The following is a 136152-nucleotide window of genomic DNA, read 5'->3' as shown; positions in this document are numbered from 1 at the left end:
AAAAACAAACAGTGCAGAGGAATCGTAATGCTTGTACAATTAGCTTTGCACACCAACAATAGCTTGCAAACTCCTCAGCACTTGTCTCTTTATCATATGTCCATATAGCGCTAACTCGACAGAGCTCTGCCCCTCGTCCCTGATCCCTGGGCATTACAGTCATTTAAGTATTACAGAAAACAGGGAAAGCCCCATCAAACAATGTCCTGCGATGATCTGAGTTACCAGAGGACTGGGCTGGGCCCTTACTCATCCCTCCCAGGAGCCTTCTCACAAAGGGTACCAGAGAATGGGTAATAACACACACGCACCAGCCCAACTAACTCCCTTTTGAGCCTTTAGCCAAAAACAACTATTATCTGAAATCCAGGGACTGCAAGGCAGTTTGAAAATGATAAGCACTTCAGCTACTGCAGTAGCAATACTGAGAAGCAAAAGGAAGGGACAGAAGAATATTCAGACAATGGGTACGTATATATTTATACTACATGCAAGTTGGAAGCCAGGTTTATGCCCAACCATGTTCGTGCTTGAACTGATAAGGCTCAGCCCAGGTCTCTCGATTCCTAAATTTTCAAAGGAGCTGCAGAGAGGTAAGCTTGCACTTAGCTCTGCACATGATCGTGATGCACTGGGTAAAGTTATTCTGTGTCAACCATCCTAACCCGTAAAATCTTAACAATTAACACCTCACTGCTGTGTAAGGTGGATTATACATTTGCCTGAAAAAATGTGCTTTTCTTAAAGAAAACCTATTGCCCAGATCCAGTTTCGGGCACGGATTCAGTGAACTATTACAGCAGGGTGACAGAGAAGATTATGATCTGCAGCAGACAGGGCAGCTGAGGATAGCAAGCCAGTGGCCAAGAGTATCTTTAGCCTTCAGCCTTCTGTGCCTAAGCAACAGCAATTGCTTTGGGATAGCAGATTAACAGAATTTATCATTTATTTGTAAATGATTAGCAATATTGCCATTGATTTTTCTATAGGCCTGCAATTGGTCTGCTTAAAGGTTGACAGCTGGAGCTACAAATGCAAGTCACCCTGCTCTGCAAGGCAGTTGAAAGGAGTCATCGTGTGCTCCTTAGCTTGGAGATGACTCACTTCCAAAGCTGAAATGTCATTAGTTATGTGGTGGTTTCTCAAACCCCAGGAGCATTCAGTTGGAATAATGTCATGGGAAAAAAAGTCGTGTTAGCTGAAGGGACAAGCTGAAATTCGTCACCTGGCAGCTGCTTTGTTTGTTACCTGCCTGGTGGAACATCGCCTTATTAAGTGTCGTTTCCTTTTTGAAGGGACACTGGTGAGCACTTCGCAAAAGCAGGGCGTAACAGCCTCTCCCTCCAGAGTCCTGTGATCCTTTTGACTCCCCAGCAGCACAGCTGTGCAGCAAGGAGGCCGCACCGCCCGCGCTGGGCTGGAAGAGAAGGGCTGCCTCCGCGCGCTCTGGCAGCCGCAGCACGTGAGCCCTGCTGAATGAGGGCCTACCCATGTGCTGAGTCAATGGGGGATTTACCGCTCCACCCAAAATTAATCTCATAATAATCAAAGGTATTTGTACATCAGTGTGCGCTTCACTGTAGATAACAACCAGGGCTACTGTGTTACAGGAGGCTTGTAGTATGTCCCATTGCTTTCCTGGGTTATCTTGCAAACACTACTGCAGCGATCGGAACGAAGGCCAGGAGGTCATAAAAGCTACTGGAGGACAACAAAAATATTTTTGACTGGTAGGTTTGTAGTGCAAGGAGAAGAGCCCTGGTGCACTTTTTTTTTGTTGTTTACTTCCTTGAGTAGTACCACCAGGCATACCGCAGCGATGGCTTAATCCAAAATAACATTTTGCGTGTGTGAGAGAGAAGGAGGAGGAGAACTGAGAAAGCAACATGCTGTAAAAACAATGCAAACTGGATATGCAGAAACGAGGGATATTTTTGTTTCTTCTACAAAGTCGTTAAGCAAAACAAAATAAAACCTGTTGTAACTAAATTCAACTTGTTCTGAGCCAATCTCCCTATTTCCCCCTGCGCCTGCCATATCCAGGTTACTTCTCCATTTAGCAGCACAAGGCATTGCCCTTCCCTACTGTAACAGCAAAATCAGCCCAGGCTTTTCACCGCATTTCACAAAGTTTGAGAACTGGCACGTTATCAGGCGTGGCCACTGGCAGGGATCTTTCATCATGACAAACAAACAAACAAACCAAAAAAAAAAAAACCCTCAACCATAGAAAATGTGTCAGCCCCAGCATTTTCCTCATGCCACGGCTGTTAATTATGCAAGCAATAACATTACTGCTCAAACGTCCTGACTATATTAGGCACTTCCCTGCTGCCCTTCCCCGAATGGCTGCTTACTTTGCAAGTGCTGCGGGGCAAAGATCTGTCTTCCAAGGCTTTGAAGTGCTTAGTACACTGTTGGCATCATATAAAAGTATCGTAAAATATACACAAGCATATATCTGTGTAGATTATTATTATTATTAAGGCTGTTGCTATATTTGCTGGTTATTTTACTGTACAGAGGCTATCTCGCTCTGATTTATTATAAGCTCATTATAGGTTTATACAAATGCAAAGGTAATCTAGCAAATGCAAGCGATTAATAATTTCCCCAACAAATGTAATCTGCAAGAAGTAAGATAGAAAGTGCGTCATTTTACAGGACGGGTCTAGGAGAGCAATTAAAGCTGATGAGAAAAGCTGTCCAGAAGCACAACCTACAGGTGTAAACTGATACTGCATTTCAGGCTGCAGGGCTCAAACTGAGCTTATGCTTGTGGAAAACCAGTTTGTTCATGAAGGTAAAGCCCTCCTTAGAGGATAAAAATGTGTTACAGAAGTGAAAGGGATACAAGCTTCGTGGTTCCTGGGGTGTAGCATCCAAATCCACTGTCGCAAGATCGAAGGCCTGCCACTTACCCGTTCTGGGGAACGGGCTGAAAGAGGATTTCTAAGCCAGTAGGGCACCCATCTATCAAGGGCAGGGCTACCAGGTTGCAGTGGTTGTCCAAAGCATGGGTGGGGGAAGAAGAGGAGAGACCCTGGCAGGTGCTAATGCCCAGACAGCTGTGCTCCCAGCTGTGCTCCCTGGGGTCATGCACCAGAAATGAGGGGTCCTTTCAATTCCCCCCTCCCCAAGCAGCTCTCTCTTCATCAGTCTTATGACTCCCAAATATATGAAAATTGCAGTATGTGTCCCCAAAAATGCAGGCGTTCAGCCGTTCCAGAACTAATGAAGAAGGGTGTCTGTGGTCTGACACCTCTAAAAAAGCCTGCATTTCAGCTGCATAGCAATTTTTGAAAATTTCCCCCACTTGAGAGGTTTCAAATGGGATGGCCAACGATCGCATACAACTCTTCAAAATATCAGCCTTAATACTTGCCCTGTGAAGTCCAGATACAATTTGAAGACACTTACTGCTCCCACGTAATTCAGTCATGCTGTTAACAGCAGCGGGTCTGCATGCGGAAATCAACTGGAAAAACTATTTCCGAATCATTGCAGACATTTTATTTGGGGATAAAGGGAGCATTATTTCCTTGATTTTTTTTTTCTTTATTCTTTTTTTTTCGGGTGGAAAGTCATATGGAGGCAATCATCTCACAGGCATCTGGGAGAGATACCAGAGCAGAATCAAAGAACAGGTTTTCTCTGTTGCTATTCCAGTAATTTCCTTCATGTGGAAAAACCCTGACAACGGTTGAGCTCGCAGTGTTGCTTACCTCTCTTAGGGCGTGGAGAGGTGTCACATACAACCTGCTTTAGATCTTAGCCATTTCAGCTACACACATTATAAAGTCGTTCTGGAAGGCATACAGATCTGGTAGGGAGATTTGCAAGAGCATTGGGATCTGCTGCAGGAGTCCTCCTGGTCAGGCCGCCTCCTGCAGATCCCTCCTTAGCAGCTCATGCATCACTGCTTGTGTTTTCAGAAATGAAAACCAAGAGAGAGATACCATGGGAAAGAAGTTAATGTAGATTATAAAAACACAGGAAAGCTGCCTTTTTATAAAGGGAGAGTGTGTGTGTGTGTGTATATATATATTTCCTTTGCACTCTCCCTACAAACCAGCAGGGTGTGCCTGCGGACCAGCTTTCTTACACATACACAACTCATTTTTTGCCTTAAATGATGCAAACACTCTTCTTTAGGCATCATAGCATTCTTCAGTAAAAAAAAAAAAAAAAAAAAAAAAAAGGCTATGCACCCAATTAAACTGACATAAAAAGATCATCCTTGCTGACACTACACCACCTTTCTGTAGTTTCTCACTGAGTACAACTAAACTTCAGCAATATCTAAAGTGAGCAGTAAGCCGAGAAACGGAAATGATCTCTGGTTTCCTAATAAACATAAAATACTCTCAAACTCCTCTTTACGCTGCCTGCTCTTAGGCGGATCAGCTTGGCAGCCTTCCCACCAGGACCTCTAAAACTAGATTTCCTGGGAAGGCAAACGAGGGCACCGCAGCTCCTTCTTCCGCCCCGGTCCCTCCAGACCCTGCTTAGCACCACTAAATTTAGTGAGTTCTCCGGCTCACGGGGTTGAGAAAGGACCATGCCTCTGGGAAGTGCCCCATCAGCAGCACAGCCAAAGCTGCCTCCAAGAACTGGATGCACACGCTGAGTTGCGGCAAACTGAAAGCTAAATCTACGCAGAATAATACTTTTATGGTATCAGGCAATTTAGTTTACTGCTGAGTGAGACGCACAAGGAATTGAGCTGTGTAAAAAAGATGCGAGAAATAGCGTTTTAACCCATTTAAAAGCACTTTGTGCTGCTAAAAGGAACGCCTGATTTTTCCCTGCCGCTGCACGTTGCAATATTGTGCACATCGCTCTGTGAATTCACCTCCGCTGACCCAAAAGAGCTACAGCTGGCATTTGATCTATTTTTGACACTAATGCAAAAAAGCTGTCCTGGATCACTAGCGAGTACCATCTGCTCTTTGCAACCGAAATGCCATCAATTCACAAACTGGGGCCAGGAGTTTCAAAAATAGCTAGTCTAAAGTGAGACGCCTCAATCCATATTTAGGCACCTGCCTGACTTCGAGGGAGAGCTGAGCGTGCTGCAGCTCCCAGTAACCTGAACCTGAATTCAGCGGCCCCTGCCATTGCAGCCTTGGCGGTGTCCTGGGTTTCTCCAGCCTGGGGACTAGCGAAAAAGGACTGGTTTGTACTAAATGCTGATTTAGCAGTCTCCCAGATGAGGGAAAGTCTCCAAAGCATCCAGACAACCAAAGTTGTAAGTGACCAGATTGCTACTGACTTTCCATTTCTTAAGCCAGAACAAACTTTTAGCTCAGTTACTTTACAAAAAATGAAGTTATAACGGTAATTTTCACCTTCAGGGGATAATAAAAGACAAACGCCAGTTTTAGTGTTTACAAGGTGGAAAACAGTTTGTAGAAGCGATGGGAATGCTATGGTAAATTTGCAGCTACAGTCCATGGGGCTCCATTTACATAAAAGACTTTCAGGCATGTCCTTGTTCCTACCACACTGATATACCTTATTCATTTTCTTCTGAAGGGGACCAGGGAAATGCGGTCTCATATCTACCGTGTAGGTCCAGGAAGACATTTCTGTACCAGTGGGGATCCGGCATTTATACAATGCAACATAAAAATCCTGAAAGCTAGAAAAGATGTTTTCGCTGTATTAGTAACTATCATTTTGATGTGAAACCCACTTTAATGAATACCTGACAACTAAACCTTTTAAAGGAATGATTTCACTTGACATGAATGCATTCAACTACTGTTTGTTGAATGATATTCTTCTTAAACAGCCAGCCAAAGAATATAGCGACACTGTAAACCAAGGGTTTGCAACCTTTGCAACACTCAGGACCACGTCTGAAACCTGTCCGTGCACTCAGGGCGATACTGGATTTAAGAATAAGCTTAGGGGGATTTGCATAAGCAGAGAGAGGCCTTCAGCAAGTCAGTATTTACTATGTAGCCAGAGAGCCGTCCTCACCACAAACATTATCAAGGATTGTGCACAGAATTTTTTTTTCCATCCAGCATGGTTTTTGTTTGTTTGTTTGTTTTTTTTCCCCCCATCGAACACGGACTGACATAAAGCCAGCCTCTGTGGGCCAGGTACTCATGGCTTTCAGGTCAGGTCTGGCAGCCTGTAATTCCTGCTCAGCTCCAGCCTCGCTTCTCCAGCTGGAGCAGAAAATTGACATGTAAATATACCTTGCAGCTCCACGGCCCTTCCAGGCTCTGCAAAATGCCGTTCAAGCACACTTCGACTGAGTGGGTCCCTCCTGCCCCAGAGCAGTCCACCAGAGTTTTGCCAGGAGCCACGGAGGTTAGCAAGCTTGCAGTCACGGGGGTCTCCACGCTCCTACTCTCCATCACTACTGCCTTCCTCCCGCAAACACAGCGGGCAGTTAAGGTAACATAGAGGGCAGAGATTGCACAAAGCTGATAACATCTTTACAGCAAAATGATAAAGCATTAAGTAAAATGTGGTGATGTTCAAGAGCTCCGTTTCGATGTTAAAACACGGTCACCTTTCTTTATGGTAATGGCATTAAGCTACGTTGCATTGGTTCACATTCAGAGCAGTTTCTGTTGCCACTGAAATAATTTGAAGTTTAATTAGTTTAAGGTTGTTTTTTTTTGAAGGCTCATCTGCAGATTTGAAGAAATCTAACATCTAGAGATACGTCCTGTACACACAAGTGCCTTGGACAAGTACTGTCCAACGGCCAAAATCAGTCAGAGTACTGACAACACCAACTCGGAGCACCGAGAAACCCCGTACAGGCAAGCAGTAAGGGATGCATGCTTTTTGGAAAAATACAAAGCCACAAAGCAGATCTTGTTTCTAAAGGGCAGCCATGCCTTTTTCTTACCAGCAGGTGTCACATGGAAATAAGATGTCGTATCGGCTGACACTGCATCGCCTGCCCCGGGGCAGCAAGCCTGTCCCCAGTTCAAGGTGTCTGAGGTACGTGGTCCTGGTGAGGAGGTAAATGGAGTTACCTTCCAGCCAGGCAAGGACCGTGATCACTCAGACGTGTTACATCCCACGTAGGGGACCTGGGTAGCATTTCAGAAGCTGCCTCTCACTAAACAGCTCTCTAATGGCATATACCACCCTTCTTTCTCATATGAATAATTACTGATATAGGGCAAAGATGGCTGACAACTGACACTTAGCTGCTTCGTTAGGGGCATTATATTACTTTACAGATGCCTTGCAATTTTTTTTCCAGGAAATATTGCTGGTTTGTGCCACTTCAGCCTGCATTGCTCTCTGCACAGGGTCACAGCCAGGTCCTACAGGCTGCCTGGTGCCAGGCTGCCCCGCTGCCCAGCCCAGCATAAATACACGGATGGGGGATTTTAGCAGGACATGCGAGAGTTTGAGTGGTGTTTCTTTTTGGAAGCACCGAGATTCCCAAAGTGTCCCTTTCGAAGATGTGAGCTGTGAATGGTGAGCAAAAAAATACAGGCGAATAATAATTTCGCATCTCACGGCAATTTCTAAGCTTCAGGCAAACACTATCTAGGTCATTTTTTAAAACACTTCAACAGCTGCTCTCACTCAATGGGATCGTGTGGGACCCAAATCTTCTCAATCAGCCCGCCAGAAACACCGTGAGCCTCAGCATGGTTGCACAGCAGCTACAGTAATCCCCGCCACTTTCAGAGCATCATCTCCTGGAAGGAAACCTTCATGGGTGTCTGCCAGGAACTCACCCAAACCTCTACCACCACGTGCACCGCAGACTCCCCTGCTCCCAAGGACTTTGCACAGGGGGCCTGCGAAAGGTGTCCCCGGGTGCACCACGGGCTGGGGCACCTTGGTGACAGCCGTGCCATGGGACCTCAGCTCGGCAGGGGAAACCTTCTGTTGGACAGCAGCACCCGGATGAAGGGAATTTGGCCCTGGGTAAGTGTCTTCAGCTCTGCTGGACCACTGGTAAGAGGGAGTAACAACCATTGCTCTGCCTGAAAGGAGAGACCTGAGCTTTAGTTCATTAATACCCAGAAAGCAGGCATTACCTGCGGGAGCTCTCCACCTCAGCAGCCACTGGACTACAGAGTCTCATCTGCTGAGTGACTAGAAGTGAAGCAAATCAAGACAATTATAACTCTATTAAATATAAACATTGATAGTATGGTTCATAAAGTCAGGAGTCTTCTTGAATTATGCCATGTTATTTTGCTTTGGAGATGATAGCTTTTGCTTCTAACTTTGCCACCAGAAAAGTGGGCATCCTTTCCAGAATCCATACAGCCTTGTATTTTGTTCCCCTCCTGGAAGAAATAGAAAGGGGAGGATGGATGCTTCATAGAAATCAATTTTCACCAGCCCTGTGAAAGTGTGGGAGTATGAATGTCTGACATCCCCCTGCATAGCTTCAAGCATCCTCAGGCCCATCTACTGTTTACAGGCTCCATCTACTGTTTACAGCCTCCATCAGCCTATGCTAACCCGAAATACCTTGAAATAGAAATGATTCATTTGTAAGAACTGGTGGCTAGCCTTTCTTCCATCAGCCTTCTTTGAGCAAGAGAAGAGACTTTCAATAAAATAAAAAAAGACCAAGAAAAGCATGAGCTTTACTGAAATGAAATGCTCCAGCAAAGCTTTAAAACTTAAGAATAAAATAATAGGGTGACCAACACACTCACTACAGCTAGGGGGAAGGAAAAGATGATAAAAAGGAGATTTAAGTTTCTGGCCAGTGCTCTACTCGTTGGTCACAGGATTTGTTTTCCTTTCACAATCTCCACTAAACACGGCCAGCATTTCACCTGGACTTTCCAAGCATTTTTGTTGCCGATTTATAGCACCTCTTCCTCGCGGCTGAACTGTTCTGCAGCGCAGGAGTAGCAGTGCCGGTTCAGGCATGGCCCAGCACTTGCTTCAGCTGCGGTTTGGGTTGCCAGCCTTCCTGTGGCCAGCACCTCCTCTGCTCTGCGTGAGGCCAGCCTGACAGGAGCTGGTCCTTCGCTCTGTACTTGCCCTACAGGATGGCTTTTGCTCCCTCCCTCCCCTTTTCCGTTTGGCGGGCAGGTTACCAGTACAGACCTCAGGAAAGCAAAACACAAGAGATTTGTGCTTCGCTGGCTTTGAGCAAGCGAACAGCCCAGCTCGAGTAGCACAAGTGGCACAGAAATGCACATGGCCCTAGCACTGCTCTGCAGCACCGGGACTGAAATGACCCACACTCATTTTTGCTGGAAAAGAAGCAAGCTCACAGCTGAAGTCATCATCTTGGGATGGGGATGCTCTGTCAGGGATGCAGGGTGGGATTTCCCATGCACACACACAACACATGCACAGGGGAGAGGAGCAGGCAGAAAACACGCATGCAGAAGTGTTTGCGTGACCCTGATGGCTTTGCTCGCGTGCTGCACGGCCGTATCATTCACATCAGCTCACCATCCATCTACTTTCCCACCAACTGTTTCCAGCTCTCCCTTTCCAGCCCTCATTCATCCTGGGACCAGCAGCTCCAGAAGGCTCGTGGCAGGGAACGTGTTCTCGTGCAAGTCTGCTGCAGTGGCTACAGGCAGCAAGCAAAAACCCAACTGTTCCCATCTTCCTCTCCAGAGGATAACTGACTTTGACACCCCAACATCTACCAGTGCTCAAGTAGGGAGAAAATAAGAAACGTATTTAATAAACAAATTCACTCTGTAAATGCCATGTGTGACCAAACCAGTTCCCACAAGGCACACGGAGCTGCTCCTCAGCTGGTACAAAGGATATCTGTAAAGGATATTTGCTCAGAGGTAACAGCTGTGGGGAGTGAAAGCCAAGCCTTGTGACAGGGCAGAGATAAAAAATGATTGGAACTGAAAAAAAGAGAAGGAGGAAAAAGGAGAAATCAGAAGAAAATCAAATGTCATCTTTTTCAACTGCGTATTAACAGGCATTGAACGGAGGCTAATGTTACACTGAAAAGCAAACCAGATTTTACCTTGAAGCTATCACTTACACTGTACTCTGACATATTTTTGCAATGGCTTGAATATTTCCCTGTGCTTTTTTCATCAAGTGCAGCACCATCAGTGAAGGGACTGGCGTTTACCCCTCCACAGGGCCCGGAGGACTCCTCTCGGCTTGCTCAGAGGGCGAAGGGGCAGGAGGGGAGGCAGAGCAGGGGCCCGCGGGGCCAGGGCAGCTCAAGTGCCCCTTGCTCCGAAGCCAGAGCAGCGGGGCAGGCGGTGGGGCTGGCGGGCCCTGGTAAGGTGTTGCACCAGATGAACTCTGCTCCATTCCGCTCATCCTTGTGAATCACGGCTGGAAAGGCACCAGGAGGAGCACAGTTGTGTTTTGCTCCTCAAATTTCTCTTCTCTTGCAGAAAGACCAGACTACAAGCACACAGATCATGATTTTCTCCATACGAGTCTTTCCTGACCAAAGTCCAACCTGCCAGAAATGTGGCCCTGGCTGCTACATATAAAATGACTTACCCCTTTCCCCTTACAGGAGGGGAACTGTTATCATTAAAAAGCAATTTTTATATACTTAGATGAAAAAAAATCCTTCTTATTCTTATGGGTTTAGCCATATGTGTCAGAGCTTCTCTTGCCTCGGCCAAGCTAATATTCCCACAGCCAGTTTGTTCCCACAGTCACTTGGGTCCCAGCGCAGCAAAGCCTCTGTGCATTGAACACTTACATTTACAGACCATTAACTGCACTGACGGCTTCACGCACTCAGTGTTTGCTGCGAGCCCGGGGCAGCTGCAGCCAAATCGCTTGGCTGCATCAGAGCTCTGCTGGGGCAGGGACGGTGTCTGGTGTGAATGAATTAGCCTCCCGCATCCATGGCCTGTCACCCATCCTGTTTCTTCCTTTCTTCATCTCAACGCTCCCTTCAGTTATAAACATTTATATTGGAACTATTTATTTTTTCCCTAACCCAAAGCCCCCTTTCCCTGCATGGCACAGGTAGTGGGGGGCGATCAGAGTTTCGCCACCACCAGGTCCTTCTGCAGTTACTTGGCAGGGTAGCACCAGGGAAGCCCCAACAGGAGACCCTTCGATCTAGGAAAAGAGATGAGAGGGATGGTTTGGTATCAGTGATTTCCAAAATGTTAAAAGTCGAATGCTTCAACAATTATGCAATTATGACATTTGGCAGAAGCAGCATAAAAATAATACTTGTTTACTTTTTCTGAAACAGCAGAAAAAAATAAATCGGTGTATTTTTTAACGGAAAACAATTTGTGTGGGTTCACAGAGGAAAAGCACTCTTGTCTTGTCCCTCCCCAGTCGCTGACTGCAGCTGGTCCGCCGCCGGGTGCCGGTGGGGGGACAGCAGGAGCAGCCCCTTCCCCTGCTCCCCTGGGAGACATCCCCCCACCTGTTTGCACTGGGGTTCTGTGCCCCCACACCGCACCCCATTACAGGGAACCACCGGGGCGAGGTGATGCTCCCCACTGCCCTTTTTGTGGCTTAAAGCCAGACACAAAACTCATTGCCATTGAGCTTTGCTGCCTTGGAGAGCCCATCAGGCTTCTACCCGGTGTCCCGCCACCTTTTTCAGGGTAATGGAAGTCAAGGGAGGTGCTGGCCCTACTGGGCTGTGGGCTCCCAGTACTAAGGGGGCCTGAATTTTTAAAAATCGCAGGGATCTTGGCACCGTCCCCTGAAGCATCTGGACAGATCCACAAGCTGGTCGACATCTTGACCGAACCGTGTGCAGTACAAGGTGAAAAGCCAGCATGGCGAGAGACTGCCGTTCGCTGTCATCCCAGGTGGCTAAGGGGGACGGCGAGAAAAATTGGTTTTTGATTTTTAACTGCTTCAAGAGCCTTAAAAAAACAAAGAAAAACAAGACAGACAGCCGCAGGGAGTGGAGAAGCAGCAGAGAGCAGCGTGCGAAGGCGCGGCAGCAGGAGGATGAGTCAGTGTGAGCAGGCCGGGGCGAGGGCCGTGCGTGGGACTGGGGGAGCGGGGACGCGGGCGGGCACCGGCGCCAGCACAGCCCCACGGGTCAGGGAGGCTGCCTGCCGGCGCGGCTGAGCGGGCTGCACACCCTGGCGAGCTCTCGCTCAGGGTCCTTGCAAAACACATGCTCCAATTGCCATGGGGAAAAATAATAATAAAACCCGATTTTACACAAAACTAGAAAGCAGAAAACTCCACCGGTTAATGGCTCCGGGCTCTATCCTGCATCCCGGACCTCGGGCAGTTTCACAGTCATCTCAACCTGGTTTTAAACCTACACCGCTTCTCCCACGAGATGCAAAACCCTCCTGCCCAGGTGCATGGCCACCACAGCCCGGCCCACGGGGTGAAGCTTTGCGGGGATCAGCCCTGGCTCTGGAGAGAGCCTCCAAGCAGGAGAGGGCTCAAAACACCCAGCCCTCAGCCCCCTTGAAATAGCTTTCCAGATTGAGCGATCATTGTAATTAAAACAGAGTCAAGTGTCGTGGTGGAACAGCAGCTAAATTACAGGTCTGAGAGGTGGGGAAAGGCACGCATCTGACTGCCTGACAATCAAAGATGGTAAATGAAACTCTGAGCTCCAATACACTGTAATTGCACCCCAATCCGAGAACAGACAGGAATAGAAATTTGCCTCCAAAAAAATCATGTTGCAATTTAATTTCTCTCCCTTTCTAACCCATAGTTGGAAATATAAGTATTTTAAATTATGATAGGTGATACCTCTGTAGACCAGAGACTGTTGAAAATGAAAAGGGAAAACAAAAAGCTACATACTAAGTAAACCTGGGCTATCTCCAGTAACTTACATTCCATGAAATTGCTTGCAGGCAATGTCCCAGCAATTGCAGCAAGTAAGGTGAGCACCAGGGTAGCCGAAACTGCCAGAGTTTCAGTTCACCTCCATACAGTTCCTCACCTCCATACAGGACCTCCATCACCCAGCCTGAAAGTCTCCCAACTCATCACCGGGTGTCTGTGCTTCCTGCTGGCAGGAATAACCAGCTGTAAAGGTATCGGGCTGGGCAGTCATTTCAGCGAGACCTTGTTTAGCTACAAAAAGCGCATCTTTGCACCCAGGTTTCTAAGTGAGACTGGGGCACTGGAGCTGGCAGTGGCTGTGTCGGCGGTGGCCGTGCACAGCTCTGACGACACTCGGCAGAGGACAGGGTTGCTCACACGCGCTGGGAAATGCTGCAACTGCGTGGGCAGCGTATGCTACAGTGGACACATTTAGAACCACTTATACTGACACTTTTAAAAATACATTAATTTTACACATCTACTACTTCAAGAGTTTGGGGGGTTTTTTTAATTATTCAAAATAACACCCTTTCTCCCTGCTAAAGTGTGCTCTGTGTAGTAATCAGAGTGAAGAGCAACACTTTGGTCCCTCGTCTGTGCAGAACATCTCAAAAAAAAAAAAAAAATCAATAAATTATAAATCCTCCCTTCCACGGAACAGCCATCTGCTTGGAGAAGGAAATCCCCACTATACATGTCTCCTTGCAGGGCCACCTGAGGGGGGTGCAGGGCAATAACAGGTATTTAACAAGCAATATCTTAAAAAGGACCCATGGAAGTTCTTTATTAAAATACCACTGATGAACACAGGTGGTTTCCACCAGAAGTTACGAGGTTTTTCTAGAGCACACAGGTAATCCTGAACTGGCAGACCTGCACAGTCTGGAGATGTGCAGGAACCCATTTACAGGGCTCGGGATGACGTCTCTTCTGGGAGCTGTGTTTCGGCGCATGAGATGTTCATGGCTCATGAGATGCCCGAGCCATTTGCCCCTGTTGGTAGCAAATCTAATTACAATTCATCATTAAATGCGGCAGCACAATACATAGGGAAATATTTCCCTCTCATCTCATTTTTACGGAATGGCAAAGCTGGGCTTAGAGGACGACTTTTTTCATTTTTTCCCCCTAAATCATTCAAAAATAACTAATGACTCAAGTGAGTTAATATTAATTAGGTCAGCGGCACTGTTACATAGAAATGAAGCTTAAACATCAAAAGCACTGATATCAGTCCAAAGCAGGTATCTGGTACTGCTGATGTCTCGCCCAGGTCACGCGCAGACATTTAGCTGGGTACGCAGGTTTGTTGGCCACAAGCTTTGCGTTTCCTTCATCACTTACTGAATGAGGCCTTTATTGATTTATTTATTTTAATCAGATTTCTCTCATGCCACACAGGCTTATCAAATCTGAGTGGCAGGGCATGAAACAGCAATACCTAAAAATAGCAGCGAAGAAGAGAGTCTCGCTCCACTTCTCCCCCTGAAAGCTCACATATGGGGCTGCCAAGAGGTGGGGTCCCGCGGGATGGAGACGGCAAGCCGGTGTAATACGGGCACTATTGCCATCGCAGGGGCACCAAGACAAACAGTGAAGGAGCCGAATGCAGGTCCTTTGGAGGCAGTTAATTACAAGCGGTTTGCATTCACTGCAAAGGCAGAGGTGCAGCCCAAGAGCAGGCTTTCTGAACTGGGTTACCAGGGTCATGTCAGGAGTGGGATCCAGTGCCAGTGTTTAGAAGTGATAGCAATGGGCACCATAAAAACAAAACCCAAAAAAAACCACCACGAAACCACCAACTTTAGCTTTTCTGTGAGCTCTGGGCATGATCCTAGTCCCACAGAAGTACGTGGGCATTTTGCAACCATTCCCAGTAAATGCAGATCTGTTCTCCTCTCCTTGTTCCCTTACCAGCTCTGCTTGGCATCCCTTCCTCCTCCTGGCTTTCCTTCCCCAGCAGGAGTTTGCCAGGGTCAGTGCCCGCGGCCCCAGGCAGGGCTCCACCACCCGTCCCGTGCCCTCCTTGGGGTGTGCATGGCAGCTGGAAATGAGCCAGTTTCCAGAAAGCAGCCGCCCAACTTGCCTCCTACATCAGCAGGGATAACTGGCTCCCGGAGCGGAGCATCCAACAGGAAACGCCCGCTGGCCCCCGAGCTGCCGGGAAGGAGTTATTTGGGAACGCCACGATTGCAACCTGCGCCTTTAAATTCATTTTACTATTACAGTCATTTCGCTAACTACTTAATTGCAGCCATCTATCTGCGTCTGTCTCGGTCCGACACCCACAGATGCAGCCGCCCACGCAGCCACCCACGCCGGCCCACGCTCTGACTCATGCTCCGAGCCGTTGTCAAAAAAACCCCGCTCCCTGCCGAACGCAAACGCTCTCTTCAAACGTGTGCTGCTACTTTGATCTATTTCCATAGATTCCTGTGAGTCATCTGATCCGTCTCTGATCTAAACCCAGTAGACTAGAGCCTACATGTATGTTGTTTTGCATGAATTTGACTTGCACAGAGAGCTGACCCTGCTGTAATGCACAGGCATGTGAGAGCAGAAAATTCCTGGGAACTTCTTCCAGGAATGAATTGCTTACTTATCCAAACAGAAGAGCAATTATTTCTTATTAACAAGTCTTATTCTGCTCTTTAAAAAAAAAAAAAAAATATATATATATAGCGGGGATAGCATTATTCTGAGATATAAGGTCACAGTGATGCTCAGAAACGCTTTCCATCAAATCCCCTTGCAGTGCTTTATCACACAGCCTTTTCCCACCCCTACCAGCTCGATACCCTCTCCCTCGCTTTGCAGATGGCGACATGGTGGTGCCAAACCTTAACGTGCCCATGTCAGCAGGAGCGGGAGCCAGCCTGCCACTAGCAGCACAGCTTAATTAAGGCGGTGGGGATGATCAGTCCCAGGCACCTCGGGGGCTGTGCGATTTGGCTGCTGTCACAGAGGAAGGCAGTAATGACACCCAGGCTACCATCGAGATGCCACGCTCGTCAAAGACTTCACACCTACTATCTGGCAGATTTGTGGTCCCTCATTATCCCAAATCCTAAGAGCTGTGCCCCAGGGGTACCCAAATTCCTCCCAAGTGGGTATTTTCGCCTGGTGAGCCATCCACAAGTAGCACTTGTGGGTGAATCCACGAAAGCCATCAGGGAACATTTCTAAGTCTGTGATCTCTTCAAGCCATGACGTGGTTTGGGGGGATGCTGACGTGGGTAAGCGTGGGTGCTCAGGGGATGCTCGTTCCCACCTGGATGCTGTTTGCCAGGTCACGCCAGCCTGTGCCTGAGCTAACCCCCTGCCCCTCTGCTCCCAGCAGGCAGGACTGCTGGCCGTGCCTGCGCTTGACCTTGTGGACACACACTCCGCCCTCATCTGCCTGCAAATATTGCTGCTAAGTCGGCTGTTATTATTCTCGTTGCCACAGCCTCTCTGCGCGCGGCAGGCAGGATCCCTTCCTGAATGCTTCGCAGGCATGTAGCAGATGGTGCCTGTCACTAAAAGCAAATAAATGCTTTGGTGCCCTGATTTATCTGCACAAATACCACCTGAATTATTGAGGACAGGAGGCCCAGTTAGAAATGCCTGCCTTAGTGGATTTGCACTCAGTGGTAATAAGCACCGAGCACGCAGAGTTCAGGCTTTTGCAGAGTGTATGTTATATCACTATCGATAGCTTATTTAGATTTGCACAGACACATTTGAAAAATAATTAAAAAAAAAAAAAAAAAAAAACAGAGAGAAGCCAGATGGGTTTCATGAAGTTGTCACAAGGATCATTCCAAGACATGCCTAAAATGCTAAATATTAAGAAAAAAAATAAAGCTGTGAAACTTGGAGCCTACACCTGAGCTTCCTGAAGTCGGTGGCAAAGCTCCCGTCATCTCCCTGCGAGAAGAGGGCTGCAGGCATGCAATTAGAGATGGGAAACCCAGGGCCAAATTGCTTCCTTTTGCTCCCTGAGTATAAATCCAGATTAGCTCCCTTCTGCACAGCAGATTAGTAACCGAAAGCCAAATCTTGCTGCTAGATTCAAAGCTTCCCAGTGGCTGAGGCTTGGGCTCACCCTTTTATTTTCCCCATCCATCCATCCTCCCAACAGGTCTCAGCATTGCCATCACGCCTGGCACCAGCAGCCTGGGGGGTACCCGTGCACATCCATCTCCCCCTGCAAAGTGGAGCCCAGTTGGAAAAGAGCTCTGGGAGCCAGAGGTTTATTTAAACAAAGTCAGCGGGGCCAGGCAATCACTGCACCTGGCACGGCTGATCTCGGCTTTCCCCAGCAGCCAGCGAGAGAGGTAGCCCCGTATCTCCCAGCCATGCATCACAGCAAGCACTGCACGGTGCATCATGGGGAACGCTCTGCCAGGGTGGAGTGGGATGATTATTATTTTAAATATCCTGGACTAGTGAAGCACGAATTTCAATTGGATAATTTGTCACGAGAATAACATCCGCATCAGGAAGGTGACCAGCCCTTACTGCAAAATAGAGCTGTGCCCTAATCCTGGACTCCCCCAAAAGTGGCAAAAATAGGCTGAGCATCCCAGGGAGCACGGAAGGGCTCAGCAGCTGGGGGCAACACCACACCGGGTGTTTTTTCCAGGAAACCTATAATTATGTAGCACTTTGGTACTGAACAACCCTTCTCCCTTTTTCCCCTGCTTGTTTTTGTTAATTTTCTTTCATTTTGTTTTTGTTTGTTTTCAGGAGAACGGGGGGAGGAGGAAGAGAAAGAGGTAGAAAAAACATTGCATGATTTGATTTCAATTGCATTGCACTTTCCCCATGCTTTTTTTATGCTCAATGGGAGCAATGCGTGAGAGTCGGAGAGAACAGCACATTTTGCCAGCCTCAAAAATATTGCCTTGGGCCTAACCCAAATTTTCACTGGCTTCACTGGAAGTTGAATCAAGTCTTTTGAATAGCCAGAGCTGCAATCTGTGATACCAGGGGTTTTAAGAAAAAGATATTATATGGCAGCTTAAGTCTCAACAGTCTCAAATATTTTTAGCGTGTTGATGGCCATCAGCGCTGCTGAGCATCATGCTCAGAAAGCAGCATGCAGCCCATGCCGGTCCCTTGCAGCGCATCTGAGTGGGAAGCAGTAAAACAATCACAGCTCAAGAGGAACACTTTTTGTCGTCCAGGTCTATAAATGATGTGCAATATATTCGTAGAATCGAAAGGAATCATAAAAACACATGGAAACTGCCCATTTTCCCTGCTTACTCCTAACACCAGCTCTAAATGAGATACCCCGAAGGAGCTGCAGTTAAAACATGGTTGTTTATTCAATTATTTCCATACGCATCTTATTTATTTAAGATCGAGACAAATACTACTCGCCTGCTCTTCTGGCATTAATCATCTCCTGCATCCCGGGCTGCCGGGGATGCAGGAGGTGGAAGGAACGTGACAGCCGCGCGTGTGGGCGGGCACGGAGGTGGGTGTTTGCCTGTTGGAGCAGAGGTTTGGAGCAAGCCAGCGTGAATGTTAAAATTCAGAGCCTTCCCAGGGTCTTGCACAACGCTCCCTGTTTATTTATATACGTATTTTTAAATATCTTTTCTTTGCAAATTTTATTTGTGATCAGGACGGATATTGTTGGGGTTTTGGGCTGAATATCTCTTGGGTTAAAATGAGATACTTATTTCTCTTTGGTGGAGGCTCACACATCTGTGATCTTTGAACATCTATTTTCAGGCTTGCCTCTGCACCGCTGCTCTCACCGCGAGCCCTCCCTCTCTATTCAGAGCTGCTGAAAGTGCCTTGGCCATGTCTGAACGGGGGAACTTTTGTTCCCACTCGCTACGGCACAGGGAGAAAGCTGTATGTCAAGAAACAACGTCGGTACAGCGTGCAAAAATCCAATCAATGTGGCCTTCAACAACGCGGGCATGGCTGGCACCGCTCGCAACAGAAATTAAATCAATTTGGAGGAGTGCAGATATGCTTGTTGGGAAGTGCCACGCCATAAGAGCCACGGCATCGCTCCGCAGAGGTGAGGCAGTCCACAGACACTCGATACAGGGACGGGGTTATGGTTTTCCCTCCACCACCAGCTCTCCGTATTCCCCCAGCCACCAACTCTTAAACCAGCCCAAACCCTTTCTTGAACATTTATTTAGCTTGAGAATGGCTAATTTAACTTTGAATGTGGTCCTAGTCTATTTAATTAACATCGATTAGTCCCATTTCTAAACAAATGAAGGCAGCCAGAAAGACTTCTGCACCAATACAAGCAAACCTGATTACACTAAGCCTGATTAAACACTCCTAAGTTAAACACCTCAATTAATCTGTGCATAGCCACACCTGAGACTCAGTCCCTTAGACTGAACCCCAGTGGCAGGGTACACCTTATGGGGTATTAGCCCACCTCTTTAATATCTGAATGCTACTTCTTATTTATCTTAGAATCAAAGAATCATTTAGGTTGGAAAAGACCCTTACGGTCACTGAGTCCAACCGTAAACCTAACACTGCCAAGTCCATCACTAAACCATGTCCCTAAGCGCCACATATCTTCTTACTTCCCATCTAGTTTCAACAGCGAGGAAACCCATAACATCTCCTATAGATGCAATACATGACCCAGCTGTGCCCACAAAGAATTAGGTGGCTTTTTGGCTTGGCCAGCAGAACGGCTCCCCTTGCTGGGTACCTTCTGCTGCGCCCAGAGCCTAAATTGGTGTTACAGGACTGCTGACGTCCTGCTGACGTGAAGGTCAGCCTGACGCATGACAAGCTGAGAACAGGCAAAGCTCGCACAAGCAGCAAAGCAAAAGCCAGTCTCACCCACCTTTACCTTCTACTAACGACTGCCAGGAACAGCAAGGAAGGCTTTAATCTCACCAAAGCCTTAGGCAGTGTGACAGCATCCATCCTCTGGCATCCTCACTTCTCCATCCTTCCCAAGGAAAGTCCTCAGCACAGCAAAGAAGAAAACAGGCTGAAATGTAGCAACTGCTTAAATACGCTTTTTGCCTTCTTTTCGGAGGAGAAATTTTAGCAAAGACCCTGAGATGGGAGCCCAAGGAGGGACAGGCTGCATCCCGCCCTGCCTGGAGGAAACATAATCAGCAAAGCCCCTGGAAAATGGGGGCCAGCTGCTCTCCCTCTCCCAGCTGTGCCAGCACCACTGCTTTGATTTCAGCTGGGGAGCTAAATGTGAAAAAAACCCCAAAGGTAAAAAATGAATGCATTTGGTTCCATTCACCAAACAACTGAAGGGTGGTGTGGGTATGGCAAATGGGAATCCGAGGTGATCTGCAGAGCAAAAAAGGCCTCATGCCCTGTCTTTCTTCTTTGAAATACATACAAAGAATAGCTTTAAAGGATGGTTCTTCTGTTTTCTATTTAATAATGGAAAGAAAAATATAAACTCGGCGTTTTTGCCCTCAACCGCAAAGACTGCAAATTTATTTTGGGAGAAAGCAAAATGGCATCTCAGAGCCTAACACATTCAAGACTCCAAGTGCTCCAAAAATAAACCCGAGCATCACAAGGCAGGCAGCACTGTAAGCAGGCTCTGTGCGGGGATCGCCTGCCCCTGTCAGAGCAGATTTCGTGAGGCTTTATGGCAAAGTCGTCTGGTGAGGACTCTGCTGTCTAATCCGCAAAGCACACCTGATATTGTAGGAAGAAATCTTGGATATACTCAATATTCACACTGTCAGATTGGGGATCCGTATAGCATCAGGAGCCTTTTCTAAAGAGCTTAAGAAAAAGTGAGTGACTGGGGAAAGAAGTGAAACAAAGGGAATAAAATACAGGATGACACTTAAACAGATGTAACGGCTAACAAACGGCTTACTTGCTACCTGTAGAAACATGCCTGTTGAAAAATACTGGATCAGCCGTCTCCCAGTGTTGGAGGCTCTACTGGATGCCTTGTTCTTATACGAAGCACAAGGTAAACATGGTCCCTATGGCAGAAAATCGGTGGGGATTTGTTCCAACAACAGAAATGGATCCTTTCTGGAATTAGTACTCAAAGTCAATATAATGCTATATTAGGCTATAAAATACACGTTGGTTTTCCTGAGTAAATCGGTGTTTACACAGTGCGAGCAAAGGGGGAAAATTCTCTGAACACCACTGAGGGAGGAATCAGCTCGTTGGAAAAGCCCTGTTTTACAAAGTCAATTTGTAAACACTCTCAAGTTAGTCTCGATAGAAGCTCTTTGATGTGTTTCCTGCACTCCTGGAAGTTACCATCATTTTACAGGGACCATGTGTCTACTGGCCCCAGGTGCGATGTATTGTAGCAGACAGCCCCAGCAAAGAGCTGTCGCTCTGGCAGGGAAGAGTCGGAGCATCCCACTCCCTCCTCCACCTCACAGCCTGGTCATTGCCATGACATCCCTACCCCTGCCAAAAAATATAGAGGCGCGGATCCCCGCTGCGTCGCGGTATGAGGCTGAACTGCAGAGCCCCCGACCCTCACGATTTACTCCCTTTGCACTACTGAAGGAAAGGAGGGTGCTTTTGGGGTGCAGAGTTCGGCTCCAGCAGAGCGCCTGGCTCATGAGCCAGGCAGTTTTTACCTCAGGGTCTCCTCTGCATTTTCTCTGTTGAAGTAGATTTGTGTAGAAATGATGATGCTATTGTTATGGATAGATGTTAATAGCAACATCTAGACAAGCAGGGTAATTTCAGATGCTATGTTAAGGCTGCATCCCACAAACATCTATGCTCCTGAGTAGGGTGAATAAATATGCATACACCTCTGTGGGATCACTCCCCTGACTTGCTTTTTATCCTAAACCCTGGTGAAATAAAAGGTACTGTCACCTCCACTGCAACTCAATATTTAGGCTTTGTGGAAAAACAACAACAGATCTTTACATTCAGTGGCAAGGCTTTACGGGGGGCGTTATCCAGCATCCCCTGGCCCCGGGGAACGTCCTCTGCTCCCAGCCCCTCCGAGGTGAGGAGCCCAGGAGTTCCTGGCCTCCAGCCGGCTGTGCCAAAAACACCGGGCTCCGTGCGGGCACCCACCACTGTCGCTGTTCCTGCTCTGCTTTTCACCCAAGCTTTTCTATTTGGGAACACTGTACACTCATTAATTACTACTCTGAGCAGTGTGATGGATTGGGATGGGTTTAGGCTTTGGGGGGGCAGAGGGGGGGAGAAACAGCGGCTTGGTGCGATCCAGCTTTCACGATGTCTGCATCTCTTCCCCCTCGCTCTGGCGGAAAACAACAACCGTGACAAGCGGGGGCGCAGCATCGCCCGCTGCCTGCTCCCACTCGCTTCAGGAAGAAAACAGCCTGCTCTCGGTTCCTCCTCGCTTCTGTCGGCTTCCAGCAGCACGCCAGGCTTCCAGCGAGGCAGGGGAGTCGTGTCAGCCGAGCAGGTACACCTCTACGTACCTGAGGAGGTCACAGATTGAACAGCTTATTGAGTCATTTCCAAGGATGGGCGTTGCAGGAGTGCTTGAAGGGGTTGCAAATTGTCATCATTAGAGGATGAAGTTCACCTATGAGGAGTAACTAGCCGTGAGCAGAGACTGTGTGTCAGAGTCACTTATTTGCTATTTATTTCCCTGGATTTCCACAATACTAAGGCGGCGCCCATCCAAAAAAGCTCTGGGCTCGTCGCCATTATTTAAAACACGTACATCCAAAGTTATCCACCCCCCGGCAGCCTCACCCCCAGCGACACTCAGCTGCGAACTTCAAGGGAGGAAAAAAAGAAAAGAAAAAAAAAAAGGGGAGAAAGGCAAGATGCAGTCCCGGTGCCTGAGGCCCCCCTTGGCCATCACACCGTCCTCTGCGAGGAGCAGGACCTCCCTATGACACCCAGCTCCTCGTCTTCTCTCCGTCTGCAACCAGGCACCGAGTCAGGACAGGAGGCAGACCTCAAACCCCAGCGTCAGCTAACGGCACCGCCACGGCCTTGCCCTGCAGCCGGACTTAGCTAAGACCCGCTCACGTCCCTACAGGTCACAGAGATGTGGGTGGCAACGCCAAGAACGAGGATTTCTAAATCCTGGCTTCTGAGCAGTTAAACCAGGATGAGAGACCATCTGCAAGGCGAGGGAGAGCTTTTTCTCGAGCCAGGAAAGGGAACGGTGCCTCTTAATATAGCAAGGGGAGTAATATAAAAAGAGTTTTCCCTATCTCCCACCTCCCATCCCTTCTACAGACTGACTTATTTTAGTGCCTGGCTACACCCTGGCACGCAGAAAACCATTAGGTTTGCCAAACGCCTGTTTCAGGAGACAATTTACATACACAAAATAATTAAGGTTTTATTTGCTGCTCCTCACTGGAGCACCTGAGGCTAAGGTTGGCCAGAAACCGCGCTGACAGCTCCTGAAGTTTCAGCTAACTTCATTGACTGGCTGGGCTTCCCCAAATCCCGGGAAGCTTCTCTGGTCCTGGCTGTGCCTCCGAGCGTGCTGGCAGCTAGTCTGCAGGAGCGGGATGCCGCGGGGCACGGGGAAGGGCCACGTCGGGTCCCTGCCTGCCCCGACAGCCTGCAAGGGGATGAGGGGCGATGTTCAACACGTCGTGGCTACACGACACGACGGCTGTCGGCGACCTGGAGTCTTTGGAGTGAGGAAAGTGAGACCACAGCTCCAGCAGGCTGAGGAAACCTCCCCTCCTATGCCAGCTTTCTTCAGCACAGAGAGGCATTAGTCAAAGCCATACAGTAAGACCACAAAGTCATAAATTAAGACCACAAAGGCTGTTTGCATGCAGTTTCGGAAAAAGCCTGAGCAAGTAAGTCTCTCTTGGGAAGAAATTCTGTGCTTCCCCACTTTTGGATGGTCGTCAGCATCCCCCTCCTAGTCCCCCCAGAGCAAAGCTCTTATATTGTCCCCTGACACAGGGCACACCTGCAGGAGCATCTCTGCCTCCCAGGCAGCTGCGCACCAAGGACTCCAAGCTAATGAGAGCTGTTTCTTAGTTTTTGGGCAAACTAAGTATTTTCCAGCACAAAGACACTTGCAACAGAATTCAGTTGTTGATGAAACATGCGTATTGGTGGAAATCGCCACTTTACAAATGAAGGATTCTCCATTAAAAAAAAATATCATTCTTGTTTTATGGAGTTTCCTTCTAATAATATTATTTTTACCTATTAAATTACATGTCAGAAGTAGTTCTTGTATCATGTCATATTATGACAAGAATAATAGTTGAGATATTCTCATTTTATTTTCCATTACAATCACAAAGAGCTGCTGTTATCTGCTACTATTTGAGACATCTTTTCTTTGTTCTAGATCAAAGTGGCTCCTGTGCCCTAGCGAAGCCGACAAACTGTTTCGTAACAACACGGACAAGAGGCAAGGTAGTTTAATCAGTATCAAGCCCAAACCACTCTTAATTAAAAAATAAAAATTGTTGGAGCTCTTATGTCATATTATGATGTGTCAGTAATTGTAAGGCACATAATGCGCTGCCTTCACAGGTATGACATGAAAAGTTGGAATGGCAAAACATCCCCGTGCACAAACCAAATTTTGAGATACCCAAACAAATTTTCCTCAAAATTCTAAAAAAAATTAGGTTTTTCCAAAAATTCCAATTTATGACACACTGAAAATACTTGGGCTTGTTCTAATTCAGCAGCTATAGATTGTTTTCCTTTGTGACATTTCATAAGAATCCTGAAATCTGGTGAGCTTTATACCTTACTGGTTTTCCAAAACATCATCCTCAAATTACTTCTGCTGAAGCCTAATTTGTTCAGCAATGTGTTATCGCACGAATTTGCTGAATTCTTTCTGAACCAGCAGATCTCCATGGAAAAAAAAAAAAAAGCAGATTTAGTGAATCCAGACTATTTCAAAGGCACACTTCAGTTTCACCAAGAAGGTCCCAAGATAAACAACCTAAGATTTTTCCTTAAATCTATGATACATTTATAGATTGAAATAGCAAAATAAAATAAAATATTTTGATAAAAATATCAAAATAAAGTCTTCTTATATGAATTGCATAGAAAAAAAATTAAGATGGTCAAAAGACATTTCAGAATCCTTAATTTTTAGATTATAAGATTACAAGTTTAGGGATGAAGTAATATTCCTTTGGGTTTCTCATCAGCTTTACTGGCCATCTCTTTTGCTGAACAGGGAAAGGAAAAGCCCTATCATCTCCACTGTGCAGAACTGGCTCCTCGCTGGAGGCCGCCGTGGCAGCAGGAGAGGTAGGAAGGACCACGGGTTCGTGTTTTCCTCTGGAGAACAAAGCTCCTTGAGAAACCCCGTCTCCTGCTCCTGTAGCGCAGAGCATCTCTGCTTTCCCTTTTGTTTCCCTCAGCCTTGATCGTTGCTTTTATTTACACAAACTTAAAGCTGTATATTTTAAAGGACTGTTTCAGCATTTCGGCAGATGCAAAGCACAACAGCTGGATATTAATGCAACTTGGCACCACAATGATTTCAGGGCTTTTTTTTTTTTTTTTAATTAATGTTCTACCCTATTACAACAAGGAAACAGTTTTTCTTCTTTTATTACCATCCTAACCCTGAGCCAAGTACTAAATAAGATTTAATTTAATTAGTTCTTATATTCTTCTCTCTTGCAGGATTATTCAGTAACACAAGGTTCTTACCCAGCTCCCTTGCTCGCAAGCAGATAAAAATCCTGCTGATGGTGGTGGGAACACATCAGACACCTAATTTACATGCAAGACGTGTTATTGGCTTATGAAAAGTAGAGATATTTTCAACCAGTCCTGCGGTTCACCTTTTGCTCTCCCGCACGTTCACAAGCTGCTCCACTCTACGTGCTCTTCCACAGTACATGGGGACGTCGCCAGCTTCAGACCCCGCGCTCAGCACCACGGGGCTCATCCCACCTTTGGGTCGCTCCTGAAAAACTAAAGCTTTGAGCTGTAGGTTCAAGGTTTATATGCTGGCATCCCCTTATCCCGCTGGCATCGCTCCTCTCCCTCATCCCCAGCTTTTCTCTGCAAACTAGATGAACCAGTTTTCCTTACCCTTGTGTTTTGGAGGAAGGATCGGTGATCCTAGGAAATGCCTCCGGTCTCTTCTTTAAGCATACTCCTACCTGGATGTGAACCTCTGGTGTTTTCAGCTCCGCTGGGCATTTGCATCCAGAGACGTCCTCCCAGCTCCTTCATGAGAGTGGCAAGTAGGACCCCACCAAAAGCCTTGCTGAAGACAAGGACTACAGCATCTATTGTATCCCCACGCTTCACCATTGAAAAAACTGAATTAATTGGGTGGCTGCTGTGCCCCAGCAGAGCTACGCTCGGTCTATCGAGGGGAGGCTTCCACCGGGATTTGAAGACATGGAGCCACTGCTGCATGTGTCCAAGGTAGAAACCGACCGAGTGGGACCTCGAGGGATGGGGCTGCCGGGACAGAGCTCCCCAAGGGACACGAGCCGCATGAACACGGGTGGGAACAGGAGCGAGCCCAAGTCTCGTCCCAAGCAGGAACAGCTGTGAAACACCGGCTGTGCCTCCAACGCAGCCTCAAACGGTCCCAAGTGCTCGCTCTGGGCGGCGAGCAGTAACAGCAGCTGCGAAGGATACTGCTGACGGGTTTGACACCACCGACGTTTTGGCACTGCTAACCATGGCTCGTCACCTTAATCTGTCCGCCGGGCGACCAGGAGCAGCAACACGCACTGGGCAGCCTGGACTGGACCCAGTTGAGAAATCTTGTAGATGTTTTTGCTTTGAAGTGGGCGTCTCATCCTTTTGAGGCAGCAATAAATAACCTAAATGTTGCGATTAGTCACTTAAAATCAATTGACATTGACAGCCGCAGCCTGGATGGAGCAAGAAAGCGAAGCCTTTGCAGGAGCCCTCGGGAAGGGGAGGCACAGTGTCATGTCACACAGATAATCTTTGGGGAGTAAAAAACTGTGCCCTAAGCTTATTAGCTAGGCAGTGCCTGCTCCATGAAGCACACGCTTCTATCCAAAAATGAAGAGCATCACCTTGAAGCTGAAGCAAAACCCAGAGCCTCGGGACAAATGCACCCAAGAGGACGAGCAGTCCCCAGCTCTGAAGGTTTTGTTCAGTCCAGAGCAGAAAACCCGTAAGCTGAGTCAGGCTGCTCTGCTGTGAGTCACGTTCACTGATATCACGATACTCCTGCCAGCAGGCATGCCTGAGCGGGGGCTAAACCCTGCCCGCTGCCGACCGCCCTCCATGCCCGGTGCCGGCTCTGCCCTCGGTATCCGAATCACCTGTGCCTCTGAACACACCGCCTCCGGCAAAACCGATAGCGATGCTCCAAAAGTAGAGCAAGGAGAAGTTTTGGCCACAAGCAGTATCTGGAGGAGACGTCGAGTGGCAGCAGCTCTGTGAGGGGAAGGGAGAGATTGATGGGAAGAGGGAGGAGGGGGGAGAAGCCTGGGCAGGAGTGGGCGTCTGGTCCAGGTACTGGTGACAGCGTGCCGGGAGGCTTTTGAGTCTGCGAAAAGCACTCTGCAAAAGAAATAAAACATTCGAGCAGCGAGGTGAAAGGTCTGGAAAAAGCAGCGAGTGAGAGGGAAGGAGGAGGAGGAAACGTGGGCACAGAAGTAGGTGGTGCCACATAGCAAGTTTCTGATGTAGCCGGGAAAGGCATCCAGAGCTCCCGATTCCCAGTCCCACGCCCTCACTGGGAGACCATCTGTCCTCTCCCGGGGGGAAGGAGCCCCCGGGTCAGGCAAGAGCGCTTTCCTCATCCCGTGAAAAATAGCAGGCGGTGCCGAGCCTCGGCACGGCACCGCTTCTTGGGGTGCCTGCTCTGGCAGCTCCGCTCCAAGCTAGGGCTGTGCCTGCTGGTACCTGCTCTACAGGAGAGCCGCATCCCTCCTCTGGGACCTGCCATACTTACCTGCCTCCTAAAATGGTGGCTCAGCAGATGCTTTAAAAGCATCAGATGATAGCTCTGGGGTTTTTTTCCCCAGTGCACAGCCATAGCTAATCCAATTCCTCCCTCTGGAACGTTTTAAAGAGGGGTTTGGGTTGGACTTTTGCTTGAGGAAAGGTTGTCTTTCAGGAAGACAGACATTCCCCCAAATTCTGTTGAACGCAGACTGTAGAGCAAAGCAACCAAACAAAACGGTTCAGCGGTGGGTCTCTTTTTTCTTTTTTTTTCCCCTCCAGCCTTAATTCAAAGGAAAATTTTAACGATTCTGAACAGTAATTCTTTTTCATGGTATCATTTGTGGTTGTGAAAGCAGGCACAACATTCACCTGTTTCCCTAAGCCCTGACGCTCAGGCACCACTGGAGGAGGACTCACAAGCAGCGTTGGGAATGCCTTCGGGCTTGTCTGCGCTGCTCAGGTGCGGTGAGGGCACGTCCCCAGTGCACTGACTTCACCCCCTGGAGCTGCCAACACCCCGCAGATCACCTGCCCTTGCCCTGCCTGTGCTCGCCACAGCAGGAACTGGTGCCCTGAGCCATGGGGGTGACCTGCAGCAGCTCCAGAGCGGGGAGGACACGGTCTGGACAGGTCTTTCGGGAGGGTGCCAACCTACCAGCATGATCAAGGGGAAGCATGCTGGTGGCCCAGGTGTCTCATGTCATGGAGACCGTGCTGCCCAGCACAGTCCATGAGACTTCTCATCTTGATCATTAAAAAGCAATGAGACATAGGGGATGCCTACGTGGGTGTTGGAGGACTGGATGCACGCACCGTCGGGTGCTCCCAGCCTCTCATCATGAGGCTCTCCCTAGGTATACGAGGTTAAGCGTCCAAGATTGGGAGACCAAAAAATTGCTCAACAGCTCCACAAATCAAGGTGTAGCTTGTCCACGAAGAACAAGGTGCCTCTGGTAGGTGGTTTAGCAGCACCTTGCGGGGTTGGGAGCAGGGTAAGCAGCAGCAGGTGAAGCACACTACCTCTTCCTCAGCGTGGCTGCAGAGCTGCCCAGGAGCCCCTGCCAACAACACTTGTTTCAAAGTGCTTCGCAAATATCGCAGCCTGTGAGGAGCAAAACATTTCACACTAATTTAGTAAACAGTGTGTATAGCAAAGGGGGTGGCTGGCTGTGCCCAGCCTCGCTGCCAGCCAGGGACAGACCCCAGGGAAATCCAGCGTCCCCGCAGTGTCCCCTGCCAGCAGCACACCCCTCCCGGGTGCACAGGGGTGCCAGCAGCTCCTCGCACAGCCGCAGCGAGGAGCAAACCAAATCAGTCTCTTCCCATCCCATGGGAATGCAAACTTTTGCCATTGTTCAAGAGGCCCTGGAGATGTAAGCCGTACATTTACATGTCTCTGCTTCCTCCCTGTGAAACGCAGGTGCCAATTTTGCTCTGTTACCACTTATAAACTTTTAATGCCACGTATTCAGGATCCCTTGTTTGCCCTGTAGAAAGTTTCTCTTCATGCATCAGAGTTGGAGAACAAAGCACAGGCTGTTTAGCCGCAGGATTTAACCACCTGTTGTAATACTTCATTGATCTAATCTTTTGTTTTAATTAAAAGCCTTTCAGTTTGGTTTGCAGGTTTTTTTTTTCTTCCCTGCACCAAAGGCAGGCTTGCCACCTGCTTCGCCGGCTCCATCTCAGCCGTGGAGTTCACATCAAACCTCTTTGACTTCCCCCAAATGCATGGAAATGGCTAGAAAAAAACCAAAGCCATCCCAACAAGCGTCCGCCTGGAGACCCAGCACCGTCCAGCCGGTGCTCAGTACAGCAAAGGGTGAAATTAAGTGGCTCCAGGCACATGGGGAGCCAGCAAGACGATTCACATGGTGTCCACTGCTCTTCAAGCCTGCTAATCTCTATTTGAGGGAAGAAATAAACAGCCTTTGGGAAATGAGATGAGACCCCACTCCATGGGCACCCAGGGGATTGTTTTGGACAGCAAGAGAAAGTGGTTTGCATGAGGATGAGATTTAAACTTGGTTTCAAGCACTGACATGAATACTTCTCTATCTCATAATTAAAACATCTGCAGTTACATCAGAGATCTCCTGCAATGGATGCATACTTTAAAATGGCCACTTTGAATATCACTCCAACTTTTTTCCTCTGCAAATTTAAATAAAACCCAGACTCCAACCAGCGAGCAGAAGTACTTTTTAGCCTTTTGAGTAGGTCACTCCAGAAGAGGAAAATCAACAACCAGAGAAACAAGTTTTCAGGAGACACAAAAAAGAAAAAAACCTAGCCGCAGAGATGCCACCTCCACTGAAGCCATGCACTGGTACTGCCTTCCCCAGCCACTCATGACAACCCCTTGGCAAGAAGATATGACCCGCTCTCCCTCCCATTTGTGATTCATTGTTCCTATCAAGCTTTAAAAGATTTTCTTAGCTTTCTGAGAAGTACAGCGATAGCCCTTTAAAACTGGCCACATGCTTAACAGACCAAAGTAATTTGAAAACTCTGTATTCACACTATTTCGGGCTTTTCACCTTTCAATGCTAGCAATGCAGCAGGGAATCCTACGCAGCCCCAACCAGTCCTACGGAGTCATCTGCAGCTAACGTGGCCACCGCCGCACGTGAGAAAGAAAAGCCAAAATAATATCTAAGAAGACCACAGCAAGGCTTTGGGTGTACCAAACGGCTGCGGTTTTCTATGCCTTCCTCCTTGCTCTGGCAAGAGGTATATATTAAAAGCCAAGACACCTTTGGTGCCATCACCACCCACAGCATCCAACGCTCTCCTCCGCTTCCCCGAAGGCGGGCTGCTGCCGAGAGCTGGTGCGTCCGGCCAGCGAGGCAGCCGGGGCGCAGCAGAGACGGCTGCTCCGTGCCGTACCACGCCGTACCGCGCCGCCGAGACCTGTCAGGATGTGTCACAACACGCGGCGTGTCGTGCCTCACCGCTTCGTTGAGCAACAAGCAAAAAAAAAAAAGAAAAAAAAAAAAAAAAAAAGATTTGGATCTAATATGTGAGTGGGCCGGTATGTGCAAAAGAGATGAATATGAAGTAAAACATGCTGGATGCTACTGTAATAACCGGGTGCACGCGGGAGAGGCTGGAAGTGAGCCAGGGAGGGGAGATACGAGAGGGATGCTGCTGAGATCAGTCTATGCGCGGCGGCGAAGCTGAAGCTCCTGAATGAGCGCGAGGCGGATCCCGAGGCTGCCGTGCGGGTGTGAGGCTGACGCTGCTCCACCGAAACCAGCAGGAGCCCTCTGCCACGTCACCCCCAGGCCGGGACCATGCCCCGTCCTGGGCTCAGCCAGGGGCTCGCCAGACACCCAGGGACTTCTGTTTTGTGTGCAGGGAAAAGGCTGGATTTTGTCCCTTAAAAATAAGGCGATTCTTATACATGCACTGGGTCCAGTAAACTGCGCTGCCAAGCAGAGACGAGTGACTTCAACAGGTCCTTGAGAAACATGAGAACGTGTCCCCCAGTCTTTCTGTATTAAGGGGGGGGAACAGCTTGCGCTTCTTTTCACGGCATGGCGATGCTGAAACTAAGGGCCCCTCGGGTAGCGACTTCGTGGCCGTGCAGGTCCCCTTTTGGGGACAAGCAGGAGGAGGGCTGAGGCTGCAGGCAGGCACCCGCCGCTGAGCGGCATCCCAGTGCCTGCGCCTCCGTGCCCTGCCCGTCGGAGGCGGCGGCGGGAGGAAGGGCTGTCTTCCCGAGATCCCGTGGGTGTTTGACACGGCCCCTTTTCAGCAGTCAAACACACATTTACGAAGTGCAAACTTTTAATGGCATATGGATGAGTCATTATGGGGTTTCAAAATGCGTAAATATGATCACATCCTAATTTGGTGTGTCACCAATGAGCTACCCTGAATCTGTGGGGTTACTCGGCTCCGCAGAAACCTCGGAAATTCCTGCCCAACCTTGTGATGAAAAAAATTCATCTGCATTTGTGTCACTGCATGCAGAGAGTTAAATTTTTTTTTTTTTTTTTTTTGGCACTGGATTTCAATGGAAGTTTATGTGCAGTTTTACAACCCAGTACTGCTATGTTTTGCACCACCAATTTACAACCGAGTAATAAGTAAACACAAGATTTTTTGGCTACATAGGATTTTCCAAGGTGATTAAATAATTTTCTAAATAGCTCTGAGAATGAAGCTGTCTAAAATCCCCAAGGTAATAGGAAATTAACTGCATACACACATGCTCCAAAGACATAGGAGGAATTCAAATTTACTGAGAAGTAATATAAAATATTTAAGAAAGCAAACAAAATTGAATAAACCCCCTTGCAATATAAATTAAATCTACCCAAACCAGCAGCAACTACCTTCGCTGCAATGGCTCCTCCGGGGGACTCCACACCTGCACCAGGCTCTGCATGGCCCCTGCGCCACCAGAGACCATCGCAGATGGTACACGTCTCAGAAGAACACGCTTTGAAGACCTCCGAATATTTTGTCAAATGGGCAAAAGCATTCATCAACCCTTTTAACATCTCCAACCGCAGGCCCCCCCTGCACCGAGAGGGGTGTTCTTTGTGGACTTACCCAAAGAACAGGGAGTCAGGAGCATCACAGATTTGGCTGGGGGGATGGTTTCGGGATGAGCAGTTGTCTGGGGCACCATCTGATGGCCCAAGGACTTGGCAGTAGCCTACGTCAGGGCTTCCCAAGCTTTTCCACAGCGGGAGCCACCTCCACCACCTCCCTCAGCCCTGGGGCTGCTGCCTGCTGGAGCTGCCAGCTTACGCAGGGATGGGCAGCCAGCCTTGACCCATCTCCTCGGGCGGGAACTGCAGCCCAAAACCACATGAGAAGGGGACTCGCCCTTCAGGAAGGCTGCAGGTGCAAGCAATGGGGCAGGGCGAGCAGCCCTGCCTGGGGGCCTTCCCCGGGCCGGGGCAGACCTTCACCCCGGCACAGCTGGGCGGCCAGGCAGGGGGAGCACAGAGCCGCCGGGGGAAGGGCTCTGGAAAGCCATCCCTCCCAAGCAGCTCGAGGAAATTCATATTTCATGTTCTGCTCCTTCTCTGCCCACGGAGTTCTTTCTCGTGGTGCTGCGTAGGTGTATGTGAGGGATTTATCCTTTCCCCACTGAATCACTGCAGCACAACATCTTTTCAGCCCTTCTGTACAGCAGAAAAGAGCCTCATGGCATTTCTCCTCATTTTCCTGCTTAAGGAGACAGCCCGCAAGCTCCACAGCGTGACCCAGCTGCACCCCAGCTCAAGGCTGGGAAGCAGCACGACCCCTCCCCGCCTCAGGGGAGGCATGCCTGGGGGAGCAGGCAACCTCCCCTCCTGCCAGCCGGCACCCCGAAACCACAGCCCAGCCCGCCTGAGGCCAGCATGAAGGTGCTAGGGATGCTGTTGCTTTTTCAGCTGGAAAATCGCTGCACCCTCAAAGGAAGGAGCAGAGCGGGGTGCCCTGAGCACGGTGCACTCTCCCCACCACTTCAGGAGCCCAGATCCAAGCCAAAGCGTTACCAAATCCCAGTTACTGCAGTAACGAGAGCTTGTGCTTTAACTAGGGGCCGCTGGAAAACATTTTATCACCATGTCTGAACCCGGTGTTTGTGTACAAGTTTTCTGTATTTTCACAAGAAAATGTGGAAGAAATGAGTTCTGCAGCTGCTGTCATGGGCAAAGCCATCGCCATGAGTAAAGGCATGGCCATGAGCAAATGCTTCCCCTGCTGACCCTCAGATAAATTGCTTATTTAGAAAAAGACACAGGAACTTCAGGCAGGTAGCCAGCAATAAAAATTTAAAGGACAACAAGTTTTTTTGGCTGCATGAGAAACCGGCACCTCCCGAAATTTCAAATTAACATTAATGACCCTTCTGTAATAGTTGTTTAATCCAACAGTGCTTTCCAAATGAGGACCTCGCAGCGTTAAGCTTCACAGCAGCTTGACAAGATGCCGAACGCGGTGGGCCTGACACGAGCCTGCAGGCCCCAGTAGGACCACGCCTGTCCAGCACCACTTTGTTTTTATTGAACATCAGTCAGCTACTGCTTGGCCCTGATCAAGTTAAAAAAACAAACAAACAACGTAGCTAAAGGTTTTCTGGTTATACTTGTGTGCAGTCTGGAAGATCAATAACTAACTTGTGGCATACTGTGTCCCATCCTTGCACCTTCAAGCCAACAGTGCCTAGCTCCTTCCTTCCTCCTCCCATTTCCTCTCCCAGAATAGGACAAGATCCCACTGGAAGTGCAGGCAAAAACCAGCAAACATTAAGCCAGCAGTTCCGATTTCCCACATTTAATCTCCTGCGGGCTGGGAGAAGGCAGGGGGATCGCACCCTACTGCTTTGATCTCCCCTCTGCTTTGAACCCCACCTGACCTCTACGCCATCTCAGCAACCTGGATGGTTTTGGTGGGGTTCCCCCAGCTCGTCTTTGATATTTTTGCTCCCTGGTCTGTTTCTCTTCCCTTTTTATACCCCATCTCCCATTCAGTTTCTGTCCTCCAAGGACACTTTAGCACTTGACTATCGAGATGTGGGCCGCTGTTCAGAAAGCGAGTTGCAACACGGTGGATCACCAAGACAACCGTGGAGGGCAGCCATAGGGCTGGGCAGCGATGCTTTGCCTCCCGAATCCCCAAAGACCACTTCGAGCTGCCTAGCATCACCTCCTAGCAGATCTGCTTTGTTTGCATTCTTCTGCAAACATAAGCACACACAGAAGCAAGAGGGCAGGAGGGGGCGAAGGCGTGAAATAAGACTGCCATGCTGCAGACCCTGCCTGGGTTTTAGTTCCTCCCCTTCTGCCTCGGCCCACCGAAGCCCCGCAGGCTCTGCAGGTAACAAGGCCACCCATGAACGAGGATTCAACCACAAGAGCAGGAAAAGGCTTCCTCCAGCGAGAGGTACAGTTCAAGCTACTCCCTCCTCCCCTATCCCCAGAAAATTAACATCTCCTTTTAGAAAACACAATAAAAAAAGAAGGAAAAACCCTGGGGAAACTAAAGAGTTCTCACGGTGAATTTTATTTTGTAAGCAACAATATAAACATGTGAGTAAGAACAGGCATCATTTGCAGGGCTGGCCTTTGATCCAGAGTACCCTGAATCTAGCAACCCTTCAAGAGCAGATGAGGGCAAGCCTTCACCTGCGACTCCAGAGGCCACCAAGACCTTTGTCATGGAAAGACCAACGCTTGAATATTTGCTGTTACCAAGTGTATGTGCAATCTCGGAACGTACCTCCCACCTCCCCCCCAGGTTAAAAAAGAAAAAAAAAAAATCATACAGCTGCAAACCAGTAAAAAAAATTGCTTCCAGCTTATTGAGACTGAAATGGCCTGTTGGACTATAAACTGAAATATCATTCTAGAGATAACCAACTGGTCGTGACACAAAGTACTGTATTTACAACTCAAAAATATAACTGTTATATACTTTAATTTATAGCAAATTTAATACATTAGTGTTTACAAAATAAATTCTGGACTCAACTGAAACAGCGTGCTGCTTAGCAAGTTTTTTTTCCTTCCTCTCACTTTAACCGAAGAGACCAGCAAGCTTAAGAGCTTCTTCTGTGATCCACACACAACTTTTGATCATGCCAGATGTTGAAAAACCAGCGTATTTCCTGCATCTCTAAAGTCTTGTTGCTTGGCACCTTCTACCACTCAAGCTGTACAGTTCCAACCTTAAGCTGTCCTTTAACAAGTTCCATACGCATCTCATGAAAGCTACTCAGATACTAACCAGGGCACTGGCTAACATTACAAACCAAAGAAATATCTTATCCGTAGCACTAGCTCACACAACAGGAAAGAGGAAATAGAACTACACATTCAATCTCTTATTTCTAACAGCAAAGCTGCGAACTCCATTGTTTAAAAGTAAGATACTTCAGTAAGTGAAACAGTACCATACAGTTCAAGAAACATTTTTTTTTAAAAAAACAAACATTTTAATAGTATAAAAAGTTGTTTACTGGTGTTTCTACTATAAAGCTTTGTTCCACAAATCAAAAGTGATAAAATAATTAGATATGTTTACAGTGATAAGAGACTGCAGTGTAGACATTTCAGCTCACATTTTGCTGACCGTTTCAGTACAACGTAGACTGTGACTGAATCGTTAATACACATCTATGACACAGAGCAAACTGCAGACATGAAGTGCACACCTGAACGTGGAAGTTTACCTACTGGCATGGTAACTGACTTTCTTCAGCCCTCCCTTTCCCCTCCACAACACCTTGTAGGCAAAAAACTGTATTCAGAAACTGAGGCATATAACTATTTTGACTGCAGGAAAGCAACTCTTATTGAGGGAGCTGCGCAGAGGAAAAACGGATGCACACAAACACACCGTGGTAAATTCCAAAGTTATATGCCGACTATTTCTCCTTAGATAAAATGACATCTGCAAAAGTGAAAATGTACAAAAAATAAAAACTGTCAAATAAATAAAGAATACAGATGTTAATTCATCACATATATAAAGAAACGTATTGGCATACTGTATGCAGTATACGGTATATTCATAGAATCATGTGGGCTGGACAGCACTTAATAGGGAGTCACATGCTAAAGACGTGACTCCTCGTCTCTCTCCTCCAAAAGATCTTATGGTTTCTGGATATCAAGTGCAATCTTTTACACCGATGCATAAATCCTGCATCATATTTCATCTTTGCCACACCTAGGATGCTTTTTTTTTTTTTTTTTTTTTTTTAAGATCCACAGAGAAGTCCAAGAAGTTATAATGGTCTGAATCACAATTTTCGCAGCCCTGTCCATGCTACTTGGTCTCCTGGGTTTCCTACCAAATGAGACTTCAGTAATTGTACAGTATATCAAACCAGAGTTTTTCCCAACGAAATGGGAGCCAATCCTATGGACTCTTCCATACTTTGACTGGCATTTTCTACACTCCTGAACTGTAGGTAGGTATTATGCTAGAAGTGTGTTACACAAAGGCTGCTGAAACCATTGAAAGTGATGTAACGATAGTTAAGTGTCAAGTACGTCCGCTATAATACAGAATCAGGGTCTAGGTCTATCAAATGCTATATCCACATAACATTTTAAACCATGAAATATTTTATGCATTTTCCTTTTTTCTACAAATATTGTTGCAAACTTGCTGTTAATTGTGTCACGAGGTTCGCATTCCTAATTCTCCAAGGATTTTTAATTCAAATGTTTAACAACCATATCTACGCTAGGTACACTTAAAGTAGACATTGAAATTTCAAGTAAAATGAACTGTAGCCACATCTACTGGACTCAATACATGTCCCGACATCTAGATTTACTTTGATAAGTTATACAAATACATAATACATTCTTAAATAATGAAGACCCACAATATTAATTTGTGAATCTTCCCACGTTATAAAACCACTTTTACAGGAATGTTTATCCACCTGTATTACTGTTTTAGTTTGCAGTGTCTCTTGCTTTCCTGTTTCCACAGATTACTGTACCAGTTCTTAGGCTTTGGCTATTGAAATCTCTTATTTGAATGAGGCAACACTGGTTATTAAGGCTGGTTTTATTTTCTCTTGTGAAGTTTCATTCTTTACTATGACACCGTTTTCCAGAGCAGAATGACTATCTTGTGTCTTCAGGTTCTGTTTTTATGACCTTCCTTTCTATGTTGTTAAAAGCCGAATGAGGAAAATCCTTTAAAATACCAAGGCCTTCTGCATTAAGAAAAAAAAAAAGATAGATGTTAAAAACACTGCTTGGAAACAAATATATTCTGTTCTTAATTCAAGAAAAAGGTCCATGAACCATATGGATACTAACAGTTGAAGCAATGAATTCTGCCTCCTCCTACTGGGCTTTAACCCAGCTGGGTTAGAACCACCTCAGTTACATTGCAGTGATGACAGAGCAATCACCACATATTTACTTCAAGTTCTCTCCGGGAGCAGGGCTTAGTGGAGGTGCACTCTTCACTTGCATTTTGAAAAGGAACTGGTAAAAATCCCCAACTAGAAATTTCATTAAGTGAACTATCACTGGGATTGGGACAAACAGCAAAAAAGGTGAGCTAGGATTGCAACATACCAAAGTGGAAGATGCAAGATTCTGCCCAGTCTTCAAAACAACTACTTTTGCATTTTGTCTTTCAAATAACCTCTTGCCCACTGCATCTTCCAAACTCAGGTGGGATTTATTATTACTCGTAAAGTTGCAAGAGTCTCAAGAATTCCTGGCTTTATCTCAGTGCACCGAGTATTAAACTGAAATCACCCATATAGTTTTCACAAAGGATTCCTGCTGTCTTCCATCAAATTTAGAAGGAGCTTCTCCCAATGCCAGAGGTAAATGACAAGATTGCCAGTGAGTAGAAGTCAGTGAATGGGAAACCCAGTTCAAAAGACTTACTGTATGATTTGGTTTAAATCACAGTACAGAAAGAGTGCTAGGTCCTTATAAACCAGAATAGAAAGTCTTTTTATAAAAAAAGTCTGATTCCTTCATACAAAGTGAAGCCGTGTTATAATAAAACTGCATTACAATGACAGCAACATAAGTATTTAACAGCAGTAGTTTGGGTCAATACTGCTCCCTGAGGACAGGCACATGCCAGAGCTTGCTTAGCTGAACCTAGTTACTGCATCCTCTAAGCTTTTCCCAAATAATATTCAATCTGATTCTAGATTAGCAAGTAACACTCCTCTTGAAGTTTTGTCCAAAGCCTTAATTAAAAGGTTACACACAAAGCATGCCAGGCTCAGCTACTCGGAGACATCATGTATTAGTAAGTTCATCACAGGCGTTGTAAGAAATGGTGGGTAATTTACACAGGACAGCACTAACCTGAGGACTGGGACTTTGCCTCACCACTGGGGTAAAGCCGGATCAAGTCACTGCACAGAGGTTTTCCAACATGCTGCTCTCCATCGAGTGAAATGTGCTGCAACTGTCTACTTGGCAGATTTGACATTCGGAGATTCAGCGGTCTTTCACCTGGAAGTTGTTGACAGCAAAACATTGATGCATTAAAAGCAAAGCAATATTAAAAAACAGGTAGAGACTTAAAGACATACTAACTCTATCAGCAAAAGTGCATCCTAAATTCCAGCTGCTCACGGAAGACTGCTAGCAAAACAAGGCTTACGAAGATATGCTGCTTTGCAGACTATTCCACAGGCACTGCTACAAAGAGACACTCAGCCATACCCCCCCCCCATCTCTTATTCTGCTCAAAAAACCCCTTGAGATCCTAAAAATTCCCACTCCCACTGCACAACAGGTAAATGGTATAAAGAAGCTTGCACTATCAAGAAGAGCTGGATCCACACACCTAATTCTCCCTGTACACTTGGGTACTGCATTGCTTGACCAATGCACACAAAACCTATGTTTTAACACTTACTTGTACAGATTCCCTTAGTTTCTCCCTCTACTGCTTCTCTCCCCCCCTCCCCTGAACAAACTAGCTCTTAAAAAACAGATACAAGAAATTCTGTTTGTATTTCTTGTGTTTATAACATTTTGTCTCATTTCACAACAGTAAAAAGAGAAATCCAAACAGAAAGCGCTCGAACAAAACAAACACGCCTAAAATTAATTCAAGCTAAGGAATAGCCAGTTGGTAAATCAAAGAGATAACCACAAAACTGTAAGCTTTTTGAAGAATAACAAGCTACTAAGAACATCATTAGAATCTGCTTAGTTCTAAGTAATTTACATAGCCAGCTCCTCGGGTTTTGTTCCTAGACTGCACAACCAGGTAAACAAAAAGGGGTACCAACTAAATTATCTGCTTTACTTTCAATTTCCACAAAGCAAGAACACAAATGAAATGCAACATTCTGCTCTATTTTCAAAACTTAGGACACAGCTAGAGCCAAGTTCTGCCCTCAATAATAGTAGTGCACCCTACCTTCTTCCTTCCCCACATTATCCATAGGGAAAGCAGTTTGCCCAGATACATTAGAGTAACAGAGCAGAATCTGACTGTACGTCTGATTGCATTATTTCGACTGTAAGCACTTCAGGGCAGAGATCTTGTCTTGTCCATTCAGTGCTCAGTGTTCCACACTAGATAAATAACACCACTGACAAAGGTTGCATAATATCAAATGTATTTGCTGGCAGCAACACCGTGCCTGGAAGCTACCATACCTTGTCCATCAGCATTATCTAATGACATGCCATTGGGGCTGTGCTCTTCTGAGTTTTGTCTGTAACACCCTGTGGAAAGACGTCTCTCTAATGCAGCCTGGTTGCAAAGAAACTCCATCTGTTTTGCCATCACCTTTTCCGACTGCAAATAAAGCAAAAAAAAAATTTCTCTCTATATACATACATATAGCGAGTCAAAACACACGGAAAAAAACAATATCAGATGATAAGACTAACAGCCTAGATAAAGGTTTTTGTTGACTCATATGTACAGATGTGTGCTTTACAGTTTCTTGAAAACTATCAAGCAAACAAAATATTTTTGCACCCATAGATTTTCATACTGTACATCTGAGTCACTCAAGAATACTTAAAATGCAAGCTGCTGTAGTTCATCCATGCAGAAATGCAACATTAAATTCTGTTCTTCGAAAACACGCAAAAATCACTTTCTGCACTTTAGGACTGCAGGTTACGTGAAGAGACTCTCAAGAAAAGCAAAAAATAATGTCTTAATTATCCAGTTAGCTCTGTTCAAATATATGTCTTCACAAAGTATTCCAAGAGCAATGGCAACATCTGCTAAAAACTTATGCCAAGATTTCACCAGACATCTTGGAATCTTTATTTTAGGAAACAGCACTACACAAGCTTAAAAATCTGCCATTCTGAAAGTGTAGGATGACAGTATGTTTGTGGGGGATAAAGGTGTGAAATGTCTGTCTAGAAGAAGAACAAGACCTATACACCTCTAGAGAGTGAAACTAAACAATGCAGTGCAATGTGGGAGGAAATGGCGTCTGAATGTTTGTCATTGACTTTAATGCCAAGAGAATTCTAACTTTCAATATAATCTTGTTCTCGAGAATGTAAATAAGCATCTTGCAAAAAATAAGAAGAAAATCACAAGTCAAGAAAGTTGATTTAGAAGAGCCACAATGAACATAAGAACAGAAAGCGTACAAACTTAACATCTACGATTGATAGGAAAAAAATCATTTCTCTCTCAGGTAATGCCGTAATTGTTTCAACTAGTACAGAGGCCTAATAATTGCAGAGCACTTAACTTTTCTTGGGAGATGATGAAAGCCCTGACTTCCCACGAAAGTCTGCTTACTCAGCATGGTTCAACAATTTACAAATACAATGACAGCATAGCAGACCAGCAAAATCTGAGCTTCTCCAGCACAGTGATGACCCTGACAGCAGGGTAATGACATGGCCGATATTTACTTATTCTTGCTTATAGCTCATCAGGTTCTACAGAAGAACGCTGATAGCTCAAGCTTGGTCTTGGGAGGTAGGTAAAAATAAAAGTAAGCTAGTTGAAAATAGTTTCTAAGTATGCTTTAACTTTGCTATTCTGTCACTCATGTTACAACTTTTGAACTGTAAAATAATTTTTAAAAAGAATAAAACATTTCTCACTCATGCCATCTTTGTTGTTTAATTGGGATAAAATCAGAATTTTAAACTGCAATGATGCTTCTGATCACCACAGAAAAACCTGTGGAGTTGCAGATACATTTAAGCTTAAAATAAATCTCTCTAGTCCATTGTTATGTAGCAGTGATCAATGAAAACTTTAAAGCATGTATAAGATGAAAATAAGCTTGCAAAAGTCAAGTTCATTTAATCATTATGCAACATCAGAACATGTAGCATAATTGCTTTTTGATGTATCACAACGAACGGATTTGTATGACTGTACACTACTTTGCAATAGAAGGTAAAAGGGTAACACATCTAGTCTCAGAAAACAGGAGTGTAACTCCTAAATGTAATCTTACGTGATAATTCGGTGATTACATTTGCCCAAATCAGCTATACAAAATAAATTTGTTGCAACTTAGCATGAAATCCCTCCTTGGCAACAACTGGCAGTAGGAGATGCGTATTTTGCCTCAAGGCTGGGATACACTACAGAAAAGACAAAGAAAGAATCGGAAACCTGTCTTCATTTATAAAAAGCTTTCTGGATACTTGAAAACACTGCACTTCCACCAGGCTAGATGTTATTTAGAAAGGCAATTTATCCTCTCAGATCCAGAGGTTCACTATTTCCTAAATATACTGGCCTTTCTCCTTACAAGAAATGTCAGAACTGAGGACTCCAAGATCGCCTACTCTATTCCTCTAGACTCAGTAACTTGAACTTTCCATTTATAGCTAATAACGCAAGTAACATAGCACGTACTGTACCAATAGTACCCTACTTGCTCCCAACAGGCAATCACGTATTTTCAAGCCTACTACACTAGATCTTACCTCCTTGGAATTAACAAGGGTAAAGCTGTAGCGCTGTGTCAGAACAGAAGGTGAACCCAAATTAAGAGTGATGCAATCACAGCTAAGCTGGGTAGCCTTTGAAAATTGACGGTAATTACTTTAGTCATCAAAACAATACATCAAAATCAATGTACAAAGACATGGCCTGTATTATTCAGTGTAGTGTAGTTGGTTTACCTGGGAATTAAGAGCTGTTGAGTCTTCACTCTTTCCTTTAGCCAAAGCAAGTGGCATTTTGTCTTGCTGATACAGTGTCTGGACTGTGTCCTGGAAATCAGGATAACCATCCTATTGAGCATAAGAAGAAACCAAACACCAAGAGGGACATATTATTTATTTTTCTTCATCCTCTCTGTATACTCAAAAGGAAAAAAAAAAAAACCAAACCACAACAAAAAAAACCCACAACCAAACACATTCCTGAACTACTGTGAAAATTCTGGACTGCAGTTTACATGTTTGTGCTATCCCCTTCATTTAAGTTTGTGCATAAAACACACACAGCTCCTCTGCAACAACTGCTACGTAACGTACAACGGCATGCCCCTCTACAACAACTGCTATATATCTAAAGTGGAATACACATACAATCATATCTCATCTCTCACAGTTTCAGGTGAATCCAGACTACTGTTGTCACTGACATTAAACTAGTTTACATTCAGCCTTGCCAGGCAGATTTAGGCCTATGGTTTCTGTCACTCATTACATACAGCAGCTTTGGAGATTCTTAAGAAATCAAGTTCATATGTAGTCAAGAATAAGGCACAGCAGCAGGATACATTAACCTTGAGAAACTGAGGAAAGTCTCCTGAAATTCAATGTATTTCACACAGAACCTATACTAGTCTCACAAAATGAAATATCATCATTTTAAAAGTAGGTAGCAAAGACTTGATATATTATGGTAAATCATGATTCAATGATTCTTTCAGTCTCAAATGCTTATGACATGCAAATCTTTTTTGCAGCTTGCATATGTACCAATAAAGCAAATAAAGTTCCTGTGAACGCCTGCCAGACTCCATTAAAATAAATTAATCATCGAAGCAAAGGTTCAAGATGAGAAATTTATCCTGCTCGGCATTATAAAAGGAAAGCTCATGTAACATAGAGGAACATCCAGAAATATTTACAAAAGCACAGTATAGGTGACTTAAAATGTGAGAGGAAGCTAAAGATCTTATGACAGACCCAAACCTGACAACAGTGACATCTGTCACTGAGGATCTGTAGACCCAGGTATCAGAAGTATGCCAAATTAGGTGTATTTTCTTTGTGGATTCTAGAGGCACATGCATGTAAACAAAAAATTTTTTTACAATAGCTGGACAAATGGGTTACAGCCCAAGAACAAGAAAAGCAATCTTCCAGAAAAAACACAGGGAAAGGACTACAAGGTCCATGCTGTTGGCAGGCTGTCCGCTGACCTGCAGAGTGGTGGTCAGACCCACGTCAGGTGGCCAGACCCTCAGTGCAACGTAATGCCAATAAAGCAGTCCTTTATGCTCAGGAAAAAAAAGAAATCTGTCTGAACACTGCATATTGCTTTTATCCACCCAACATACTCCCTCAGGGAAAAATATAAACATAATAGGTATGCAAAATTTCATAACTAGGTAAATTGCCACAAAACCTCATCCTCTAGAAACAAAGGCTTTGCAGCACATTTCCATGAGCACTGACCATTTTCATAGTTAGACCTGAATTTGTTTGGGAGAGGAGAACGATTATGTGTAGGAAGATGAGAAACTCAACACACAAAAACCTATCACTCAGGATCCTATTTTTGCAACAAAACGGGTAACACGGCTCTTTATAATGTATCTGTGACCACTTGCCAATACAAAGCCAAAGGCTGCTTCCTAAAAGCAGGGCCGGCTGCCCGTTGCCGTGACTGTCACCCATCAGTCACGCAGATAACTCTTGGATGACGATGCAGTCCTGGATCACCCTCCTGGAGCCCGTCCCCGCCACTGGCTGCTCTCCTCGCCAGTAAGGGCTGAGGAGGAGCAGGCCGGGCCAGGCGAGGACCTGCTCTGCACCACCCTGCGGCTGCTTGATGGTTCCTCTTCCCCCCGCGGTCAGGAGGGCCTGCTGCATGCCGTGCAGCATTTTTGTTTTGCCATGCTGCTGCTCGGTTGTTTTTCAAGCGGCTTCGTGCAGCAGATGTTCTCAGTCCCACATGTGCTTTTTCGCTCCCTCTAATGACATTTTTCCTATGCAAACAGTAGCTTCTACTGCTTTTGCTGTTTTTGTGAAAAACACAAATCCCACACTTCGACTGGTTTTCTTTTCAACCTTCTCAGCAATGGTGGAGGTGGGCCTTTTCTCTCCTCTCCCTCCACCCGTACCAGCACCAAGGGAAGATGCTTCCTCAGAGCCTCCGCTCAGGCCTTCCTACCTGTGCCCCCTGACTCCCACCAAGCCCTGCGAAAGTACCTTTTGCAAGCTCTCCCCACTCCTCTCGTTCAGCTGAATGGAGACGCTGACACACGGAACAATTCCTTTATACCACAGACAGCAAGAATATTTTTTAAACTCTTTCTTTGCTCTCTTGGCTGTTTGCGCTGACTCTGAAGGGGAACCTCGTCAACGCCAACATAAAGCAGCAGCAGCGATGAGCAGCCTCTCCCTCCATGACTTCTGCATGATATACCTGTGACTTGTTTTGCTTTCTAAGCCGGTGCCACAACAGCTCATCGCTTTGAGCGGTGCTGGTACTGAGTCACGGAAGATGACAAAAGTAAGGGGTGTCTCCACCCCACAACACCTATGCAGGAGAGGTCCTTGCTCTGCAGGAGGATGCGCCACTTCCATCCCTATTCGCCTGTCCTGCTCTTTCTCCAGAGCAGGTTTAGGAACTACAACCCCTTTTTTATAATCTGCTTCCAAATCCCAATTCACTCCATTCCCTTTTTCACTCCCTCCACACCTTTAGTCTGTCATTTGCCTGGAATTTTCTCCCTTCTGCTCTCTACACTTCACTCCCACAGCTCGCCCACCCACTCTACGAATAAGAGGGGGAGAGCTCGCAGGGGAAGAGAAAGGCTTTTACAGGTAATTTGATGTAATTCATGGCATATTGTTTCTTTGTAATGCTTGTGTGAGTTTCATATTCATGAAGAGGATAGATTTACAATGGTGGCTGTAACCCGGCAATGTTGCAGCTTGCACAAACAGCTCAGCTAGCTCTGCTCAAAGATGACCTTCGGAGTCTCTCTGGAGGTTTTTTTAAGTGTTATTATATTTCAGGAAATTAACTCATCTTTTTTTTTTTTTTTTTAAGTAATCTTTTACACTCTGCAAACAGGGTGTGAAGTCTTTCCAAATTCAAGCACTAGTATTTCAGACCACGCTTTGCGGAGACATTAATGACTAATGGGTAAAGGAATGGTGAGTCAAAATACAGAGTTCAGCCTTAAAACAGAAAGGCAAAATGACCTTTACAAAAAAAAAAACAAAACCCAAAACACCCAACAAAACCACAGAGCTAGTTATAACAACAACAACAAAATCACCCATGTTCAGATCCTCTGCATGATACTAGCACAACAGTAAGCTAATAGAGCCACAATGAAGCATTACAACTTTAAAAACACGATAAGGAATTCTTACCCAGAACAGAAGGAAAAATCTGCAGCATTTGCTACCATTTTCATTTTACCTCCACCTTTCTAAAAACAAACACCCCCCCCCAAATCCCCAAACATGTAACTAAAAAAAGGACTTTTTTTTTATTTTGCAAAATGCAAGTCCCAAGAACCCAAACCACCACATGTAAAAGTGATCTACTGTGTAATACTGCATTTTTTTAAATTTTTTTGAAAAAAAGTCCATGATTTACAGTGTACCTCAGAATTATAATGCACTGAAGTAATGGTTTACTCCTTAGAAGACTCCCAAACTTGTAAGGAAAAAGACATTTATGCTGATAACCACACTGGTCATTTCATAATTAATAATGCTATGCTATCAAAATAAAGATTATTTAATTTAGTTTAATTTTCAATTGCTTATTTTTTAAAAAAGTCCCATTTCTGAAATAGTCATTTGTACAGTTAGGATATGAAATTTTCACAAGCATTTTAAATATGACTGGTAATTATAGATAAAAAGAAAACCCAGTAAACATCCTTTCTTAGAACTACTGAACCAAAAAGTGTCTAGAGAAAGCAGGCCTTCCAGACTCTTAAGATTTCACCATGCAGAAAATAAGAGAATGCATGTCCCCTAAGGCTGTCCAAATTTCCTGCTCTCCAAAAAACCTAAAGTTTCAGCCTGTATTTTTCAGGATTTTAATTGTACTTTTTCTTTCAATGAAGATCCTGTAGAAAAAAGCACCTCCCTTGCCATGTGTCATTTTAGATACTTGCTCATCATCAGTCATTACTGAATGAAGGAAAAACTTCCTAATGCTGTGATCTAGTAGTCAGTGAAACACTATTTCAAGCAGAGGAGCGGCAGCTCCCTGCCAGCTCTTATAAATTAGGACTAGATTGGACAAAAGAGGGGAGACTCAAGCAACCATCCTACAACGTGTTCGTCAAGGCAGATAATGGTGAAGGTGGATAAAATAATTTAATGCAGCTTTTCCCCGCTCTTTTTTGTGGATGAAGAACAAGCATAGGTCAAAGCAAATCGTGACACCTGTAAATGACATTACTGACTTCTTATCAAAGCTACCAGTAAATCCTCAATGCACATGTATATTTTGTATTATATAAACTCAAACTACAACTGTACACAGACTGATGGAACTTAATAAATAAATAAGATGAACCCCTCTATACCTCTTCATAACTGCCTTTTCAAAATGAACTGCTCTCACTGGGGTTTGCCTCACAGGAAAAGCCTTTGTACAGGTAAAAAGCATCGCTCTACTGAAAAAAACTAAAGCCTTACATTCAGTGCATCATTTATCACAGAATGAGTTACGTGAGAGAAATGCATTCCAGAATACGCTGCAACTTTCCTCTACAGTTAAAGAATATATCTCCTGTCTGTGCCACATACAAATCTAGCTCAGGCCTAGCCTACATTCCAATGCACATTTAACCTACACCTTTTGGAGTAGGCGGTACAATAAAAAAACCCCACAACACTAAGGATGAATTAGATACCCATGTAACAGTGAAACAGTAATTTGTTTAAAAAAATAAATTAAAAAGGAAGGTCTGCTATTCTTATGAGGTATATAGGTATACATACTTAAAATTTTCTTTTTATTATTATGTTTATTAAAAGGGACTTTTTCAAAGGCCTCAAATTTACTTTCCAGCAGTGGTAACTGAAGAAAAAGGTAAACTACATATATATTGCTTCTGTACTCCTAACAAGGAAGTCCCAGCACCTCCCTAAGCAACATCTGGTGCAGGTGTACACATTAGTCATGTATCCATGTGCTTTTTACACAAAACTAATTACAAAAAACTGTAAATTAATATCTGCAGGCACAACCATTTGTGTTGACATATACAGCTTTTAGTTAGCTTTTGACTTTTCAATATGATCAGTTTCATAAATTATAGCATAGTCAGAGATGGCTAGTATTCCGCCATCAATCCTTATCCAGAACTCTGCATTCTGGAGAGGATCAAAAGCTGACTCAATTGAATTAAGCACCTCACACTGACTTAAAAGCAGGAGGCCTTATGGGAAGACATTTCCTACAGTGCTTGAGCTTATTCCACCACAGGAAGCCAGTCAGTCCCATTCCTCCCCCTGCTACTCACTCAGAGTGCAAAACACTGGGAGTAACTTTACCTTTAAGCAAATACTACTCTTTACCCCTGTTCCTACAGGTTTCTCCATCAAGCATTTACATTTGCAGAGACAGTGGTGATGTTCTCCCCCGCCCCCCCCCATCAACTGTCATCATCAAATGTTTTTCTGACAAATTTCCTTAAGACAGATCCCTTCAAAACAAAATTGAATTTTAGCATGCATAGGTCAAAATAAAGGAGTCACAATACTGTACCTCTATCTTGATTCTCTTTGGTGACAGCTCATCCCTTTCTCCACATTTAGATCTACAAGAGAAGACACATACACTATCAGTAAACGGCACACTAACCCTGACCATCAGAAATAATAATGAAATACTGAGTCAAGGAAAAAAAAAAAAAAAAAAAAAATCAGGCAAGAACAAGTGACATGCACAGAAAAAGCCTCCAATTCACTTGGACATGGCAGTAAATGTCACTCAAGTATAGAAGAACACAAGCGCCTTGTGTTGCTTTCTAAAGTATCAAGAGACTCATGGACTCTTCTTCTGAACAGAAAGGAAAGCTACCTGAGCACAGAGAATTACAGAAATGCCTTTGGCACTGTCTACCCAGAATGGATGTATATTTACATTAATCACTATGGAAGAAAGGGGAGCAAAGGCAAACCATAAAAAACTCCTAGAAGTGTAGGAAAATGTATTTTGAAAGGATATTGCATTGCACATGAGGGAGTTAACATTTAAAAATAACGTATAGGAAGTATCAAGACTTTCAATCATATTTATTAATTCTAAAGTTTTACTTGTATTAAAAGCTGTTAAGCCTTTGTTACTGTTTCATAACAGCAGTTCATTTAACAGAACAGTAACAACTGAAATCAGGGCTCAGCTTCAGTTCCTTTAAAGCAAGTTTGTAAGCCACTCCCTATGAGCTTATCTTTTTCATTCCCTGGAAACTAACAAGCCAAATCTGTATATGGAAAAAAAATAACTGATACATTAAACAGCTTTGGCTACTCTGCCTATTTACATTAACCTTGAAATACACAAATACCTCAAATACTTGAAATGCCAGCCTCTCAGATGCCTCTCAACATGCACTATCATCGCAAAATCTGGAAAACTAGAGAGCAAATAAAAAGGTAATTCAAGACAGCTAAATCTTAGCAGTTTGAAAGCTTCACGACTTCAACAGCATTTTCCTACCCTCCTCAGAAGAGCACTTTGCTAGCTGGAGAGCAAGAAGAAAGTGTCTCTAGTGCTTCAAAAGAAATGCTATCAGACTGATTAGTTCCCTGAAAGTAAAGGTCCTTTGAGTTAATTAAAACCTTACTTGGTGGTCCTGTAAGTATACTTGTATGTAACTTCTCGAGAGATTTGCCGAGCTAGTGCGAAGAGTTCATCTCTCCTGGTCAACAACGCGTTATCTTTTACACACAGCTGAGCGGCTGCTTCATTAACTGTTAGCTGGAAATTAAACACAAAAACAGGGATTCGTGATTTTGCATACTTTCACCCATTGTGCTTGTAAAAGTACCTGTTCTTCTGAAATAATAAAAAATTTCAATTGCAAGTAAAATTACCTATAATTGTATACTAAACCCTGGAGGGTTTCTTCAGTTTATTTATACCTCTACTAAGCCAGGTAAGCCTCTGGGAAGAGAAAAAGATATAAATGTAGCATTTAATGTCCTTTAAAGTAAAACGTTATTGTAAGACTCTGTCAACGTGCACTGCTTGTGCCTCATCCCAGCATTAATTAAATCTCAGTATAAAACAGTAGCTCTGAACGTTCACAGTGTTTGGCTCCCAAAGCCTGGTTTACAGAGAATACTATTTTTATAAAAGCAATATGCCCAGGACTTGGGGGGGAAAAAAAAAAAAAAACCTGACAGTGTGGGTACAGATGGCTTTCCCTGGTGAATACAGCATAAATTCTGTAGAAGGTGATGGTTTAAGAAACGATTAAACTTTTTTTAGCTATGTTTCTCACCCTCGTGTTTGTGAAGACTATCTTCAGACATGAATCAAATGTAACTTGTTTCAAGGATGTTTTCCTGAGCCTGCCGGGACACATTTCTAGTGCCTCTGCTGCTGGCAATAGTTTCATAAAGAAGGGGGGGGGAGCCTTAAGTTAAGGCTCAAAATGGTTTCACAATGCTCTTCAGCAGAGGCAGTGGGGATACTGTACCAGCTTAACAATACTGCTGTCTGAAAAGCCTACGGTCAACAGCGTGGACGAACAGCAAAATTATCAACAGAACGAGACGCGCTGAAACTGAGATGCTGGAGAGGAGATTCCCTGCTCCTTCCACAGCAAGCAGGGGCTGAAGTGACATTTTCACTTCTTCCTCAGCTGAAGAACAGCCAGCACTCGCAATGAGGCATAAGAGCAAGAGGCCAACCGAATACTACAGGTGTTTTTTTCCCAGAGCGTCCATAACTCTTGTTCTCTTTTATTTCTAGAAATGAAGCTGCTTTGAATGAGCCTGGCTTCTCGCAAACGAGCACAGCTGCTATGCTGCTACCGTCAACAGCATGTTCTGTATCTGTCTCAGGCTAGTGAATATTACAAAGCCGCTAGGTTTTCCACAGCACCGTCAGCATATTCACGACGGACTCAGATGTGCCGTCCCCAGCCCTTGATCTGGCAGTGCGAAACGCAGCCGCGGCTCGGCGCGCAGGGTTCTGTGGCTGGGGACGGGCAGGACCGCACGCGTCTGACCTCAGACACCAAAAGCACCGCTCGTACAAGAAGCGCTTTTCACGGAAGCGGACAGAAGGTGAAGCTGAGGCCAGACCAGCGGGTCTGCAGTTAAATGGCGTCTCTTGGGAGAAGGCAAAGAAACTCGCTCCGTCACCCCGCTGTCTACCACGCTGAAGAACATTACTGGCGAATTAAATCGCAGCGGCCAGCAACTCACCCGAAACACCGCGCGCTCCATCCCTGAAGGATGGAAGCTGTCACAAGACATGAGCAACACACAACCGTGCCATCCTTCGTCGCAGTGCTTGATGTCATCCAAATTAGAAAAAACGTATTTTCCCTAATGCAACACTTGCTCTCCAGAGAGGTTGAAAAAACAAAAACATGTATCAGCAGAGCTGGGAATCTCTCAGCGGCCTGTACCCATGCAGTATTTCTGGTAAAACCTCACACAGAACTGCTCTTCCTAATATTTCATAAACATTTTTTCCTGTGTTTAGCATTAAAGCCTCCGGTCCAAGTAGGGCATTTCTTGCGACACCTGAATGCTAACCAGAGTGCAAACATGTCTTTAACAGGCGAACTAGATATGTTGCCTGATCCTTTAGTCTCTGTACAGACAAAAAAAAAAAATCTCACAGAGATCAGATGTACAAGGGTGGGAAGTTTAGGTTTAAGCTGTGAAACATCTCTAGGTTACTATGTTCCTACAACACAATGGACTAAAATAACAAACTATTATCCCTTAGACAGGAACAGATGTTCTACAGTGTCTGTCTTTTCACAAAAAACGGGGGGTGGGGGTGGGGAGTGTGGGGGGGTGTGGAAATACAAAAATAAAAGATTAATACAGCACTGATGAAAAGAATTACCATCCGAAGCAGCCACTAATTTCTGTAACGGTGATACCTATTACTTTGCTGAGGATGAATAATATGGCTAATGCCTACAAAATAATTTGAGATGGTTTTTTTATCCCTCAATAAAGCGTTGAAAGGTTGCAAAGAGCTGAAATGACTGAAAACGCTTTGGGTAGTCATAGGCAAATGCTGTTTATCCTAATATATGAGAAAAGCCAAATGTTTGTTTGTTTGTTTTTCCTGGTTTCTTCTTTCAGGTCACATCCAGACTTACTGAATTGAAGTGCATCATGGCTTCCTGGCTTTTCAGGAGGCATAATACTGCAGACAGAAAGTGTTGCGTGCCTAAAAATAAAGATTCTGTTTGCTGGAAGCCTTAATGGTATGGAGCAGCACATAACCATACAGGCTCTGTGGAGAGGGATGGGTATATTCCCATCTGATGGGGTTCACAGATTCCCCCACTAAAAAACACATAATTAAATACCAAGCCCTACTGTTTTAGTGAGTCAGCAAAAGAAAAGGAAGAGACCAAGCTAGATAAAATTTATTACTTGCACTTCTTATTCCTGTTTCTCACACTATTAAACAGGATTTTTTTGTTGTTGTTGTTTTATAGGTACCTAGACAAGCACTGAAATACTAACACGCAAATTACAAATCTGACTCAAACACACACAGGTCACCGAGTCCAAGGGTATGCCTCCTACTCATCCCTCCTCCAGTCCAACTTTAAACATAAAGCACTCCCCATGCTTGAAAAGCTGTGTAATACCGAGACAGTGGGATGGATTAAGGACAGCATGTTTCTTAGTTTTGGAACGTCTCTGAAAGATTCTGCATCAGATTTTATGCTAGATCAGTGCCTTACGCAGATAATCCTACCAACAGCACACCCTTCCAAACCAGCTCAGTGTCTGCAGCTATCACTGGCCTCTAATGGCTGCTCAAGCCCTCTGAGACACTCCAGCGGTCATACTGCAACAGAGAATATTCTCACTAATTTGCCACTAATAATTCCATCAAGTTTGAGTTTAATTTGCACGCAACTCCACTCCACTCGAGGAGCCAGATACACCCTGATCTTTACATTAAGCAGCTAACCACTGCTTAAGCTTTTTAAATTCATAGTGAAGTTTATTCAGCTGTTCATTGCCAGCTGCAAGAAGAAACCTTGAACTGCGAGGCAGAATGACAGCCTTGGAATGTATTAACACGTGCAGAAACACTGTCTCTGGACAAGCAGAAACTTACCTCCCTGGTTGTTTAAGGTCCTTCCTTCTGAGCAGCAAATTGTTTAAGCCATCAAAAACAAAAATCCATTGAAGTTGAATTTACGAAAGGCAAACTCTGGTTTAACAGATTTTAAACAAAAAAAAAAAAAAAGGTCTCATTGCTACTATTTGTATATTTTCTGCTTTAAAATGGAAATGGAGAGAAAACTGTTCAGGACAAAACTTTAAGAAATCTGGCCTCTTTAAGCAAACAGTAAACCAATTATGAGCAAATTCTTGCTTGCATGTGTGCAGTTCCCATCAAGTTCAGCGAGGCCCCACATGCGTAAGTGAGGCATAAGTCAACCACATACTCCTTTGATCTTGTGCCCTTAATCATAATAGCGATAGAAATATTTCCTAAAGCCAAACCATGCTCTCATTCCATTTTTAAACATGGTTTTACAATGATGTAGTAAAGATCTGGAGTGCAGTACTAAAAAAAATTAACAAGGCAGAGCAGTCGTGCTTTCTTCCCGTTCTTTGCTACTCTGCTCCTTCAAACTACCACCCCACTATTCACTCCTCCAGCTTCGTACAGCCACTCCTGAGCCTACCACACGCCTCACACAAAAGCTGCCCCTGGCGCCCACCTCCCATTACACTGCTGGATGCCAGGAAATTATCCTACGAGAAGTCTGCCCAGATTTCAGAGTATTTTCTGCAGCCGCTACCCCAGAGAGAGACTGCAGAAGCACACAGCTGCACACGTTGTACACCTTGACTGCCTTTATCCTCAGGTGGGGAGAACCCCCTTTCTCTGAATCCTGACTCTGCAGCAATGTACACAGGGAATCTACACAATTAATCCTTTCAAATCCTGCCTCCATCTCATACACAACTTGCTCTGTTACGGGAGAGACTTCCGCAGGGTCAGGGGAGTAAGACAAGATCTGTTCTTGCACACTGGATGAATTCATAGATTTTAAGTGTTCAACATGAAGCCACAAAGCACGTAAGTGAAAACTGCACAACTAGAACTGTGTGGTAGAAATGCGGCTGACTACTGACAAGTTCCCTTGGAAGCGTCTCCCCAGTCTGCAGTAAAAGCCCCAGTGAAGTCACTGCTGATGATGTGCAGTTGCCTTATAAATGTAAATACATAAACAAAAATGTAAAGAAATACGCCTTGTTTCCTTCTGCCCTTCTACTCAGAAGCATAAAGAGAACCCAGTCTTACACTATGGATCACACACCTACAAAACTTCTTCTTGAAGCGAAAAAAGGCTAAAGCCAGTACAGTGTTTTTGGCACTCCTGTAACATAAACATTGCCTTTCCTTTTGGGAGCTAAGCCTTCCATGCCAAATTTTAAATCCAACTGAAATTTTGCAATCACTGTTAACTGTGAAAATGCTGATGCAGCATTCATATCAACAGCGTTTTGGCACTGCTTTGAATTAATGTTTGTTCTCCTCTTGTACTGTACTTTGGCACTAGGGAACTTATTCCCCACACAGACACACCTATTGCGTTACAACATATGCAGTGAAAGCCTCAAGAACGCCAGAAGAGAAGCAAAGGAGGCCCGCATGGACTTTTCAGGATGAGAGGGAACAGATGCTGTGCAGGTATTAAAGGACAAACCTTCAAATTACAGCCACCCATCAATACTGGAGACGGTCCTTTCCCTTCCTCCTCACATAGTCTGCACTTCACTTGTCCGGCCTAAGACCACTGTGCCCGAAGACGCCCACAGGTTGCATCATTAAGCTTCATCCTAACTCAAACACAAAAAAAATCCCACCCCACCGGCTTTGGAGACCTCATCGGCAGAATCCTTTTTACTTCAAAGGCACAAGCTACAGAGCAGGGTCTCGAGGTGAGGGAAGACAGCAGAGGGTAGTAACCAAGCCAGGTGATCCTGTTACCAGACACAAGTAACTTTAGTTACTCATCTTCCAAACCACCATTCAACTCTCAAAGCTGCAAGGGAATATCAAGACAGGACCGCTTTAAAAATGTGCCAAATGCCTAGAAACCCAAGGGCCACGCTCAGTGCAATGCTGCCTTGCTATTTCAGTGCCAAACTGTTTAAAACCTCTGTCTGACAGGCTGCACCAGTGACCGAGCAGTCTGATGACACCAAGCTGACATCATCAGTGCACGCATGCACACACCCACCCAAGAAAGGGTACTTCTACTGTACCCAAGACTTCTATCCCAGGGCAGGACTGCCTACGGCTCCTGTATGACACACAACTCTCGTCACTCGGTGAGAAGTGCCCATACAAAAAGTGTACCCTGTAAACAGCGTCTCATAAAAGGTGTAGGAATAGGGGAGGAAGCCCACTGTCGCTCAAGGTGTTTTACCTCGTGGAGGGTGAGGTGCTTGCCATCCTTTCTTTTCGAGTCAAATCTGCCGTATATTGCACTGTACTTCCTGATCTCCTCCTCCTTGTGAGGGTCCTCGTCACTCATCTCAAAGATGTGACCAATCATCTTTGCCAGTTTCTTATTTGTTTTCAGTAACTCCTTGACTTCATTCGAGTCACTTTTGGGCAGGGAGGGAACCATACGTTCTACGCATTCAGCAACTGACAGAGCGGCGGCGGCATCCAGGGTCTCACTGTTTTCCTTTGGTGAAGCTGGAGAGCCAAGGTCAGCTGGGGAAAGACTATGTTCGCTCTCTGTGGTGTGGTGTCCTTGCCAGAGTCTCGGTTCACTGCCGCTCTGCAGCGATAAGTTCCCCACCACATCGGATTTGCTTGCGCCCACGCTTTGCACGCACGTTGTGGCAGCACATTTCGGAATCTTCAAGTGAGGCTCTCTGGTGCTGCTGTTCCTTTCGTAACTGCTGCAGGATATTCCCAGCCATGCAGGAGACCCTTCCGGCAGCTTATATATTGGAATGCTGCTGACCGGTAAGGAGGTGAGAGGCTGGTTAAAAAGACCAGGGTTTGTGACCCAGTCCCTCAAAGCCTTCTGCAGCCTTCGGACATGAAGCGGCTTGCTAGCCATGCCTACCAGAGCCATTATCTCCAAAAACTCCTCTTCACCTGCTTCACAGAGCTGCTGGACATCATCTCCACCCTGCTGAATGAAGGCATCGAAGTAGAATAAGAGATTTGCTTTTTGTAGTATTCGATACAGCTGCAATTCCCCAAGGGTTCTGGGTAGAGCTGACGCCATCACGGACGACAGAACCTGCAAACAGTAAAAACAGGGAGAAGATGAGCACCAGAACGCCGACGTCCAGATGCATTCCCCCCACCGCCCATCCTTCCGTGAGGCCGTCAACTCGGAGGGCAGGATTTCTTTCTCTCATTATAAGAACACATATGGAAATGAAAAAAGGGGCGATAGCTCTATTTTTTGACTACTTAACTTAATGGAAACGTTTGTGAAAAAACAAATCAACAGATAGTTGCGATGCACCTACAAAAAAGATGATTCAAACACGAAGCCAGCTTGTTTTCAGCATTCCCACTTCATGTTTGTTCCCAAGAACGTCATTCAATATTGCTCACTGCTTCTCCTTGACTCTCTTTTGTATCTTCAGATCAAAATGATCACAAAACACTCCGAAGAATTACTGAATACTTGATCGCCCAAAGAAAAAAAGCTCATTAGTTTCGATTCTCCTTAACTCTCAAATCATTTCCCCCCCATAGCAGTGTACGGAAGACCGCAGAAGGAAAGCAAAGAAGAAAAGTGCTTCACAGAACCCCAGAGGATTAATGAAACTGGATCAGCAAAAGGGTGTTTCAGAACCAAGTACTTCTACAGGTTTCCCCATTTCACATAAAAAGGATCTAATGCCTCTGCTGATCTTAATTATGGCAGCAACATCCGCAGACAAAGTAAAAAAACTGATGGATTCCAACACATATAATTTAAAAACGTTATTTTGAATTCACCTGCCCGTTCCATTTGCTAACAGGCCTGCATGTCATTGATACTTATGACATGAAATACCATTCAGCGATACAGCCACTGTGCTCTAAGGGCTCCCAACAGACAAATTGCAGCAGTATTCTACCCTTACGGCTGCAGAAAACACATCTGCACAAGTTTCAACTTCGTAAAACCCGTTATCCACAGTTATCCCGCAAATAATGAACTCTTCAGAGAATTCTAAGATCTCACACACACACCCCTCTTCACTCTACGATGGCTTTCACAACTACAAGCGGGTAATTTCCAGTATTACTGTATTAAGCTAAACCCCCAGTCAATAAGGTCTAAAGCATGTAATTTATAGTTGGTTGGGAAAGTAACAGAACTAAAACATGGAGCTGGTCTGCTAACATTACTCTGGCTCTACTATCACATTGCACTTCAAAAAACACACAGTAGTAACCTAAAAATCAGCACTTACAGAACGATTTGCACACACTGGGGGGGAAACTGCGTTAATAACGTGCAACCTCCCCTCCCCCCAAAACTCCGATGCAAGAATTTATGTATGCTTTGGGGCATTGGGAGACTGGTAACCAAAAGTAAAACTAAGGCAGAAATTATTTTTACTATGCATATTTTTTTTTCTTTTTTTTTTTTTTTTTTTACAATATGCTCTTTTTTCCTTCGGCAACTCAAAATAAATGTGCAGATGTAACAAACGGAACTCAACTTCTATTCGGGAGGCATCTGAAAGATCAGGCTTTTGCTACAAACCTTTGATTATACTCTACTAGAGAAAAATAAAACTAGGAGGCCAACAGAAATTTTACGAAAATGTATGTGGCAGGAACAGGATACCTACAAACGATCTCTTCGGGAAGAAAAGCCCTGGATAAAAGCAAAAAATACAAAAAACCAAAACCACCAGCTGCACGTATCATTCTTTGTACGCTGGTGTTTGTAAAACAGAATGGACAGCAATAGCCATCTAGATCTGAGCAGCCGCCCCAAGGAGCTGCTGGTGAGCTCACGAGCTAATAAACTACACACTTTGCAACTCAGGGTGGAACTGGAAACATTTAAGAGCTACGTGTTTTAGAAATACAGTTTAGCACTCAAAAATCATAGGTAATTGCAGAAAAACAATTAAGTACTGTCTACATTCAAAGATGTGAGTGGCGACAAGGAAAATGAGGAAAATCACCTCATCCTTTAAACGGTACATAATTCAGTATTTTAAAAATTGTCATTACTTCACAGAAGTTCCTAGAAAAATCCTCCCATTCCATACAAAGTTTGACAAGACAAACAAAACTAACAGCTTATGGTTTAGTGACATTTCACTAAACTGTTCCTACCCTCCCATTTCAAATGATGTTGACTTTCTACCATCAATACCACAAATTAAGTTATGTAACTGTTACAAGAATACCCATTTGCTCTGAAAGTCATCCGTCTTCGCACAAAATCTACATAAATCTACATAAATGGACTTTGTGCAGAGAGCTAAACTGCATCCTGGGAGGACGGTGGCAGTGAAATTACACACAGCCCAAGAGCTCCAGGCAAGGCATGGAGCTCATTTTTCCAGCCCACAGGCTGGAAGAGCAGCAACAGTCCACGAGCAGCCCTGACCTAGAGGCTTCTAATCAACAAATCTCCTCATGACAGGTAAAACTGGATTAATATGTACTATGGAGGCGTCAGTAGCGAGTCCACAGTTCAGACTGCGTTGAGATTTGCATTTAAAGCAAGACTGAAGTCCCTTTGTTTTGTACTTTAAAGACCGATTCTGTTTTCCAAATTTAGTACAGTAACTCCTGAGAGGGCCACGCAAATTTTCCATTTAAGACTGCTACCAATTTCTGCAGAGAAGACATTTTTCAAACACTCTTCCTTTTGACCTCTTTTCTCCTCTCATTAAACTGAGTTCCTTCTGCACTCACCTCAACAACATCCCAAGTATTTCTAAGCTTTTATAAGGGGAAGCCTCCCTCCCCTTTCTGAGACAGCTTCACCACACTGCCAGCCACGCTGCGTTTCCCGACATTACCGGTCCGCTCCACTGGTTCGGCTCAGCTCACAGCCTACAAAGCCAGGGAAGCAGGTAAGCTAGTCAACCTGGAGGAGCAAGACGAGGCTCAGGAGGAGGACAAGCAACGAACACGGTTTGCTGGGAAAGCAGCGCCGCGCCGCTGGAATCAGAAGCGACCGTTAACCCAAAGGACCCATGGCGCTGCTGTTGCCGCCTGGCTCTGCTTACCTCTCCGGCTACGGCAAAGCCGTAGCGCACCCACTCAAGTCTCAGAGCCACGCATCTTTCAGGTGACCTTTAAATTGCATCTAGGAGACGTAAAGTACTGCTTTCCGCCACTGTTGTTCTCCTCCCTTAGCGCAGCAGGGCCGGTGCTTTTGGGGCAAAAGGCGAGCTCGAGAAGAGATTACGCAAGGAGAAGACGCAGGGCGAGCTCACGGCCAGGAGACTTGTGTGCGCTCCTCACCAGGGAGAGCACCTCGGGCAGGACCCTGGGGCACCGTGCGCGTTCCCCCTCTTCCACAGCCTGCTCGATAAGTCTTAGGCTTTCTAATCTGTGATCCCAAACAAACCTGGTTCAGGGTAACAGCCTGGTAACGTCCTCTGGCAAACCCTAAGAAGCTAACCAGAACGATCTGCTGCCTTAGGAGCAAGCAAGTAGATCTTCTAAGGTATGGCCAACTGCAAACCCTCTTACGGCAAAAGGCGGGAACGCAAAGCTGGCATGGGAAGGTCTACAGGAATAAATGAACGCAGCGATGGCAGTTGAGCTGCTCCTTCTCCCCCTTCTTTGCTCGTCGTCCATACCAGTAAGCAGTGTGGGAACACAAAGGGAAGAGCAGCTGTCTTTTACATTTTTCACATACAGAACAAAGAAAGAAGCTAGGAAATTCCCCATAACAGAAAAAGCTGTTTAAAATACATGCAAGGTTGCATACTGTTACAGCCACGGAAGAACGAGGAAATGACAAGTCAGATTTTCACTCGGCCTTTGTAAGCCACAACCATGCATTCTCATTACCTCGTTCACATCCACAGCCTATCACCCCATACGCCATGCCCTCCTCTCCAAGCGCTGGATGTCACCTTAACTCTGACCACAAACATAACTCCTAGGAAAAAGGACAACAAAAACCACAAAGACACAGACAGCACTACTAAATATTTGCAAACAATCAGTGCAGGCATCACAACCTGTTCCTGCAACCGGCTCCCTCCCTCCCTCAAGACAAGCGGCGGTGGCAGCAGCCCAGCTCAACACCTTTAACCGCAGGAAAACACCCGTTTCTTCCCATTCTGCCTGGTCCGAGTTCAAAGCTGCAAGTTTCCCGGAGGTGGCAGGAAGATAACGCGGCTGCAGCAAGCAGCTGGTGGATGTGGGTGAAGTATTGGGAGAAGGAAAACTCGGGAGTTGTGGGACGTAAGCACGGGGCAAGGACTTTGCCAGCAGTTTTCCTGCTTTTTAAGGCTGCGCTAGAAGTAAGAGCGATGGAGCAACCCTAACTGATTTTTAGAGATTTTTATTTCAGGTGAATTATATTTGAGCTGTCACCAATTAAATTAGGAATACGCACAAGGGGAAAGTGCGAAACATCACATTCCTGTATTTTAGGCAAAAGTGATTATTTCATAATATATCTTGATCACTTTGGGCGTTTTGAAAAGTCTCTGAAGACAAACCGGATTTGGATGCGAGAGCTGGCTGCTTTGCATATTCATTACATTTTTGCAGCGTTTCCAAAGGACTTTTAGCAGGAGAAGAAAATTACATGTAGCTGCAGAAGCGACTTAGCAAATTAAATAGTCTTGTCTAGCTCTGAGAAGTGCCAAAATACAACCTATTAAGTGAGTTTCACATTCAAATACAGATGCGTATCTCGCCGCAACTAATAAGAAACTTGAAACGTGCAAAAAACCATCGCGTAAGGATTAAATACAGAAAAGAGAGCCCAAATACTGCACGATTCCCACCCGCTCGGTGCTGGTCCCACGCCGGCGCAGCTCGGCCCGGCCCGGGGAGGGTGACCTACCGCCCCGCATGCCAGCCGCTCCCGGGCCGCCGCCGGCCCCGGGCAGGCCGCGGAACGCAGCCGACGCCAAGGGAACCGAGGCTCAGCCCCGACACCAAGCTGGCAGCCGCCGAGCCCGCTGACAGGAGCGCTTCTCCGTACAGGCTACCCCGAGGGGCGCGGGTGCCCGGGAGGCGGACAGCCGCGGCGGCCTCCCCCCGGCCCGGCCCTGCCGGCGGCGCCCGCAGCCCGCGGGCCCGCACAGCCCCGCGCGTCCCACCGGCGGCGGCGGGGCGGGGGGGGGGAACCACTGCGCGGGGGACGGCGGGGGGGAGAGGCCGCCGAGGGGCACGGCACCGCGCTGCCGGGGAGGGGGGGCGGCCGGTACCACAGCGCCGCCCCCCCCCCCCCCGGTACCCCCGCGCAGGGCCGGCAGCCCGCCGCCGGGGCGCCGCCCCCGCCCGTCCCGTCCCGTCCCGTCCCGTCCTGTCCGTCCCGCCCCGCCGCCCCCGCCCCGTGGCCCCCCCGCGGCAGCAGACACGGCAGGGACGTTTCTGTACTTTCCGCCCACTCCCGCGTCCCCGTCCCCCCCCCCGCGCCGGATTTCTCCGGGAATCACCCACGCACGACCCGCCCGCTCTTCCGGCCGTCCCCCGCCGGGCCCAGACCGGGCTGCCCCGGCTCCCCGGCCCCCGGCCGTCCCGCACGTACTCTGCAGTAGGCTGCCGCCGCCGCCGCCGCCGGCTGCCCGGGGCTTCCCTCGATGCCGTCCCGGCGCCGCAGACTCAGCCCCGCCGAAGTTCCTGCCCGCGCCCCCCCCGCCTGCGCGCCGCCGGCCCAGGCTCCTCCTTTCCCATCGACGGGGCGGGTGGGCGAGCCGGTCCCCGCCACCGCCTCGCTGCCGCCGGGGGGGCCGCGCGGCCGCCCCGCCGCCCCGCGCAGCTCGCCTGGTCGCGGCCGCGCCTGCCGTGCGCGGAGGCCGAGCGGGCGGGCGGGCGGGCGGGCGGCGGGAGGAGGGAGCGGCCTGCGGCGCCCCCGCCCCCCCGGGCCCCGGCCCCGCCGCCGGCCCCCGCCCCGCACACACGCCGCCCCCTCCCGCGCGGTCACATGGGGAGATCCCGCGCGCGCTCCACTGCCCGCCCACGCGCGCCCGCCGCGTGACGCAGCGCCTGGCGGGGGCCGCCGCCGCGCGGGGGCGGCACCGGCACCCGCCAGCGCGCCCCGCCCCGCCCCGGGGCCCGGGACCCGGGACCCCCCCCCCGCCGCCGCCGCCGCCGCCGCCGCCGCCGCCCCCCCCGCCCGGACGAGGCGGGCGGCCCCGCTGGAAAACGCGGGTTCAAACTTTCCGCTCGCAGGGGCGGGAGCTGCCGCCTCCCCGGGGCCGGGGCTGGGGCCGGGGCCGGGGCCATGCGGAGGCGCGCGCCGGGCGGCGCTCCCCGACGGCCCTGCGGGCACAAGGCGGGGGCCGGGGGCGAGGGGGCGGTCAGCGGCCGGCCTGGCAGGGCAGCCCCGCGCCCCGTTAAAGCGGCGCCGGCAGAACACCCGCTCGGTAGAACAACGACCCGGCGAAGGACGGGGCGGCGCCGCAGGCGCGGGGGGTGACCCCTTCCCCCCAGCCGGCCGCCGTGCGGGCCGGGGGAGCCGCCGGGAGGGAGGCTCGCCGGCCTGAGTCACCCATCACCCAGGTTGCGGGGCACCGTCCATCACCTCTCCGGGGCAAACACCACCTTCCTCCTCCTCCTCCTCCCTGCCCCGCGCCCCCCAAACGCCCCAGCCCTGGGAAGGGGCCCAGTGGTTAATCGAGTGTGCGGTGCATGGGAATGGGGGGCCCCGCGGCCCTGCTTTGGTGTTCCCACCCGAGGGTCTAGCCCCAGCAGTAGGCTTTTCTTCTTTGTAGAAACTTGACGTACAACGCGCAGTACAACGACGGGAGGCCGCGTTCTTGCTCCTCGCAGGAGTCTCGGTGAGGGTAGGGTCAAAACTTGGTCCATTTTTTAAGGTACTGGGGTTTCATTCAGATTTCTTAAGTCTGTGCAAAATACAGATGTACAAAAATCTGTTCAAAATAGTAAGTGTCAAATCAAGTGGGGAGAAATGATACCATGTATTTATTTAACTGATGGAGAGTTGGTTAAAATATGAGTTCTTAATAATGTAAACCATATTTAGTGCAGGTGCTCGAGGACATTTGGCAGTGGTAGGTTAACGGTTGGACTTCATGATCTCAAGGGTCTTTTCCAACCTTAACGATTCTATGATAACAATAGAAAAAGGATTAAATGGGGGGAAAAAAATTAAAAAGTGAGGGGAAAAAAAGCCTCACTAAAATACGCTTGTCTCGTAGGCGACGTCTGACTCTTCTCAGAGCCGGGAATACCTATCACGCAGGGCTTCCTTTCAGGTTTCCTTGCCTTCCAGTCACTACCACGGCTATCAGAAAGCTTTGTTACAGCTTGCGGCTGTTCGGCTGAGCGGGGACCGGCCAGCTGGGGAGCTGAGCCGCGGACTGACTCTTTGGTAACCACCTCCAGATGAAACTGAAGTTCTCTTTCAGTTTTTCAAATAGAAGGCTACTGGCTTTGTCGCATCTTAATAATGAACCTATGGCAAATCACTGTCACAGAAGCTACGTAAGTAAGTCTGAAAATTAATATGCGATCTAGGAATAAAGTTTAAAAAAAGTTTTCTAAAGATGCAGGACCGCATTCTGTGTCTAGGGAAAGGCAAGCATCTTTGTTTCATATCGTTTTTATTTTGTAACACCTAAACTCCAGAAACTCGCATTCCTGCCTGGGGTATTTTCCTGTTTTTCGGTAAGTCACGACCACCCGGCTCGTCACGTTGCGTTAGGCCTGCTGACCCTGCCGCGCAGCCTCCCGCGGGGAAGGGCGCTGGAGGGCTCGCCCAGCCACACAAGGCCCCTCTGTCCCTCCCCTCGCCTCTGCCCCTGCCCACGCTCGCATGGCATGGACGGGTGGGCGGCTGGCGGGGGCGAGGGCTCCGTCCGCGTTGCGTGCCCTGACCGAGAAATGGGCCCGCTGCTCTTGAGGCTGCTGGCAAGTCCGTGACACAAATCAGCGATTGCCCAATCCTAAAATCATCCCGCAGGCGAAACTGCCGCTGATTGTACAGAAGGGATGTTGCCCAAGGAAAAATACCTGTTGCCTGCAGAAATGGGCAGCACCTGCACCCGGAGCCCCTCTGCAAAGCAGAGGCGCTGTCAGCCCCGCTTTTGCCTGAAACTGGAGTGACTCTGGTTGTCTCCGTGACTTCGGGGTGTGATCCAGTATCCCCACGGAGCAGACGAGGAGGTAGAGGCAGCTTTTCTCCCTGGCATGCTGTGGTTCCCATGAGAAAACTCAATTGCGCATTGCCCAGCAAAACCACAAAAATGTTCACAGCGCTGCCTTCTCTCCTCCCACTCAAAATGTTTTTGCATACGCCTTTAGGCACTACAATCATGGTAATTAAAGCTGTAAAATATTATTAGTATCACACTCTATAGACTTTTCATCCTAAATGCTTTATATGCCGTGCATACAGTGCAACAGAAATGCAGCCACTTGTATGGGGAAAAGGAGCAGGGCAGTGCACGTCGAGATGGGGAGTCAAATTTTCACTGGGGATGCTCGATGCGAATCCCTCCTCCTGCAAGAAGTTCCCAGGACGCCTCTGAAGTCCCCCCAGCGCGATCCTGTGCTGGGACTCGGGCAGAGATCCTGCACACCTGGAACCGCGCGTGCCTGTCCTGGAGAGACTAACATCACTGCTTCAGGAGCGTTCAAATGGATTTGCAGAGATGCTTACAGCACTTAGCTGTGCCTCTGACGGCTGCCGGCGAATGAGGTGTAACTCAACCCTGTCCCGGGCTACTGAATATACCAAGGCAGATGTAGGAGAGGGCTGAGGAGACTCTAGCCCCCTCTGTGGCGTGTCCTTAGACCAGGAGCGGTGGCGTGTCTGCTCCAGTCTGGCATCTCGCACTGGGGAAGAGGAATAGGACAAACGTGCTCTGCTGTCTCCCTTCACCAGTAGATCTGAGAAGGCCAGGCAAAAAGCCAGAGGCAGCCAGTGAGACAAATTGAGACTTCCCCAGCAAAATGCAAGGAAATGTTTTTACAGTGTTTTTTAGCACTGTCCTATCATTAAAATCCAAATACTTTCCTGCTCAGGTACTGCTTCCGCTTACATCCCACAGAGGACAAACCAGCCCCGAGTCTCATCCTTCTCCCAAATGTTCTGATGCCTGGAGGTAAAAGTCTCCTTCGAAAGATGTCTGCCCTGCACAAATGGAAAGGGAGGGATGGAAAGAGTTCTGGTAATTTTATAGCCGTTTTCATGATTTTATATTTTGATTTTCAAACGGTTGTAGCATACTGAGAGAGGGTAGGTGAAAGCAAGAAATTGTAACGCTAAGAAAGTAAATAAATTGGGTGGATCCAGTGACGGAGGTAGCAGAATTTCAGCTGAGAAGACAACCTCTATTTCAGACCTCCTTTCTTTCCTAAAACGCTTGCAAGCTACGGAATAAATGCCCAATTTTAAGACCCTTACCTAGCATGAAGACTACCTAGTCTAGTCTTCTTCATGACACAGGCCCTACAGAGTGCTGAAAAGCTTATGATGAACATTCAGCGTAACGCACAAAGAGCACACACACCCTTGCACCCAAATAAACTCACCCAACCTTCTACACATGCTTTTTCTACCACCATGCTAAGGTACCTGGGTGGATATCATTAAAACTCCGGCCAGTTCCGTGAAGTGATTTTGTTCCTCGAGATCTCTAAAGAACGAGAAATGGGCTCATTCACAGCATGTGCAGATTTCCAGGCAGACATGTTCTGCCACTCCTCAAGGACTCCCTGTAGCCATTGCTGCTCAAGCAGTCCTGCCCCAGCGGGCTCTGCGAGAGGGAGAACATGCGCTGCCATAGGAAATGTGCAAGGCTGAGCAGTGTGGGGCATGGGGAGGTAAAGCACAGGCCTCAAAAGGGGGAAGCGATAGATGTGCCGTGACCTCTACAGAGCCGGGAGCATCTCTGCAGAAGCGGCTCCTTCCTTCCCCGCTGAGCGCACAGACCTCACTAGTACAGTCTGACTCTCTGATGTTCTGTCTGATTAAACAAAAAAAAAAAAACCCCAAAAAAAGATTGGAATCACACATGGCATAGGGACACTTTCATAATATACAGAAGAAATCTGCAGATGATCAGTTCTCTATTTCCTCAGACTCCCCAGATTGCAAGATTGACGAGGAATCTGAGTAGGATACAAGTGCCACAGAATCAAAAGGAAAGAAAAAAAAAATCAGCAGCGAGCAATTATGTTCAAGGAGACAAGACGGCAAGTCAGACCCAGAGGCAACTCCAAGGCTGCCAACACAGCAGCTGGTACAGCTCCCCGAGGAGCTCCACGCAGAACGTCTCCGCGGTCGGTCCCCAGCCTCCTCGACTGCCACCGGAGAAGCGGAGAGGCGGCGGAGGAGGAGGCGGAGGAGCGGAGCGCAGGGGCGTAGGTGCCACCTCTCCCCCTCGCCCCAGTCTGCCTCCTTCTAGCAGGTCGCAGCTGCTGGCTGGGGCACAACACAGGCAGAAGTACTGCGGAAAATGCATGTTGAAACATATTTCTCGGGGAGGCTATTAATGCCTGTGAAGAAAACACTCAAGTTGTTCACTGTTAATGGAGAAGAGAAAAATGCATTGCATAAACACAAATTTTATTAGCCGTCATTAAGGATGCTGCAGGGTCTAGTGGCTGGGCCGCGTAGCCGAGGCCAGAGATGGCTGCCCTCCCTTTCTAGCTCTCCTCTGCCGATGTCGGGCAAATTATTTCACCTTGCAGCACCTCAGTTTCCCCATCTGAAAATTAGGATAATGATTTGACTGCTTCCTCAGTGAAGCAATTCTAGATCTGCTGATGAAGAGTGCTGGGTCAGAGGCAAGGATTATTATTTAGCATCATAAATATTCATACCGTTGTGCAATGGGCAGGACTTGCTGAACAGACGACAGCATTCGTTAGAAACCATGCCCCAGAAAGTTTACAGTCTCCAAAACACTATACCTATAAATCCATCCAACGCAACAAAGAACAAATATGGAGCAGGATGCGTTTTCGGCAACTACAACACCTGACTGAATGCATGGTTGGGAAAAGAGTTTGCGTGCTTGGTGCACATAAATTAGAAAGCGGCTTCAAATGAAAAGGTCAGTACCTCTCCCACACAGAAAGCTGTGCAGGATGGGGTGGAGTGGAGCTTCCAGAAAAAAAGACATTTAAACTTGACAGGAGGGTGAAAACCAGGAGAACAGGGTCAGGGCTGAGTATCAGAGGAAATTATCTCATCAACGTGGCAAGTGACATCCTTCTATTGATTTTCAAATGAACAGATTTTATGGCCAGCAGCGACTGTTTAAAATCATCCTAGTCTCACCTCTTGTACCCTGAAGATCAAAGAATTTCATCTAGTCATTTGAATTAATCCTATGTAAATAAAATCATGTGCTAATTATAATCAGTTGGAGGATACCGATTCATCACAAAGACCTGTGCAAGCGTACGGTTCATAAAACAAGACTTTGCTAACACTTCTCATTTAGTCTTTGTCAAAACAGGCACAAACCTTAGAAATTACTCCATTTTAGAGTTGTGCCTGCTTGGTATTTTAGCCGTGCCCATTTCAGTCCCTCGGGAAACACAGGTCCTGCTGCTGTCCTCCCTCAAGGCACAGGCCCGAGCGATGCATGTTTCTACAGCCGAAGGTGAAGAAGGGCTGCACGACAGGCAGTTGATCATAACAAACTAGCAACTGCTTGTCTGGCCACCGCACACACCACCACACCAGTTCTTGCAAGGGCGAAAAGGTACTGGTGCTCACTCCACTCCGGTGTCACCTAAGCACTTGGGAAGAGCTGGGCAAAACATCTGATAGCTGGGAAATGAGGTGAAACATGGAGCCCTGGACGAACCGAACATCTTCACAGGTTCAGCCTGTGTCTGACGAGGAGCTTCATCTGAAAAGCACAGGGAGGAGGAACAACTGCTGAGATGTCAAAATATACGATTTCAACATTTTCAAAATTGCAGGGCTGAACTTTTTGCTTTGAAATGGACCGTTTCTGATAAAAAGGACTCCAAAACATAAAAACAACAGCAACAACAAACAGACAAACAAACAAACAAACAGGGAAAAATTACTTTCGAGAGCTCAGTACACCAAGTATTGTGACGATGACGGAATCATCATCTTGGCTCAGACTCACCGCTTTGGTCAAATAAAAAATACAGACACGGGCACGGCAATAGTGCTTGTGGTTTGGGACACAGTTTTACTTCTGTGTCTTTCAGCCATAAAACCAAAAAGGCCATTCTTTGCCCAGTCCCGATGAAGATACAGGGGGGGAAAAAAGGCAAGAAAATACACTAACTGCAAGCATATCTAGCAGTAGGTTTGCTAGGGTGAGGCTTGTATGAGACCTCTATGAAGGGACGGGAAAGCATCACAGGACTGGCGACCCTCCCCATGAGGTTACCACCATCAGTGGCTGCCGATTGCCACCCCTCCCACACCAACCCTGGCCTTCACCCCAACCGAAGCAACCCAGTGGCTGCAACATGAGCAAACAAGGCACCAGTGGAGGCTGCAAACCCCAAAAGCTCAGGAGTGCAACAAGGGGGAACATAAAACCATCCCTCTGCACCCGTGGGTATTGCCAAGGCATTGCTCAGGACTCTTCTTTAAGGCAAAACTGGTTTATTATTTAATTCTCTGTCTGTAAAAATAGCTGGAGCCAGCAGCAGGAAGGGATAGCGGGAGCCGGCAGCTCCAGCGTGAGCGACAGCGCGCGCGGCACTGCACCTCCAGAGTGGGAGTTTGGCTTCGCAGCCAGGCACTCAGATCTCATCAGTAGCCTGAGGGGGTTTTCAGTTTGTAACTTTAATCTTTTAATCTGGCTCTCTCCTCGTGTGCGTGGGCAAGGAGCACTCGGTGGTGGGTTAATCCTCCGACGCCTCTACCTCGCTTGCTGCTCGCTGTGCAGTGGACCCACGTTTAGGACACAAGATGAAAACCAAGACCATGAGGCAGCAACGGGCCGAGGGATCATCCCAGGGAAAGGGCTTCCAGTAAATGAGCAGACAAGGCACCCCAAATTTCCTGAAGACAAGGCAAGTCAAGGACAGCAACAGAGGCCTCCATTACATGAAGGTGCTCACCAGACAATAATTAAAAAATTTTAACCTGGCAATAAAAATACATAACTGCAAATGGCAGTGTGTGCTCGCAGTCGAGACTAGGACAGTCCTGCCTACGCAGATAGCCGGCAGTGCCCTCTGAAAACAGCCCCCAAGAGCAACATCCCAAACTCCTCACAGGAGAGCCTGGTGCATGCTCGCTCTGCAGCTTGGTACAAGCTTCTCTCCACTGACATTTAAAGCCAGAGGGCAAAATCTTGACCTCGCAGAGATCAAGGAGTTATTCACCGCTTATTTTCAGACATCTGAATCCACACTAAAGTCCCTTAACGTAAGCTGGCTTTCAAATGCACTGTGCACTTGCATCTCCTGAGCTACCGGTGCCTTTATATGGACCCGAGTACCTAAGTGTTAGACACATGAATTTAAATATTCAGTGCCTCAGTTTATCCATCTCTCAATGACGGCTGAGGGTGATTCACATCACAGCATTTTAGGAAGCCAAGCGCTTGCGAAGAAGCCCGAAGCCTACAGGTGAAAGCCTGCGGGAGAGGGGAGCGATGATTATCCTCCAGGCCCTTTTTCCAAGTAAGGAGAAGGCTTCTGCGCCTTCCAGCTCCTCTTGGCAACGATCTGTGTGTAGGCAGTGGTCAGAATCAGGAAGTGCCTCCTCCAATTTACAGCTGGTGGTACCACCTGTGCCTCTCCAATTCCAGCCAAAACAACCACCTCCTCCTCAAACCCACTTGTAAGGAAGGGCAGAGGATCCAGCAATGACAACTCAGAGGGAAAAGCAAGACTCGGGTTTAAGTGCTGACATTTTCCCTAGACATGTACCACTGTTTATCAGTAGAGTATTTTCTTTCTTCATGTAAAAACAGTTGCAGTGTCTGATGAGAGAAGAAGACCCCGCCGTACCACAACAGTGAGCAACCGATAAGTGATAGGCCAGACATGGGACAACAAGAAAAGGTTAAGATGTTCAAATTCGCTGGGCCAACGAGGGACCAACGTACATGCCTGTGTGGCAGCTGGAATGGAAGAAAGTGGAGTCATTACTCATCACTTCAAGTCTGTCAAGGATTTTCTTTCTGGAAGGAAAACAGCGAGTTAGTAATTGCTGGCAAGGCAGGGAACATTTCTGTACAATTGAGATATAGCTGTGTATATGGGAGTATGTATATACACATACCTCACTGGTATTATCCTTTTGTCCCCTGCGCTGGTTATTGATTGCCAGGTCCTCCCTGGACTTTCACCTCGTCATGGCTGAAGCCATCTCCCTACTTGTGGAGCATCTCAAGAACCAGTTCTGGATTAACAGCCACTGCTTTAATCTACTCCAGACCTTGAACGGAGCTCTTTTACTTCGGGAATTGGAAACCTGAGGTGATTTTAAATTACAGACATTTGTAAGAATTACATCTCTGGTCAGCCAAAACTAATACCAGAAAGGGAAGTCTTGTTATTCCCATCGATGCAACCAACATCAGGGCTTCCCTGACTCCCATGGATGAGATAGTCTGGACAAAAAAAGAACAGAGGCCACCACCTTATGAGCTGGCATTTGTTCTGGGTGGCCTAGTTTTTCCAGATATATGTCACTCGTGTGGCATATACTGTGTTCCTGCTCTGGTCCTACTCACAAAACTTAGGTTGGCTTCTCTGGAGCATGCAGGGCCAGGAGGCACTGATTTTCAGATTTACTAAATGCCTGCCTTTCCAGTTAATCTGGAGCTGTGGGTGCCAAAACCTCAAGAGAGTCACTTACCCTCACTGCAAATATCATTTCAGCCTTTCTAATGCCCCTGGAAAAGTAATAACCTTTTGAGAAGACTTAAGGGCACTCTGAAAGCCCTTACACAGAAAAAACAGGATCAGAATGAAAGCCAACACTTTCTGGTATCAGATAAAACACTTCCTTTCATCAGCACTAGTTCTTTTCACCCACTTTCTTTAGCCTCAAAAAGTTGTTTTTGAATGACCTGTTTGCTGTAGCTTTCCTGAAGTGGCCCAACCATCTTCGAGAAGGTACCTTGCTGTTGCCTCGTCCCATAATTACTTGCATGTGAACCTAAAGCAGGCAGGTTCTCATCTTCCGTTTAGTTTTTTGTTTTTTTTTTTTTTTTAAATGGACGATGAAAGCAGAAACATTTCAGCCGTACAGCTCCATAAAGCTTTTGATCTGCAGCTTTCCCAGTCCAGTGCCATGGTGACAAGCCAGCACAGGGAAAATCCACTGCACAATAAGCGAGAAACATGCATTTTGCATTTCAGAGAGAGTGCTCTTCACGTGGCAAAACATCTGTCCAAAGGTATAAAGCGGGCACCTTGCCATCTTTTAAGGCAGTCCTGCCACAATGCCTACAAGTCACTCTCCTTAGGAAAGGGGGATTTTATTTTTTCTGCTAAACTCTATATCTGTTCATCAAACTGACCCATCTGTACCTGCTGAATCCACAGAGCATACTCCCATCTCCTAAAACTGGGGTTGTCTTGTCAATGGGATCCAGCACAACAGAGTTCTGACCCATGCTTGGGATATCCTGGTGCTACTGACACACAAACAAACCACAGCTTTTCTTCCTCTAATCCACAAAGACGGCTGGTCACCTTACGTCCTTGCGTCAAAGCAAACCCCTCTGAGACAGCTGGAAGCATGCATCGCAGCATCACGCGCTCTGTCAGCTGTGCCCAGTCTCATGGCCATCTCCACGGGACCTAGAGTAAGGCGTCCCACCATTTTCTTCTTCTAGCTGCTTCCTTGAGGCAGAGCAGCAAAATTGGTCTTCTCCTGCTATATGACCCAGGTGGTGGTGCCTCAGAAAGCACCAGTGGCAGCTGGGTGAACTGGAACAAAGACTAGCCTTGTGATCTGTCAGAAAGCAACTGGTGGCCAACGCAGACGTGCGAGATGCAGGCTTTAGCAACAAACAGACAAAAGCGAAGCCTGCAGCTTGCTTTCCTCTGTGCAAGTTTGACATCAGTGAGAAAGGTCACATACAGGTATTGAACACAACTAAAACATGTGCAGAACCTCTTCCGAGGGGTTTGCTAAGAAACAAAGCAGAAAAGACATGGTCACCTTTGAGTAATATGTGGATAGCTGCAAGGTTCACTCCAATAATCGCTGTACAGGCCTTTTTGTTTCAAAATTAGCTGCCAGCTTCTCAAAGACAGAACAATATATGATCTTCTTACGGTGCTGAGTACTAGCAGGGCTGAGAGCTTCATCTCTTACCTAACATTTCCTGTAATGAAACCCTCTTTTGAGATGCTTTGATCTTGCTAAACTTTAATCATCTGGATTAAAATTTTCCATGCCAGGTATTTACCTTGAGGTGATTTTTTTAAAATCAATACATCTTTGTATCTGTTTTCAGAAGTCTTACATCAGCATCCTCACTATACAAGACATTACACTCGCCCACTAGGCTCGCTACCTGCGGGAGCAGGGGTAAGTCAGTCTGGTGTTACTCCACAAGAAACAGAGACCTAGAGATGTTACATGATCAGACGTTTTTGACAACAGATGGAACTTTTTGTGGGAATGAGCAATTTTGCTCATTCCATAAGCCTTTTCTATATCGAGACTTACTTTTAGCATTGGCAAGGCCTAGCTCATTAAGTTAACATACACAAAAGACATTTTACAATAAATTAGTATCTCAGTTCATTACAATGTGTGGAATTTTGCAACCATCTGAAAGCAGGACACGTTTAATTATACATGGAAGGATGTTTCAGGGGTGTTACTGACATTCCACATGTACTGCTAAAGGGAATATCAGATGGCAGATCCTACACAGTGGTGGGAAATAAGGAAGAAGCTGAATGCCCAAAGGTTGCTGCTAACTGTCTCCCCTTACATTGCACAGAGAAGTGGATTAGGCTCTAGATCAACCGCTACAAGATGCTAGAAGAGGACCTTGTCAGCCATGCTTGGGGAGCACCGCTTTCTCCCCACCGTGTAACTGAGGACCAGGGTTTGGGGGTTCCCTGCTGTCCATCATATGGCTGGTGGCAATGATCTAGCTCCGAGGCATGTCACTGAAAACATTGTGCGCAGTTCTGACTGACGGTGATTTGGGTTTCTTTTCTTTTTTCCCCCCATTCTTTTTTTCTCCAGTAGTATCTGGTTAGAGAGAGGATGAAGTGACTGTGGGAAAGAAAAAAAATGTGTGAAAATAGGAACCTGAAGAAAGTAACAAGGAGAAGTCATTAGAAATCTATTTAATAGCAAGAACGTTTCACGTTTGTTGAGAAGCAGAAGTATTCCTCTCTGTGCCACAAGCAAAGTCGCTGAACATGGGCAATGTTGTTATTTTCCCTCAGCTAAAAAACAGCTTAATCATACAGATTTCAACCATGTAAGCAATGAAAAATAATTTTCCCCTCAATTTTTTCACAAAATACTGGCAAAAATAGCACATTTTCCTTGTTATTTGAATTTACTTTTATTTCTGCCAAACACAATTTCTGACCTCCAATATGTGCTCCAAAAATGTGACTGAAATAGTAAGCGAGACTTTCTCTCCGATTAAATGCTCTTATGGTTTATGGCTACGTAAGACCCCCTGCCTAGTGCTTTCCTTCAATTCCTTCTCAGTCTTTAGCAATTCCTGGCTAACAAAGTACACAACGTCTGGGAAGTCTGACCACAGCATTTCAGGGGAAAGAAACTAAAAGGAGAACGATTTCAACAATTACAGAGGGAATAAGAAATAAACACGGAAAAAGAAGTTGAAAGGCCAGTCCAGCACTTACCCACAGGTCCCAGCAGTAGTTCCAGGCAGGATTTACTCTAGTAATAAAGATGCCTAGGGGATACGGGTATCCTAACACTATAGAAGTGGCAGCACTGGTAGAACCGAGTATACGGACACGCTGTCACCTGTTACCTGCCTGCCCGGAGTGATCCGGGCACGGAGCAGGTTCTGTGGGATCACAGATGGGCAATGTTGTCAGCCGAAGACTTGGGAGCAGATGAAAGCTTGGGCCCACCATCCCCCAACGTAACCTGTCGGAGAAGTTGAGCTGGTACAGGGTGGGGAAGTTAACTGTGCTAGATAAAGGAGTGGTATTAAAATCTACGTTTGCCTAGAGCAGTAAAGAAACCAAGAGAAGGAATAGCGACTCTCCAAGGGAAACAGCTGCATGCCACTCCTTTTTGAGGGTGAGCTGCAATACGTTGCTCTTACCTGTTGAATTCATGCCCAGGGAATTATAAACTAGAAGAAAAACTAGGGGGTTTTATTTATTTATTATTACCAACCCATCATGCACCATTCTTTATCTGTGATTTAATAGCTCTTTTACCATTTGTAACTTCTGTGATTTCAACCAGAGGGAAAAATGTGATAGGATTTTGCATGACTCACGAGTCTTGTGAAATACTTAAAAATGGTTCATCTTTCAGGCTTTTTAACCAGATTGAAGCAGAGCAGAAACCTGAATTCTGTAGAATGGTGTGGACACTGAGCTTCCATAAAGTATACTTTGTGCTTTTTAATGGTGATTTTCTTCTGAACATACAAACTTTTCTGGAAAATTTGGCAAATATCTACCCGATTAAGCCCACAGAGTGTTTCTACATTCTTGAGTACATTCTTATGTACCTGCACAGAGCTTCAGGCTTTTTTCTTTTTTTTAAATCAAGGCCAAGTTTTCAATCGGCAAAGTAGATCTGCAGATCTGGGTTTACTAAGCCAATGAGAAATATTACCTGAAGCTTGCATACAGGGTTGCTCTGCTCTCAGCTGAGCCCCACTCTCAGTTTCTGGGGCCAGACTCTCAGCTGGCATGAATCTGCATAGGGCCACCAGAAATCTGATTGCCAGAGATCCCTCACCTTTATTTTTAGTAACCAATTATGATATGGATTTTCCCTTCTACTTAGCTTCGATCTACTTGTGTTCTTTCTCCCGCTCCCTTACCCCATTAGCACTTATGACAGAAAGGCAGGTAATTGCCAGGACCTCCTCGACGAGAGGCAGACTAAGCACAGCTGCGAGCTCCTCATGCCTTTCTATATGCATTTTTGCAGCACAGATATTCTATCTGTTGCGACAGCGATGCTCGGTGCATCATAGGCACCGAGCCTCTCTTCTGTTCGCTTCCTAAGACGCCAGAGCCCACTACGCCCTCTCAAGTTGTGTGTCCTCTTCTTTGATCTTTCCACCCATCTCTCTGGTCACAGTAACACGAGTTTGGAGCTTTCTAGTTTTCAAACGCCTGCATTGTTCACTGCATTGCCAACCTCAGCCAAAGGCTTGGCAGCTTCCCCGTGGACAGAGAGGCATTCTAAGAGGTGGCAAGAGAGAGCAGAGGCATGTCCCTGGAGATTGTCCTTCAGTGTGACTTTGAAAAAGAAAACCTGTGACCAACACGCAGCGTAATAGGTTACAGGCTCCAAATGGTGGCATCTGAAAATCCTGACCTTTCCCACGGTGGGGAGAATTGTTGTGCTGCTGTTCCAAGTAACTCCTCTACAAGGCTTACTAATAACAACAATTAGTAATAATAATAATGGGTTACAGAACAAATTTTGGTTTCTGACTATCATTCAGCAGGGCGTGAAACATATCACAACTGTCTCTTTTAGAAGTGCTGGGAAAACTTGTCATAGTTAAGAATGAAAGTATTAGGCAGATGTGACATTTAATATCTGAACTGCCACCAGGCAGGAAATTGCATTGTTAAATTGCATTGTTACCCAAGTTAATAAAAGAAAAAAAAAAAAGAAAAAAAGAAAGAAAATCGACAGGGAGCACTAGGGGCCAGCTTCATCCCTCGCGCAGCACTGTTTGCTGTAGCCCCCGACATCTGACAGTAGTTCCCATACCACAGCTTCCCTTCGGCGGCAGCAGTCCCACGGCTGGGAACGTGAGCAGGCTTCACACGGGGTTCCCGTACACTGCAAGTTTCTAGGCCAAACTATACGGGATGACAAACGAAACGAAAACTAAGAAACTTTCCAAACCAAACGGAAGTCATCTCTCTTTCTTTTTCCCCTAGACTCTTGTCTCTGAAATGTCTCGCTGCGTTTGCTTCAGCCTTTCAGCGCTGAAAAGGCTGCAGCACAAAAGTAGCAAGCTGCAGACGGATGGACTTAGTTCTGGCAGAGCTGGATGGAGCAGGAAGGAAGTTAATGGGGAAAAAGTTTCACTTTTCAGTACACAGAGACAAGCATTTCTCTATAATAAGACAACAGGATTTGACAGAATTTCTTGTATTTTAAGCTTTGCATGCCTTTCTTAATAAAAGACTAAGCTCCCTTTCTCCTTCCGACACGGCATATCATGCCTCAGATAAAATCCTTTTGAAGAACAACATGCACACACAGTATAATCTGACATTACTCCAGTGCTACAGGGAACATCTTGAACGTAATTGCACCACATGGAAGTTGACTTGCTATGAGAAAAACACACAAAAAAGCTTTCACAACAAATCTGTAAACACATTTATGCTCCCAATAGCCATGATAAATCCAATTAACCAGCCAGGATTTGCGCTACAAACTGTCACTAAAGGAGTTAATGCAGTTTCTGTGGCAGGGAATATACCAGCTTTAAGCAAGAAATCACAGTTCCTAGCTGCCTGAGGTTCACAATTTTGTAGTCAAGCCTCACTTGAGAGGACTGGTAGCCAAACCAAGACTCCTCAGGCCCAGCTCACTCGTATCCCGCCCACAGCGGTACTGCATTGCCTCACCCTCACTCTGCCTGGTCCTGGCATCGCCTTTCCTCTGCCCCAGCTAGCTCCTTCAAGATGCTCTCAATGCCTCTTCCAGCAGTGCTGGTAAAAGGACTGAGGACATCAGAACAAGGTTTGCCCGGCTTTGTTACAAGCATCGTTTCATTTCAGGTATGACACTGACGCTTGCAGTAACAAAAAGTACCAAAAGTCAAATACAGTCCTGCAGATGCACCTGCCATGCCCCACACAACACCAGTAAGCCCAATTTCAGGGTGCGACACTACAGAAAACCAGTTGTAAAAGCACAAATCTTAAACGTGAAATAACTCATTTTCCAAAGCATTGTTCAACTTCCCTATGGTGGTTAAAAAACGTGGTGAGCGATAATAGCCACACTTCTAAAGCCAGTTAAGCAGAAGGCCTGGTTCTAGTCTGATATTCTCCTCCCAATACACCAAAAGCATAGAGCTACCACAGAAGAGGAATTATTTCAGCCTGGAACTGAAGATTTTCTTTCCTGCAGATGCCAGTACAGAACAAAGGAAGAATGCTGCCCTTGCACTGGAAAGAGCATGGTGTATTGCAGCACCAGGGAGCAAGAAACTGTCCAGAGAACGTCCGCTTCTGAGGAGCATCAAGCGATGCACGGTGAGGTTTGCACTGGCTACCTGTTGGCCATGCTGAAAATGAATACTACTAAATCAATAACAGCACAGTATCTGTAATAGCATTGCTCTGCATCAAAATCACCAAAACAATTTAAGTCTCATCAATATTTCTCATGAGGGAGGAAATTCTGTTTATGAGCGCTCAGAACAAAAGCGGCAGCGGCTGGTGCAGATGCCTGCTGAAGGCTGGTCCCAGCTGCAGTACAACAGTGGAAATCTGGAGGGAGGGGGGGGCGCATCTCAGCACCAGGCTGCATTTCTGAGCTTCCGAACCGCACGTTGGCCATTTAGGTAAGACTTTAAAGCTTAATTATCCTTCAAATAAAGGGAGTGCAGTGAGCCCACACGCATTCCACACTTCAGCTGGAAGGGAGTGAGGAACACTCCAGCCATTGCTCCTGCGCAGTCTTCCCATTGCTATTTCCCCCCAGCTGCTATTTTCTATGCATACAACAGGTAACCCCTTCACAACCTTCCGATTTCTACTATTCTTCTTCAAAGGTTTGAAGCCTCCATTTTCAGTGGACATAGCAATGGTCTCTCTCAAGGCTGCGGTGCTATGACTCACAGCAAAAGAAACTAACACCCAGCTTGAATACACAGCTAGGAAGCAAAACCAACAACGAGAAACATTTACAGAGCAATATATGCCTACCTAACATTGGCCAATGATTTTGAGCGTTGCAAGTTTTGGTCACTTAGAGATGCTTTAAAAGTGTCTAATTCTCAAAAGCGGCTGCACCCTGTCTTTCTCCAAAATTAACATTCTTCTAAAGGCGTCCCACAGCCCCACCAGATCAGTTCAGAGAACATGGGCATCCTGGGCTGGAAGATGCTGTTGCTGACGGCAGGCAGGGTGGACAGGAAGGGCAGGAGCAAGAGCTGTGCCACTGGCAGCGGTGACCTGCCTGTGGAGTAGGATATTTCTGAGCCTCCCCCAGCCTGATGCCAGCAGGCACTGCTTTTTCCCCCGCCTCTTTGAACACAACCATGGATGTTTTTATTCCTGTCCTTTCTGCATCCAGGTACCTGGAAAAGCCAGGATCTTCTCTCCTTACGCAAGGGCTATAGAGACATAGATATGAAAAAATTAAGAAACAGACAAGCGTTAGCTGCGTGATTTTAGCCTGCTGAGTTTTTTTGGGCATCCAAGCTGCCAAAGCCACACCTGCCTGGCTCAGACATCGTTCGAATGTTTGCAGAGCTGCTGGACATATTGAGCAACAGTGATGAGGCTCAAGTGCTTTGTGAGTATTTCCAGGTATGTCTAAGTTGTTTCTGACCTCCTTAGACTGCAGTCTGTTTGGTTTACGAAGCTGGCAGGATCCCCTGGTGTGTTTGGTACTTGTAACTTCTTTGAAGCAGGGAACGGTGTTTGCCAGCTTACCAGTTCTGCGGTGCATCGCTCCGCCGAGGAAGCTTGCTCGGGGCTAGGAACTGCCGAAGGTCCAAATCAGCTGGTAAGTAACACCTGCCCATGGATGCTTTCCTTTGGAAATACAGTTCTGGGAATTCAGACTTGAGGTTTAATGACACAGAAGAAAAGGTCATGCTTCCAGACTATGGTGCTTTTGAGATTAAAAGTTTTTTTTCAGGAGTGAAAAAAAATGTCCAAGTCAAAAGCTCACTGTCCAGCTAACTTTAAACCTTTGACATAAAGACAGACAGACATAAAACATCCCTTTGCTTTAATACTCACATTATACGACTGGAAAGGCTAGAAGATTGCTATGCAGTTAAAACACCTGGCATCTCGTGGAAACAAAGCGTTTTGGCTTTCAACCTGGAGTCACTCTTCTGCCTCCATCTCTCATGCATTTTCTGCAGTAAACATATACATAACTCAGCAGGCCGAATCATGAGGCAGGACTGTCCAGGCACCAGTGCCTTAGAGGAGCGTGGTACTGATGCCACAACCCTTAGCAGATTTATAACCAGACTGAACGTGGCTCCGCACCTTGGGGAAATGGGAGTATGATACAAGGTTGGTCGTGAGTAGACAGTAGGAACCACAGGGACCAGCCCGGCATCTACCCTAACTTTCAGAAGGTGGTCTCAATCCACAAGTTGCTGTTATAAACAACACAGTACTGTGGAACAGGCTGTCTCCCTGCACAGCGTACGCGTCCTTCCCCAGTCTCAACTAGACAAGAAGAAATTACAGCTCTCGCTAACAGCTTGCCCTGCTAACGGCGTGGACAGGGATCTCCTGGTGTTTCACGCTGCAGAGACGTGCCCTAGTCAGGGGCAGCAGGATTTTCGCATGGGCTGGGCAGCAGCTTCGGCATCAGAGAAACACCATGAACTTCAGCAGAAGCAGAACAGCAGGGCACAGACAGCGAGGTGCAATGCTGTAAAGCCTCAGAACAAGTCCCATCGCAAGGGCATTTGGCAAGTAACTCTGTTACGTTTGGCACCAGATCAGAAAACTAAACCCTGCTAGTACTTCGAAGAGAATGCCTCTCTCCTCGCCTCACCACCCCATTTCTTTAAGCTATTCTTTCTTATCTTAGAATAAGAAGTGGAAACACTCACTTTGCAAGGAGGATGGAGTGGGGAAAAGTATTACTTTATGCTTGTTTTGTTTTTCGACTCTCTTGAAGCTTCTCTGGCCACTGCCAGAGACAGGAGCCCAGGCTTGTTCAACCTTTCATCTGAGTCAGTATAGCAAGTCTTTACCTTCATTTTCCAGCTGGCATGAAAGGGGAAAAAAAAGCATTTGTACTCTGCTGCAGTCACCATCACGAAAATCCTGTTGTTGTCAGCAAGAGCGAATACAAATGCCAGGAAAGGCTGAAATGACTGCAGCAGAGAATATTTGTAAAGACCTATTTGGGGCACATCTTGCATTCCTCAAGTGCCTGCAGGAGTGGCTGTGACTAGCAGGGGCAAAATGACTGTACATCCTGTCTCTCCCTACCTAGACGTTCACACGCACCAAGTATCTCTTGCTTATCAGTATTCTACAAAAGATAGCCCTTTAAGCAAATTACCTTGTTTTAGGGAAAGACACTGGAAAGCTGCATATGGGTAATGTACAATGTAAATCCATTAATCAAGCAAAGCCACTGACATATCTCTACCTAATCATTCAATAGCACTTATTTCTTAGTCTCTCCCATGTTTATATTTAGATACGAAAAATGCAGCAGTCAAAAAATTCTGAGTTGATAAGGAAAAAAAAGTCATTAGGCAGCCTGTCTGGAGATGCATAGAAACTTTATAATGAAGGAGGACTGCGTCTGAAAGCAGGAAAAGCAGAAATTTAAAAACACCAGGCATGCTGGGAAAGGAGAGGATGCATGCCAAGCTGGCATACTTTGCTGGTAACAGGAATTGCACCCCAGTGGATTTCACGTGGGTGTGGGGTGAAGGGGTACAGCAGCGCATGGGTAAGCAACGGCAGGCTGCAAAAAGAAACAGTCAGCAACCCAGACCGGACAGGCTCTGAGAGAGCAAGGAGAAATTTTAGGTAGTTTGGAAGTGCTTGGTTATGGGCGTGCTAACAGCTGCCAGCCTGAGCTGGACCAGCCAGAGCACGCACAGGATGCAGCAAGACACCCAAAAACTTCACGGGTCAAAGGGCAGCAGAGAGCCACAGGCTACCTTTGTGTTGTACTCGAGAGCTGTAAGAGGGACTGTCCTTCCCGGGCCTTCACGCTGATAGGGTGGCTTAGGCTGCCCTGTCCGTCTCACCACCTACTTGGTTAAAGCCAGCGACAATCAAACATTTCAAACGCAAGCAGGGCTGGCCCTTCCGTGGTGCCTGGGCTCTCCTCGGCACCGTGCCGGGCAATGTCTGCACCCTGCGGGGCTAAGGCAGCAGGTCCCTTGAATTCCCCTGTCCTCCGTACCTTTGTTAAGGCAGGCTACCGCCTCTCTAAGATTTCTGGGAGCATTTTCTCAAGCAACTGGCTATTAACAAATTGTTCTACTCAAGCTCAGAGCATCAACATAAAGGACTAAGTTTTGAGCCAGTTTAACCCTGTTACTGGCTTGTGGACAGGCCCAGCTCGGAAGAGGTGCCTACCGAACGTGCACCTGGCTGATCAAAAGTCCTCGATTTTCCCTGACCGGTATAATGACACACCAGCAACTGCAACGGCATTCATGCAAAAGTGTGATTACACAGTAACTGAAAGACATTATCGGAATCTTCTTAATACAAAACAGCATCCCTTGATCTAAAAGAGCTTGACAGGCTCCTCTGACAATACAGAGATTAATCATGAAGGTAGTTGAGCACATCAGGGCTAAAATTTTGTTTCAATAACCACTGGAAAGAGAATAATTCTTTTCACATTTGTTTAACACTGCTAGCAATTTATTTTTCCAAGAGTGCTTCGTCAAATCCCAGAACAATTACGGAGGCTACTGTGTAAATGTAGTAAGAAGCAACAACAGTTAATATGAAGGTAAAGCTGAAAGCACAAGACAGACACGCATGCACTTATCCATAAACAAGACATTGTTCCCATGGCCTTTTTACAAACCCGTACCACCTCCTGTGGCTTCTCATAGCAGACACAGGGGTTGACTTTACCCATTAGTTCTCTTTCCTTCCCAGGCTCTCAACATATGTTTTTTTAAATCAAACATGGAATGAGGTTTTAAAGTTCATGACAGTGGGTAAAAGTCCCCTGTTTCTCCACAGGAGGGATGCAGCAAGACAACGAGTTCTGCAAGGTAATGACCTGCCTGCCTTTCAGTGGTGAGGGCTGTTCAGCTGCCAGTGAAGTCCTGAGTATGTGTCCGAGACTATCAGTCGGGATGCCAACAGTAGTGGTAGGGCTTGGCTTTTGTGATGTGGTTATTTGCCAACTAAAGACCAGGCTAGGATCACCGATCTCTTTACCACAGACCATCCGTAATTAAAAGAAAGTAAGAGATTTTGGTAACTACTAAGCTGAGCCACATATAAACCAGTGGCCTAAGAGCCAAAAGTGCTAATTTCTGAGCCAGCACGTACAACCACATGCTATTTTCTAGCATCTCCATCCACCGGCTTAGTTTACCCTTCACGCGTCTTTTCAGAGGGAATGTCCTTCCCCGCCACACTGGCATAGCTACAGGCTCACTCACAGCAGCACCCCCATCTGCCTGTCCTACAGCCAGCAAAAGCCTCTCATAGAATGTATTTTATTCTAGGATTTTATCAGTATGCAAATAAACAACTGTAAATGTGCTTTTTCTTTTTGCTGTACTAGACGTTATTAAATAGTACCGGCTCGTTTCACACTGTTTGCTCTACTGTGGAGTCTCCTCACAATTTTGGGACCTTTCCTCATGGATAAATCCCTGTAAAGTATTAGTGCCTGCACAGCACCACAGGGCAATATCACAGCTGCTCTTAGGCTGCATCAATGCTCCTTTAGATAAGTAACAAGATCCCTTATGCTTAAAAGTGGGGGTTAAGAGGCCTTTGAAAAATGAAGTCTATAACATATTAATCAGAGCAAATTTAACATAATAAATAAGAGCTCGTGGTCAAAAAAAAAATACTGCCTCTCTATTGCACATTCAAAGCGAAGGAGGAATCCAGTCAGATGTGTATCACTGCTTCCTTGCTATATAAATAACTGCAATTGGCATGCTAAAAATAGACCAGATAAATATTTAAGGCCCACTGCTACTTAACTTACTGTTGTGCTTACTTACTTACTGCTTACTGTTGTGTAAATCAGGAATAATATCAATGAGATCAATGAATTCACACCAGAATACTTTGCTGAAGTCAGAGCAGGGGGCTGTGTTTCCGGCAATTGCAGACAAGTCCTCCTGTGAACACTTCACCATCGGCGGACTGAGCTTTCCTTCCTCCTGACCTACAGGTCCCTTTGATAGCAATGGGAAAATGAGCGTAGGGTTAAATGCCAAGAAAACTGCGTAAATCGGAAGCCAGACAAGAAGGAAAAAGCTGCTTTACTCAGAGGGGTTTATCTAAAAACATTCAGACTGCACCCATCTCGGACACACCTGACCCCCGCCAGCAACACAATGGGAAAACATGTGTTATGGCACATAGATTTGCAAAAGCATGGACAGCTAGAATAAGCATCCTGCACTTAGATTAAATAGGGAAAGGTTTAAGAAAAAACAGCATAATGAAAAAATATGGTCTTTTTGCCTAATCCACAAGATAGGACACAGGTAACCTTTAAAAAAATAATTTCTGCTGTTAATTTTTAAGCTTAGTCTGAACAAGGACTGCAAAAGATATCTACTACCTAGAGCAGTTGAAGAGAAAGAAATATTCCTAGTAGAGCAGTATCTAGCTCAATATCTATACCTGTCAAATAAAATAGCGATTACCGTAAAACTACTGTAAAAATAAGTAACTATACTTTTCTTTTGCAGATCATTTTTCTCCCCCAAAAATAACTCAGTATTTTGCCCGTGAAATACTTCAGACTAATGCACTCCTGAAAAAACAGTTGGAGATGAACAAAATAGTCTCAAATAGCTCTTCTGTCTAATTTTAACTCTAAGAAACCATTTTACATCAAATAAAAAAGACAACATAATGTACCTGATAATAAATCGTGCTATTTGGGAGGGCACTTACGGAACACGAATTATTTGTATTACTGGAATAAACATTCAACAGAATCCACCAAAACATGTGAAATTATTTAAAGGGAAATACAGTAGTTCTCCATCCTGAATAAACCAAGGCAAAAAAAACCAAACCAAAACAAAACCCAAAAACTGTGCTTAAGCACGTATAGGTATTGTGTTATTCTGATTACATGAGAAAACTAAAGACACAAAGGCTGCCTGTTTTGCTATTTTTTTCTTGCTTTTCCAGGAAACCAAATATTAAGTACCTGGCTTACAAACCTCCTCCAGCAGTTGATCCCACTTCCTTTGACGTTCACCTCCTACGAATGACACAATCCAACGCCCACGTGCCAACTCTAAGAAAGCAAGAATGCCGTGGCTTCAACAAATGCCCATCCACTTGGGGCTGGCCAAAGAAAGATAAAACACCCTGTAACCCTGCAAACAAATTATACCCGTTACTGACGTAAGGAGGGGGAAGGGAGAGCAAAGGGGAAAGAAAAAATTAAATAAATCAGAGGAAGCATCCTTAGTCATCCAGAGCACGTATTGAGATTTTAATGGCACACCCAGAAATGAAAAAGCCTCTACTAGCCCTAGTTAGAAAGTAAACAGTAGGCTGCAACTGGGTAACAAACATCACCTTGCAAAGCGGGAACTGGGACCCCGAGTGCCTTGTCCCCAGCTTGGGCTTGGAGAGGCTGCAGGGGAGAGGGGCTGTCTCCAACAGCACTAGGGCCCAAGGCAGGCGAGGCTTTGAGGAGCAGAGAGGACCTCCCCATCAGCACCTTACACAGCTGTAGTCTATCTTTATGGCTGCTCAGGCCAAATAAATCATCCAGCGAGGAGCTGGGGTCTTTGTGGAAGACAAAGGGCTCAGCAGCAGAAAGAGGATTTGGTATTACATCTAACATTGCAGTCAGCTTTTAAGCAGCTAGATGAGGGCACTGCAGGTGATATTAAGGAGCGTTTCAGGGGCCAGAGCATATTGCATGGCGTAACCCAGAGGTCCAAAAGCCTGAGAGGAAAGCACACGCTGGGGACGTGGCGCTGCACTGCTCACCTGCTGCCTTCCCAGTTACTGAACTGGCAATTTGTTGAAAGCATGCAGCTTGAGAGCCCTGCATGCTGCATCCCGGGAATGTGACCCATTCCCAGTACCGCCAGCATTGCTGCCTGCCACAGCCAGGTCTTCCCCTGAGCTCTCCCAGCCGAAAGCTGGTCTCGCTCAACTCTCCCCAGTGTATGAGGCCTGGGAAGGGCAGAGCTTCTACCAGTTGAGCTGCACCCATAAACGACCTCCCCCTTTCGAATTACATTTGCGAACAGTTAAAAATACCGCCTTTAAGCTCAGGACCCAAGCTTTGGCCTAAGCAACACCACCATTTAGGAAGTCAACAAACAAATGGGAAGCAAGGAAAACGCTGCATAATTACTCAGAGCCACCCTGGAAGGAGGGCTGTAGTGAAAGCACTGAGTCTCTTTTATTAAGGATTTCTTGCTGCAGTAGAACACTGCCTAATAGCTGATGTATCCTGCTTGAGCGACTACGTTCTCCTTGGAAATCAAGCAAAGGTTTCTAATCGTTTTTGACAGAGTGCAGTCCCCTAAAGCTACATTTTCTCTCTGATTCATGCTGACTGACTGTAACCCTACGACAGTTATTGAAAGTTAATTAGCGGTGAAGTGCAATAGAGCTCTTGGAATGAAAATATAAGCGAGAACTGAACGTGGAGTGCCTCCTTTCCCAGAAAAAAGACTGTCAAGAAGGTTAACATAACAAAAAAAAATATTGCAAATTGAAAATGTGAAAGGGATTCCTCTAATAACTTGGCCATGATTGTCCCTTGCTGTTTAGACACGCAACCGAGAGGTAACATATTTCTGCGGGTTTATTAGGGAAGCAGGTAAGCACAGAATCCAGCATTTCTTTCTTCACCACATTTGCTAGAGAAAGTGCCTGAAAAGTTATATAAAGACGACACCCAAATTACATGAAGACAAATAAAGATATAAATCAATCGCTGCTTCCTTTGGAGACTGAAGTTTGTCAGATGTTGCACACGCTATCAAATCCCAACTATTTTTGCCCTTATTCTCCGCTTCCTCAGCACTTGCAAGGAATAATCCACAGTTACATGCGAGCCCAGCCAGCACCGAGCGGGTGTAGGAGGCAAGGCGAGGAGAGCCGCAGCCCCGCACCACCCACTCCCTGCAGATGTAAGTGCCGAGACAAGGTGCGAGGCAGTGGGCAGACCCCTTCAGGTGTTAAAAAAGCCTATTCTGGCACCCACGGGAATTGGATCCAGCCCTAAACAATCAAAAATAAAACCAAAAGCAATCTTCATACAGAGAAACGGCGTACTTTTAAGAACAAGGAAGGGAACACACTGTAGCAAAGCAAGTAGGTTGGAAAGGCCAAATGTAGCGCTCAGTGTAAAAAGAGATGTTGGTGATGCCAGCATGCCTTGGCAAAATTGTGTTTATTGATTTTCATAGAATAGGAAAAAAGCTCCAGCCCTTTCCACCCCTGACTGCTGCCTGTGACTCACAAGTGATCTAAAACAACTGCAATGTGCAAGTGGGGACAGGGCTGAGTCGGACCTAGCTCGTGTCTTCACAGCGCTGGCGGGGGAAATGTGCGTCCTGCTCCAGGCTCTTCTTGTGGCTGCCTAGGAAATACAGAAAAGCTGTGGACGTTGACCTCCATCAAAGCACTAGTAACATTTAATTCAGGGAACTCCTCTGGGTGGGCAGAGGGTCTGATTAATGTGTGTCCTTCAATGGCTGACTCAACCACGGCCCATGGCAGGCACGCTGGTGACCCGACTTGGCCTTTCCCTCAGGCCGGGAGGGGAAGGGGGCATCGGGAACAGGGCGCGTAAGGAGACAGACATCAACCCTCCTCTGTTCAGCTGGGGTGGCTGCCTTGGTTGAGGTTTGGGAAGTGTCACAAGCCGCTGACGTGAGCCTTTGTTTCGGGACCAATTCGTACCCTGACTGGTAAGCCCAGCCACCGTTTCTGGGAGCACGACCCAGGGAAAGACTTTTGCTGAGCTGTTACGCTCATATGATTTTTCTTTTTCTTTCCAAGTGCGCGCTCTTAACTCCACTGAAGCCCTGAAACACGAGGTAGGATGTAACGCGCCAGAAGAGGTGCCCCCCGCCGTCAGCGGTGCCGAGGGCCCGCGGCTGCCCCCGGACAGGCGGCTGCCCCCGGCCGGGGCCCCTGCCCGCTCCTCGCACAAGTGTTCCGGATAAACCGGGGTGAGCCCCCTGCCCAAGGCCGGTCACCCCCAGCCGCCCCGGCCCGCCGCCAGCCGAGCGCGGCCCTGCGGGCGCAGCAGGGCGGCGGGGCAGCGCAGGGCCGCACCGCCCCTTCCCCGCACCGGGGCCCGCCCTCGCCGCCACCGTTAGGGGCGAGGCCGGAGCCGGCGGCCGCCACATGGGTCCGGCGGGGCCGCCCCGCCGCTGGCAGCGGCCCCAGGCCCGGCCGAGGCCAGGGCCGGTGCTGGCGCTGCTCCTCCTGGCGCTGTCCGGGGCGGCGGGGGGCAGCGGGCAGGCGCCGTCACCAGGTACTGGCCTTCCCCCCCCCCCGCCCCCGAGGGGCCTGCGCGGGGCCGGCAGCGCTCCGCCGGCGGCGGCGGCGGGGCAGAGCGGTCCGCGGGCGGGGCGGCGGTGGGCTTGGTCGCGGGGAGGGTGGCGGGGGTCCCTTCCCCCTGCCCGGGCGCTCACCGGCGGGGGGGTTTCCTCACTCCCCGCCCCGTCCCCGTGAGAAGAGGGAGCGGGGACGCACGCTCTCCTGCCCCCGCTCTCCCTCGGTCTCCGTCGCCCCCGGTACAGCGCGACCTGCTGCTGCCCAAAATGGCGCTGCCCTACGGGGAGGCCGGGGCCGCCGCCTCCCCGCCCGCCTCCCTCCCTGTCCGCTTCGGCCGAGAGCTGAAGTCGTTTCAGGGGCCAGACGCGTCCCCTGGTTCCTCCCGCTTGTCCCAGCTCAGTTCCGTTTCCACAAGGACACCGAGCTGCCGCGGAGAAAGCGGCACCGAGGGCGCAGAGGGCCAGCGCCGCGCTGGTCCGCGCCCGCGGCAGAGGCCGGGCGGCCGGGTGCCGCTGGCAGAGGGCACGGGCCTGGGGCGCGCCCTGCTCCCGCTGGCTTTCTCCTTAGCTTGGTTCAGGGGAGTTGGGTGCGGAACAGGTCTTTTGTTAACGAGGGCAGTGAGAACCCTAAAGGTTATTCTCACTTGTAGTAGTGATGAGTAACTCAAGAAACTGCTTCCCCCCTTGCCTTGGCGTTCCCGACTCTGGGGCATCCTCCGGATTCTGCAGCAGGTGCCGATGCTCTCCGCTGCTTGCGATCTCAAAACTTGAGAGCTGCCCTCTCTGCGTGTCCTCACGGTAGCTACAATCCTCCTCCATCTCACAGTTACCTGTTGGGAACCATCTTTGCTTTTGGAACGCGATTGTTTCGTTCTATGGAGCTTATTTTCCTGAAGAAAATGCCTTAAAATTAAGGGGGGTAAGAAAATACTTTCTAGCCTTCTATGTGGAGGACGTTGCTTCTAATGTGGATGGATAATTTATCCACAGTGGCAGAAAATCCTAACACGCCCTGGAGGGAAGGCGTGGGCGCTCTCGGCTGCGTTTTGGCCCTGCTTAGGGTATCGGTGTTTCCTACCACCGGGTTATCTCAGTCTGAGCCCCGGGTAGTGCCCAGCCTCGCCTGCTTGCTGCGTCAGTCGGCAGCACTTTTCAGAGACGAATCCTTTTGCAGCTTCCTCTGATGGCCTTTGTGGAAGCGCCTGTTACGAGGCACAGCCAGCCCTTGTCGGAAGGGTTGTGCTCCCTCCCGCTGGATTTGCCGTGGATGAAAATTAATCACATGGTTAATTTTTCACAATAAAAATGCCCAAATTTTAAGTTTAAACCAATTTACTTTAGCAGGATCATCTGTGGACACTTTAATTCTGGAATGACTTAATAAACTTATGTAAGAACATCCACTCAGGTATTTTTCATTGGCATAATTAAATTGATTAAAAAATAATTTAGCCTAAGTTCAGCTTCCTTATAGAGACAGGGCAGGTTTTTACCTGCAAACAGTATCTCCTTGTCCAGATTGAGACTATTTTGCTGCTCTGAGTGTATGACAGTGTTTTAGCAGTTATTACTGAGCTTGGCTAAGACCTACATTTTCTATTCAGTGAGCCCGATGATTCCCTCTGCTCAGATCTGTAATTATTTCCTTTATTCTTCTCTTTAATTATGTTCCCAGAACACTGCGGTAATGCACTGTAGGGTATATTTTACACATGTATATAGATCGGAATGTATGTTATTTTTCAAAGTTTGCTCCATAAATCTTTTTAGGTGCATTTCTGCTCAAAAGTGCAATTTCATTCTGAAGATCGTAGGGGGTCACTAACATTTCAGGAGAGTTAGACTAATTAGCATCCCGAATTAAATGACTTATGGCAAGCTATCAGTGCAGTTGCCTTATTAGATGTCATGGCTGGACTATGTCAGGAAAATTTGCTTTAAAGAGAAGAGTTGTGTTATTTAACATTAGAAACATTTCCGAGGGAGAGGAGTAGGACTTCTGCAATCAGCAGCCATGTCATGTGCTAAATGACTATTTTAATATGTAAGCCTGTTTACCTGCTCAGACTCCCACAGTTGCATTCAGCACTGGTATAAGCATTGACTCTGGTGGAGTTACACCCACTCGTGCCAGCAGTGAATTTGGCCCAGAGACCCTATTCGAGTGCCATCAAAACACTAATACCGAAGCCAAGCTTTTGTGGATTACGTTTTTAAAAATATCACCCTAGATTAATTTCTTTCTTCCAAAGGTGTTGTAGTTTACTGTGGAGCCTAAGTGACTTGATTAAAAGTCTAATTTGAATTTTTATCTAAATCATATTGAACATGCTACCCTCCAGCATAGTTCTTACGTTTGATTATCTGCAAACTGCTTGTGATTCCCTCAGCACATACAACAATGAAATGGAGGAAAATTATACATTTGTATTTGATACATGCTTAAAATTAACTTTTCTGCCTCCCCCCCCCAGGTAGAAACTGTAGCTTTTTGCAGGAAATGGATGTCATCCAGAAACGGGATGAAAACTGTTACTGCTATCTGCAGAACAGAACCATTCACTTACAGTACATTTGGTCGACTCTTCAGGTAAGAGGCCGTTTTGGGGATCGTTCAGACATGCAACACATTTCACGGGAACTTCTGCCAGCAAAGCGTATGATCAATTAACAAGATCAAAGCACTATCGCTGTGTAATTCGTAGTTTGCATGGTGCATAGGTAGGGCCATGACAAAAATGCAGCATTGTGATCCTCCACTTCAGATGCAGTGAGGTTCGGCCTCTCTTTGTTAGAAGGATGTCAACCAGGCTTATAGTACGATGCCACACAAACATCAGCCTAGCGTTGCATATTACTTTGTTGCACACCTTTTCTACTGATGGACCACTGTTAACCTCTGCCACAAATGTTTTTGCTTATCACCAAATGCCTTTATAAAACTTTTAAACTTGAGGATAAAATGCAGTTCCATGACTCACTCGTTGTAGCATACCGGGCCACGGTATAGGAACCAAAGGTGTACTAGATTGTGACTAATGAAAAAAAGAGCAGTAGCAGTGCATTTCTGTTTTTCTGAGTAACAGGTGGTCATCTTACAAGAAGCATGTTTAGAGATTAGCTCAAAACAATATAAAAATCTCTTAATAGTGGAAGCAATAATAGCTAAAGGAACAAGCTGACTATCTGTGTGGTTCCTTTTTTTTCCTGGGAAGTATGTTTCTAGACAAGGGAAGGAAACCGCTTCACTTCATCTCTGTTGGAGGAATTTGCTCTCAGAAGTGGAACATCTCTTTGGCTGTTCCCAGGACTATTTTCCTCAGGAACATGCTGCAGATGTTTCTGTGAATGGTAGCAGACTTCAGGTGGTGAAAGCCTCCAGCAGGCTTTCCTGGAGTAAATGTTTAAAAGCAGGAAGTTCAGTTTTCTTCCCCAACAAATTGCTTGCTGACATGTTGTCTCTTCTCCCAGTAGAAGCCTGTTTTATTACCTGTTGCATCACTCTTTCGTAGATGGGTCTTTGTTGTCTAACATGCCTTGATCGAGAGCTCACAATGAATCACAGTCTTCAGGAAGATCATCCCATCTCAGAAGATCGACAAGATCTTTTACCAGTTTGGTGGGAGAGGGTGCTAGGAACTAGCGAGAACCCCAAAAATACCCAACAGGAATGTGCTTATATTTAAATTTCTGGTTATGTTATCTTTCATTTTCCGTATCCCTCTTCTGTCCCTAACCTGAAGATTGCAGTATTAACTACAAGAAAAGCAAGTCCAATTTCTTACGGTTCAGGAGGGGAATGGGGAAGCGTATGAACATCCACAAAAGAAACTGTGGTCAGTCAAATAGTACTGGTTGTGTTAGAAATTTGTGTGTGGGCAAGTGTCATGGTAAAACCAAACCCACCGAGCTTTTGGATGGATTGAGAGGCCCCTCCATAGAACTTTGCTGACGTTGAGTTCTCTGAATCACCTTGTAAGGCCTAAACCGTTAAATCTTTGCATAATGTTAATAACCAATATGAAACAACTAAGAATTGCACTAGCATTTTATTCTCGAGATCTCTATACTGATTCTCATTATCACATGCATGGCTTATATGCTATATAGTTCAGAAAAACAAAAAAGCCCAGTGATTCTGAGCTACTTCTCTGTGTATTCTGTTGTTTGTTTTTAGGTAAAAGTTAACAGCAGCGAAGTGTTCAGGTTTGAGCCTATTTCAGAAAAAAGCAACTGTCGTAATTCAGAAACTGTTTTTGAGTTTGCTGCATGTGCTATTCAAATCTTCTGGAAACCAGAGACATCTACAGAAACTTTCATAAGCATAAAACAATATGGAGAGGATATTTGTTTCAAAATACAGCCCTTCAAAACAGAATCGTACACTGTGAGTGTGAAACGAGAAAGTAAGTAAAGCTTTCAGTTTAGATTACAGATAGATTGGTATTGCCAGTGTTACTGAATGTACCATCTCTTCTGTAAGAAGCTTGGGACTTTTCTGTTGATATTTTATATCATCAGCATTTCAGACTGAATTAGTCTAAAGTACATTTCTATTTTTTTCCCCCTTTTTTTAGTGCTAGATGGAAAACTCTTGTTTTTGTTTGTAGCGGGAATTTTTCTGTTCCATTTTGCAAACAGCCTGAGCAGGTGAGTACTAGCTGCTGGTTTTTGACCTTCTTTCCCAAAGCCTGTGCATCTTTGGTCTGTTTTCTGAGCTAAAGAGGCAGTTCTTTGGGAAGTGAAATAAGGAAACTGAACATATATTTAAAACTTCTTCATACCATTTGTGTTTGAACAGATTGTGACATAGGTTAACGGTTGGACTGGATGATCTTAAAGGTCTTTTCCAACCTAAATGATTCTATGATTCTCTATCTTGGAGTGCTGCACTCTTATTAATCACTGAGCTGTGGTAGGGTTCTTGTACTCAAGCTTCCAGCGCTGGCCGACACCAAGACAATCCTCAACCAGCAAGTGTGTGGATGCAGAAAAATTCTCTCTCCCTTTTGTAGACCATTGAGGCTAGCTGAATGCTAAATAGTGCTGCATGTATTATAAACGATGCCTTCCTGCAGCGAGAAATGCTTAGGATGAGGCCATCTAGGGCCTCGTCTGCCTCCACCTTTGTGCCAGCCTTTCCCCATCGTTCTTTGGGTCACGTTTTGCATAGCATGTAAGGGAGGATACTTCTTGTTAGAGCAAAACTTCAAAGCAAAATGAGTCACATTAATTGTCAGGAGGCACCTCTAAAACAAGCAAAGCAGCAATAGGTTTTATAGAGTTAAGTCTGAATTAGAAAGTCAGACTTTATAAATGCATAAGCTTAGAAAAAAAACTTGTGGGTTTGTGGAGGGGTTTTTTACATTTTAAATGAAAAAAAATAAAACTTTTCTTGCCGTACAGAACCATATTGGTACATAGAAGAAAATGAAATTACTAAAACTAGAAGGTCAATGAAATCAGAACTAGTGTGAGCTTTAAAAAAAAAAACAATGCAATCTCCTAGCCTGTAACAACTCCAGTGACCTTAAGTATCTGTTGGGAATTTTTTCTTACATGGATTTAATATCCAAACTGGGCCTGTTAACGATGTAATTACAACCCTAACTTACAGTTGTGTTAAGTTCTTATTGAAGATCACTGCTGTTTTTACAAATGTTGGCATCTTAACCCATTACAAATTATACTTCTCACCGTATTCTCTCTTGTTTTCTTACAGGAGTACCAAGTTCTTTTACCTTTCTGGAATAATACTGGGTGTTCTGGCTCTGCTAGTCTTTGTCCTGTTGACACTTAAAAGGTTTATTCCAAGGGTAAATCTACATTTGTAAGACAAAATAATGAGAATCATCAACATCATAATATAGGAAGTGAAGAGTACAGAGCCAGATTCTGATCTTGCTCTGTGTTTGTGGCTAGGTAACGCCACTGAAATGACTGCAGGATTGCTTGCGTCAAATAAATATAATTAGGTCAGAATCAAGTTCGAGTTAGCTTGCTTCTGAGTTTAAAGTGAACAGGAGATTGTTGATGTACAAGAAGAGTTTATTCTGAAACATAAATTATTTTTATTGGACTGGAGCTAAGCTTACTTTTGAATCTATGAATCAATCTAAATCAAAATGTAGTTTTAGTGGCAACTGGGACAGATTCTCTTCCGTTCACCAGAGACAATTAATTGCAAGGCAGATGTGAATTTTTCCTTTACTTTTATAAAGTCCATGCATTCCCACAATATTACTGAGATATGTTAATTGGAAATACACTGCAGTAGGCTATGCTGTGACATTTGGACATGATAGACAAATACAGAGATGCGGTTGCTCCACTTAGAATTGACATTGTTTAGTTGTAGCGTGCAGAGCACTATGCAGTGGAAGTCTAACGCAGATCATAAGCCCTGTAGGTCTACTGAATATCACATCTGGTTTTGCCTGTGAGTTGCCTTGCACACAATGGTCCTGATTCTGACTTGAAATTTTTTTATTTTTTATTTATTTATTTATTTATTTATTTATTTAAAATTTCCAGCACAGTACCTTCTGGATCTTAATGAGTGGCTGCTGGATGTCCTCTCTCTATTTTATTTACTGCTTCAAAGAGAATATGCAGTGGTTGTGGTCTGAACACAGATACTACTTGTTGGGTAAGAAAATTATCAAAAAATGTGCTGCAGATTTTGGTTTAATTTAGTGGTTAGATGAGTACCTGCCCATAAAAAAACAAAATCAAGTGACTCCAATTTATGGAGTACTTTTTTCTCCTAAGCCACAGACGTTGGAATATTCCAAAGGTTCCTAATCCATTCAAATGAGCATTTACTCACATTGTATCATTAAATAAGGAGTTTGATACAGTGGGCCAGTAGCAGCTTTAAGAGCAGATTTTGCCTGTATTATTTGTTCATTGATTTGCCATTACATACTTCCTGTAACAGCAAGAGGGCAGCTACACTGGTCTGTATTTTGCTGGATCTGGGAACTGGATGCCCGAGTTGCTAACTGGGTATGGCTACAGGGGCTGACAAATCTATTGATCTGGCACCTGCCTCGACATTCTCGCATGGAGAGAATTCATGTGCTCATAGCATCAGCTAAAGGCTGTGCACAAATCACCTCGTGAAGTCTTTGCACACTTTTGAAGTATAAACCACATGCAACATAATGCAGGTAATCTGGAAGACAACACAAGAAACAGCAGGCTATACTTCACAGCAGTTGCAAGCTTTGTGAACCAAACTAATAAGATTTATATGGGTAGTTGGCATCTTTTTCTCCATGTCCTCCTTTTCTGTTTCTACAGGGTATTTTCTGGCTGTTGGAATTACCAGCTTTGCCACTTGCTATCAGCATGGACCGCTTACCACTGAACTGAGCATAACCTTGTTCACGTGGACACTACAGTTAACAGCCTTTGTCTTGATTTATTGTGGTGTCACCATACCTCAGGTTGCGTATGCAGTAATAGCAGTCAGCCTCTGTTCAAAAGGCCTGTGTTACCCCCTTGGTGCTGCTTGTCACATAGGCAGGTTTGTATCTATTTGTGAATGTCCAAGTCCCTGTGTCACCAGCAAATACTGGAGGCTGATAATGAAAAAACCCTTACACTTCAATAATGATTTATGGATTTCTAATACTAGTTCATATTTCTACGAGATGTAAAGCTGCAATAGAACAGGTTTAAATCCCTGAGATACAGGAATTTAATTATTTTCCATTTGGCAGTTTTAAGCACAAGTTTTGTTCTATGGAGAACAGAGAAATCTGGCTGTGCTCGTAAGTACAAATGTAGCACCTTTTCGTCTGAAGCACATGGTAACCAAAACATTTCTGTTTGGTTGACTGATTAGACTGCAGCAACACTGCCTTGGTTTCATGTCTAGTGAGAGAATCTGCAGGTAACTTGCACTGAGTCTTATGGGATAAAACAGTGTACCATCACCTAAGAAGCAGATGTTAAAAGTGACAGTCCTTGTAGGTTAGTGTAGAGTTCAGAGACTAAAAACCCACGTCCACAAAAATAATAGTTTCCATTGATTTTAGTTTTCCAAGGTTATTATCCTAGATGTACTTGTCTACATTCAATTCGTGGAAACAATCTGTTATCGCTGTGGAGACATTCCCCCGTATTCCCAGAGCCCCATTTATATTGTGGCATTTGGAATGGGAACTGCTTGCAATACGTAGACCTTAGTTTGCTAAGTATTTTCATTAGCAATATGGGAACAACATGTTTGCTCATCCTTGAATTTGAAGTGTGTCTTACCACAAATACAACACTCAAATGAAGATTTTAAAAATCCTGCCAATTTACATCTGTTTTTTACCTTCAGTGATGGCATCCAGATTAAGAGACTTTAGTGCAGACTGTTCCGTAGCTGTGGACTTCTGCTGAACTGCAGAGAACCAGGAAGAGGCAAAGGCTAGAACTGGCATAACCAAAATAAAAACCAAATAATTTCTTTTTTAGTCTTTTACACATTGTTTAGTTTGGAAGAACGTATTGCTTTGCTCTTGTGCTCTTTATAAATGTTAAAGTGTGGACAGGGTTGAAGCTTTTTTTTATTTTAGGTAGAATTTATCATTTGTTGAAGACTGATTTTTGCCTGCAGCTGAGAAGCACCTACAGTTTCAAAAGCAACATACAGGATCAATACTTACCTGATGTAAGCAGGTTCAGCTCTGAAATCAGTAAGATTTGGCTACGAGTTCACAGAAGTCAGAACACACCTGTTTTACCTAAAACACTGTTCTCCATGTGGACCTCTTTTTCGTTTTCAGGAACCGATGCTTCTATAAAGTGAAAAAGCACTGAAATATAGCTTTACAAATTTCTCTTAGGAGAATGATAAGGGGTTTTTTTGTTTCAAAACACTAAGCAGTAGCATGAAACTGTGAGGCCATGATGCCAGATACACAGTTCAGAGCAGCAGATATATCAAAATAACTACGAATCTTACATTATTTGTTGTTAAGATCAGTACTGATCCCCCTGAGCCAGCAAGAGCTTTACCATTTGACCTGAATAAGGGCTCCAGTTCATTGCTTCTTTACAGGGAAATAAGGAGGAAAGTGAATGCTGCTGGTTGGAGCAGGTGTTTTTATGCAGAGCTGAAAGTTTTATGGGCATCCAGCCCTTGCTTATCTTAACTCATCACAACATTTAAATTGAAAGCAGTCGACAGAAGGGAACAGAACATGGCACACTTTCTAATTGATATCTAATTATATTATACATTGCTACGCAGCAGCTAAAAAAACATCAGATTGTAAACATTTTGGCCTCAGACTACTCAGTTTTGTAATTTAAAGCAAGATTTAAGAGAAGCGATCTAGTAAACAACATGAACAACTCATAACAGACTTAGAGCATTGCTTATCTTCAAAGTTACATATGCAGACTGGGTTTTGATTCAGCCCATGTCTCTGCACAGACACATTTTGCATATTGCACCTAAAAATGGCTGAGCAAGCAGCCATCTATTTAATTCTATGAGATTTCAGTCCATGCATACACAATAGGGACCTGATCCAAAGCTCATTTGAAACTCATTAGATATCATTCTGGAATTCTGCAGCTTTGGTTAAGACCTAGGGTAAACAGGGTAACCAACATTAGACACCTCGTCCTAAAATTTTAATGCAAGAATGTAGCTTGTCCTCTCAAAAGCATAAAAGTGATTAATGTACGTTAATAGCAGGTAGTAGAGAAAAAGGATGACGATAACTGTGTGCCAGAAGACTTTAGAAATACTGATTGTTTTCATTTCATTCTAGAAAAATGAAGAACCACTTCAAATCAAAAAAGTTAGTGTTTAAATGCCTTACTGAAGAGGAATATCGAGAACAAGGTGAAACAGAAACTATCAGAGCTCTGGAGGAGCTACGCTCATTCTGCAGGAACCCTGATTTCCCATCATGGTTAGCTGTATCCAGACTCCAGTCCCCACATAGGTAAGAAAATCTGGCCTCTCTAACACGGGAGATGCATCGTACAGACACTGTTACACAGCAGACCCAAATGCTACTTCAGGCGCTGTTCCAGGTGCATTCATCTTGCATGCAGTCAGATCTGCAGGTAGCTTTATCTACTTGAGTAATCCCACTGAAGATCACAGCCACACCTCTCAAGGATATTACTTGCTGGTGGTATTAAACCCCATTTGTTCCTCTCCAACCATAAGTTATTCTGAGAGTTTGCAGACGTTCACAGCTAATTCATGGTAATGGCAGCTTTCCTGAAAACGTACAGGCTTCCTACAGTGCCTCTGCAGGCTCCTACACTGACTCAGGTGGCCGTCTAACCAGTGAAATGTCCCTTTCTTCAGTTTTTAGAGCAGTACACTTTTGCATTGTGTAAAACTGGGGCAGGCTGAAGATACATGCTCAAATATTACCCGCATTAAGCTCTCCAACTGCAAGCCTGCACAGCCAAGAAATCCTATTACATGAAGTATCAGCCAATATCTAAGACTAAGAATACAGAGAAAAAAAATCAGTGCCTGCACCTAGGAAGTATAACAGGTAGAAGAGCTGCTCCAGATATAGCTTGAGACAAACTTACGACAAATATGGGTTAGGAAGGGAAGGGTCAGATAAATGCAGCCAGAAAATATTGCAGAATATAGTATTAATTATAATAGTATATTTCTGTCAAAACCAAAACTTTTAAGATATCAGAAGCAGAGTTCCACATATTACCTAGCCACGAAGACTTGGCCCTTGCCACAGAACCAAGTATTGCAATTTCAAAGGAGCCCCAGTCAGCTTGGAATTTAATCAATGAAATGTTAAAACTAGTTTCAGAACCTTCATCTTCCTTGGATGGGCACACAGACAGCCTCTCTGCCAGGTTTTATAGATTTACTGTTAAACTATCTTATTTTCTAAGATACTTGCATTCTATAGCATGATTGAAAGTTATAAAAAATGAAAACTCACTGCAGTATTGCAAAACAAAATACTCCCAAATGCGCAAAACAAGCAATTGAGACACATGTATTTTCTAGCCATCACTTAGTTAATATAGCTCTTACAAATTGTTCACTATAAAAACACAAAAATAAAAAGGAGAACCAACAGAAGTCTGACTTAAAGTTGAGTACCCCTTCAAACTTCCATTAAGCATCAGGAGATAGTTCACCACAAGGCAAACCTGTAAAACACAGCCAGTCCAACTCTGTTCCCCATTTAGACTAACAGTGCTTCCAAGAAGAGCGAGGTGACAACAGCCATCTCACAGAAATGTTAAGTCTAAAATGTAAATTATTGATCAGTTTACCAGAACTCCAGAATGTAGCTGCATTTCCTTTTTCTTACATTTCTCTGATGCTGTCGACACTTACCCAGGTGTCAGGACTGCCGTCTGTTTCCACATGCTTGCCAGAAACCTCGAGCTCCATTCTCTCTCTTCAATGTAGCTGTCCACTGAAAGTAAGATTTGTGGCAAATTGAAATGTAGGGACAGTGCTAAGTTCAGGCTTTGTTTTGCCAGACCTCCCGTTTGGCATTTACTTGGAACAGCTGCAGAATTCCCAGACTGCAGCTCCAAAGTTCACCAAAAGCAAGAATTCTTTGGCAAGACTTGAGCTCGGCTTGCCCAGAACGTGCATGCTGCACCAGAAGCAAGGTGATAGCACAGCAGTGTAGGAACGCAAAATCCTCTCCGTTTTTCCTTTCATTAGCAATGTCAACTTACCTGAATTCTTACAGCCTTTGTCTCAAATACGCTACAGCTTTAATTTATTTTTAGAAGCTAAAGTGCCGTCTATCCAACTGTACAAATGCTTACTCTGGATTACCCCACGAGTACTGACAAGATGTGAAAACGAAGTTCTATCTTTTTGCTTAGTCACAAGACCTTGCAGATGGCCTCCAGAAGAGCAAAAGTTACTTATATAGAAAAGGTTGAAGACTGAAGAGAAGATGAGGCAGGAAAACAAATCTTCAGAGTTGTTGCTGTCCGTTGCGATTTACTCTGTGTTGTTCAGGACTCCCTAGCTCATGCTGCAACTTCCCCTCATCTGCACTGCACGGTCCTTAAAACATCCCTGCTTAATTGGCAGCATCCCCTGCATGTACAGTATTTCTTCCATCTCTCAGCTGATCACTTCTCCCTTTAAAAATCTGGCAGGTTTGCAGGTTTTGTTCTGGGATCTCCCCACGTCTCGCCTGCAGAAACAAAGGCGCATGATGAGGAATACGGCATGGGGAGCTTCTTCATGGAAGAGCAGCTCTTTGACACAAGGGCAGAATCTGAGCAAGATGATCCAGCCAATTCCATCCATGAAGCAGATGAGGAGGATGAAGACGAAATGCATAAACAAATTCCATTTCCATATGCTACTGAATTGCTCTGAGCTTTGGGAAATAACCAAGAAAAGGAGAGAGGGAAAACACATTTGTCCTAGAAAGGAAGGATACAGACAGAACTTATTCTTGGTGATTTCTTATGGTTGCTGGTGGACAAACAAGGATTTTTGAAAAAACTGTTTCCTGTATCACTGATGTTGCCTGATTAGAGCAACAGAAGGAAACCACAGGGGCTGTTGAAGTGAAGAGGATTCTCATGCTATTGGTACGTTAACTGGGGAAGTAAATGTTGCTTATTTCCAAAGAAAGTACTGGCAGCAGCCTGTCCCACCAGGATGCCTTGTTTTTCCAAGGATACTACCTCTGGAGAACCGAGAATCTGTTTTGGCCCTTTTCATTGTCAAGTCCTCTGTGCTGAGCACTAGAGGGAGGAGAAGCCATTATTAATAGTCTAGTTTTACTAACCACCCTAGGTTTCAACAATTTTTATAATGCTGTTAGTGTGATGATAAACTATTTTTATTGTTGGTGAGACTTTTCAGTGCTAAAGATCAATAGGTAGTTAACGCAGTTGAACGAGGTTTTTTTGCTCTTCTGGCTAGGCTTTCTGTCCGTTAGCTTCATTTTGCCTCTCCACATTTAAGCTCCTCTTAGTCTTCAGAACCCTGCCTGACTTTTCACCTTCTGCTTGGATTTTTCTCTTCTTGGTCTCTGCTCTAGTTACTCTGCACTTTGTTCTTTCCATGTCTTTGTTTCTTCACATACTCTTCTTCCCTCTTCTACAGGTCCCTCTCTGCTGAACCTTTCCTCAGTCCTCTGTTTCTCCACCTCTGGCAACTGCAGATGATTTAGGAGAGGATTTCCGTCCCCAAATGTATTTTTACTATTGCTTTCGATTTCACTGTCACCTTACCTCAGGCGGGTAACTGCCCTCCATTCCAGGCCTCTCAACGGCCCAGAAAAGGCAACAAAGGCTGAGGCTGTTCCAGCTACTTGGAGGAACTCCTGTCAGCAGGGCCGGAGCGATGCTGTAACCATGTAATTGGGAATACAGATAACTCACATACAGCTCCACTGTCCTCAGAGTACTCAGTAGTTTGATCATTCAAGAAAAAGTGGAAAGTAATTCCTGGCAAAACAAGGAGGCAGGGATACCTGGCTCCTACCTCCCTTTCTTCAGCCCTCTTTGGGACTTAGCATAGGAGATGTGTGGGGAGGAAAAGAAAAGTGCAGGGAGAGAAATTTAGACAGTCAGATGTCTTTCAGCTTATGTATTACACAATCCTAGGCTAGGGAGTAGATCATGTCCGCTCAGTTCATCCACCTGCAGAGGTCATTTCCTTCTTCTGTTCTTTAGACTATCCCTATATTCTTCTATCCTCACCTTCCTGTTTTCCTTTATTGTCTCCAAACTGCAGAAAACAAAAGACCATTAATTCAGTCACCATCTGATCTTACAGACCCACCAGTGTGGGTGGTGGGAAGCAGTCAGCTTTCCAGAAGGGCATTTCAGACCAGGATATATTTGTTTTAAAAGGGATCTCTTTTCTTTGTAACGTGCCCAGTGATGCAGCACGACTTCAGCACTGCATGCACTATCGCGGTTTCTCGTTGTCCATCGCTGGACAAGGGAGAAAATCTGTTACCTCTAACAGTGCTAAGAAGTACTGCTGTACCACATTCCAAGAGCTCCTCTGTATAAAACAGGACTCAGCGTTGATGCTTCAAAGCCTTATTTATATGGTCCTTCCTCCTTTATATTGCTTCAACTTTGCTTCATTTTAAAAGGAACTCTTCCATTTTACAGTAGAGACACTTAACACCCTTTTGTGCCATAAATTTATAAATACATATGCAGAATCTATAGCATGTTTAGCAGAGAGAAACCCTGTCAAGCAGGTGATCTAAAATACACTCACTGGTAAGTCCACAGCATTCAAAAATAGAACAAGAGAGCTCCTGAACAGGAAGGCCACAACCAGTAAGAGTCACCTCTAAGGCAGGCTGCTACTACCAAATTCACAGCTAAATTGCCACCCACGCTCTGGAAGTCAGGCTTGGCTTGGGGGATTCTGTCACTAGCAAGAAGCTGGAAGCATTAGCTGTTGTGAAAACGGAGGTTTCATGGTTTGGGAGAAGGAAGGATGGAAACCCCTCTGAACAATTATCTTAGCAGACTGAAGATTTCTTACCTTTGCCTGTGTTGCCATCATGAAAATGAAGTACTCAACATGATTACAGATAAGTCAAAAAAGGATACTTGAAGAGATGTCTTAAATGTTTTTTGCATGTTTTAAAGCACACAAGATTTTTCAGTGTACTTTGTAGCTAGCTAAGAACTCCCATCCATGTGATTTGAGGCCAAGGGGGAAAATCAGATTTATCCTAGCTTAAACCCAGTTTTTCTGGATTTCCTCTCTTTACTGAGGTAGCAATGATTATCCTTCCATACATACATAATACATATTTATATACAACAGCCCAGATAATACATTAAAACAGTATTTTACATATGCAATATGCTAAATGGAAAAGCCCCCAAAAACCAGGCAATTACATTTTTCAGACAGTGTCCCTATTTCTAAATTATGTAGAACAATACCAGGTACACCTCCCACAAGGGAAAAAAAACACCAACCACCCTACGTTTGATAAACAAAACCCACCAAAACCAACTGCTGTCATTTGAGCCCTTTGCCAACAGTGAGTTTACTTGCACAGTGCTCCTGTGATATATGGAGATTACATAGGTTTACTGAAACAACTGTTAAGTACTGTCCAGTGTTCAGCCAGAAAATCTGGCAACAGAATCTAAATGTTAATCCATTGCCTTAACCATTATAAAAGCCTTTCTTCATTAACAAAGGATGAATTACGTTTATCTTCTATTCCATGGTGTTAAAAAAAAGTTAGAAATTCAATATTTATTTTGTATTCACGGTACAGCATACTCGATATACTATCTTGTACTTTCAAGATTTTTTTTTTTTAAATAAAAGTATTTTTCAACTATGTGGTTCTCCTCCTTTATGCATTTACTCTTTTTGGAACAGCAGGACATGTGACAATGAGGAGCCAAGCACATTGGTTGTGTTTATGTCCTGAGGTTTTCTCCCTGTTGCAGATCTAAGAAATGGTAACTGTGCATTAGCTGGGGTTGCTCCAAAACGGAGCGTCCCCTCTACCTCGAATGCATCTCCCTGAAGGAACCTGCCGTTCCCATTCTCCACTCATGACAGATCCAAACCACCACAAAGCCAAATTTGTAAGGTGACAAGCGAAGCCTGGCAGTTACACACATGCAAACAACAAAACAAAACTAAGATTTCTCCCTGTCATTGCTTTTGTATGCATACAAATTAAGTATTCAAAATAGTAAAAATTTAACTGTCGTACACCTAAGATGAAAATAAATTCCAGACAAATGTGCCACTGTATAGGGCAGGTGCAACAGTGCAAATATAATGAGAAGTAGAAATTGGAAGTATTTCTGTACGAGCCGATGTGACCTGCACTTAGCAGCCTCCATCTCAAAACTGCTAGGTGACAAATGTAATCCAATTTTGACTTTTACTCATGATGTCCTGCACTCTTCCATATCAACCTGTTTATGATGCACACTGGTGTGCATCCCTTACATCCTCTTTGCCCCACAAGGAAATCTGTGCCTACGGTCAGATTTTATCATGAAACAGATTTTAACACTGCGCAAGAGTAGTTCCCAGGCTCCAGGTTTGCTATCCTCCAAGGCACTGAACCTAGCAAAAGGTAATTATCATTGAATTATTTTCAATTCCAGTGATTATGTTCACTGCTGGCACCATAATATAAGCAAATGTAATAAAAGTTCAGATTGATACCGTTAAATACATTATGGATATTTTATATTTCTTACCACAGTTTTTACAGTTTCACAAATATCAAAACCCAGGTGTACATGTCCATTTTGCAACATAGAATGACCATACAATTCCAAAAAGAGCAGGCATTTCAAATACACAATTCTGAAGTGTAAACACAGTGTACAAGCTCTTCACCTCACAATCCAGGTGCTATGCAGTAGCAGCTGAGGTAACACCGTACAGCATGAACTCAACGAACGGTTGGTTTGCCTCAAGATGATTTTTAGCATCCTTCTGTCCTGTCACCTGTTCAGTCTTTAGTTCTCCCCCAAGTTATACAAACATACAATAAATAAATTTCTGATTTTAAAGGACACTTAGACAAGTCATGAGGATTTATGTGAGTACAGTACATTTAGGTTCAAGTGCAAAAAAAGTAACTAGTGGCTAGTCATTAATGTTTCTTTTTATTGTCTATGGTGTTGGTCCCAGGCACCACCAGAACATGGGTTGTTCTAAAAGCACAGCTATGGGACACCCCTTCAGTCAAGCTAAACAGATGTCAACGTGGGTAAACTGCACACCCCCTTTCCTGCTTAGCTGCTGCCATCTTCCTCTCCCCTAGCCCTGTGCTCCTGTTAATCTTGCCTCTGGATCGCTGTAGAGTCCCACAGCACGCATCTTCCCCATGGGAGGCCTGACACATAACATACCTCTGATTTCAAGGAGGGCTGCGTGACACTCACTCAGTCCCGCAGAAGCTGAGCGCTCAGAATCTCCCAGGAACAAGCTGTTAATACAAGCAAATGGGCCAAAATACTCTCCTGACTAACCCCCCCACACTCCTCCAAGAGCCCAAGGCTTTCCCTCCAGCAGCAATTGTCACTATGCTCCAGCAAGTGAGCTGGCTGCAGTTATATTGAAAAGCATAACGAAACATAATCCAAAGTCTTCCAGTGTCTTGACACTGGGCAAAGTAATTTCCTAAACATACTGCAATTTAGTTACGTTTGCTTCCTCCTGAGAATCTCTCACTCTACTTGATTTCTGCATCAACAACTTTGTCCCTATAATCTTACTCATTAAGATTTTTAGGCGATTCCTCCCTACCCCCCCACCTTCCCTAGGCACTTAAAGCTTACTGTTTTCTTAATAAATAACCACAGTAACTACACTGCATTAAATAAACCGTTGTATAGATGATGAAATAAAAAACCAAGAAGACAGTGTGTCCATTGAAAACCTTGATCAATCTCAGGTTGTGCAATCTTGATCAAAGATTCTTGTCTCAATACAACATCAAACCTATAATTACCCAAACGCACACAACCTATGCCCAACTGAAGGGCTGCAAGCGCAGAGATTAACTTCTTCAGAAGCCTTCCTCCAGCTTTTTTGTTTCACTAAAACACCAGTTCAAAATCTTTGCTTTGCAGAACTAAACCTTTATCTCAAACAAGATAACATTAGCTTCAAAAACATATTCTTTGAATATGTGTGTTTTACTTAATCCATCACCATAATATGAAGATACGCTTGCTAAAGCTACTCTGTTTCTGAGAAATCTTTACAGAGACAGTTTCATGCTGTTCCTATATTTATTGGATCTGATATTTTCTAATAGACTACGCAGGGAAACTCAGTTTCTCTCCTGAGAAAAGTCTTTTCATTTTGTCTTGGGAACAAATTCAAAGAAGAAAATTATCCAATCAAGGCAGACACTCTGTGCCTCAACAAGTGAAGACTGAACTCCCTTTTTCTACAGATTGCAAAGAAATCTCATAGCACTTGACTCAGCTTTAGCAAAGCAGCCAAGAATTCTTCTTACTGTTGGATCTGGCCACACCACTTCCCTCAAGAATTCCGAACTTTTGGCTTCCCTGCTCATGTTGCTCTATGTAGTCACATGAATATTCTTTATATAGTTAAAAGCTTGCACTGCATCACATTATGATCGTTAAGATGAAGGAAGTCCTACTTTTGAGCTCCTACTCCAGCATTTCCCAGGTGAGAAGCAGAATTCCATGCACTGGATTTGATAAGATGAGCACATCTCAGGGCCCTGCAGCAGCAGGCTGAGCATCATGATCCGACACAATGCGGTCGCCATCTACTTGGGAATCTGATGTTGCTGTAGGCGTTGGTGCTGAACAATTTCTAGACTGCCTGGAATCTGTCGGATTTTGGGGTTGTCTTGCTGAGCTGGCTGATGAAGCACTGCAGTTCTCATTGATTTTCTAGAGGGAAAAGGATTGCATGCAAAAAGTCAATATAAACACTCATGACACTATCCCCAGCGGTATAGCCCCAGATGCATTCAAGCACTTCTGGAAATTCACAAAGCGCTTACTTTGAATGCCCGCAACATAACAAATAAAACTTAAAGAAGCAAAGCAAAAGTAGTACATTTAAACCCAGATGACACTAAAAGCAAGCAGACAGTCGCTTACCTTCCATCTGTTTTCCTAACTGCGCTTTCCCAAGAAGCATGCAAAAAACAAACTTGTTGTATTTCAAGGGAAAAAACCACCAATTAACTGGACTTCAAAGTGTTCAGACAAGATCATTATTTTGACCAAACAATTCTGTAAAATTTTTTCATGCTCCTTAAATATAGCTTTCCTCAATAGTTCCCTCCCTCCCCAAGATACTGCTCAGACAAGAAGAACTACTTTTATATCAGCACTGCATTTTTACAGGAAGGAAAGAATAACGCAGAGATCATGCACCACAGAGATGCCAACAGGCACGAAAGCCTTTCTGGCCTCGTCACAATTCTCAGTGAAGCGGCTGGGTGGTGTCCAGCAGTGTTGGACAAGTCCCTCTCAGACACCACACAACTGCAAAACAATCTTTTCTTGCCACGTTCACTGCGTAAGTTCTGTGCAACTGCTTTTCTCCCATTTCTTTTTTTAAAAGGGGACAGCTTATACTAACAAAGACCCTGAGGACATTTACCAATGGCAAACAGAGCGGTTTGTCTGAACAAATTACTTTGATGTCAGACTCAGTGATATCTTCAGTGTCACTACCAAAAACATGTTCTTCGACTCGGGGAAGTTCAACCAAACAAACAGAAACCCAACCAGCCTAAAGCAGACATGCCTGTAAATATATTTTCAAGAATAAAGACAAATAAGAAAGGCAGGAGATCACTGACCAGGTGAAATTCCTACACACTCTGCTCTGCTGATTCACACTCATATCCCAAATTACCCATTTCTAAAGACAGCAGTTGTGGAAAAAGCATTTCTGCATTTACGCCTACCGGGTGCATAAGAAGGAATCTCACCCACTCCTTCCAGACAGGTAAACACAGTGGTTTTAACATTAACCATGCTATTCTAAAACTTGCATTGACAGCATTTCCCTACTTTCCTTAAGCAGTATGCTTCAGCTCCGTTCTGAAAGGCATGTCCAAAGCATCAGAAGATAATACCAGATCCAAGCCCATATAATCATTGATGAAGCTAAAGGTATTACAAGGTATTGTAGGGGGAGACTGGACAGAAGGAAAATGGTGTAAAGTAAGTCCCAGCAATCAGACATTTTAAGTCACAGAATGGCTCTCATCTGGTATAACTCTAGGTAAAAAAAAGAGATTAACTTTATTTGAACAGAAGGCTTTGTATCCCATCAGTAGTTGTCTGGAACACCTATTTCTGCAACAATGTAGACACTGGACGGCATCACCCAAGGAAGCAAAACAAAATATAAATCATTTTACTCTCTGTTACGCAGCTGTGCATCTTCATGTTCCAACTATCACATTGTAAATTTTGCAAAATGCATAACCCACAAGATTCCAACCAATATGAAAACAAACGTAAACTTAAAGGGAATTCAGGTATATCCGAGCCTGTAAAACAGAGTCTCTTTCTATGTCTCTCCCTCTCCTCCCATCTTCAGGAAGATAATACTTGCAAAAATAGTTATTTCTGCTGTACCATAAATAGAAAACAACTCTATTTCATGCAGTATTTCAACTACTGTTTCACAACTCCGAATTTATTACAAGCTGACAGAGAATACCTGCTAGGTACTAACAGGTTTACACAGCTATAAAGGTTTTCAGGCATCCAACAAATACGTAAGAACTTCCTGTACATTAGAAGATTACCTGCAAAGGCTGATTCTCGGGAGTTGGATTAGTTTTGGATAGTTTAACCATCTCTTTTATCTGGTAGACAGCATAAGCTAAGGTGACCCAAGGAGAAGAGCTGATGCCCCAGGCAGGCTTGTTCACATCCTCTTGCTCTTCTTGGTGTTTCGTTTTCTTTAGAGGGAGTCTGGGCTCAGTCCGAGGCATGATATCGTCCGACTGCTGTTGTACAAGGTCGATAGTTGCTATGGGAACAGGACTGGAAGGCACTGGGATCCTTTCCGCCAGCATTGTCTTTTCTGAAGTTTAAAACAAAATAATCACTGGCAAAACCCAACAAGCTTAAAAAAATGTGAAGCAGACAATGAACGCTAAGTGTTTCTTGCTTTCATAACATGGTTATCGCTGGCGAGACATGCCACAATCTAGTTAGGGAAACATGAGGTGGATGTTGCCCTTACAAGCAAGGCTGTTCTGCAACTGCAGCGAGGTATTTTAGATGGCTGCATAAACAGGAGGGGCGAATGAGTATGAAGCGGTCCATTTGTTCCCAGCTAGCTGTTAGAAATACATATTTTCATGTTACATGAAAATTCAAGTCATCTTCATGTTACATGCAAATTGAAATAAGTCTTTTAGACCTGTAGCAAACTTACTCCTCAGCATAAAGCCTGCATCTTACAACTCACTCGTACTTGTAACTAAACACTGGCTTCCCATGGCCTACATCATCGCAACAGCTGTTTCTGACCTTAAAGCTTCTAAACCTACTGATTTGACTTAAAGTTGTTCTACGTCTTCACCACTTTTTTATTTAAGAAACAAACCATCCCTCCGTAGTTACTGAGATGAAGTTATGCAGTTAGTGAGAAAAAAACAAGGTTAGTGACACACTGGAGGAGACAAAATATCTGTTGCAGAGTTTCAGGTAAAGGAAGAAATCCTCCCAACAGATCTTTACATATAAGGTCTTCTGATAATCTGAAATAGTTCTTACAACTGTCTTGAAATGTCACGCATAAAATGACTGTCATGACCCAACGCAATGTGTCTTACAATCTTGAAGAGCCAGAGTATTTATATACAAGAAGTAATTAAAGAGATATTTTTAGAAACTGTTAGATATTTTAAGTAATAGCTGTATGTTCTCTTTAAGTCTGTAAATAACACATTCTGTAAATTTTGAGAAAATATTTTTTCTTAGTAGAAATATTTTACCGATTAAAAATGTCTTTTCTCCAAAATTATAAAATCATACTTTGTTTACAGACTCTTAGATAGTACTGGATATTTTAAGCAATGGCTGGATGTTCTCTAGTAGTGAAGAAATGAAGAGGCTAATCCTGCACACACTTGACCACATGCTTAGTTTTACTCATCCAACTGGTCTTGTTGAAAGCAACCTAATGACTGCCTTGCTTAAAATTAAGATACACACTCTTAAGATGGATAGTGTGTATTAAAATGAAAACCAAAGACTGAAACAAACTAGATAGAAAAAGGCCACTAAGAACAAACTATTCTTTTGTAAGTTCACATGTAATTAACTGAAAGTTGATGGGAAACAAACAGGAAATATCCTTTTCACCTTTCCATTTTTTGCCATTATTGTTTTAACAGAGGTGAAGAAAATTCTAGCAAAATAAATATTTGAACACTTCAGTACAGGCAACTTGATAACTAGTCAAGGACAATCTATTTCATATTGCAGCTAAAGAAAACTAACTTTCATTTCATACTCAAAGCTCATATTAGAAAGTAATGTTCGGGTAAAATTCATGACTTCTCAGAATTTGCCACAGTTTTATTGTCTTTGTAAGAATTAGATTTATGCTAAATTCTTAACTTTGCACTAAGTATTTCATTTCTGGTTAGCCTTTATATTAACAAAGGCAGAGATGAAAAAGTACAAGTTCCACCTGAGGGGAGATTTCTCGAGTGCCAGAACAGAACTCTGGCAGTTATAAAAGTTTCTGTCCTCTGAAGCCATCTCTACAATTTCTGGCAGAGGTGGCTTGGACTGGTAGACTATGAGAGCATGCAGCGGTCAAGGTGACCTTAAAGAACTGATGCAACTGAAATGACTCACTACAGCTGTTAAGACCAACCTAAGGGGTTCCCAGAACAGAGAGGACATACAGGTAGTGAAATATGTTACGCTTTCCTCCATTGACCTCCAAGAACTCAATGCTGCCCTTCTTACAGCAGCAGCAGCGCACCACTTCAATTTCTATCATTGCTCAGGAAAAAACTTCTCCCTTGAAAACAAACTGTTTTGTCAAAATCTGAGTAAAGACACCAAACATACAAAATTAAAGCTGCAGGGAGCAGCTTCAGAGACACCTTTTTTCACTAGCTCTAATTTTGTAGTGTCTCAGTGAATATTTACCTTCGTCTTCATCAGGAACCAACAGCCACTGGATCAGTGCAAACAGAAGAAGGATCACTAAACAAGCCATCCCTATTCCTCTGAATGTGGCAGCAGGACCTGTAATGAGATTTTTTTTTTTAATTGAGAATTACTACTACTTAATTCTACTTACTTAATAGAATAATACAACATGAGTCAGCATTATGAGCTCCTTGGGTATGTATTGTCCCATGTAGACTCATATTAGCTTGGTTTATTACATTTTCCTCCCCCAACACTTCTTCTACAGGCTTTGCAAAGGATTTTTAACTAAGTAATTAGATTCTCATTTGTTCATCGAGAGGCTGCATAGTATCAACCTATTCTCTCACAAACGATTCATTCATCTTACTTAAGGATCAGGTTAGAGATTTGCTCACACAATACTAAAAATACCTAGGCATAACATATTTACTCAGTCTGTAACACTGACAGGACAAAGCCATAAGCAACCTGACCTGAATTCAGTGCTATCCTTGCTTTGATCAGGGGCCTGGACTGGAGATTTCCTGAGGTCCCTCCCAGCCTGAGCAGTTCTATGACTGCATGATCTATACACAGTGTATTACTCTTTAAAACATAACAATACCTTAAGCATAAATAAGTTTAAAGCTGGTAGTTCAGTAAAACCGGAACTTCAATAAAGAAAATAAAATTCTTCAATACAATTTTTGCTTACCGAAGTAATTGACCAAAACCCCTCCAACCATAGCCCCGCATCCTCTGCCCAGACCCAAGTGGAGACCTTGCAGGATTCCCTGGGCTGATGTTCTCAGCTCCGGAGGCACTGCTGCACTAAGGTACGAAATACAAGCTGCCCATATAGCCGCATGCGTGACACCTAGGGAGATGAAACATTGTGAAGAGTACAGGGTCGCGAGTATGCTAACACAACATCAGAGCAACTTCACTTATCAGTTGGAGCACACGTTGGAGAAAAACAACAAAATCCTTTCACTGACAAACGCCTGTGAAGTACAAATCAGCTCTTGGTAATGTGATACTGGCAACCAAGCCACAGGGAGACATGACGAATCCTTCTTCTGCAGAGTCTGTCAATAGCTCTTTGTCCCTCTAAGATGACCTCACTTCTCTTCTTGAGACACAGTCCCTAGGAAGACTAAATAAAGCACCTTGAAAGTCTCTCTGCCAGATTCCTCGTCTCTTTCAGAGTGACCCGAGGCCTTTGAAATATGGTCCTGATTTCATAAGCTGCAGGCAATTGAAGCGTTCATGACTCTCAGCAGTCTCCTTACTGCCACAACGAAGGCAGTGCAAAGGTCATAAAAGCCAAACAAGATCAGAGATATCCATGTCATTTCAGAGGTAGGAATTAATCCCCTCCTGCCCTTCTCACTCCCCCCAGAAACCAACCCCCAAACAAACTCTTTCTGAACTCAACACCAACACACTCTGCATTTAGCACTGAATGCTCTGGATGGGAAAAGCACGCAAGCTCCTCAGGGTAGGCCAAAGATGCCGATTTTCACGCCTGCTGTTTAGAGGCAGAGTCAGCGTGCCCTTCCTCCCGCTATGACTGCATCCTGCGTAGGCGCTGCCGCCGCCTCGCATTTCACCTGCTCCCGCTCCGGGGACTGAGCACAGCAGAGGTCCTCACCGCTATAAACAACGGCCACGTACCCAGGACGGCCCCAGCTCCCCAGCACAGATTTTGGAAGTCTTTTTCTGGCACGTGCCTTGTAGGTTCAGGGTTATGAACTTTTTTTCCTATGGCGGCAGGAGGACAGCTAAGGGGAAAGGCAGTGAATGACCATCAGCGTGCAGAAACACGCTGCAGGTGGAGCCCTCGCCTTTGAGCACCTGCTTGGTGAGGTTTCTGTGGAGTGGGGAAGAACAGGACAGGAAAAGGCAGGGTTGTAGAGAAGTTGGAAAAACAAAACAGTTTTGTAGCTCATCACACATTAAATAAGCCTGAACTATTTTGCCACCCTCAGACTGAGTGGGAATATTTTTTTCTTATTTGAGCGGTATTAAAAATAGTCATCACAGCTTACCAAGGCCTAAGCTCTACTGCCTCGGTTTTAAAAAAATGTTGGCACAACTGATGATTCAGTCAACATGTTTCTGTCCTCTACACTTGACTTATTAATGAACATTTGGCCACTCAATAATTACTTAGGTATTTAGGCTGAAGACTCATAAGAGCAAGAAAACACATGATTTTGTAACATACTCACAGAATAACTTGGGTTTTGCTTAGCTGTAAAATTATAAATAGCACTGTACGGATTGATACAGTTCAGGTATAGACATGTTAGATGTCCACAAGGCTGTGCACTTCATTTTCATTCCAGATCTAAATACAAGTTTCTCAAGCTTTGGATTTGTAAAGGCCACCTTTATACATTGCAGAGCCGGTTTTGGCAACAGTACATCATGTTGTTGAAAAATAAAGGCTTACATGAGGACGAGTGTATTTTACTTTAGCGTTTACAGTTTAAGGCTTTAAAACTCACAGATTTGCCACCCCAAAAGCTCAGTTTTAAAACTCAGTGAATATCTACTTTTTTTTTTAATGCAGACCCACGTATGCATTAAAAATAGCAACCAAGAACTGTCCCAATAACAAAGCAAAGCTAATCTAATATAGATAATGTGGGTTTTGGTTTAGAAAGGGTATAAATTAATGTAAAACATTCAGTTTTATCAGCTATCAAAGAGCAAGTCAAGTTTTAAAGCCAGGCAAATCAAAAACACATCAGAAATTATTTGAACCGTGAAGCACAATAGCACTGTATTTGTTTGAAAACAAAAGGCCATAACTTAACCAACAGGTTCTTGGATGTTTTCACCTTCACTAGGCAATCCAGATAGAACACAGTGTTCCCAGTTCCTCTGAAAACAAATCCATACCTTTAAACCAGCTTATTTCACCTGCCTTTAAAGGTACAGGCCTTTTTTTTTTTTTTTTAATATGTGTACATTACTAATGTGATTTTTATTGTAATTATTTATACAACAGTGACTATTTGGAACAGTTTTCACAACAACTTTTGTAAGAAGTCTGGTCTGGATTACTGCTAACCACAATTCTTTTAAAAAGAAGTCGTTCACAATGTATATATTGTGACATTATTTGCTAAAACCACTAACCCCCATTTTACCATCTGGACTATAGTTCCAACAAGTGTAACAATCCTAGTGTTATGCTTAGAATACCAACATTTAGCAAACTTAGGATAATTTACATATAAACCAAGAGCTGAGGATTTGGGGAGCCAAATTTACTTCAAGAGAGATATATCCTAATTATTGCCAGTTAAAGACCCAAGATTTTTGGCCTCTATACATAACTGTGTTGCTGGAGCATCAGTAGGAGTCACTTCTTAGAACGGTACTTGTTTTGGAATTTGTTGGATAACTGCCAAGTGAAAAGAGCTGATTTTCAGGTTATCAATACAGATTTGTAATTTAGAAAATTTGTTATGCAAATTGGTGAGCTAGCATAGCTGTTACCAGAGAATTTGGACCACTGCTTTGGAACAATAAATTGCAGCTAACTAGCATATCAAAACTTAATCTGTTAAGTGCAAAATGAACAAGATTGCTTGCATGTTCACAGACTGATGACATTATATATACACACACTATACGCATCTGCCTACAAGGATGTCTTGAAATTTTCAGTTATTAAAGATTCAGCCTAAGCTCTTATTTTCATACATTGCCATGTGCAAGTCAATACAGCATACAGATTCAAAACTCTAAATTAAGAAGTGAGTTTAAATCTCCTCATTTACTCCTTTGAGAGCGCAATGCACTTAAAGTGTCCTCCCCATCCCAGTTACAGACAGCAACTGAAACACAGCATGGTTCTTATTACAATCAATAGATGCAGTTTGCAGAGTCATCCTCCAAAAATCTCTCCATGCCCTTCAGCACAGCACATGGGGATAATCCTTCTTCTATTGCAGAAACATATTAAAAAGAAAAATAAATTCTTTACGAAAGTCAGCTGAAAGCACTGTTGACCTTAAAACCCCTCCAGCTGACGGAAATGGAATTTACATAGAATTTGACAGCTTCCTAGAAAAAGAGTTATGTACAATTATAATGAGGACTTCACCAAGGGATTTAAAAAAAACTATCAACTCGATGCAGTCACATGGCCCACATGGTACTCACATGTTCTGCACAATCTACTCTTTTTTTTGTTTTTAAATACTCCTAATCCTTACATATGCAAAGCAGCTACAACTCTTACCTCCCTCTGTCAATAAACTCACTCAACAAAAATAAGAGCTTCCACCTCACCAAATTTCGTTAAGGTGTCACCTCTTATCCCTACTGACAGATTCAGTGGATGTGTAGGAAAGAAAGCAGAGCCCAAAGAAACAGGATTTGGTAACTGCTGCAAAACAAATAATGAATCAAGATGAGATTAAAACTGGTAAGAGCGAGGAAGGGAAAAGAATAAGGGGGGGGGGTGGTCAACAGTACTTCTAAAAAGATAAACTTGATCTCCCATTCAGCGACACTGAATGAGATTACTGGAACATAACAAATGTAGTGCCAGTAATTAGACACACATATAGTGCACCTATGGACTTCACAGACACTAATAAACCATGTTAGATGCAGGCTGAAAAGTGCACATAGAACACAAAGAGGCTTTCGGGGGCAGGGGTGCATGTGTACGTGTTTGGTTTGTTTTTAGCTTTCTCATTTGCTGACTATAAATAACTGCAAATAGCAAGATTAACCCAAGTATACATGATTCAGCAGTGGCTAGATATAGTCTGGTGGATAAATTTATGAGAAAGTATTATTTCGAAGGTCCTTAGTTTTTTCTTCAAATCTCGATTACTCAAGATTACACCACACAAAAACCCCACCAAAACAGCTCCCTCACAGCCTTGCTGTAAAAGCAAACCTACATATTAACCAATTCATATTGAAATTTCAACAGAATAAAAACAAGATTCGAAGTAAAAGAAACTTTTTTTCTCAGCCATGACTATAGGATGCTTCCGTGCACAAACTTATGGCTGTATAGTTGAGACACAAGTTTTTTTTCCTATATTTTGAGTTGAGGTGTCTTTGAAACAGGATTACCTAAGAGGTAATACCCAAAGCTTTGTATTCATCATTTGTGCCCTCTAGATGTTTAAGCAGGCAAGAGTATAACACATATGCATTCTTCAGGTTCTTTGCAACATTTTCATATTTTAACACTTGGTATGAATGATGAAGTTATCAATTCAATAGCTGCGGCTCAGGGCTTTTTTAATAACAAAATTCAGAGGTTTGCTATTGAGGCGCTTTTAATACAATAAACTGTTTTTGTTAGCAGGGAGGGAAGGAGCCAGGACACAAACAGGTTTCTTTCTATGTATATGTAGAGATCTACACAGTGCTCTCCAACACCATTTCATAACTCAAGTTAAAACCCACCTTACAAAGATTTCTGTAAATATAGTAGAAAAAGTTAATGCAAATTCGAATTATGCTGGACACAGAAGAATAAAATTTCTAAGTATAATCTGTGGAAAATTTTCTTAGTAGTATTGTATAAAGCCAAAATACTGGCTTTAACAAAGATGGTACAATTATTTTTAAAGGCAGGGAGAATATTTTCTGCATTTAAATTATCCATTCTCTTGCAAGCCGAAATACTTCAGTATTCTTCATATACTGAAGAAACAGAAAGTAAAACAGTTTAGATTTTTCCTGGTTTTGAGAAGTGGTACCCACTACAAAGACACAAAAAAATGTTGTAAAATTTAAGGTAGAACAATTTATACTTTAATATTGCAATGAAGGTCTTACAGACTTCTTTGACAACACGACTTGAAAACGGGGCTCAAATTACCTTTCACAGACCACACCTCTGTTCTTCTAATTAAATTAGTTAAAAGGCAAGTATCTTAAAGAAGCTCTACTAGCACAGACAAAGCTATTGAAAGAAATGCCTCTCTAGCTATTAAAAAAAGAAAATTCTATAGTTGAAAGGTATTCGTTGAACAATACCATTGAAAAAACTACAAAATATTTTAACAGAAACAGAATGACCCAGACTATGTTGTGGGGTTTGTTTTGTTGTGTTTTTTTAATGGCATCCTTTCAAGAACCACAACCTTTTGCATGTAACGAAGTTCACATTTACCACCAAACAGGATCTGCAGTAGGGGTGTACCGCAGCTCGTGCTTCTGTCTCTTTGTTTGGTTAAAGGGTGTGTTGGTCTCGCACAGTTCTGTTTGAATAAACAGAGAACTGTGCACAATCAAATGCAAACCCACCCTTTTGACGTCAAGTATTTCCCAAGATAAACAGTAATGTTTTATGAACCTGGGTATTCTGAAATATTTGTGGTCAAAAAAACAGAGAAAGACCAGATTTTTACTTAATCACAGTTCACTTGAAAACAAGATCAATGTAAGCACCTGGTCTTATACTGGAAGGGCATTACTGCACTGTCTTACCTTGAAGTACTTCCATCGGAAGAACAGTCCAGGCATTTTCCAGATACGAGATGTAAATGTATCGAGCTGTATTACAGGCAAGACCAATATAAAGCACTCTAAAGGAAGTAAGGAAAAGAGAAGTTAGGATAGTTTGCACTTCCCTTTTTTTGTATGTTAGAACATACCTTGCTGCTTCAGAAATCATTTGCACATGTACAAACAGTTTGCCAGCCTAAAACATTTGCTCAACACAAAATACGTTCTTTAAGTCCTGCACCCAAACATAAACTCTCCTCTTGCCCACTCCAAACACATATTCAAACCAAGGCTAAAGTTAAGACTCTCTTCAAAATCCTAATGGGGGAAAAAAAAAAAAAATCCAAGGGACAGCAGATCCACTGAGCTTTTAACTAAGCTCTGTAGTTCCATGCCACGCTCTACACAGGACTGTACTTCAGAGAGACCGTTTCTAACCACATTCAGCATCCTTTCCAAACAATCTTCTTTTCTAATCATTCAGAGATTCATTCTTCCATTTTAATGTAAGCCTGGGGCAGGTTTGTATTAGATGAATTAATTTTGCCCCAATTAATATAAGTTTATAGTCCCAGTATCTGCAAACTGCTCAGAACTACTCGAAAAACACATCCCACAGAAGCAATATGGTTTATAACAACATGCCTCAGGATAAAACTTAACCATCCTGTTGAAAAGCAGCAGATGCTGCATCTCAGAACAAACAGAAAAAAAGCTCTTGTAACAGTTTTTAAACAATGAAGCACAAAGACTATTTGTGCAGTGCATTTCCCATTGCATGTTAAACCTGATGACTTTTCCCTTCCATTTTTCAGAGTTAGCTTAGCTTACCTCTGGGGTGCTTATTCATCCAGCTATCTTTCTCTTATTTTTAGATGAATCTTTGGAAACAGACTTAATTCAAAACATGTTTTTAGCTAGAGAGAAGATGCTACTGCAACCTTTAAAGATTTTTTTTCAGGGACAAGGGTTTTATTATTTTATTATTATATTATTTTATTATTTATTGTCCAAATATGGGTTCTTGGTTGACCCCCAGTTTGGCACATGTGAAATAAATGCAATTGATAAGGTGTAAGCACAGACACTGTGGAAAGGCTCATTATTCTCTGTGCTGCATTTTTAGTTAGTTATTCTACAAAAGCACACAGAGATTTAATTAAACGGTACATAGCCACTGAAAAATCTAGAGTGAGATGCAATCATAAAAATGCAGTATCTTGTTAACATTTGAGGTCTCTGAATGTTGACAGCTAAAATACCAGTACCATAGTTTTCATCATGTCAGCGATATCAAAAAACATTCAAAATTGTAAAGAGAGGTCTGTGGGTTTCCCAACAACGTGGATTTGCAGAAGACAACATATTTTACTTTCCACAAGTTGGGTAAGCTTGCAGGAAGTTCCCCCCCCCAAATCACACATCAGACCAAGCTGTGTTGCTTCCAGATACATGTCCAGATGCATGTCCACGAATAGCTGGTTTAAGCTGCCTTTAGGCAACACAAGCCCAAGTATTCATCGAAGAAAACATGGAAAGCCATGAAAAAGTTCAGTATTATAAAATAAAAAGAACAAACTTGTTCTTTGCACCACGCGTCATAAATTTCATCTCCCCCTTTAATTAATGCCTTCTGTTCCAAACAAACAACTTAGTTCCTTTAGTAGCCACAACTTAATGTAATTCTTATGTACGGTCACATTTCTGAAGTGTATTAGGACACATTTGCCACAAAAGGTAAGCAAACATACAAGGTCTGCAGGCTCCTTTCCTCATTCCCCCCGCTAGTAAGGCCCAGGGTGATGCACACTCTTGGGAATACAAAGGAATCACCTCACCATATACTTGTTTTTCCTCATCAGCAGTACAGATGCGCCCAGCTCTGCTTAGGGCCAGTTCTTGCCCACTTAATTTCACTTTTGTCTAGCAAAAACTTCACCTGTGCACCAAGAACTTTCTTCCCATCTCAGCTGTTCCCTATCACGGCCAGACCAGAGCTGTGAAGAAGTCTCCTACTGCTTCATAGTTTTTCTATCATCACTAACACACTCCGCTACCTGTGCTTCTCTGCCATGTTACACTTGCAGAAAGATTTGGATTCAGAGTTTAAGAGCAGCAATTTAGTCAGGTTCTACCTTTTAATTTGTTGGACTATGTACAGAGTTTCAGGTAAATTACAGTTCACGAAGATTTCTATAATTATGCTTCTGGAGGGGTACGTCACACGAGAACTTCTGTGTATTTACAGATTCTTTTAAAAAATGTTTTTATAATAATCACTTAGGCTCTTTATCAGACCTAAATGGATAATGTAAATATGTTCCTTATGAACCCTATATGCAGTATCCACAGAGACACCATATTCAGTTTACAGGCTAAACATTTAAAACATTGAATCTATATTTATGTTAAGGAGACTAAGCTGTTTACAGCCATGACCACCAGTCTCCGCTTCCTATAAAAACTCACATGCTGGAATGATGGTCAGACAAACACATTCAAGCTTAACCTCAAGTAGGAAGTTATTTTCAGAGGTTAACATCATCTTCCTAAACTCAATGTCAGTTATGAGTGCTTCTACACAGGATACAATTCAACCATGGTGTCTGAATATTTGATAGCCAGTTTTGTACGCTTTTCCATCGCAATATCCTCTCAAAGAACTTACGGCCTTCACCACACTTTCTGATTACTTTTTTAAATCTTTAATTTACTTTTAAATGAAAATCTGCTCTGTCATCTCTCAGAACGTGGCTGGAGGACGCAAGGCAAAAAATACCCTTCTAACATCTGCAATATTCCCTCCCCTTGTAAATCATAGAACAGCATTCTAGCTGCACCGATCACTGTCATTACTCCAGATTCATCTAATGGCCTGCTAATATACAATGTTAGAAACACTAGCAGCATGTATAACATATGCACACATGCAGTGCACATGTGTATGAACAGTAAAGCTAATGAAGTCAGAAATCAGGCATTTTAATCAGCACGTTTATTATGGTCATGCTTAAAACGCTTGAACAATAATTTGAGTATTAATTAAAAAAAACCTGTGAAAACAGAATAGGTTTCAAAATGTTGTAAGGATCTTATATGCCAACACCTACAATGGTAGAAACAGAAAGCTTTACAAGGCTAGAAAAGGAAAACTGAGCTTCTATCTGACAAGGCTGTAAAGCCTGTTTTCTTGTACTTCCACAGAGGACAGTCAACAGCATTTTTTCCTGCTACTGTGACAGTGCAAGCAATTCTGGTATTTATGCCTGTCTTCAAAGAATTAGGACAGGAAGGAAAGATTCAATGATAAGGTTCAAATAAATACTGCAAAAAGACTGTCTGCATCTAGGAGTCTAACAACACAGAAGAAAGAGTGCAAATACCCTTGTAAAAAAAAAAAAAATTAACAACATTAGTGCCAGAAGTTAACAGAAGGTGGAACAACCTCAGCACTGAAGTCATCTTACCAAAAAGAGATGTCAAGCCACCTTCCCTCTAACTGTGAAATACCCTGCGAAATATTCACTGCTGGCTGTGGATTAAGAGGTACTTCTGTCTTATTTCATGCAAGACCTTACACCAGAATTCCCATGAACATATAACTGCTTTTATGCCAAAACAGTAAACAAGGAATTTTCAGCTATTTAAAAAAAAAAAAAAAGATATAAAATATCTAAAAGATATAAAATATCTGGGCTAAGACAGTTCCAAGAAGGATATATAGTTGGAGGCTATTGGTTCTTATTAATGGGAGAAACAATATCTGTACTATAAGGCAGCAGACATATACAGAACTATTGAAGAATATGAGCTATGAACTCCTATACATTCCTCTTTAAAAAAAAAAAAAAGTTTGCCTCTTCTTGAACAAACCATGCATTATACAAAGTTCAAAAAGTACAAGAAGAAAGGCAACCAGAAGGAGACATCTCATAAACTGTGATGACTAAATACAAGTAAGCATTAGATAACATTAAAATATGACTATTACGCATTTCCCAGGTGTAGCTGTAAAGAATGTTGTTTCGTTGCAAACAGGAGCTAGTGTTTTAACAACTTAATCTTGATCCAATCTTGGCTTCATAGTCTTAATAGTGCAAAATCAAAAAAAAAAAAAAAAAAGAGGAGTTAATCCTGTACGACATCTTTCCTTTTACTGGCCAATCCTCCTCTCCCCTACTATTTCATCTACCATTGAAGCCTACCATTCTTTTGTTTTTCGTTCTTTCTCTATTTGAAGTCTAAGCTTGAATTTTGTACTATAACAATATACATTGACAGAGCATACCCAAGCTATCTTTAGCTATCAAGACTGTGATCTGTTCTCACCACTCCTCCATCATCATATCCTTCCTCCAGTCTTTGCATGCAAGGTGCCGTATTTTCTCATACTAATTATTGCCAAATTCAGAGATTAAAAGACTGACTCAAAGTAAAGAGATCCTCGTCAGTTTAAAGGATGTCAACCCCCCATCTTTTAAGTAATCTCTCAAATTACCGTGCTAAGCATCTCAAACATTTTAGTAGAGATCAAATGAATCAAAAAATTCATTCCAATAAAAGCAAAACAAAAAAACAAAGAGCAAAACCACAGAACAGAATGCACAAAAAGAACAGTGCAGACAGCTTAAAAAATACTTACACCTCAATGACTGCATGATTATAAACAGGACATTTGGAAAAGGCATGATGCTAACAGTACACAGAGCTCTGTGCTCAGTTGCGCAGAGTACCCGAGTAAATATAAAAAAACCCTTTACGACTTCATTAACTCAGATTCCTCCCTATCTCTCCTCCCCTGAGCTTTTTTGAAGAAGAGTGAAGGGATTTAGAATATGCAGAAATTAAGTCAGTTGTGAATTTAGAGGAAAACAATGTTCACTAACATGCTGGCAGTAATCAGTTTCACTTACACAAGGCAAAAACTACGGGAGAAGCCCTGCACCGCCAGCCACTTCAGTAGCTAGCACACGCAGCTGCAACTAACGGAAGAGAGCAAGGAACTGAACTAGCAAGTGACGCTACCAGGCTGCAACCTCATTCTGCCAACACCCAGATTATGAGGGCATGTGCACAGGAGGTGCTCACCTCGCTTCTTCATCTCATCCTCCTCCCCTCTCAGCATGCAAGTGACCCCTTTCCAGGCTACTCTGGGGGCAAAGAACTACCCCGCAAGGAGAAACAGGCTAAAGCAGGTTTCCAGAATGCTGCTACTCATCAGGAAAAAAACTGTAAAATTAATGGTATTTATATGTCAAAAGAGACAATCCTTGAGTGGGTAGCGATTTGTAAAGATCTCTAACAGAGCTTTGCATCAGTGAACTAGGATGTCTTCTGGAACTGTCTGCAAAAGGTTACGATGCCAGGCATAATGCACATACTAACACACAACTAAAATGCAAAGGAAGCATTTCAGAGCATATTCAACTCCTAAAATAATAATTAAAAAATTCCATCAGGCACGCTACATAACTGAGCAGGACTTGAAATTTTAAAATAAAAGGATTAACTTGAATTTCACTTTGTAACATAAGGCTAAGCCTGAAATTCAACATTTTTTGTATAGCGCTCTAATGATTGCTAACATCTTACCTGATATGACCAACCAATTCAATCAATTTGTGGCTGAAGAAGTAGGCAGTCAGCTCAGACACGTGACTAAGCACAGAACAAACTCCAAAGAGAGTGGTGGTGCCATTCAGGTCTTCCAAGTGCCAGTAAAGAAAGGTGAACACAAAGCCATATCCAAACCCCATGAACCACGCCACGAAGAGCACTGAGCCGTACTGGATACTACACAGCAGTTTTATGAGGTCCCAAAAACTGAAAGACTGCGACTGGCTCATACTGGTAGGAGTGTTATCGGAGGATTCATTGGAGGCATTTCTGTCCACCTGTGAGATTTCTACCTCTTTTCTCTTATTTTCGTCTTGTTTGAAGTGCGCATAATGAAATCGAAACTGGGTGGCCACAATTAATGCCATTGTCATCAGAACACCAAAAACGATGAAAACTATCCTGTAGTTCTTGTACTCGGGAGCTTTACATCCTTGACCTTCAATGCTAACTTCTGTATGGGTATAGTCAATGCCAATTCCCACGGAGAGCATGGCCAATCCCCAGCCTAGAGACCCCCACATACGCTGCAATCCATACCGGTCCCTGTGTTTGCCGAGGTACTGCAGTGTTACGGTGTCCACAATAGTAACAGAGGAAGCACTGAAAAATTCTCCTATTATGACAACCAGCAAAATGAGTAGAAAGATGGCTTCTACTTCTTGCTGATCATAAACGAGCACAGCTTGGTCAGAAGGCATCGGCTTTGTGGTGATAGCAGCTGGGGTGGTACTCGGAGTTGCATTCCCTGGTGAGACTGGGCTAATGGTGGTGTTTTTCAAAATAAAATGGGTGCTGTTTTCCAAGACAAACTCCACATCTTTGCTCTGCGTAGGTAACAGGAATGTTATTTCAGGATTAGCTGTCCCTGTTGTTTCCAAAGTGACTGGACTGGAAGTGAGCAGGTCTCTCTTCCCACGAACTTTCGGGGATGCAGTACTCACTGTGGTTAGCGGAGAAGACATCGAGGCATTTTGCGAAACAGTTGTTAAAAGGCTGCTTGCGTTGGTGGGATGTGCTGGGGGAAGGCCCTTTGGTACGCATCTTAAGGTGGCTGGTCTAACAAATCCAATCCCCAGGTTAAATAAAACCCAGCATAAAAGCGAAAAGAGGAGGACAATCTTCCCTTTCTTGAAGCGATCTGCCACCACTCCCCAGAAGGGAGCACTGCAAAACTCGATAAAGTACCTGATGCCCACCAGAAGTCCACTCTGACTGGGTGACATACCCAGCTGCTTGTAATACACAGGCAGCAGGGGGTAGAGAGAGCCATATGCAGAATAAAAGAAAAAATAAAAGACCTTTGAGATCAGAAGATCATTGTTTATTTTGACGCAGTGCTTCTCTAACCAATCTAGCTCTTCATCTGGGACAGCAGTTGTCTCCATCGAAGGGGATTCATTCTGGGGTGGCAACTCTTGATCCTTGGAAATGCCATTGAAAGGATCAGCAAGCACGTACTTTCTCTTCTGTTCTTCTTCATCATCAGTTAGAATGGCAACCTTATCATCAGCTGCCATGGTTTACCACAAGAATCCAATATCTGGTGCGCTCTCAAGGAACTAGGTCTACCCTGCGAACAAATAAAACATAACGTGGTTAAGGTGCAACACGGGAACAGACCTGCAATGCCAGTCATCAAGGACAAAGATGGCTTCTTTCTAAGTGACATTCCTGAGCAATAAATACAATACCAGGGTGGGGAAGACCATTTGTCTAGACTACTGGTACGCAGTAGCATCAATAAAAATGTGTTTTATGACCAGTTCTGTGAAGTTCTCCCAACAGCAGCTTTAATATTGTGCAATAAAACATCTTTCATGGTTAGGACAGAGAATAATTTATATATTCAAAGTTACTGTGGCAATTAAGTGCTAGCATTTGCAAGTCTTTTCTTTCGAGTTGCCTTTTCTCCCCCAAGGCTAACTGCTTTATTTCCAGTATTTCCTACTATACCAAAGGATAGCCATGATTTCATAATTAAATAATGCAGCCGCATATATATGGGGTTTTTTTTAATTATCAAAACAAATTATTATCTGAAGCCTCATGATGGCCTTCAAAAGGTTCATCAATCTCCTCTTGAAACGTGGTTTTCTAAGCACTCCACAACCACAGCAGAAATTGGTGGGACGCTTGAGCTTCTAGGCTGAATGGGAAGAGAGGTGGAGATTAGGATGGGGCTTTAAGATTAAAACAAGGGACCCTCAAAATTAGGATAACAACCTCAAAGGCATCTAAGACCTGGGAGCAAAGAAACACAGGGACAGAAAATGAGTGTAGGCCCTACAATGATCCCTTCAAGTCAAATTCTGAAATTGAAGAAAAAGGTGGATTGGGAGATAACTCTACTACAGCTGCGCACACTTAACCTTTGCAGAAGTAAAGGACTGCAAAACTGACAAGCAACACTTAAAAATAAATGCACCACTACTTAGACATAGATTTGACCAACCAGCTTTCACATTTAAAAACAACAAGCCATTCTAATAAGCTAGGCTAGCTAACAGAAGCTGTCCTTTCAAGGAATAAAAAAAAGCTCTGCCAGCAGGCTATCAGCTCAAAATCATTATATTAGGCAACTATTTTTGCAATATTAATACCTGTAAATTTAACCTAGGAAGATTAGCTCATGTTCATTATGAGAAAGTTAAACATTTAATAGAGATTTTGGTTTTTTAATCCCTTTGGCGTTTCAATTAGTGTTACTATCACACAGGAACCTTTTCAAGGATCAACGTTTGAAAAGAGCATTTTATTCCAGAAGAACCTGAAATTTCTCCAGGAGCACTCAATTTATGACTGGGAATATCTTCTCTAGGAATTCAAAGTATTTTTTTTGCAGGTCTGCACTTTATTCCCACTAGAAGACCTCCAATGAAATTGCAGTCTTTCAAAACTCAAGTGAAAGCACAGTATCATCCCCTTAAAATTAGTCATGCATTGATATATCCAGTGCCTTTAAATTATTTAATTATAATTCAGAATTCATTTAAATACTGACAATGGATTTGCAAACCGATACAGGGCTAATAACAGAAAACAGACTCTAACATTCACAAGTATGTTAAATTAATTGACCTTACTGATCCAACATACACATAACAGCTGACAGAACAAGCCATGGATACTTCTAAAAACAACAGTCCATTGAAATAATCTAAACCTTACACAGTTCAGTGACAGACAAGTCTAAAAATACCACCATTAAGGCCCCAAACACTCATGAGGTTTGTGTGTGTTTTTCACTTTGAAATGTCATTTCTACGGGATACTATCTACAAGGATCTCTGGTTTCACTTAGGGAGAAAAGGTTGCATAAAAATCTTGGAACCTTAAATATTCATGTATTCAAGGTCAGAAGTTAATCAAAATGATGCCAGCACCTACACACAGACTGCTTTTTTCTCCAGTTTCTTCAGAGACAATCCTATTTAAAAAAAAAAAAAGTACTTCTAGTGTCAAAAGATTAGAAAAAGTCCTAATTAAGTTGTTAGAACAGTCAAATGTGAAAACACATTTTCTTGCTCTTACCTGCTACCATCAAAAGCCACGTGAAACAAAAACAAGCAGCTGTCTAGTTAGCTCCTGCAATTTTCAGTTCAGTCAGTCACTTCCACCTGACAGCTGGAAGGACTGTGGGTTTTTTGCTCATACGTTCACTCATTTTTGGCTTCTATATCCACAAAACAAGTCCTTCTAATGAGTAAATTAGATCAGTCATCATCTGTGCTTTTATTTTCCTTACGCCTCCCCTTGCTTTGACAACAAAGACTCCAGAACTTGTGCAGGGCCCCACTTATGTCAAGGGGACATAACTGAGGTTTCAGCGTTATTCCTGCGTCCTACCAAAACCAGTATATGCTCATCTATTTACAGCAACTTGCTTACTAGCTGTATCAGAGCTTAAAAGCATTTAATTTTGGAGAGTAAATTTCCTCCCCTACCCTACCCCCATGACATAAGATAGAACTCACATTTTAACCACTTTGATATTAGGACAACTTCTTTGCAAGTATGAATTGAAATTATCCTGATTTAAACAACGCAGCCATATTCCTTGTACCTACATATGAGCTCTGAACCACGAGCTCTGATTTCATGTAAATTATACCAAAGGCTTTTAGAGCAATTAGTATTCAGTCTTTTTTAATTCAGTTTCCCTTTTCTATTGGAATGGGACTTCAATTTTGTACATTATATGAATAGTGGGTATATTAAAAATTGTCATAAGGCCAATCTTTAAACACTTGAGTTGCTGCATCTTCTCCGCCCCTCCATAACTTATATCTGCCCCAGCATCCATCTTCTTCTAACCCACTGTGTGCAAGGATTAATCCAAAAGATACACTCCTAGTATTCTGACTAGAACATCTTGGGTAAGAATGCTATGGAAAGTATATTTCATAATAATTTCAGTAAATATTTTCCCACCCTGAGAGTGTTTCATTGAATATTATTAATAACACAGAATATACTCTTTAAAAATGTAACAGCATCAAGACTGGTAGGAGCCATATGGCATTCTTTAATGTTTTGATCACTAGTTTGTTTAGGAGTCAGGTTTTTGAAAGTGATTTTATTTAGCAATTTTTTAAATTCTAAAAATAAATTACTGAAAGTGAGGAAACCATCAAAGTGGTATCGTTACCAAATGATCTACAAAAAAATGTAATAATCTACAGGGCTTTCCTTCTACTGACAAAAAAGCCATGCCAGTCAGGGATTGAATGTGCAGCAAATCAAAAACCAATGTACTTTTAAGTGAGAAGAGACTAGTTATCTACTCGTTATTTTAACCATAGCCTTCAAATACTGCATCTTCACTTTGCAAAAACTTTTTCTGAGCCACAAGACAGTAGGAGGATAGAAGACAGCACTACCAGCAAGTTTAAAATGAACAACAGAGAACAGGAGCGAGGAAGAAAGGTTCAGAGAGTAAACAGAATGGATTTCCGCACGAATATAAATTTTAACTTGTTTGAGGCAGAACAGAGCATAAAATTTTGGTAGAGGCCTGTTGAATGTCATCAGTCCAGCCAGGTCAAGCGAGACCAGAGGGGTTGCAGAGTAGTAACATCACTCGGAAAAACAGGAGTAACAGTTTTGAAGCTATCTTCCCTAAACGTAGTTAAGTGCACAAACAGACAACAAAGCCCTAACAGGCAGATTGGAAGAAACTTCTGCAGAGATTCTGAGGAGGCCCCGCAAAGGGAAAGGGAAGAGGCGTCGCAAGCGGACAGCACAGCAGATGTACGTCACAAGAAAGCACCTTGGTCCTCCGACAGACAAACAAGCTTTTGTCTTCTCACAGGCTTATGTTTCCAAACCACTACAGAACTCGGAAGAGAGAACCGCGCCTTTGTTCCCTCATCATCCCATCAACCCGACATGGCTACAACTGAAAACGACTTCATGAAACTCTGAACCGCCCGCTTCCCCCCAACCCATGATCCTACCCTACAGGCCCAGGAGCCCAAGCCCTTGCCCACAGCTGCACAGGAAGCTTGCGGCCAACCCAGCCTTCTCGGACTGGGGGTGATTCTGCAAGAGCACTCGTGCTGAGCCTGCTTATGGACGAGTGCGTGCGCTTCTTTTCAGATACAAAGAATATACTTGTTAACCACAAGACTGTTCTTCCTTCAAGCCTTGCATAGACCGGATTTTCTTCTCTAAGTACTAGAGTCTATTATTTTTTCTAAGTTTCCTGATACAGATTGCTGCTGCCTGGTTTGTATCTATTCCTCCAGCAAGTCAAAATCCACTTTTCAAACCCTTACATCTATGACACGTCTTTCATCCAGTCATCTTCTGCAAACAGGTACAGGAACTTTCCTGCAGACTTGTACCTTTGAGCAACTATCTGAGGAACAGAGAAAAAACCACTTGTCCCAAGGAATTCAGTGATGACAATGCAACGGTCATTTTAATGACTGTAACGAGGCTCTTTGGCAGCTAGGTGGAAAGAGGCAAATATGGGTATTCTACATTTAGTTAAGTAGCTTCTTGGCATTCTTGCCTTTTTTATTTTTTAAAATCAATCCTCATTTACTCTAGCTCTCCTAATAATTAAGAGGATTTCAAGATCAGAAAGGATAAAAAACTAATCTATTCAAGACAACCTGAAATTACAAGAAGTTCCTTATAAAACAAAGGAAAATGATAATAAGGAAAATAATATAGTATACTAAAAACTCAGATCTCCCCTTGGAGTCACTCTTCCCAAAACACTTGCTTTGCACTGTATCTCAGGAGGAAAAAAAAAAAAAAAAGCCAATCAACAGATCAGACTGGGGTAGCAAATCTCTAAACCTCTCAGGGAAAATATCATGGCACTTAGAGCACAAGGCATTAAAACTTCATTTGCAGACCAACAGGAAGTTAGATTTGGGGTGAAGGAGTACAGCTGTTTTTAAATGAAGTTTAATTCAGCATATATATTCCATTCACTAGGCTTTGGGAATTAAAGTATAATTAAGACTCACAAAGAAGAGCCTCAAAGTCAGGGTTTGGATGTATACTGAATGTAAAAAACAAACAAACAAAAAAAAAAAACCCACAGGACAGTTCATCAGAAGACAGTGAAAATGATCAACAGCAGCTTAACCTGTTAAATACCTAGCAAAATCACCACAGAAGATTTGTATTTATACATTCTCAGAAAACATATTCTAAGAGTAGAATTTCAAAACAGGAATCATTAATTAATCTCTCAAGCAACATGCAGCTGTAAGAACGGAGCAGACTAGCTGGCTGTTTGCATTGTGTGGATAAATCAAAGGCAGCCAACACGGCATCACATCTTATTTTACCCCTTTCAGACTTTCACTGACTAGCAAACTGACTTGGTAGCAAACACATGGAATTCCACATCAAGTTTTCATACGAACATTTTAGGATCTGCTAATAGTAAACATGTTTCATGAATAAACCTTTAAGTCACTAATTATTGTTTGATTTAGAAGAGGTCTGTGCTAGAGAAGTAGACTTAAAAAATTATCCATCTTCCAAAGAAAGCTCACCTCACTCATCCCCCGGCCGGTGAAACTGCCACGAGCGCACCCATCATATTGCTCATGCACACTACCTCCTCCTCAGCCCGCCGTGTCTCATCGGTCTAAACTACAAAACCATTGGATCAAAGGCTTTCTGCTGCAGTATCTGTGCGGCATCCCTCAGAATTGAGCCCTGCATCCAGCAGGCCTACAAGGCATCGCTGTAATAAACATGAATAATAGACTATGTTTTCCATTTCCAAGCAAGTTTCACCTCTAAGGAACAGCCTGGTGCTGTCGCCTGCGTCCATGCCAAAAAGGAGAATGTTATGCAGACAACTCACATCATGACAGAGGAGTGCATAGACTTCATTTACTCCTGCATCACGTTCCCAAACCTCTCCTAGGTTTGCCAACCTCCAGGCGGAGCCCTTGGAGGGGCTGTCCCCTGCCAAGCCATACAGGCCAACTCAGGGCAGGCTGACCCACCTGCCCACATCACCATCCCCGGCGCTCTAAAGGCAAGCAGTCCTTCTGTGAGGCCCCAGCACGGACACCTTACTCGGAATTTATAAAATCAGGAATAAATCACATTTAGCGAATTAACTCGGTGCTGGGAAATATATTTATTTCAAATCTGAAGCGAGACATTAGTGTCGTAACATTAACCACCATAATTAGGGTTTCCATGAAGTGAAACCACCTCGTTCTAAAACACTTAACTCTTAAAATTGCCTTATTTTGTGTTCCTTGGCATGCACTTACTTAATGTTTTGGTCTATAGGTTTTTCTGCTTCATTCAATATGCATATAAAACCCCACATACTTTGACACATTTAGTCAATTAGATTGCGAGACTACAGTATGTCTGAAGTATGTCAAGATCAGGTTTATAATAGGTTTAATGCACTTTATAATAGGCCTGAAGTTGCTAAGTTGATACAATAGTGGTAGTATTAACATTAAAGAAGACAAGAACACTATCAAATCCTCATCTGTTAAAGAAAAACCATTAAACTCACATCTTAGGACTCCTGCTTTCCAATCATGTTTTCCATTTAATATGTGCAAATTAAGGTGTCTTAGTAGACTATTTTTTAACCAGTTTATTTTTAGTCAGTATTAGACTCCAATTTTTTTAACCAGTTCTTAATTTACCAACTACGCATCTACGCTGCCAAGGTTTACACTTCATTAATGACGGTAAATTAACAAGCGTGCCTTCAACTACGGACCAGGCAAGTGCCCAGAGTCAGAGCTGAAGTACTCCACAAGCACAGCTGCTTCCAGCGCTGGGGAGGGATGCAGGCACCCAGCTGCACCACCAAGTCCAGCAGCGGCAAGAGCAGCGGTCCGCTTCAAAACGGAGAGGCCTGCCAGGCAACACCCAGCCTCGGGGACCAGCCGCCGCTACGGCGGCCGGACCACGTCACCGGTTCACGCTCTCCCGCACTGCTATACGAATTCAGGCCCATTGGGCTGTAGCTGAAGATTAAGATGAATTTCAGGTTGCGTGTAAGTTGTGCCCTAGCACCAGCTACATTAGCGATCAACCACAGCTTCCTCACATTAGCTCCTTGCATCATCAGCTTTTGTTCTCATATTCTCATATTCTCACTCCACCTGTTTTTTTTTTCTTCCGAAACTGCTTAGGATTTTTACTGGGTTTATGACTGCTATAACAAACACCATCCTTAAAAAGAGGATTGTTTTCTTTTCCCCTGTTCCCCAGTGGGTCCTCAGAGAGCACAAACAATAAAATAAATGTCGCCTTTGCCCACTATTTATATCCAGGGAAACAAATAAAAAAGAAAAAGCTAAAAAACTAGCATTTTACAATCTTTTTTCTTGGACATTACTAAATATAGCAGACAACTAGGCCCTATATATCTTAGTAAGGTGATAATGTTTTGAGCGAGTTTTTAATGAAATACTTCAATGTCATGTTCAGACAGCAACTCTCCTCTCCCCTAAACTCCAGGTTTATCACTCTTCAAGACTGCATTTTTCATTAACACAACATTTTAAAAGAGCCTGCTGCTAAAACTTTAGAGCTGCTGATCAAATATGGGTTTTAAACTCCATCTAACTTAGGATATAACAGGCATCCATAACACCTATGGTACCTCCAGCACTGATTTCTTGAACAAGCATCTATTCCTATCCTTGTTCTGATAAACAGAGGAGCAACTGACAACCTGCTTACTAAAAATTATTGTATTTTAAGGATTTAAGGGTTCAGAAACTGAGTGACAGCTACACGTAACACCACGCCCAGACGCGGGCAGCAGGGACAAACCCGGGGATGCCTGTGCGGGAGTTCCCACAGGCCACGGCCCAGCCAGCAGCCACCTCCGGGGACCCCGACGCTGTCGCCAGTGGTCTCGTAGGAGGGCACGGGGCATTTGGCGTGGGATGGCTCGGTCGCGCATACGGTGCTTACACTTCAACCACAACGCTGAGCTTCTGGAGATGAGGGTCGGCATCCCAATGAGGTCACGGCTTAGCCACAATTAACGTCAGGGGACCTCAACAAGAGCGAAGCCAGCGCGCACCCACCACCCGGCTCAGCTGAGGAGCAGCTGACCGGCTCCAGCGCGGCGCAGGCAGGAAACACCTCCGAGGAGGGAAAGCTGCACGGAGCAGCCGTTAAGGAGGGAAGGAAAAGGCTGAGGCAAGGGCCCAACGGCAGCATCCCGGGCGGCTGCGGGGACCAGGCCCGCCGCCCCCGCTGGGAGGGAGCTGGAGCCGGCGCCGGGTCAGAGATCGGGGGGGCACGGCCTCACCGGCTGCCCGGCTGCCACCGGCCGCGGCGAGGTGCGCCACAGCCGGCCCGCCGGCCGCCTCGTCCGCCGGCGGCCCCGCGGCGCGGCCCGCGGCGCCGCAGCGAGCCCCGGGTCGGTCCCCGCCGGCCCGCGGCCGGGCCCGCCCGCTGCCGGCGCCCCGTGGAGCGCGGGCAGGGGAGGCGGCGGCCCCCGGCCGGGCGGCCTGCCGCGGGCCTGGCTGCCGGCCCGGCCCCCCGCGCTCCGCGGGGCCGCGCTGACTCACCTCGCCCGGGGGCGGCTCCGGGGGGGCGCTCAGCCGGGCGCATCGCAGCCCCCTCCCGCCGCCGCCTCCTGCCGCCGCGGCTGCTGCGGGCGGCGGCTCCGCGCACCCTGGGCCGCCCCCCCCCGGCCGGGCCGTGCCGCGCCGCGCCGCCGCCGCCGCGCAGGGGCGCAGCGGGGAGGGAGGGAGGGAGCCGCCCCCCGCCGCGGGGGGGCCGCGCACCCGCCCGCCCGGCGCCGCCTCCGCGCCCCCCGGGCGGCCGGGCCAGGCCGGCGCCGCCAGCGACCGGAGGGCGGGAGGGGGCTCCGGGCAGGGCGGGAAAGAGTCGGGCTACTTACCTGCTGCGCGGAGGCTGCGGGTGGCAGATCCGCACCCGCGCGGGGCCGCCGGCTGGACGCTTGGTTTAAAAATAGCGTTTGGGGAGCGTTCGTGGACCCTAAGCAAGCGAATAACTCAACCTTCATAGTGCTTCCCGCTCCCGGGAAGTGCCAAACACCTATTGCGGCATAAAGAATTAAATTATTACCTGTAGTGCTTTCCGCAGCCACTGGCATCACCCCTTCGCTGACATTGTGCCTAGAATTATATACAAATAAAATTACGTAAACGCTTAAAACAACAACATAAACTTGCCCCCGCCCCGCAGTAATTATTGAGGCAGAAAAACACAGGCAGGGAGGATAACTTCCCGAGCAACAGCTGAGCCATGTTGCACTATCAAAAGGTCAGCGGTGTTCAGCTAAAGAAGGGGGAATAATCGAGACAGAAAGTGAAAGGCCAGCCTGAGATTTGGGGTGTTTATCAGCCCTGAACTGAAGAGGAGGTGGTGAAGTTGGTTGAGGATTAGGCTGAAGCGATGGCGTTCTGTACACAAGAGCTCAGACTGGGCCGTAGTCCAAGCAGAGTCAATAGAGCGAGCAGCCTCCGCTGGCCATCCCTCCCGGCGGCGCAGCACCGGCGGTTTCTGCCCAGGACAGGGACCAGGCTGCGGACAGCGTTAACTGGGATGCCACAGGACAAATGCAGTCCTACTGGCATCTTCTTATTTGTACCTCTCTTTTTGAGGGTGGATCCCCCTTTCCTCAAGGAAAAAAATATTTGCGTTATTTTGCCCAAGGGAAGAAATTGAGAGAAAACTACAAGTTTGCGTAATTGAGGCAGATGGAGAGGAACAGGGGCACCATGGGCTTTTGACCCATTTAATTTGAGTCCTCACTCAAGTGAAAAGGACACCAGTCCCTGCGGAAGGCAACACGCTCTCAAGGTCGTGCCCCTGCCACGCAACCGTACGGATGGGGTGCAGTCTTTGTCTGTGGATACACAGGCCATTGAGGACCCCATCCGATTAAACGCTTGCCAACCCCTACAGTAAAGGCCGCTCCTGAAGGAGGCAGGAGACAAAAGCTGAATCTCACAGGGGAGATGACCTGGGGCAGGAGAAGGCTTGTTTATCATCTGTCACTAGAAGGATTTTCAAAACTTCATCTTTGAGAATCTCCCCCACGGCTAGTTAACCACAGAGAGAAACCACGTCTGAGCGCAGGAGGAGCAGGCCTCCTGTAATCTTGCAGAATTCAGAGACAGACAAATATTGGCTCATATAGTGGGGGTTTTATTACAAAATATTCCTGTAATAAACCGGATGTCAGCTCCAACCAAAATTATTTATCTTGATGGAGACTTTTTGGCAAATTACTACAAATGCTTTTAGGGAGAACATGTATTTCAAGTCATTTCCAGTCATTGTTTCTGAACTGAAAAGGGAAAGGTGATCTTTGTAGTCGCAGACTACATTTACTGGAGCCATAAAAGCAGTCTTTCCCTAAACTCTGGTAACTCAACATCGCCCACCGCACACTAAGAATGTGACCATCTTCTGCAGCTTTGCTTGTATTACCTTTTCTTGGAGCTGTGTTTTTGAGGAGTTACACCCTGATCATTCCTCTTCCTTCTGCTTGGTTTCGGAGGTGGCAGGGATATTTCCTAAAAAACAAAAATTAAAAAAAAATGCTCTCTGAATGGAGGAATTAAGACAAAATGTGTAACATTTCTTTGCAGGCTGTTGCATAACCTGGTATGTGAACAAGAAGTTACAGCTGAGGACCAGAGTACAGAATATGACTAATACAGAGTAATTTACAATGTTTTCTTTATATATATAAAACCACCTTTTTATATATATATAAATATGTGTCTGTATATATATCTTTATATATATATATATATATATAAAATGGTTTCTTACTGAGTTTAAAAGCCCAATCCAGTACCGACTGGGCTCGGTCCCATAGCTCAGACTGGGGTCTGCTGCCTGCGTTCAGTAAGCATCCTAAGGCAAGCACTGCGAAAAGCCTCAGCGCTGAACAGCGTTACTCCAGCCTGACCAGCTACTCCAGCATGAGCAGAACTGAACATAATGGGGCTCTGCACGGTTATTCCTTTCAGCGAGGCTCCGTGTAAAGATCTGGATTACAGCCTGTTAGAAATTATTACACTTGCTCAGAGAGTTCTTCCTCTGTTCTTTCAGCTATGAAAATGAGGATTAGCAAAAATGGAGAAACTGCTGCACTGCACACAAACTGTCCCAATGTATTTTTATCACAAAAAGCTATATATTTCTAGCCAAAGCAGTGTTCAGAGAAAAGGAAACGTAGTTGTAAGCTACTTAAGGTACCAAGTTTTCCATTAAAACACTTGCTAGTATAAAACATTACGGAAAATAAAAAGCTGAGTCAGGTGTAAAATCCATTGAAATTAATTGAAAGATGTCTTTTTTCAAGCTGGATCAAGCTCTGAATCACAGTAAAATGTAATATACGGAGAAACTACCAAACAGCAGTCTTCTTCTCTTAGCTAATAGATAGAGTGACACTAATAAATATGTACCTGACCACTGGATATTAGAATATTCAGAAATAATACTTTATAAAATAAATATAGTTCATTCATATACATGACATAATATAAACTCTGTACTATAAACCCACACCTGGGTTAAACTTATCCATGAAATGGAAAGAACGCCTCTGGATTTCGTGGGCTTCTGGTTAAATGCATATGTTACTTTATAAAGATTTCGATTTATGTGTCCTATACAGCTTTACCGTATATCATGGTGAGAATACTTGCTAAAAATTCTTACAAATGCCTCGCTGCTTAAAAACAAACAAACAACTTTACTGTCTAAAAGGAAGCCCCAAATAAACAGAAAAATTAAAGGAAAGCAGTTATTTTTAAAAGTAAAATAAACAAAATTACATACAAATACCTGCTGGAACTGCACATGGCTAACCATAGTGGATTTTGCTTGAAAAGGACTCAGTGGTGTCAGCTGACTCAGTGACTTGTTCCTTAGGTCAGAGGAACAACAAAGCAAATATAGCATAACACACATAACTTGAATGGAAAAACATCTTGTATGTTATATATGTATGATATATGCATCTTGTGCTTCTGATATTTTCCAGTAATGGCAAAGGTAAAGTATCTGAGCCCCATCTTATGGAAATGGTTTCTAGGAGCTTAAATTTTAATGTATAGAAAAACTTCTTGGTTTCTTTCATAAGCTAGAGCTGTACTTTGAAATCGAGAATTTCTGGCTGACACAAAATATTCTGCTGTCTCTTAGCAGCTTTTAACTCTGAGCCAAAAAAAAAGAGGAAAAAAAAAAGGCATTCACATCAGTCAGATTAGAAAGAAAGTTGAAGGTGAGATTTGTGCTGCTAGGACTTGCTCCAGAGTACAACGAAGACAACAGAAAAGCTTTCATTTCTGTCAGACCTTTAATATATTTTGCATAACATGAACAAAACTACTTTTTTAGTCAGTCCTTCACTAGGAGAGGGACTGCATTAAAGCAACTATGGCATTCATTTCTTCTTTAGGAAGCTCTTCATAACACATACCCCAGTGTAAACCTGGGAAGGAGTTAAGTCATTATGAGGAACCAAGTGGCTTTTCCCTACTGTTTCAAAGACTAAAAGTAACTATATTACCAGTAAGAGAAAAATCCCAACAAAGGAACTGAGAAATAGTCATCCAGTGAATCAGCAAATCATACACAGCTGCAAGCAATGTTAATGGTAGCCCAGGACAAAATATTCACAGCCAGTAAGACAACCAGCTCCCACTGCAGTGGTCTGTCTGGTTTGGCAGGGAAGCAGAGGATTCTCTTCCTCAGATTTTTAATCTAACAC

General features: G+C 44.6%; 3 protein-coding genes and 1 long non-coding RNA gene across 9 annotated transcripts; 1 reads left to right on the top strand and 3 right to left on the bottom strand.

Annotated features, from left to right (window-relative positions):
• Positions 1-34574: 34574 nt before the first annotated feature.
• On the bottom strand, positions 34575-61430 carry NAB1 (NGFI-A binding protein 1). Of its 3 annotated transcripts, none has more exons than XM_087733556.1 (8): positions 61160-61430; positions 54875-55708; positions 49055-49188; positions 47974-48025; positions 42171-42281; positions 39705-39846; positions 38394-38543; positions 34575-37267 (listed from the first exon to the last, which is right to left on the bottom strand). In XM_087733556.1, exons 2-8 carry the CDS (start codon positions 55691-55693, stop codon positions 37176-37178), a joined length of 1500 nt encoding a protein of 499 aa, XP_087589682.1. In that variant the 5' UTR covers positions 55694-55708; positions 61160-61430; the 3' UTR covers positions 34575-37175. The 3 variants fall into 3 exon arrangements, with proteins under 3 accessions (XP_087589682.1, XP_087589684.1, XP_087589683.1); XM_087733558.1 differs by lacking the exon at positions 61160-61430 and adding an exon at positions 59461-59544; XM_087733557.1 differs by lacking the exon at positions 61160-61430 and adding an exon at positions 55944-56080.
• Positions 61431-68186: 6756 nt separating this feature from the next.
• Positions 68187-84338, bottom strand: LOC148052299 (uncharacterized). Of its 2 annotated transcripts, none has more exons than XR_015698997.1 (4): positions 84217-84338; positions 83853-84011; positions 69836-70027; positions 68187-69734 (listed from the first exon to the last, which is right to left on the bottom strand). It is a non-coding gene; the product is annotated as an uncharacterized LOC148052299 (long non-coding RNA). The 2 variants fall into 2 exon arrangements; XR_015698996.1 differs by having other exon boundaries at positions 83853-83929.
• A 2638-nt stretch (positions 84339-86976) lies between these two features.
• Positions 86977-103199, top strand: NEMP2 (nuclear envelope integral membrane protein 2). Its single transcript, XM_087731699.1, has 9 exons — positions 86977-87148; positions 89645-89760; positions 91348-91576; positions 91748-91820; positions 92893-92986; positions 93705-93819; positions 94476-94701; positions 96950-97126; positions 99306-103199. Exons 1-9 carry the CDS (start codon positions 87019-87021, stop codon positions 99529-99531), a joined length of 1386 nt encoding a protein of 461 aa, XP_087587825.1. The 5' UTR covers positions 86977-87018; the 3' UTR covers positions 99532-103199.
• Positions 103200-103351: 152 nt separating this feature from the next.
• MFSD6 (major facilitator superfamily domain containing 6) lies at positions 103352-133939 on the bottom strand. Of its 3 annotated transcripts, none has more exons than XM_087731697.1 (8): positions 133854-133939; positions 132483-132532; positions 121893-123489; positions 116283-116380; positions 110518-110679; positions 109818-109916; positions 107447-107727; positions 103352-105563 (listed from the first exon to the last, which is right to left on the bottom strand). In XM_087731697.1, the coding sequence occupies exons 3-8, from the start codon at positions 123434-123436 to the stop codon at positions 105381-105383; spliced, it is 2367 nt and encodes a 788-aa protein (XP_087587823.1). In that variant the 5' UTR covers positions 123437-123489; positions 132483-132532; positions 133854-133939; the 3' UTR covers positions 103352-105380. The 3 variants fall into 3 exon arrangements, with proteins under 3 accessions (XP_087587823.1, XP_087587822.1, XP_087587824.1); XM_087731698.1 differs by lacking the exons at positions 132483-132532; positions 133854-133939 and adding exons at positions 105777-105795; positions 131960-132097 and having other exon boundaries at positions 105421-105563; XM_087731696.1 differs by lacking the exons at positions 132483-132532; positions 133854-133939 and adding an exon at positions 131960-132097.
• Between the last annotated feature and the right edge of the window lie 2213 nt (positions 133940-136152).

This window comes from Nipponia nippon, unplaced genomic scaffold (assembly GCF_047370975.1).
Source record: "Nipponia nippon isolate SJK-2023a ecotype South Korea unplaced genomic scaffold, ASM4737097v1 scaffold_5, whole genome shotgun sequence".
NCBI classification, from domain to species: Eukaryota; Metazoa; Chordata; class Aves; order Pelecaniformes; family Threskiornithidae; genus Nipponia; species Nipponia nippon.
Note: the sequence above shows the minus strand (reverse complement) of the source record. Positions and strands in the feature narration are given on the sequence as shown.

Bases quoted from the DNA above. Each gene is read 5' to 3' on its own strand.
- NEMP2 (XM_087731699.1), top strand. From the start codon at position 87,019: ATGGGTCCGGCGGGGCCGCCCCGCCGCTGGCAGCGGCCCCAGGCCCGG. The intron at 91,577-91,747 runs GTAAGTAAAGCT...CCCTTTTTTTAG, and splicing joins TGTGAGTGTGAAACGAGAAA to TGCTAGATGGAAAACTCTTG. The intron at 91,821-92,892 runs GTGAGTACTAGC...GTTTTCTTACAG, and splicing joins TTTGCAAACAGCCTGAGCAG to GAGTACCAAGTTCTTTTACC.
- NAB1 (XM_087733556.1), bottom strand. From the start codon at position 55,693: ATGGCGTCAGCTCTACCCAGAACCCTTGGGGAATTGCAGCTGTATCGA. The intron at 49,189-54,874 runs GTAAAACACCTT...TTTAATTTCCAG, and splicing joins AGCACCTCACCCTCCACGAG to CTAACAGTTAATGAAGCAGC. The intron at 37,268-38,393 runs GTTAGTGCTGTC...TTCTTAATGCAG, and splicing joins GGCAAAGTCCCAGTCCTCAG to AAGGCCTTGGTATTTTAAAG.
- MFSD6 (XM_087731697.1), bottom strand. From the start codon at position 123,436: ATGGCAGCTGATGATAAGGTTGCCATTCTAACTGATGATGAAGAAGAA. The intron at 116,381-121,892 runs GTAAGATGTTAG...TACTTCCTTTAG, and splicing joins GAATTGGTTGGTCATATCAG to AGTGCTTTATATTGGTCTTG. The intron at 105,564-107,446 runs GTAATCTTCTAA...TTTTCCCTCTAG, and splicing joins CCGAGAATCAGCCTTTGCAG to AAAATCAATGAGAACTGCAG.